Source organism: Juglans microcarpa x Juglans regia, chromosome 2S (assembly GCF_004785595.1).
Source record: "Juglans microcarpa x Juglans regia isolate MS1-56 chromosome 2S, Jm3101_v1.0, whole genome shotgun sequence".
NCBI classification, from domain to species: Eukaryota; Viridiplantae; Streptophyta; class Magnoliopsida; order Fagales; family Juglandaceae; genus Juglans; species Juglans microcarpa x Juglans regia.
This window is the reverse complement of record NC_054597.1, coordinates 2,391,729-2,510,741: the sequence shown is the minus strand read 5'-3', so window position 1 is coordinate 2,510,741 and position 119,013 is coordinate 2,391,729. Positions and strand designations below refer to the sequence as shown.

The 119,013-nt window shown below is 36.0% G+C and overlaps 15 protein-coding genes, 1 non-coding gene and 1 pseudogene across 21 annotated transcripts; 8 read left to right on the top strand and 9 right to left on the bottom strand.

Moving 5' to 3' along the window:
• Positions 1 to 7,331: 7,331 nt before the first annotated feature.
• On the bottom strand, positions 7,332 to 11,958 carry LOC121252010 (plant UBX domain-containing protein 1-like). Its single transcript, XM_041151457.1, has 8 exons — positions 11,770 to 11,958; positions 9,539 to 9,635; positions 9,354 to 9,422; positions 8,855 to 8,922; positions 8,535 to 8,664; positions 8,303 to 8,407; positions 7,693 to 7,912; positions 7,332 to 7,587 (listed from the first exon to the last, which is right to left on the bottom strand). The coding sequence occupies exons 1-7, from the start codon at positions 11,854 to 11,856 to the stop codon at positions 7,704 to 7,706; spliced, it is 765 nt and encodes a 254-aa protein (XP_041007391.1). The 5' UTR covers positions 11,857 to 11,958; the 3' UTR covers positions 7,332 to 7,587; positions 7,693 to 7,703.
• A 3,747-nt stretch (positions 11,959 to 15,705) lies between these two features.
• On the top strand, positions 15,706 to 22,885 carry LOC121252009 (AUGMIN subunit 6-like). The gene is made up of 13 exons (XM_041151456.1): positions 15,706 to 16,109; positions 16,230 to 16,286; positions 16,391 to 16,485; positions 17,224 to 17,374; positions 17,834 to 17,959; positions 18,084 to 18,240; positions 18,972 to 19,032; positions 19,123 to 19,444; positions 19,978 to 20,103; positions 20,818 to 20,979; positions 21,129 to 21,381; positions 21,537 to 22,013; positions 22,311 to 22,885. The coding sequence occupies exons 1-13, from the start codon at positions 15,894 to 15,896 to the stop codon at positions 22,349 to 22,351; spliced, it is 2,244 nt and encodes a 747-aa protein (XP_041007390.1). The 5' UTR covers positions 15,706 to 15,893; the 3' UTR covers positions 22,352 to 22,885.
• A 1,673-nt stretch (positions 22,886 to 24,558) lies between these two features.
• On the top strand, positions 24,559 to 38,642 carry LOC121253156 (serine/threonine protein phosphatase 2A 57 kDa regulatory subunit B' theta isoform-like). Of its 3 annotated transcripts, none has more exons than XM_041153096.1 (5): positions 24,559 to 24,786; positions 24,986 to 25,074; positions 25,418 to 26,923; positions 37,747 to 38,151; positions 38,253 to 38,642. In XM_041153096.1, the coding sequence occupies exons 3-4, from the start codon at positions 25,709 to 25,711 to the stop codon at positions 38,104 to 38,106; spliced, it is 1,575 nt and encodes a 524-aa protein (XP_041009030.1). In that variant the 5' UTR covers positions 24,559 to 24,786; positions 24,986 to 25,074; positions 25,418 to 25,708; the 3' UTR covers positions 38,107 to 38,151; positions 38,253 to 38,642. The 3 variants fall into 3 exon arrangements, with proteins under 3 accessions (XP_041009030.1, XP_041009031.1, XP_041009032.1); XM_041153097.1 differs by having other exon boundaries at positions 24,948 to 25,074; XM_041153098.1 differs by having other exon boundaries at positions 24,559 to 24,823; positions 24,948 to 25,074.
• Positions 38,643 to 39,417: 775 nt separating this feature from the next.
• Positions 39,418 to 43,551, top strand: LOC121253158 (probable carboxylesterase 11). The gene is given in 4 exon segments (XM_041153099.1): positions 39,418 to 39,586; positions 39,668 to 40,057; positions 40,060 to 40,610; positions 42,645 to 43,551. Coding segments are annotated over 3 exon segments (1,449 nt in total). The 5' UTR covers positions 39,418 to 39,586; positions 39,668 to 39,697; the 3' UTR covers positions 43,183 to 43,551.
• Positions 43,552 to 48,648: 5,097 nt separating this feature from the next.
• LOC121253159 (putative E3 ubiquitin-protein ligase RING1a) lies at positions 48,649 to 50,765 on the bottom strand. Its single transcript, XM_041153100.1, has 6 exons — positions 50,396 to 50,765; positions 50,144 to 50,226; positions 49,915 to 50,066; positions 49,754 to 49,803; positions 49,497 to 49,571; positions 48,649 to 49,407 (listed from the first exon to the last, which is right to left on the bottom strand). The coding sequence occupies exons 1-6, from the start codon at positions 50,629 to 50,631 to the stop codon at positions 48,843 to 48,845; spliced, it is 1,161 nt and encodes a 386-aa protein (XP_041009034.1). The 5' UTR covers positions 50,632 to 50,765; the 3' UTR covers positions 48,649 to 48,842.
• A 2,796-nt stretch (positions 50,766 to 53,561) lies between these two features.
• Positions 53,562 to 54,816, top strand: LOC121252900 (myb-related protein 315-like). Its single transcript, XM_041152734.1, has 3 exons — positions 53,562 to 53,744; positions 53,839 to 53,968; positions 54,084 to 54,816. Exons 1-3 carry the CDS (start codon positions 53,612 to 53,614, stop codon positions 54,589 to 54,591), a joined length of 771 nt encoding a protein of 256 aa, XP_041008668.1. The 5' UTR covers positions 53,562 to 53,611; the 3' UTR covers positions 54,592 to 54,816.
• A 1,490-nt stretch (positions 54,817 to 56,306) lies between these two features.
• Positions 56,307 to 59,746, bottom strand: LOC121251459. Its single transcript, XM_041150719.1, has 9 exons — positions 59,602 to 59,746; positions 58,779 to 58,804; positions 58,410 to 58,494; positions 58,121 to 58,330; positions 57,818 to 57,940; positions 57,684 to 57,741; positions 57,508 to 57,581; positions 56,678 to 56,766; positions 56,307 to 56,588 (listed from the first exon to the last, which is right to left on the bottom strand). The coding sequence occupies exons 1-9, from the start codon at positions 59,674 to 59,676 to the stop codon at positions 56,519 to 56,521; spliced, it is 810 nt and encodes a 269-aa protein (XP_041006653.1). The 5' UTR covers positions 59,677 to 59,746; the 3' UTR covers positions 56,307 to 56,518.
• A 4,133-nt stretch (positions 59,747 to 63,879) lies between these two features.
• On the top strand, positions 63,880 to 67,385 carry LOC121251949 (protein WVD2-like 7). Its single transcript, XM_041151370.1, has 9 exons — positions 63,880 to 64,046; positions 64,484 to 65,059; positions 65,139 to 65,504; positions 65,630 to 65,688; positions 65,810 to 65,884; positions 66,273 to 66,348; positions 66,471 to 66,533; positions 66,713 to 66,823; positions 67,007 to 67,385. The coding sequence occupies exons 1-9, from the start codon at positions 63,978 to 63,980 to the stop codon at positions 67,178 to 67,180; spliced, it is 1,569 nt and encodes a 522-aa protein (XP_041007304.1). The 5' UTR covers positions 63,880 to 63,977; the 3' UTR covers positions 67,181 to 67,385.
• An 834-nt stretch (positions 67,386 to 68,219) lies between these two features.
• LOC121251948 (protein FAR1-RELATED SEQUENCE 5-like) lies at positions 68,220 to 71,966 on the bottom strand. Its single transcript, XM_041151369.1, has 2 exons — positions 71,691 to 71,966; positions 68,220 to 71,020 (listed from the first exon to the last, which is right to left on the bottom strand). Exon 2 carries the CDS (start codon positions 71,011 to 71,013, stop codon positions 68,491 to 68,493), a length of 2,523 nt encoding a protein of 840 aa, XP_041007303.1. The 5' UTR covers positions 71,014 to 71,020; positions 71,691 to 71,966; the 3' UTR covers positions 68,220 to 68,490.
• Positions 71,967 to 72,835: 869 nt separating this feature from the next.
• On the top strand, positions 72,836 to 76,097 carry LOC121253643. The gene is made up of 4 exons (XM_041153634.1): positions 72,836 to 73,451; positions 73,915 to 74,089; positions 75,401 to 75,678; positions 75,859 to 76,097. The coding sequence occupies exons 1-4, from the start codon at positions 72,981 to 72,983 to the stop codon at positions 75,964 to 75,966; spliced, it is 1,032 nt and encodes a 343-aa protein (XP_041009568.1). The 5' UTR covers positions 72,836 to 72,980; the 3' UTR covers positions 75,967 to 76,097.
• A 1,798-nt stretch (positions 76,098 to 77,895) lies between these two features.
• LOC121252497 (succinate dehydrogenase [ubiquinone] iron-sulfur subunit 2, mitochondrial-like) lies at positions 77,896 to 80,397 on the bottom strand. Its single transcript, XM_041152185.1, has 2 exons — positions 79,386 to 80,397; positions 77,896 to 78,325 (listed from the first exon to the last, which is right to left on the bottom strand). Exons 1-2 carry the CDS (start codon positions 80,039 to 80,041, stop codon positions 78,148 to 78,150), a joined length of 834 nt encoding a protein of 277 aa, XP_041008119.1. The 5' UTR covers positions 80,042 to 80,397; the 3' UTR covers positions 77,896 to 78,147.
• A 573-nt stretch (positions 80,398 to 80,970) lies between these two features.
• On the top strand, positions 80,971 to 82,392 carry LOC121252001 (protein NOI4-like). 2 transcript variants are annotated; one of them, XM_041151448.1, is made up of 3 exons: positions 80,971 to 81,205; positions 81,582 to 81,773; positions 81,936 to 82,392. In XM_041151448.1, the coding sequence occupies exons 1-3, from the start codon at positions 81,197 to 81,199 to the stop codon at positions 81,957 to 81,959; spliced, it is 225 nt and encodes a 74-aa protein (XP_041007382.1). In that variant the 5' UTR covers positions 80,971 to 81,196; the 3' UTR covers positions 81,960 to 82,392. The 2 variants fall into 2 exon arrangements, with proteins under 2 accessions (XP_041007382.1, XP_041007381.1); XM_041151447.1 differs by having other exon boundaries at positions 80,984 to 81,205; positions 81,579 to 81,773.
• On the bottom strand, positions 82,326 to 87,702 carry LOC121252000 (uncharacterized membrane protein At3g27390). Of its 3 annotated transcripts, none has more exons than XM_041151446.1 (11): positions 87,284 to 87,702; positions 87,026 to 87,168; positions 86,318 to 86,426; positions 86,016 to 86,211; positions 85,785 to 85,921; positions 84,671 to 84,959; positions 83,938 to 84,044; positions 83,714 to 83,852; positions 83,341 to 83,536; positions 82,929 to 83,172; positions 82,326 to 82,842 (listed from the first exon to the last, which is right to left on the bottom strand). In XM_041151446.1, the coding sequence occupies exons 2-11, from the start codon at positions 87,117 to 87,119 to the stop codon at positions 82,587 to 82,589; spliced, it is 1,767 nt and encodes a 588-aa protein (XP_041007380.1). In that variant the 5' UTR covers positions 87,120 to 87,168; positions 87,284 to 87,702; the 3' UTR covers positions 82,326 to 82,586. The 3 variants fall into 3 exon arrangements, with proteins under 3 accessions (XP_041007380.1, XP_041007379.1, XP_041007378.1); XM_041151445.1 differs by having other exon boundaries at positions 87,026 to 87,151; XM_041151444.1 differs by having other exon boundaries at positions 87,026 to 87,246; positions 87,328 to 87,702.
• A 6,241-nt stretch (positions 87,703 to 93,943) lies between these two features.
• Positions 93,944 to 95,008, top strand: LOC121253623 (BAG family molecular chaperone regulator 2-like). The gene is made up of 2 exons (XM_041153613.1): positions 93,944 to 94,451; positions 94,622 to 95,008. The coding sequence occupies exons 1-2, from the start codon at positions 94,175 to 94,177 to the stop codon at positions 94,852 to 94,854; spliced, it is 510 nt and encodes a 169-aa protein (XP_041009547.1). The 5' UTR covers positions 93,944 to 94,174; the 3' UTR covers positions 94,855 to 95,008.
• Positions 95,009 to 98,852: 3,844 nt separating this feature from the next.
• LOC121253624 lies at positions 98,853 to 101,746 on the bottom strand (annotated as a pseudogene).
• Positions 101,747 to 102,825: 1,079 nt separating this feature from the next.
• Positions 102,826 to 102,897, bottom strand: TRNAP-AGG. The gene has a single exon. It is a non-coding gene; the product is annotated as a tRNA-Pro (tRNA).
• An 8,550-nt stretch (positions 102,898 to 111,447) lies between these two features.
• On the bottom strand, positions 111,448 to 112,192 carry LOC121252868 (classical arabinogalactan protein 11-like). The gene is given in 2 exon segments (XM_041152697.1): positions 111,448 to 111,984; positions 111,987 to 112,192. Coding segments are annotated over 2 exon segments (489 nt in total). The 5' UTR covers positions 112,083 to 112,192; the 3' UTR covers positions 111,448 to 111,591.
• Between the last annotated feature and the right edge of the window lie 6,821 nt (positions 112,193 to 119,013).

The window sequence follows — 119,013 nt, the reverse complement described above, 5'->3', positions numbered from 1 at the left end:
TTTAAAAAATATGTAATAATGAAATAAGATGATAATTTTGTATTTCATCCTACCACCGAAAATTTAAGCTTTCTTACTTTATCCGCCACGGATAATCTGATATTTTGATTATTATTTCAGCTTAAATGATTTCTGTTTGAGAAATTATGTCTTGAGTTCTATTATTTTCAACATTTAACGGTCAACTCATGGAGTCATTAATTTTCATGCCTAGTAATAAATTAATAAAATCTAAGATAAATAAAATAGTTATTATTCTTTTTATTTTAGATAAAAATTAGTGAGAGGGTGAATGGTATAATATGAAACTAATTATTGAAATTTTTTAATTAAATCCCACTTCTAGAGGGTGTTTCTCAACCTTTTCGCCAGAAGTTCAAAACAGTATAAATACGTTATATTGTTTTCAAGGTGAGACTCTTCCTTTGTTTTATTGAGAGTCGATTAAAGTTTGGATATTTCTTAAAAACGTTGATGTTTTATTTTAAAAAAATTATATTCATCATTTTTAGAAATCACATATCATTTTTTTTCTCCTACCAAATACGTAATATATGAATGATGAATAAAATAATTCAATTAATCTAAGAAGAATAAAATTTTAAAAAAATAAAAATAAAGTGTGGTGTGAGAGGATAATAATCATCTATTTTTTCGATTTACTTTTTTATAAATAAAATAATTATAATAAGATTCATTTTTTTATAAAAATTTATGCAAGATTTATACGAGTACAATTCATCCTTTAGAGAGAATTAGACATGAACATATTCTTATGAGCTAAGATAATCGTCGCTTTCAAGTTTGAAAGGTAAAACAAGTTGGTAAATGTTTGATGATATTGAAATGACGAGATAAGATTAGAGTGCATTGATTATAATATACGAATGTTTGCCCCAAAAATAATTAACAATAAAAAATTTCAATGTCCACAAGTGGATGAAAATCGTTTGGAAAAGAGATTGGACTTGGTTTTCAATCGATATTAGTAATCTTTTAAGAGAAAATATATTTACAACCGTAAATTATATAAGTGTCGCGTAATTATTTTAAAAAAAATAAATAAAATATAGAATTCATATGAAAAAAAATTAAATTTTTAATAATAGATTTCATTCTTTTTTAAAATAATTACGTGGTGTTTACGTATTTCACAGTTATATATAAAATTATTCTCTTTATAATATAAGTTTTAAGGTGACAAGTTGGTGCCACCCCTGGATGGAGTGGGTGAAGGATTTCCCAATCTATCTCAAAAATTTAATCCATCTCCTAGCATTTTGATTATAAATTAATTAAGTTTTAAAAAAATAAAAATGACACGACGTAAATGATAATTGGCTAATATAAATGATAAAGTGTTGCTGCCTAAAACAAAATAAATGTCGCTTTAATACCCATATAAGTCTCTAAATAAAGACCTTGTAAAAGTGGAAATATGTCAATAAGGATATACACACAATTATATCTACAATTCTTTATACAATTAAGCTATTAATTAAAGACATTTTTATGAAATAATATCTCTTATTTTAAAATATTATTCTATAAAAATTATAAAAAATGAATATGTGGATATGATTTTCTATAAATAATTTTACATTGTCAGAAAAATTGTAGTAGTAATGCTTAAGTTTGATGTTAGCGTGTCGGACAATAAAGCCAATTGCAATAAATAACTGACTTGACATTTTTACGAAGGGTTCGGTTCGAGTGGATGAGATGAAAATTTTATGAATAGTAATAATATAGTTTATAAATAGTAGTGAGATAATTTAAATTAAATATTTTTTAATTTTAAAAAATAGATAAAAAATTAAATAAATTATATTATAAAATTTGAAAATATAATTTTAATTTTAATTTAAGATTTGAAAATATTGAATTATTTTTTATTTAAAAATTTGAAAAAATTGTAATAATTAATTTGAAAGTGTTTATATTTTAGAGATGTTTGTAAATGAAATAAGATAAAATGAAATGAGATGAAAATAATTTTCAAACATGCCCTGAAATAATTTATTATATTATTTTAATTTATATGAAATGTTATGAACTAAAGTTCTTTTGAAAAATGAAATGCGGCTAATTTTCAAACAAAACAGCCTTTATTATACTTATCCTAATGGGACGAGCTATAACTACAAAAAAATGGAAAATTTGAAACTTGTTTTCACTTCTTCACGAACAATTTTTTTTTTTTTTTAAATAATAACTCAATAAGCAATATATACTGATAAATATATTTTATATATCTATATCTGCTTATGGAATTCTTAAATTAGAATTTGAACTTGTTTTCAGATGTAAATATCTTGAACACAAATAGAAATCTCCCAAGACTCAGTTAGAATTTTAAGATATAGATAAGAGAAAAATGATAGTTACAATTATAAAATGTAAGTATTGTGTACTTTTTTTATAAAAAAAAAAGTAAATATGAGATTTATATAAAAAAATTAAAAATTTAATAATATTTTTTTTTTTGAAAAAAAAGAGTATAAGAAACTTACATAAAATATTGTATTTAATATTATTCATTTATATATAATAGATTTGTACCAAATTACTTTATTATTATTCACAAAAAAATTATTACTATTTATAAAATATTTACTTATTTTCTATTACTAAGATTGCTTGTCATCCAAAATGCAGCGGTTTGAATGGTGACATGATAATTTTTAGTTTTAAATGAAAGTTTAAAATATTATTTTTAATATTATTATTGTTTTAAATTTTAAAAATTTATATTATTTATTATATTTTATATGAAAATTTGAAAAGATTATAATGATTGGTTGAAATCAAATGAGAAATCTTGATCTCTTTGATCCAAATCTCATTTGTTTTCACAGATGATATAAGAAGAGATAAGACGAGTTGAAATTAAAATTAAAAAATTAAATAAAAAATTATTAAAATATATTTTTTAATATTATTTTGGTTTTAAAATTTTTAAAAAAATAAATTATCTATTTTATTTTATATAAAAATTTAAAAAAATTATAATAATAAAATCAAGATGAGAGATTTTAAATTTTAATCTTAAAAAAAATCCAATCTTAGATCATGGAGAAGCAAAGTCAGAGTATCCAAATCCCTTTGACCTATACGCAGGATGGAACGAGCTCCTAGTCCTAGTCCTAGAGAGGACTCGACGTTGGTTGGCAGTCTGGCACCTGGCGTTATCCACGCCACAAGTCGGGCTTACTCATGGTCATGGGCGTCGTGTCGGGGTAAAAGAAGACACATTCTGGGGCGGATCATTAATTACCGGCAATGGTGGAACCAATCAGCGTAGCCCGTCGTTCAAGGAAAATATAAATTATTTAAAAAATTGTTCATTAAATGAGTTTTATCTGATTATATAAAAAAATATGTAAAATATAAATTATTACTATTCTTCCATCAAATAATTTTTAATTATTTATATTTTATTCACTCTCTACTTTTTTTTTTTTTTAAATTTCAATATAAATTCTTTTTATTGTTCATTGTTTGAAGCACTTATTTTATTTTTTTTTCTAAAAAGTGTATTAGAAATATTATTTATCCAATTTCTTTATATTTTGATTTTATTTTTAATTTTTATTTGACTTATATATTTTTATTTTGTATGTATAAGTTTGAATTATAATACATTGTGTATAATATAATTTTGCATTGTCAGAAAAATTGTAGTAGTAATGCTTAACAAATGTTTAATGTTAGCGTGTCGGACAGCAAAGCCAATTGCAATAAATAACTGACTTAACATTTTTATAAAGGGTTCGGTTTGGGGTAGATGGGATTAGAATTTTATAAATAGTAATAAGATGATTTGTAAATAGTAGTGAGACAGTTTGAATTAAATATTTTTTTAATTTTAAAAAATGAGATAAAAAATTAAATAAAATATATTATCAAGTTAAAATATTGTTAGAATATAATTTTTTAATATTATTATTATTTTGAGATTTGAAAAAGTTGAATTGTTTTTTAATTTTTGTTTGAAATTTTAAAAAAGTTGTAATAATTAATTTAAAAAAGTTGTAATAATCAATTTAAAAGTGTTTATATTTTAGTGATGTTTGAAAAGAAAATAAAATAAAATATGATGAAATGAGATCAGATAAAAATAATTTTCAAACATGCCCCGAAAGAATTTATTATATTATTTTAATTTATATTAAAAGTTATGAACTAAAGTTCTTTTGAAAAATGAAATGCGGCTAATTTTCAAACAAAACAGCCTTTATTATACTTATCCCAACGGGACGAGCTATAACTACAAAAAATGGAAAATTTGAAACTTGTTTTCACTTCTTCATGAACAATTTTTTTTTAAAAATCATAACTCAATAAGCAATATATACTGCTAAATATATTTTATATATCTATATCTGCTTATGGAATTCTTAAATTAGAATTTGAACGTGTTTTCAGATGTAAATATTTTGAACATAGACAAAAATCTCCTAAGATTCAGTCAGAATTTTAAGATACAGATAAGAGATAAATGATATTTACAATTATAAAATATAAGTGTTATGTATTTTTTTTAAATAAAAATAAATATAAGATTTACATAAAAATAATTAAATATTTAATAATAAATTTCATTGTTTTCTAAAAAGAATATACGAGACTTAAACAAAATATTATATTTAATATTATTCATTTATATACAAAGAGATTTGTACTAAATTACTTTTTTATTATTATTTATTACTATTTACAAAAAATTTATTACTATTTATAAACTATTTACTTATTTTTTATTATTAAGATCACTCATCATCTAAAATGCAGTGATTTGGTGGTGAGATAAGAATTTATAATTTTAGATGAAAGTTTAAAATATTATTTTTTAATATTAATATTATTTTATTATTTAAAAAAGTTGAATTATTTATTATATTTTATATAAAAAAAATTTATAATGTTTAGTTGAAATGAAATAAAAAATCCGCCGAAATTATCTTAGATCGTGGAGAAGCAAAGTCAGAGTATCCAAATCCCTTTGACCGAGACGCAGGATGGAACGAGCTCCTAGTCCTAGAGAGGACTTGACGTTGGTTGGCAGTCTGGCACCTGGCGTTATCCACCCCACACGTCGGGCTTACTTATAGTCATGGCCGTCGTGTCGGGGTAAAAAGAAAACGCATTCTGGGATCATTAATTACCGGCAATGGTGGAACCAATCAGTGTAGGCCATCAAGAAAATTGGGTACATCATTCAAGGAATTAGACCATTCTGCTTATGTATAATATAAAATATATAAATTATTAAAATAATTGTTCATAAAATGAATTTTATCTGATTATGTAAAAAAAATATAAAATACAAATTGTTACCGTTGTAAAATACAAATTGTTACCGTTCATCCATTAAATAATTTTTTTAATTATTTATATTTTATTTACTCCTTAATTTCTTTTTACTTTAATATTTCAATACAAATTCTTTTTATTGTTCATCGGTTAAAATACTTTTATTTTATTTTTTTCTTAAAAAATATATTGGAAATATTATTTATCCAATTTTTTATATTTTGATTTTATTTTTAATTTTTATTTGACTTATATATTTTTATTTTGTGTGTATAGAATTGAATTATATTACATTGTATATAATAATATATTACAAATAAAAAAAATATGGATATTACAAATTTATTGATAGAAAGGAAATGTTTAAAAAGAATAAAAAATAGATAAATTGATGTATAATATATTGTAAAAATCAGTATGTAAAATAGAAAAAATGAAATTTAGTGATGCATTTTAAAAAAAAAATAAATGAATGATTGTGAATGCTATTATCATGATATTTGCATTTATGTAATGCATAAATTTCAAGTAATTTTTTTTTAAATAAAAATTTATATAAAAAAAATTAAATTCTTAATAATAGATTCTATTATTTTCTTAAAAAAATACGCTACATTTACATAATTATAAATATGTCTAACATTACTTATCACATAATTTGGTTGCATCTGGCGATAAGTAAAATTCATATTGTTTCTCTAGATATTTCTTCAGATATTATTATTGTTCTAAAATACCATATATATATATATTAATCCGACTATTGAATATAAAATACTATAAAATTATTTCGCAAAACTTTTAGATTAGTCATGGGTTTAGTCTAATTAGCCTAATGTGAGGCGATGTATAAATAAATTATTTCTAATTCGGAGATGAAGAAAACGGTGAATTCTAGATCCTTCTTTGAGGTATTGTTTCAATGCTCGTTTTATATGTCCGTTATAATTTTGAAGAAAAATATTTTAATTATAAAAAGTTTATAAAAATAAATTTATAAATTATTGTAACTTTCTATGTATTAAACCTATTTTTTTTATAAAATATATTTTTTTTATATAACTGAACACTTCCTTTGATATAATTGTTTAGTCATTCCTTCAGGTACAAGAGATCGAGCGTCGAGAGGATACACAGACAAGGAAAATGATTCGGTTAACACGTGTTTCAACTACAATTATGGGTAGGTAAGGAATTTTATTTTTTTGAAACGTATGGGTAGGTAAGGGTTTTTTTTATCATTATTATGTTTTCAATAATCAAAATATGGGTAGGTAAGCTTTCTAGTTCCTTCCATCATAAAAATATCTATTTTGACCACTATTTTAAACTATTAAGACAGTGTCGGGATAGTAAAATAAAATGAAATGATTTTATATAAAAAATTAAAAATTAATAAAATATTATATTTTAATATTATTATTATTTTAAGATTTTAAAAAATTACAATGACGAGACCAAATCGTTTTTATATCTAAGGACTAAAAGGCTATGAGATATTTTCATCTAAAAAGATAAAATTATTCCTAGAAGTTATAAAAAAAACATTAGAAGATTATCCATTAAATTTAAAAATATTAAATTTTTATTAAATTTTTTTATATTTTATTAAATTTATTATTTGTCATATTTTTTGTTATTACAATTTGTGATGCTTGCACGATGCAAATTAGATAGTGGTTTGATGAAGTTTGTATATTGTTCTCTGTTGATTCTCCCTCCCAAGTTTACACGTATTTTGGAATCTTTCTGCTTCGCTTTCTTTCAAAGAGACCTCCCCTCAGGTTTAGTTACGCAATTATGAGATATTTTGTTAAAAATTAAATAAAATAATTTTTATTTTGAGATTTGAAAAAATTAAATTTTTTATTACATTTTATGTGAAAATTTAAAATTTTTTTAATAATGAGATGATTTAGTATATCTAAACCGGGCCTAAATCCTCTTGCAGCTACTCCGGTACGCTCAAGTGAAGAGTGAATAGAACAGTTGGAGTCCTTTCTACATGGTCATATTTTATACAATTCCTCGCATATATTGAAAAGAATAATGATATTTATACAACTATTCTGCCTCTAAATTGCCAAACAATATGCGAAGCCATTTCAAAGATGAGACAGAGATGAAAAGATCCAGAGTTGCTACCTTCTGATGGACTGAGATATTGTACATAGCACAACATTGTAGAGTATGAACAACCTTAGAAAAATTACAAGGGAGCAACTGCTATAGATATGTCATGAATACTGAGGTTACTTGCTTAACGCTTGCCTGCAGTAACAAACCAAAACCCAGATTCAGCATAATCGGAAGAAAGGAAATTGACTCGGTTGGAAAATGGAAGAAAAGGTCTCCCATAAGGAACAAGGATCTGACCTTTGGCGATATCACATTTTTAGCCACTTGGGCTTAACAGGTTTTTTCTGTAAAGGCTTGTGGTCTTGGACGACAGGGGCGGGCGCAGCTGGTTTGGATTCCGGTGAAGACTGAGCAGCTTCTGCCTGTTGCCTCTGCTCAGTATTGAATTCCAAATCTTTCAAAGACATTATTTCTTCCTGAAGGAAGGGACCTAAATTGGAAACTGTAGAATCAACACCTGATGATGATACAAGAGAAAAGTCAGTGCCACATGATTATTACATAGAGAAAAGTCAAAAACAGCTGAAGAAAAGGGAAGGGGGTGACAGTCTTTGTCAATGATACAAATTTAAGTTCTAAAATCTGGCCAAGTTGATTTCAACTCAAAAATACTTCTTCACTTTCTTTTGAGAAGGTCTCGGTCTCCAAGCACCCAAGTTGCAGAAATTCCCACGAAAGCATTAAGAAAGACCAAGAAAAGTTTTTATTTCTGTATTAATTTTTTTATGAGCTATGAAAATATTGTAAAATCGTATTTCATGGTCAAGCGCAGAAGTTACAGCTAGTCACGAATACTAAGCCAGAATATTATTTCAATTGATTTAAGGAGCTCAAAATCATTACCAACCTGCTGGTAGAACATATGAAAAATACACAATAGCTCCAGGAACAAAGCCAGCACTACAAAAATCCTGTGCCATGTCTTTTATCTGCTTCTTAGGGGGAGTAGTATCTGCAACATGGCAAAATTTACAATTTGTTACTTTACCTCGGAATCCTTGTTGAAATCTGCCTTTCAGATAATTATTCCAAGCAAAGAAATCCAATCTTATATAGGTTTTAATTTCAAATAGGCATACATATAAAGAATGGTAATTCTGGTCGAGCAATCACTTTCGTGATAAGATCAATCAAGCTCTGAATTGTTTCTGATGGATGAAATGTGACCTCTAATGTGTGAAGATCAGGAAAGCGAACCCTAATGATAGCCTGCATACAAGAGCAGACAAATTCATTGATAAGTTTATATTAAAACTACCCTGTATGATACCTAATAATGGATGAGAAAGATGGAAAAACGAAAATCTTAAAAGGAAAGGATCTGTTTAGAACCTTTTTAGGTGAGGCCGATGATATAAAAAAAATGAAAATTCTTAAAAAGAAAGGGTCCATTGAGAACCTTTGTTATTTTTGACCTGCGAGCTGCTGCTTCTGAATCTCGGATTTTTCGTGTCTTCAAGGATTTGTCTGCTCATTATTCCATTGAAGCCTTAGAAAAAGTATCCAACATATCACATACACACACTCACATATTTGTGTTTATGTATGTGTCAAAGGCCACTAGAGGTTCTATTGAACTTCTCCTATTCTTCAACTTTTGTATCCATTCTCAGCAAACATAAATTACATGAAAATATGTATGCGGACAAAACGCCGAAGAAATAAGAGAGCAGTGAGATTCTCCATTCCTTGCTAAAATTCATAGCATGCCATGGTATACATGTTCTATTTTACGGTACCAAAATTTATAACTTCAAGTCAAATATCAATCAAACCATTTATGATTTGCAATCGCATTTAGACTTTCCAATACTTAAGCAGGTGTTTAAAAATGGTTCAATAAATGAATTACCGCATCTTTCCATTAACTCGTAATACTGAGTCATCATCAATATTACCTTCCTTTTTAGTTGCTAAAATTTGAAAATAATCCTCAGCAGTAAACTCATAGAAGTCATCTGTCTCCTCTGCTGTAAAACATCCAAAATAAATAAAGATATGATTATAAGGGTATGCAAAAAAAAGTTGTTTGCAAGTGTTATAAGCCTAAAGTAAAAGACATAAAAGTTGAAATTCCACATACCACTGTTGGACATTTCATTTGAGGATGGAGAAAGTGCTGATGTTTGAAATACACGGATTTCTCGTCCAACTTTTTCTTTCATAGCTGCAAACTTGGCCTGACATCATTGAAAAAAATTGGTTTTTGATAGTTAATATGAAAATTTTATTACCATGAATAGGCAACGCCCAAGTACACGGGATGTATATAAAGGAAATACCTACATTACACTAGGAACAAAAAAGAGTTTAAAGCAAATCCTGAAAATTATCATCATTCAGTACAAGAGTCTTGGCCCACGAACCCAAAGTACAAAAGAAAAAATCCCTAAGGTAACTCAAAAGAGCGGTCTTTGCCTTCGAAGCATCTCTCATTCCTTTCCAACCAAAGACACCACATCAAGCACAAAGGAATCGTCTTCCATATGGCAGCCACACTAATTCTCCCCTCAGAACCATTCCAACATGCGAGAAGATCAACCACTTCCTTCGGCATCACCCAAACAATACCTGTCTGGCCAAAAATCTCATTCCACAAAGACTTTGCCACCTCACAATGAATTAAGAGATGATTTATAGATTCACCATCTTTCTTGCACATGAAGAACCAATCAACCATACACATGCCATGCTTTCTTAGATTATCCAGGGTCAGAATTTTCCCAAGAGATACCAACCAACTGAAGAATGCCACCTTCGTAGGTACCTTAACTCTCCAGATGCTTTTCCAAGGAAATTCCAAACCACAACGACAGTTTAGCACTTTCAATATGAACTAACCGAAAACCTGGAATTTCCTGCCTGCACCCACAATAAACTATCCTCCCTTCCCTGTACAACCTTTGAATTATAAAGTCTTTCCAAAAAATCAGAAACTATATTCACCTCCCAATTGTTAACATCTATAATAAAATCAACATTCCATTGAATCTTATTATATAAACAAGAAAAGAATATGCTACCACAACATCTTGATCCCTAGCAATCCTGAACAAAGAAGCAAAATCGATTTTGAGGGCCGAATCCCCACACCAAATTTCATGCCAAAACAGAATCCTTTTCCCATCCTCCGCCTTAAATTTAATATGTTTAGAAAAATCCCCCCAACCCTTCCGAATGGACTTCCACAAACTCACCCCATACGCTCCTCTGACTTCATTTGAACCTCAATCCCCGCACATACTCCCATATTTAGCTTCAACGACATTTTTCCATAAGGCATGTCTCTCCATGTGATATCACCAAAGCCATTTCCCAAGGAGTGCTTTGTTAAAGAGCCTTAAGTTTCGCACCCCAAACCTCCACAAGAGACCCGTTGACATCATTGAAAATATGTCATCGGCATAATGAAACCAAAAGACTATGCCAGAAACCATGTGAGATTGAAATGATACAGTTTGGTCTGAGAGTGGTAATTGAAAATTTCACGGAGGATGTAAAATGGAGACAAATAAAACTTTCCAAAGGTTAGTTCTACTGTCCATTTAAACTATTAGGAAGATAGAAGAGCATTGGCGGCACAAGACCTGAGATGCTGGCTAAATCAAGTTTATTTATTTTCCATTAAATGCATAAGATTACAGAGATTAATTGAAAAACATTGATTCAACATTATGAGGCTTGATTAAACGCTTAACAAGACAGTGAAGAAACCATTAATTGATTCTAAGCTCACATTGGTACCGAGATCGAAAAGTCTAAACCTGTTATGCTAAAAAGGTACCGTCTTTCTATACATATACTTTACAACGCTTATTGTTCATACATATATTCACAATATCTTCAGCCCATATTACCCCTTATTCTCTATTTCAATGATTTCCAAACTAAATTCCTATCTTCTGCCACTCAATTCAGTTTCCCAAATCAAGTTTATTATTAATTGTAAAAACCAGGGCATGAGGTAATATCCCCAAATAAAAAAAGAATAGAAACGAAACCAAATCAAAATGAAAGAGCAGTAATAATAGCAACAAACCCCGAGCTATGACCTTTCAAAATTCAACCATTAAAGCACAAAGAGAGTGTCTTTAGTCAACCCAGATAGAGCTCTATCAAAAACAAATACTTGAGCCCGTATGTAGACACAAAATTAAAAAAAAAAATTAACCCAGATAGAGCTCTATCAAAAACAAATATTTGAGCCAGTATGTAGACACAAAATTAAAAAAATAAAAAATAATAATCAATAAATAACATTGCATATTACAAATACAAATCTGACAGGAAGGAACAGTTTTGAAAGAAAAAGACCTTAGCCGCTTCAAACTCCATGGGATCAACGTTCGTGAGCCTTCTTCTTCTCTTCAAAGGTAGTGGAGCAGGAGCATCAACAACCATTACAGAATAACGACTGCAATCTACTCTTTTTGTATATCTCCGTTCTGGATTTTATCCTCTAGGCCTTTTGTTTCCCACTCAATAATCTCCTCTCTCTCTCTCTCTCTCTCTCTCTCTCTGAATAGGGGGATTCGGATTGCACGTGGTAACCGCACGTGTACAGATTCCCCAGCAATGGAACGGGCTTTGCTGTCCTGTGTCTAGCGTCATGGGAATTATGGGCCGCTCAGGATAATGTTGCTTTGACAATTTGGGCCTCTCTCCGAATTAAAACTTGGGCTCTTCTTATGAAGCTCCGTGTAAGGTTGGGTTCCCACTCATCTAGAACCAGCCCAACAGACAAAGCCCCACTCTATTTCTAAGCACTAGACGACAACAACATAGTAATTAATAATTAATAACAATAATATATTTCTTAAGGAACTAACACAAAGAAATTATACAAATTAAATTCATAAATCCATTCAATTTACTTTATAACAAAAGTAACTTTACGATATGATGTTTTGCATCAAACTACATCAATTTGTATATTTATTTTTATGTAATCATTTTATGACTAAAATTTTTTCTTTTTTTAAACAACAATAATAAATTGATCATAGTAGTTGTAAGGGATAAACAAGATTCATGGTGAGTTTATATCTATTTTAATAAAATATTATAAATTATAATCTTAAGCTCAACTATAAAATATAAAGAGAAAATAATATTTAGATTCAATATTATATGTCACGATATCATGATTAAATATTACTAGTTTTAACAGATCAAATGAGGAATAATGACATAGTTAAATCAGTTAATAACTTTTTAACAAGTTTGTCTCTATGGGAGCGCAAAACGATCATATATAATCTTAATAATTTAGGCTCCATTCATATGCTAATAATATCTCATATCATATGTAAATATTAGAAGAATAATAATAAATCATTTATGAATAATAATAAATTATTCGTAAATAGTATGTTCATGAATAGAAATAAAAAATAACAGCTTAGTTCCCAAATATACCCTTAGAGTGCGGAAGATAAAAATATGAAATGATTCATATAGAAACAATCTTAGAATATATAAGTTTCGTGCAATTTTTTTACAAAAATAAAGCTTATTATTAAAAAAATAATTTTTTTATGTGAATCTTATATTTATCAAATTTTTTTCTAAATGAGTGCATATAATTTATACATCTTAAGATTGTAAATATCATTTTTCTATTGAGAAAGACACTCAAAATTGGTTATAATATATATTTGTTATTATTTAAAAAGTACATGTATAACAGTAAATAAATAATTTGTATAAATCTCAAATAGACAAGTTTCATATAAACTTTTACAATAAAATAAAATTCACTTAAAAAAAATGAAAAAAATATATATTTTTTATTATTAGAACTCATTTTTTTTTATAAATAATTTGCATAGAATTTATCTATTTAAAACTTATATTCAGCATTAATGATTGTAGTAATAGTATGACTCATCAATTATCAAATCACAACCACGTAGCAGTTCAGTTTAATCATCCATCTGAACTTAGAAGCTAACTAGCTCAAATAAAGATAATTGGCATCCAAGCTAAGCAACAAATACAGTTTCCTGCATCTACTTTATCTAAGTCTGTCGATACCTTCAGGTGGTTCGCTTCGATTCTGCATTTTCAATAATTAAGCCTCGGAAATCTCTGGGTTTGTAAATCCAATCATTATCAACCCCCCGCGTTAAATCTAATCAGTCCAAGTTTCGAATTTGTACTCATATGAGATTAATTCAGTTTAATATAATTTTAAATTTAATTTAATATTTAAATATCTAATTCTTAAATTATTAAATTCATATTAACTCAAAATTTCTTTATATATAGAACTTACAATCTTTTTCAACTCAACACCTCTTTACATACGAGACCTACAACTTTTTTTAACTTCCCATAAATATATCTAAATTTATTTTAACATCTAAACATATTTAAACTAATTTTAAGCGGGCCATATAAAACTCACTCTACCATCTTAACTCATTATTATTCATAAAAAATTCAACTCAACATTTCATCTTATCTCATCTAATCTAATTATTATAATTTTTTTAAAATTTTACATAAAATATAATAAATAATTTAATTTTTTCAAATTTCAAAATAATAATAATATTAAAATAAATATTTTAATAATATTTTATTCAACTTTTAATTTTCAACTTAATTAACTTAATTCACTATTGAAACCTCACATTAATCAAAGTTGGCCGGCATCAAACAATATTTCTTCCGCCAGTGGTCCCCCTCTCGAGTCACCACCATCTTTTTAAATTTTCAGAGTTGGCAATTAAACGTGGTGACAGCCAGATGGTTTCTTTCTATTTATTTATTTTGAAAATTTGAAATCTTATCTTAAATATTTGTATGATTACGAGGGACATCACTGATCCAATAGTCTGACCGTTTTTTTTTTTTTTTTTTTTTTTTTTTTTATTTTTTAAGGCAAGGATCTAATAGTCTACTTATATTATATACGGCACATTTGAAAAGTAAATTAAACTCAATTCATCTTAACTAATTATTATAATTTTTTTAAATTTTAATACAAAATATAATAAACAATTCAATTTTTTTAAATTTTTAAATAATAATAATATTAAAAAATAATATTTTATTATCTCGACTCAACTAAATTCAACATCCAAACGCAGCCTTATTTTCCGCCAAATAGTCATCTCATTTTTAACTGTAAGTTTAGCTTACTTGCTGTTAAAATTTCACTGGATATATCCCCTAATGAATAATGAATGAACAAAATAAAAAAAAAAATTGAGGTCTCGTTTGGATAATCATATGATTTGAGAAATATATGAATAATAATAGATGATTTGTGAATAGTAATGAAATTATTTAAATTAAGATTTTATTGAGTTTTAAAAAATGAGCGAGAAAAAATTGAATACAAATATTATAAAGTTAAAATATTGTTAAGATGTAAATTTTATTTTGTGATTTGAAAAAATTGAATTGGTTTTTTATATTTTATATGGAAGTTTTAAAAAGTTGTAATGATTAGATGAAAAAGTATGAAAGATAATTTGAAAAGTATTCGTGTTTGAATAATATTTTAATGTTGAGATGAGATGAGATCAATTATTTATCCAAACCGGACCTAGTTTTTCACGTGAAACAACCTTGTTCATTCATATTCTTCAACATAATGTGCCTAGTGAAATTTTAATAGGATGTAAGCCAAACTCTCTAATTGCTTATGAGATAATCTATCAAAAGAGAAATATTATTTATAGTCCACATATATTTTTTTTTTAAATAAGTAAATCTAGACTCATATAAAAAAATTATTTATAAAGAGAGTACGTGAGGACTACATACTTTAAAGCTATATGTAATATTATTTATGTAAAAAAAAGTAACGTTACGTATAGTTTCTAAATGAGGATTGTAAGTACAAGTTTAGTCAATTTTATCTTTAAAATTTTTTAAAATCATAATAATATCCTTATTAAAATGATAAATTTTTCTATTTAATAAAATATTTGCGTATACAATATAAATAGAATTTTTTGTAAAAAAAGTAACAGTAGTATTCAATTTTAATTATGTTTTTTTTTAAGAAATAATAATATTATCAATCATTCGTATTGATGTGATATATTTTAAAGAAAAATGATGATGTGATATATTTTAAAGAAAAATGAAACTTTTCATCATAAATTTAAATTACATATATTAACGTGACAAGGTGACATATTTAAACGATAATTATTTAAAATACGTCGAATTTTTCATCGTAAGATGCAACAAAGCCAGCAAGCAAAACAAGGAATTCAAGATCGTCCCTATAATTTTCCAAACATTTAAAAACTCGCCCCTCTCTGTTCAAATGGTGGTTCGACTTTTGAAATTACCCAGTTCCCCAAGAACCTTCGTTTCACAAAAGCTCCAATCAAAACCCAACCAGAACGCAGAGAAGACACCGAGATAGAGAGAGAGTGAGAGAGAGAGTGAGGTTGGCGGTGAAGGTGAAGGTGATGACGATGGACAGAGAAAAAGAGAGAGAGATAGAGTTGGAGAGTGCAATGTACACTAACTGCTCGCTGTTAGGGCTGGATCCGGCTGTTATCGGAGTCGGAGGCTCCAACGGCACTCCTCGCGTCGGACTCTTCCGCCACTCCAACCCCAAACTGGGCGAGCAGCTCCTCTACTTCATCCTCTCCTCCCTCCGTGGCCCAATTCAATCCGCCAAAGTACCATCTGCCTCTCACACTGCTACCCACATCTGCTATTCTCATATATGTATTTATTGGCTACTTCGATCTGCTTTGTTTTTGTCTCGGCTTCTCTAATTTTTTCGGGGATCTTTCCAGGATTTCGATAAGGTATGGCCAATCTTCGACTCCGCGCAATCGAGGGATTTCCGAAAGGTAACGAAAGCTGGATGCTGTTATTCTTTTACTAGATTTTTTTTTTTTTTTTTGCATTATTTTGTTTGGAATCTGACATATTTCTCGGATATTGGTTGCCTTAGGTTGTGCAAGGGATAATTAGCGAACTCGAATCTCAAGGTGCGCTTCCGAGGAGCAATTCGAGGGTTTCCTCGCTCGCCACGTGTTGCGGACCGAGGTTAGTTGGTGATGCTTTTTGTTTTTTATGGTTTCTGTACGCATTCTGCTTTGAAGTCAAGTTCGGATTTAGTAGAATTGCTGTTGGCTGGTGAGAAAACTGAGGAAAGTAAAAGCATATGGAAGTAAAAGTCGAAGGTTTATATTCTTTACGCTGTTTTACCGATCGCGGCTTATCCAGATGGTTGTATTAGGTTCAATTAAGTGGAAGTTTTGGTTTTGGTCCCAGATAAAATTTTACGATTTGCAAGTTTCTCTAACTTAACTAGATCATCTTCTTAATTAAGAAGAGGCTGCTGTTTTGGCATTGAAGTGAGAAATAACAGCCGAGGCCACGTATGGGAATTATGCCAGATACTCATTTATGATTTGAAGCAGTCATAAGAGAGTTTCTTTGGTCCCTTGAATAACCCAATGGATGAGGTTGGATGATCACTTTTTAGTTTGTACTAAATTGTTGTTTAGTAACTTTTTGCGAGAAAGCCCCAATCTCATTATTCAAGATGCTTGCGAACAAGCACATAGACACTCATGCCTCTGTTTTGGTATAATATACTTTGAGAACTTTAAAGTGCTTAAATTTGTGTTTCAAGATGCTTGCGAACAAGCACATAGACACTCATGCCTCTGTTTTGGTATAATATACTTTGAGAACTTTAAAGTGCTTAAATTTGTGTTTCTATAATGGTAGCTTTGGATACAAGTGAAATAGATCATAAGCTTCACTCGTTAATTGCAGGTTTGTTGAGCTGTTGTGGCAGCTTTCTTTGCATGCCCTGCGAGAGGTTCATAGGCGAACTTTTGCAGCTGATTTAGCCTCTAATCCACTGCCTGCATCATTGACAGATGTAGCCTTTTCACATGCAGCCACACTACTTCCTGTAACAAAGGTACTACTGTTTTTTATTTTTTTATTTTTTGTTTTTCATCACAACATGAACTACTTGAAGGCAGTGATAGCGGGTATCCGGAGTGGTAGTCTCTGAATTGACGAAATTCGTATGGCTATATTCCTGTGGGGTTTGTGTCATAATGAGGTATTTGACATGGTTAAAAAAGAAATACATTCAGACCTCTCGTTTCTCCTCATTCTTCTTTTGGAGATCTTATTTTCTCTGTTCTAACATTATAGCCCTTTGTTGATTTATTTTCAATTGATATAAAAGGGCAGATAACGAATAATGTAGTTGCACGTGTGCTCAAGATATGCATTGTACTGTAGGCGTTGGATCTCTCCTTTTTTTTTTTTTAAAAAAAAAGAAAAGAAAAGAAAATATTTTTACTTTATTCTCTTGTTAGCTTCTACTCAACATTCAATAGCAGTAATCTGAGTCTCATGTTTTCAACAGGCAAGAATAGCACTTGAACGGAGGAGGTTTCTTAAGAATGCAGAAACCGCGGTACAACGACAGGCCATGTGGTCCAATTTGGCTCATGAAATGACTGCAGAGTTTCGTGGTCTTTGTGCTGAAGAGGTATATCCAACCTCATTCACATTCTTGGAGTGGGCTGTTGTTTAATAACTAGAAATATATCTTCTTTTTGCATGCTGCTTTAGATTTTATCCTTAACGTTTTTTCGTGGAAAACTTGGACTTAGGCTTATTTACAGCAAGAGCTGGAAAAACTGCATGACTTGAGGAATAAAGTGAAGTTGGAAGGGGAACTCTGGGATGACCTTGTATCTAGTTCAAGCCAGAATTCCCATTTAGTTTCAAAGGCTACTCGCTTGTGGGATTCTATATTAGCTCGAAAAAGTAAGTACCGTAGAATTGTAGCTCTTTCTGATATTAGTAAGAAAATTAGAATTATATCATTGGGTCGTTAATTTCTTGAAGAAGTTTATCCATATCGTTTAGCAATTTATACCACGTATAGAAGGATTAATCCTTACATCTTCAAAATTGTATTCCTTCCATTAATTGCGTTTCCTTCTTTCTAGATCTAGATCTAGAATAGCGGTCAGAGTTATATGCTGCTGGGGAGAGTTTGTTGCTAATAAAAATTTGGTTATTGTCCTTTTTTTTTAAAAGTTATTGTTTCATATCATCTTCTTCGTACACTTAGTGGAAACTACAATGATACATTCTTAAGTATTTTGTGCCTGTTGACGTGTGAGTTGAGCTGGAGATCCTAGTTTAAGAAGGCGGTCTTGGTCATAATATTTCAATCTCTTCTCGTAATTATTTTATTTGTAGTCTCTGTATGAGGTTATTATTGTTTGTTATCATATTTATCTGGAGGCTTTCTGAGGTTGGTTTTATCATCAATGTTTTGGCTGAAAGGACATGGGAATAACTGGAAGATGGGGTGAACTATCTTTACATGTAGGCTGACATTTGTGTTGGGAAACAATCTTTTTTTTTTCTTGGCTTCTGAATGAACAAGAAGAATTGAGAATTTTCTGTTTTTCCTTTTGGCTCTTACTCTACCTTCTTTCTCAGAATTATTCTCTGATCACCTTAAAGCTCATCACATTCATGTACAGGTCAACATGAAGTTCTTGCTTCGGGCCCTATTGAGGACTTGATAGCTCACCGTGAGCATAGGTAATTAAGCATCCCACATCTTTCTAGTCTATCTCATAGATCCCCCTTTTCTCCAACTTACCTACTCATCCATAAAGTTTCCCTTTTCAGGTACCGCATCGCAGGATCATCTTTGCTTGCAGCTATGGATCAGAGTTCTCAAGTTCCTTATTCAGATGCCTTATCTGTTGAACCTGGTGACCTACCTTCAACATGGATGGATGACAAAGAGCAGGGTGATGGATCATATGTCAACGTAAATAGGGGAAGACTGAAGAAGAATGCAGATTCATCCCATTCACAAGTAAATGATGAAATGCTTTCTCGAGTAGATGATAGAAGTGGAAGAGCCCAGCCCACCGTTGATGTGGCTGAAATCATCAGGCGGTGGACACATGCCTTACAGCGTATTCATAAGCAGTCACTTCATCTGGTATGCTGTTTTCTTTATTCAAGTAGTTTACCACAATGGAAAATTCTTTATTAGCCACTGCTTTGTTTTTATGGCGACACCCACTCAAGCCTGCCTCCGTTGTACACATTCTCTTTCTCATTTATGTTATGTAAAACTCTCTAGGAATACGCTTAGGTATACGCTTTATAGAAGTCTTTTTTTTTAGTATTAATCTGCACGTTTGGACTGCATCATCGAATTTGGCACCCCTTGGAGATTTAATGGTGAATGAGATTGGCTCACTCAATTTTGTTATTGATGGAGATATTTTCCAGAGTGGACCAAAAAGGCCTCTTGTCTGAACTTGGAAGATTCCATTCTTTGATGTACCATACATAATAGTTTGGTATGTAAATATGATAGGCCTCTGGTATCCAAAAAATCATTTTCTAAAAAAGATTAATTTGGTGAACACCATCCCAATGAGTTGGTTATATTCTGTTGCTAGTTGTGAAATAAGATGTTAATTTGCTTTTAACTGAAATATTGCCATTTTAATGTTTGTTCAATAGGCAAAAGCTAATAATGGAGAGGGTCCAGAAATCTTACGAAGCACACAGGATGGTGGTACAAGTGGCCATGCAGAGTCATTGGCTGCAACTCTTTCCGAGCATCAGCAACACTTAGCTAGCTTTCAGGTATGCGTGCACACCTGTTCTCCATGCTATTCTTTCTCGATGTGTATTTGATGTAATGATGCCTTAGTTCTTCCTTCGACTTGGATTTATAAGGTTTAGCGGAACTTCTTAGTTGAGGTGAAGATGGCTTGTAATACATATGCTTATGTTCTCAATGCTATTCTTTCTCGATGCATATTTGATGTCATGATGCCTTAGTTCTTCCTTGAACCCGAATTTATAATTGATTAGTGGAACTTCTTAGTCAAGGTGAAGATATGAAATGCATATTACCTGGCAAGTTATTTTGTCCTTTGCAATTTACATTTAGAACCTTAGATGGCTGGTAACGTTTTTCTTTTTTGGTTTATGAGCATAGAGAAGCTTGTGCCTTAAAAGAGTGCTTTCTTTGTAGGAGTCCACTTCTTGGGAAGAAGCAATCTGTGTTTTGCGCCTCACTGTTTTCCTTTTTTGTTTTTAATAATTTGGAATCGTTATTCTATCATTGATGTCCAATTCATTAAGCTTTTTTATTTTATTATGTATTTGTAGCAATGTTGGGAGTAGAACATAATGTAAGAAAGTGAATGTTTATAATACTTCTCTTTTTCGATGGTGAACTGTAATAGGACACAATTGATCAAAGAAATACAACTGTGGGATAGAGGGATATATGCATCTCTCCTGATTTTTTATTACCAATTTAGACTTTCTCTTCAAATACTCCACGTGCAGGTGCTCATTAACCAACTGAAGGAAGTCGCTCCAGCTATACAAAAGTCAATATCAGAGTGTACAGAGAAAGTTCAGAGTATATCCTCCACTTTGCCTCCTATGACCAGACATCATGGCCAATCAATCTCACCCATTCAGGCTCAAAGCAGTGGAAGGACATTGGTAATTTTTTTTAACATCGGTAATTCTTCAATGAGTGACGTATATTGTGAAAAGCTCTGCACCTACTTTAATTTATCCAACCTTGATAATTTACCTATATAACTAATAGTAATTTTTATTTTTTTATTTTAATCTTCTGGAATATTCAGGAAAATAGTTCTGATGATGTTGCTGAGGTGACTACGAAAATGTCCACCGTGCTGCTTGACAAGGTCTCAGCCAGTCCTCCTGCTTTAAAGCTCCCACAGTTGTTTAGCTTGACACTAAATTCTTCTGGAAAAGGTGGAAATATGCAAAAAAGAAACACTTCAGCTCATCAGACAAATCAAATCGAAAATTTTTCTGAAAGGAAATTTCTTGACCAGCCTCTTGCAAGGAATCTAATTGAAAATACACCTCAAGGTTACTCCATCTGCTCTGCTTCTCCATTCATGCCCCTATGAAATACATGCTTATTAGCTTTTTAGGCATTCTATTACCTATTAGGAACAGACCTTTGTTTGTAAACAACTTTAGACATATTGTGGTTTTGATTCTAAATGTGGATGTTTTTGCAGATAGTGATAATGCTTATGTTCAGAACTTGAAGAGATCTGTAAGAGAAGCTGCTCTATCAATGAGGTCATGCAATTCAGAATCGTTACGAGACAGTCATTCTGATGAAAGCTCTGAGCACTTCTTTGTACCTCTTTCAACAACTGGATTTTCTCATCTGGGCCTGGAAAACAAAGCGTCTTCTTTTAGGAGTAAAAGGTTGTTTGTATCTCAAGCAGACAAATGTCTGCTTGAGAATCGAGCTTCTGATGGTAGTGTCAAGAGCAAGTATGATGAATTTCCTGACATGTTAAATGATTTGGATTCACTCAATGAATATGACAGCGTAAGTGGGATTCTCTCTGTTAGCGATTCAAATTGTGCAGCTTCTGATGCACAAAGGTGGTTTTATGACTTTGAAGAGTCTCAGGAGCAGGTGTTCTCGCCTCCTTTGCTAATGGACACATCACTGTTAGCAGATTCTTATGAAGACTTACTTGGTATGTTGTTTTGGCCACAAACTGTTCCAGTAGCAGGCATTTACGTGTGGATTTATCATTAGTTCAGCTCATTCTAATACTGAATGCCTTACTTTTTGCATGTAATATGCATGTATTGTACTGTGATCCTGTTAGAACCACTGCCCCTTCAAAAACAAAAACAAAAACAATAAACGAACAAAACTAACATTTCTTTCCCATTCTTTACAGAGCCTAACTTTAGCGAGGAAAACTTGTCCGAATTATTTCCCATTTAGAGATTTCATTGTTCTGAAAGTCTGTTCCATTGTGTCACAGCTCCACTGTCAGAAACTGAAACAGCTTTAATGGAGCGTTGAAACAGATGTTTGGGCAACCTCCCACATGTTCTCCAGCCAGATGATTTAGTTGCCGTGTTGGCATATTCTTTCCTCATTATTTTTGTATGACATGGTGCTTGTAGGATGCCTCTCTTCCTTACTGTTCTGGAAATTCTGCCCACTTACTCAGCGCATTTCTTTATCCCATTGTTGGGAGCGAACTATAGGCCAATGGCGGCACTTTTATACTTGCTTGACAGATGTAGGAAGTGAGATGGTCCTAACATATTGGGATACTGACCTTGTTCTCAGAGGGCAAAATCCAAAGCCGACCGATACCAGTCCGGAAACTATCCCTTGCAGTATTGTTTGTAAATGCTACTTAATAAGAGAAATGCAGCGTCCCATGGCCAGAGGTAGAAGGTGAAGCTTGGTTTTTTTTACCCTAACACTCATTCTAATAGCATCTTATTTCGACAGTCAAGATTGATGGTCGATGAACTGATTGTTGTGTTTGAGAGATGTGTAGCGCATGAAAATATTGCTGAATATATTAACCAACCTTTTCAGGGCTGTTGACTGTCTCAAATTCTAGTTTTTTGGCTAATTTCATAGCATTTACGAGTTCACAGGAGCTGGTCAACTCCATAAACAGGGGAGTGAGTCTATAGAGGCTGCTGCCTGCTCTGAAAATGGTCATCACACTGATCAGTAATCAATCTCATTTACTTGCGAGTGTAAATGAGAGGAATTGTATGTAAAACTGGGTCCAAATAGGCTGCCTGCCAATTACTTTTCCTAGTTTGACTGACGCTTTGGCGTAGCATACGGGTGTTATGAATTTTTTTATTTTTATGCAAAGCAACATTTATTTAAATTAAAAAGAGAAATATAAAAATAGAGATTCTGACAACAAATATAATGCAACAAAAAGGAAATTATATATATATATATTTCCATATTTCTCGATCAAGAGTTCTGAATTGGGGGGGGATTGACTTTGAAACTCCTCCCTCTATGGCTGGCACGGTCTTGGATGTGCTCCTGACGTGGTCTTCTCAACAACTTGGTAATTATTATTATTATTATTATTATTTTTGGTCGGAACGATGATTCTTAGGTGCAGGCTGTCCCTCATATCCAGGATATATACATATATGGCTCCAAATTCTCGTAAATTCGATTTTGATCTGTGATTTCAGACAAGACTGTCAAACATCTGCTTTTGTCCTGTCCTCGGTTCCATACTTTGTCATTACAGTGCGTGGCTGTGTTTTATTTCTCTCGGATTATTAAGACTTTATATATATATATATATATATATATATATATATATATATACACACACACACAGAGATGATGTGTATATATATTGTCATATTGTCATCTCGATATCACTTGATTATATCAAAATTTTTTTCTTTACAATTTTATCAAAGGGTTTGTTTGGATAGAGAAATCATCTTATTTTATTATTATAACTTTTTAAAATTTACACATAAAATATAATAAATAATTTAACTTTTTCAAATTTTAAAATATTAATAATATTAGAAAATAATATTCTAATAATATTTTATTGAACTCAAACTCATCTAAAAATATCTTATCTCATCTTACTATTCAAACAAATTAATTGTTATAAATTTGTATCGCTATAATTAAATTATCTCAACCCATAGGAATTCTGACAATTTAAATGAAAAATGTTTGTAAAATCTCATTGTTAGTTTGCTAAAAATAATAAATTCTTTTTTAAAATGCCCAAATTTCAATAAAATTAAAATATTCGAATCATAATAGAATCATAATTCCTTATATTCAGATAGGATATAACACGAAGAATAATGATCGTTGATTAGAATTCAAGGCTCTAATCATACTTGCAAGTTAAAAATCTATTCAAAACCAACCCCCTTGTCCCCAAATTCGTAAAATTTATAATTTTGTGGTAATTACTTCTAAAGTCTCAGACTCTTGGCGCGTGCTTTGTAGGGTAGAGAGGTCTTTGAAGTCTGAAGTGGAATTTCGTACTCTGTAACCTAGCAGTGACAATGGATTGACAAAACCCACGCCCACTAGAGTGGCGCGTGGGTAGTTTCTATTTTTTTTTTTTTTTTGTTAAATTGTAAGTACGGTTTTAACCTTTTTTCCTTCGCTCCAGTGGCGCTCCTGTAGGAAGTTATTGGGGGTTGTTTTAGTCACATAAGGTATCTGATCCTAGAGAAAGTTAAAAAAGAGAACACGATTAAGGACGGTCTTGATGGGTAAGATATTGCCGAGAAAGTTGAGAGGAAAAAGTGAGAAAGACGATAGAAAAAGGAAATATCAACAGCAATAATTTTGGCTATAACAAAAATACAACGCCACCAACAACAACAGCCAGAGATTTCTGTTCTTTAAGACCACTTTTTCTATTTTTTCTGGATTCTATCTCTCTCTCACCCTCTGAAAGGAGTAGCTGTACTTTCTCTGTGAGTATGGAGGAACAATCCTCTTTAGATTATTGTGGTTTTCTTCCCCCTTTTTTTCTTTTTCTTTTTTTGATCCGATTTCTTTCTCTTTTCTGGTTCTCATTTTTGCGTTTACAACTCCGAATTTAATGTTTTTCGTAATTTGTCTTCTCTTTTTTAAGGTTACTTTTTAATGAAGAATGCTATCTGGGTTTTCTAGATCATACCCAGATCTCAATTCTAATCGATCGATTTGAATAGCATGCACATCTTGGGAAAGCTGAAGAAAAGAGAGGGAGAGGAAAAGAGGTGAATATTCATTATCGCTTTCCCTTTTAAGTTGGTTGATCAGAGAAGTCAGAGTTTCTGAGGATTAATCGCATGACTTGTTCATTTTTATTGTTTGCTTGGTTTAAATTGGTTTTCTTCATCTGGGTTTTTCATTATAATTCCAAAGGTCACATTTCTCTCGGTGTAACCAGGGAAAATATCCCATTTCACTTTATTGAAATGAGGAAATCTAGCTAGTGTTTTTGTTGTAATTAGTTTATTAGAATTGGGAATTTGTGTACGCCGTGTGATTCTAAGCTTGGGATGTCTCTGTAGCATTAATTTATTATCGCGTAAAGTGGGTTTGATGTTTGTATTCCAGATTTCCCTCGTTTCGGTTGGACCATTTTCAAAATCAAGAAAAAGATTGACAAACTTATGAGGCTGATCATCTCTTCAATGGACATGCGGAGTGCTAGCTCCGGCTTGAATTTGGTTTAATATATTGCTCGATCGAGATTGGTCTGTTCTCTCTATAATTGATGCTGTGTTTTGCTTTGGATAGTTTTCGACAAGTATTAGGTTCTCCAACTGCAGAAGGGAGCTTCTATTTTTCCATATTGGGTTCTTAAACTGCAAGAGGGAGGCTTTTTTAAATTTTCCAACATAAGTTATGATCAAACAGTTACTTAATAAGCTTCCACGCAAGTCCTCTAAGTCAGCCGAACATCGTGAAGGAGGGGGAATCTCTACCTCATCTTCAAATGCTTCTACCAGTTCCAGAAGCAGTGATTCAGCAAGTAATCTTTATGCGAACCCAGGCGTTACATCTTTCTCAGGATTTGATTCGTCAAATATAGGATTTAATCATGGCGGTAAGCTTATGCAAGCTGTGAATTTAAAGCCGAATGGGAATTTGGCAGGTTCCCCGTATGAGGCTTTGCCTGGTTTTAAAGATGTTCCGAATACTGAGAAGCAGAACTTGTTTATTAGAAAGCTCAACTTATGCTGTGTTCTGTTTGACTTTTCTGATCCAACGAAGGACCTTAAAGAAAAGGACATCAAGCGACAGACATTGGTTGAACTTGTGGACTATGTTGCTGCTGCGAATGGGAAGTTCTCTGAAACAGTTATGCAAGAGATGGTAAAGATGGTATCCATAAATTTGTTTAGAACTCTCACTTCTCCACCCCGTGAGAATAAAGTCTTGGAAGCATTTGATTTGGAAGAGGAGGAACCGTCAATGGACCCTGCATGGCCTCACTTGCAAGGTGTTTATGAATTCCTTTTGAGGTTTGTGTCTTCACCTGAGACGGATGCGAAGTTGGCCAAGCGGTATGTTGATCACTCATTTGTTCTCAGGCTGTTAGATCTTTTTGATTCGGAGGACCCCAGAGAGAGAGATTACTTGAAAACAGTTCTGCACCGTATTTATGGGAAATTTATGGTTCACCGACCATTCATCAGGAAATCAATCAACCACATCTTCTTTCGTTTTATTTTTGAGACTGAGAAGCATAATGGGATTGCAGAGCTGCTGGAGATTCTGGGTAGTATAATCAATGGGTTTGCTCTGCCACTGAAAGAAGAGCACAAGCTCTTTCTTGTTCGAGCTCTTATTCCTCTTCATAAACCAAAATGCATACCAATGTACCACCAGCAGTTATCGTACTGCATAACTCAATTTGTGGAGAAAGACTGCAAGCTTGCTGATACTATTATACGGGGTCTACTAAAGTATTGGCCAATTACAAATAGTTCTAAGGAGGTCATGTTCTTAGGTGAGCTGGAGGAAGTTTTAGAAGCAACTCAGCCTGCTGAGTTCCAGCGCTGTATGGTACCCCTGTTCCGCCAAGTTGGTCGTTGCTTGAGCAGTTCCCATTTTCAGGTAGGTTTTTTACCAATTCCTTCAGTTTCTATTTGTTAGTAACTCTTTCCTGTTCTAAATTTCTGAACTGACCACATGCTTCTATAGTGGACGTTATGTAACAAGTCTTTAAGCTGGCATTGTCATTTTAAGTGCCTGTTGGGATTGTAGTGCTTTTAATTGTAGAGCTTTACTAAAAAGTTCTACTATTAAAAAGTAATTTATTGTTTGGTAAACATGCACCTAAAGCACTTTTCAAGTTAGTTGCGATGTTTTTTTTTTTTTCAAATGTGGCATTAGTAGGAGCTTTTCAACAAAAGCTTCAATATGGTGTTTTTTTTTTATAAGTAAAAATATTATATAAATAAATAGTAACCAACTACACTGAATGTATACAAGAAAACACTTGCCCATATTAGAAAGCTCCTAATGACCCAAAAAGTCCGTAAAAAACAACCCAAAATACACCAAGCCCAATCCCAACCCCTTGTTTCCCATAGAACTAATGCCTCGTTTGGATTTGAAGATGAGTTGAGATGAGTTATTAATAGTAGTGAGATTTGTGAGTTAAAGTTGATGAATAATAGTGAATAGTAGTGAGATGAATTGAGATGGGTTGTGAATCCAAACCAGGCCTAAAACTCTACCCGAAAACCCAACCCCAACCCCAACCCCTTGTTTTCCGTCTTCACAATGCCCTCCCTTTAGTTGAACTACAACCCTTAACGTTGTAGTTGATTGCCCAAGAAATATGCTCTAACTCTCTGCTTTTCTTGAAACTTTATTTGGTTTCATGCCTCAATCGCAGTGATTAGTTTTTTAAATTGGTATTCACATCCTCCATGTGAAATTCTCACAAACTGCTGAATCTCGTTAACTTTAGGTAAAATCCAATCCACTATTGGAGGAAGAGAGACCATGGGAGCAACATTATCCCCTGACACAGTATCTATGTAACGCCCAATGGAAGGCCTAAACCACATGACCTATAGTCCAAAAGGACTAGTCAATGATACAATTGGAGCTCCATTGGAACCTTATAAATAATAATAACCCAGATTTCCTTTTGACCCACCATACTCTCCTGGATCTGGTTTTAGGGATAGGGCCGAATCCGATTTTCCGTTTTCCTTTATCTGAGTTAAAAAGGATTCGGGCCTATCTTAGTTTTGTTTCCTACAACCTTGTTGCCTCTTGCTGAAAGCAGGTCTATTTTCGTAGACAAGAAGCTATCGCTGCATTCAACTCGACAAGTTGGGTTTCCATCTCCTTTAAAGAATTGTGTATCGCGACAAGCTGGTTCTGAGGCGTGATTTGCATACCCCTCTCACTTTGAACCCTTGAAGCATGACCCGTATTTAGAGTTGCCGCATATGATCGCCCCGCTACCGTGGATGTACTTGGGTCTTTTATGATTCATCTACAAGTTGATGTTCTCATTCTTCTTATGGTTTTCCTTCTTGACCCATTAGCAAAACATATCTGCAGCTCTGCGTAATTCCGCAGCAAACTTCTCTCAACCCAGACCTTCATACCCTTTAGAAATGACTACAACACACCGCCGGCCTCTACCATATTCGGTGACAGTTAGATACCTTCCATGCTCGTTGGAGTATCGTTGAACCATGAATGCTCTGTTTCCTTTGCGCAAGTGTTTTGTGAGAGATCTAATGATTAAGGTGGATAAGGGGCTGGACCTAGTCATAGGTACAAGTGTGCCAGAAAGTGTGCAGGCAAAGGGTGTGTCAATGATAGAGTTGTTGGACGCTGGCATCTTTGTTCATGCCAGTGTCACTATGCCTTCTGAGGGAGCTGTAGGGTCTCATGCACCAGTTACAGATGTAGTTGGTCCTTCTGTCCAGGGTTCATTTGTAGTTAAAGATTGGGGTCCCTCCAAGGTGTCGAGTATTTTGGAAGAAATAGTTGAGCCTCTTTTAGAAGATGCAAACGGGGTAACAAATGGTAGTGCTTCCCCTCTTGAGGAAGCAGTAGGGTTAGACAAAGTGGCACGACAAGGATCGTTGATGGGTGGAGCATATACACAAAATGTTGATGGAGGGGAGGAACCTGTAATGGTAACAGATGGAGGGAAAAACAACCATATACCTGTCAAGCAACCATTTGGTGAGAAGGAAATTATCGATTTGTTATTGGTGCCTTGTGTGGGGGAAGGTTTATAGTAAGGGAGTGTAGTTGGGTACTGTGGCTAGGGATAATGTCGTTCCCCTGGTTTCTCTTCCTCTGATTAACGATATAACGGGTTCAACAGCGGATTGGATTCTGAATAAAGATAATGGGTTTCTACAAATCCTGGGACTTTCATATGGAGAACATGGAGAATATGAAGACCAATTTAAAGCACTACTCACTGCAATCGAGGTGAGCCACACGCTTGAAACCAAATCTAAGACTGCGTTTGGATGTTGAAGTGAGTTGAGATGATAAAATATTGTTAGAATATTATTTTTTAATATTATTATTATTTTAGGATTTGAAAAATTTGAATTGTTTATTATATTTTGTGTTGGAATTTGAAAAAGTTGTAATGATGAGTTGATGATCCAAACGAAGCCTAAGTTTAAGAAAAACAGGGAGTTAAAGAATCTTTCTTTGGCAATCAACTACGATACTAAGGGAGCTAGCTCAAGTCGAGGGAAGGCTAAAGGGAGGGCTTTGTGAAGACGTTCTTGTAGTGGGATGTTCGGGTAGGTGATTATTTTCACAGAATCTAGGGGATGGGGTTGGGGAGGTGTATTGATAGTTTTCCAATTTGGGCTTTGTGTATTTTGGGTAGGTTTTCATGGGCTTTTCGGTCATTAGGGGCTTTCTTGTACGGGCTAGGTGTTTTTCTTGTATACGTCCAGTGTACTTGATTACTCCTATTGATATATATATATATATAAATAATATTATTACTTATCAAAAAAAAAAAAATGTTTTGTGAAATCCAAATTTCTCTCCGCCTGTAATACTGCTTCCACCATAGCCATCAGCCATTCTATACCACTACGACCCATCACTACAAATCTCCAAACCCTTCTGCTCCTCTCCACAATTTTTAATGAAGACCTCTATGTTTCTGGCAAAAACTCAAAAGCCTTTGATTTCACCCAAAAGCGCACCAGCTGACCCATAATGGTATCAAACCTTCGACTTCAGATGCAGGGGCTTCCCAAGCTGAAGGGCTTCCTTCTGTCGAGTATTTATGCAAAAAGCTTTGGGAGGCAGATTTGAGGCAGATAAAAATCTGCGAAATGAACTGCTAATAGGGCTCACGGGATAGGCTAATCTGGACACTGGGTCAAAATAAGGTGAAACACTGTATGAATGGCCGAAAATCCTGGCCTTGAGGATTCTGTATATTATATAATCTGTACAAAGCAATTCTATAAATGGAAATAAATCATTATGCGCCTAATTCTAGCCCTATACATGGAAGTTACAATCTGTCCAATATTAACTAGAGAAATAAGGAAAGAGTTGAATAAGGAAAGAATAATGGGCAGCGTTGCTGTCCATTGACAGCCCCCTCAAATTGATGCAGGTTGATCAACAAGCATCAATTTGCTACTTAAGAAGCAATGTCGATGGCGAGTAAGAGCTTTGGTGAATATATCAGCAATTTGTAGTTCAGTGGAAACGTGTGGAAGAGTGATAACACGAGCTTCAAATGCTTCACGGATGGAGTGACAGTCGACTTCAATATGCTTCGTGCGCTCATGATAGATAGGATTGGCCGTGATCTAAATAGCACTCGTATTATCAGCATGTAGAGGTGTAGGATCGGTCTCAAAAAAATCTAGCTTAGCAAGCAAACCTCGAAGCCAAATAATTTCAAAACAAGCAAGAGACATCGCCCATACTTAGATTCGGTAGATGACTTAGAGACTCTGTCTTGCTTCTTACTCTTCCAGGAGATCAATGCATCACCTAATAACACACACCAACCATTGATGGAACGACGTGTATCCGCGCAACCGGACCAATCAGCGTCACTATAAACAATAAGACGAGGAGAAGTGCCTGAAGGAAAGAATAAGCCATGGGTAGAAGTGCCCTGAACATAGCGTATGATCCTACAGACAGCAGCCAAAATGAAGATGACTAGAAGTCTGAAGAAACTGACTGACTTGCTGTACTGCAAAGGAAATGTCAGGTCTAGTAATGGTGAGATAGACAAGTCTACCCACCAACTTCCGTTATAAACTGGGATCATCAAGTAAGTCACCCTCTTCTTTGCGAAGCTTGACATTCAATTCCATGGGAGTGTCAACAGAGGTGGCCTCCTGCAGGCTGGCTGTAGCCACCAGATCACTAGCATACTTATCTTGGTTGAGAGAAATACCAGATGAACTACGATGCACCTCAAGCCCGAGAAAGTATGTGAGAGACCCAAGGTCTTTCATATGAAAGGACTCAGAGAGATGAGTCTTGAGCTGGCCAAGTAAAATAGAATCGGAACCAGTAATCACAATATCATCAACATAAACCAAAAGAACAACAATACCCATGTTTGATTTCCGAAGAAACAAGGAAGTGTCATACTTGCTCTGCTTGAATGAGAATTGTAATAAAGTGGTTCAAAATTTATCAAACCAGGCCCTCGGAACTTGTTTGAGACCATAAAGGGAGCGACGAAGCTTACACACATGTGAAGTTGAAGAAGAAAACAATCCGGGGGTGGCTTCGTATAAATACACTCTTTAAGATCCCCGTGAAGAAAAACATTCTTGACATCCATCTGATGTAGTGGCCAATCATTGGAAGTAGCAAGAGCTAGAATTGAATGAACAGTAGTCATCTTAGCCACAGGAGCAAAGGTTTCTTCATAATTAACACCATATTCTTGATTATTTCCAAGTGCAACAAGCCGAGCTTTGTAACGATCCAAACTGCCATCCGATCGAACCTTGACTGAATAAACCCATTTGCAACCCAGAGGAACAATTGTTGGAGGACATAGCTCAATGTCCCATGTGTGATTGGCCTCTAGAGTGGTAATTTCTTCCTGCATAGTTTGTCGCCAACAGTCAAGCTTGGCAGCTTGTAAGTAGGATGTGAGAATATCAAAATTGGACAATGCAACAGTAAGAGCTGAAATAGAATTGCCAGAACTGGAAGAAGTAAACCCATACCTATCCGGGGGTACCGACACTCGAGGAGAGCGACGTACCAAAGGCACTGGAGGTACTGTAATTGGCTGATTCAGGAGCATGGTAGGACCAGATATCGGGTGAGCCACCGGAAGAGACTGTGGGCGGGAGCATCTTGTATACACAATACCTGGTTTAAAGCGAGAGCTGACTTGATGAAGATCTGAGAACTGCTGCTCAAAAGAGGGAAGTACCACAGTAGAAGATGAGGTAAATGAACAAAACATACACAACCAAAGACGTGTTGATTTTCAAAGAAAATAACATTTCTAAAAATGCGTGTACGATGTAATGTAGGATCATAGCAAACAAATCCCTTTTGACACATTATAACCCAAGAATGCACATCTAACAGATTGAGCAGATAATTTATGTCGCTCATGAGGAGGTAAATGAACAAAACATACACAACCAAAGGTACGGAGATTATCATAACTAGGTTGCTTAGCAAACAAGCGGAAGTAGGGAGACTCCATATGTAAGACTTGAGAAGGTAAACGATTAATCAAGTGAGTAGCAGTTTTCAGAGCCTCGACCCAGAACATGGATGGAACATATGATTCTAACAAGAGAGTATGTACCACATCTAGGAGATGACGATTTTTGCGTTCGGCTACTCCATTCTGTTGTGGAGTAGCAGGACATGAACATTGATGAATAATACCTTTGGAAGCCAAGAATGCCTGAAACTCAGTAGACAAATATTCACCACTAGAATCTGTGCATAATGTCTTAATAGAAGTAGAAAATTGATTGTCAACATACGCTAAAAACTCAGTGAAAGTACGAAAAACCTCAGATTTAGAGCGAAGAAAATAGGCCCAAGTAAATCTGCTATGATCATCAATGAAAGTCGCATAATATTTAAATTTTTCATGTGAACTAACCGGGGAGGGTCCCCAGACATTACTATGAATAAGATCAAAGCAGTGAGAAGCTCTACTAGCATGCAAAGGAAAGGGAAGAGTTTTGCTTTTACCAAGTTTGAAAGAATCACACTCAAAAGATAAAGAAGGACGTTCTTTATTACCAAGAAAACCAGAGTTCAATACATGAGATAAGATCTGAGTATTGGGATGGCCTAAACGACGATGCCATACCATACTAAGAGTTGGAACATTATTACAAGCAAAAGACTGAATAGAAGAAACTGAAGAAAGTGCTGGAACAGGCAAAAATAGTGGAAACAAGCGCCCCACTTTAGGTCCCTTCGCGATTGGCTTTCCCGTTACCTGGTCTTGCACAACACAACCATCACCAAAAAAATTAACAGCACAATTGTTATCAACTAATTGACCAATAGAAATAAGATTTGTGGAAAGCTAAGGAGCAAGAAACACATCAGTGAACGTAGAAGAGGCATCTCTGACAGCAGTTATTGGCAAAGAACTGCCATTGGCAGTCTGAATGGCAGATTGACCAGCATAGGGCCGAACATGACACAGAGCGGTGGGGTTGTTCGTCATGTGATTAGAGGCCCCCGAGTCCACATACCAGAGTTTAGTAGAATTTTTACCTTGGAACCCCATTGTCGATAATGCCGAAATGAGCATCTGTTGCACTATTTCTGGTGTGCAGTAATTTGCTGCAGGAGGTGCAGAAACAGAGGAAGCACCTAAAGAAGAGCCATGTGCTGCAGAAGTTGCTGCTGGAGGAGCAATAACAGAAGTCTGAAATGCTTGGGCCTGACGATTCTGGGGGCGGATACGACATTCTTTGATAATGTGACCCTTCTTCTTGCAATAAGAACATTATTTCTTAGGACAATTGGCAGCAATATGCCCATATTCCTTGCAGCAGAAACACTGCAAGTTTTTAGAATTCATAGGTGGTCCTCATCCCTGGGTAGCATAAGCCACAATTGTGGTCCCAGAACTGCCATGAGATTGCTCTAGAATAGCTTGAGTGTTAAGACGTTGTTCTTCGCGAAGTAACTCACCAAAACAAATATCAAGAGAGGGAACATGTGATCTGTTCAATAGAGAAGAGCGAACAGATTCATATTCCGGGCGTAGTTTCATAAGAAACTGATCACGCCGGCTAGTCTCGTGAAGAATCTGAATAGTCGAAAGAGCGGCAACATGAACATCCGCTGTAACCAAATCAGTATATTCATGCCAAAGAGTCAGGAATGCCGAGTAGTAGTCTTGGATGGAAAGACTACCATGTTGAAACATGGCAATTGCATGTTCCAACTAAAAGCGACGAGCATCATTAGTTTGATGATAAACCTTCTTTAAGTAATTCCACATGAATTGAGCGGAGCGATGAGCCCGCAAGTTGGTAACAATATGTGGCTCCATCGAGCCAAGAAGCCAAGACATAATCCGAGCGTCAAGAAAAGCCCACGAAGGAGAAGCCTTGGACTTGTTAGGAGTGGATGTTTGGGCGACATCTGTACCATCAATATGACCCCAAAGATCTTTTCCCTTGAGAAAATTTTCAAACTGAAATGCCCAAGTAGAATAATTTGTGCCCGTAAACTTGACACACACATGTGCTGAGTCCATCTCAAATAAAGAAATTCCGACACAAAGCAAAGCAACAAAAAAAATAAAATTTGTCGAGAAACACAGAGAATTGCCGAGAGGATGCCGAAGACAAATAAAATTGCCAAAAAATTACCACATAAAAGTGCCGAAATTACCAGACCAATAAAAAGATTCGCAGAAGCAAGTTGCGTCTATATGAGAATCTGAGATGCCGAGAATGAACAAGTGCCGAGATGCCCAGCCCAGAAATTCCGAGATGCTGAAACGTGAACATAAGCTGCCGAAATTATCACACCAGGAACAGAAAGTGCTGACAGCACCAACCCAGAAAACAAAGACCGAAAAACAAGGAGCCCGGACGTTGGGTTCACCGAGAACAACCCAGAGGATGCCGACAGACGAAACCGAGGAGAGGAAGAAAACACACGAGCGAAAAAAAATAGCTCAGAACACACCGAGAAAGTGAAACTGACAAGATGAAACGAAAAAAAAATTCATGCGGCTTTGGATACCATGTCAAAATAAGATGAAACACTGTATGAATGGCCGAAAATCCTGGCCTTGAGGATTTTGTATATTATATAATCTGTACAAAGCAATTCTATACATGGAAATAAATCATTATGCACCTAATTCTAGCCCTATACATGGAAGTTACAATCTGTTAAATATTAACTAGAGAAATAAGGAAAGAGTTGAATAAGGAAAGAATAATGGGCAGCGTTGCTGTCCATTGACACATTGAAGTGCTTGAAGTAGATTCGCCGGAATCCGGCGACTCTTTATGTGTCAACAGAGATTGCGGGAAACTCCCTTGCAAAAATATAGTTCACCGGAGGAAGGACCAACTCCGAACGGCCCTCAGCGAAGTTGTCAGGGCCCGTCGGCCTTGTCTATGACTGAGGTGTCACTCGCCGGCTATAGGGAATGGAGGGATGCGGCGGTTGGGGTTGCTGTAGCCCTCTAGGATATACGAAAACACTAGTAGATCGACGCTGGAGTACTCCTATTAGCCTCGCTTGAAGTCGGCGAGACTTTTTGTGTCAGGAGCACGGCCACCGGAGCACTCTGAAAGACAGCAGAAATAGACCCTTGCAAAAGTCCAGGTCGCCGGAGGGAGGACAGGCTCTGGATGGCCCTCAGTGAAGTTGCCTGGGCCTGTCGGCCTTGTCTGTGCTGGTGGTGAGGTGGCACTCACTGGCAAGTGTGGGTGGAAGGTGGCGGTAGGTTTGGTAGTCTCTAGGGTTTGGATTTGTACCGGGTAGGTTAATGTCTTCTTGTTTTGGTGCTGAAGTTGTTGCTTTCTGTGACTGGCCTCTCCAGTAGATCGAAGCTTCCAAGATATCGAACTATAGCTTGCTGTTTCTCGAAGCATCAGAAAAAATATGAGTCATTGGTGCTTTTTTTAAAAAGTGGATTTTCATTTTTTTTTTTAGGTGCTTAAAGCACTTTTTATAAATTTACCGCCCCCCCCCCCCCCCCCAAAGTGCTTGTAGGCCTTTAAAAGCACTTTTTAAGCTCCAAACCCAAACTGCACTAAGTGCAAGGATTTGGTCCATATGCTACTTTTGTTAGTCTTAGCATTGGTAGACTGGTATAAAAATCATTTAATAGTCATTATACGAATCTGAAATTTGTAGACAATCATAGATTAAGCAAATCATAGAAGTCATACAAATGTTTAAGACTGATAATTGACTAATAAGAATTAAAAAAAGAATGGGTTGTAATATATTTTCATTAGCCGCCCCCCCCCCCCCCCCCCCCCCCAAAAAAAAAAAAAATATCAATACCCTCTTCAAGCTTAAGATGGCTCCAGGCAGTTGCCAAATAAAATTTACATTTGAAATTGATAGAGAAGTTTGATGAGGTGGAAATGCTTGTGCTATTTGGCTCTCTCTCTCTCTCTCTCTCTCATTCATTGCCCTGATAGATTTTTTTTTTTGTGTGTAGAGAGTTTCTGGGGGTTTTACTGGCCTTAGCTGAGGTGGTAAAGCAGTGGGATGCTTCTAGGCTAAAATGCTATTAAAAAAAATCTGTGGGAGATTTAGGGACCATTTGGATACTTAAATATCTCAGTATATCTGTGAATAATAGTGAAATAGTTTGAATTAAGATGTTTTATTGGGTTTTGGGAAATGAGAGAGAAAAAGTTGAATAAAAATATTATAAAGTTAAAAAATTGTTTGAATATTATTTTTGTTTTGAAATTTGAAAAAGTAGAATTGTTTTTTGTGTTTTGTTTAGGAATCTGGGAAACTTGTAATGATTAGATGAAAAAGTTGAATATTTGAATTTGAAATTGTTGTGTTTGAGTGATGTTTGGGAATGAAATATCTCAGAATACTTTGGAACAGTTGTGTTGCTATAGCCTAGCTTTCAAATTTCATTATTGTTCAAGGAGTTTGACTGATCAAGGAAAACACATTTAGTGGCGACTCTTGAACATGTGGCACATATCTGAATATGAAGCTTTGAGACTCAGGTTTGCTAGATAGATAGATATTCATTGAGGGAGGATTTCTACAATATCCCATTGCATGTGTACGCAGAGTGATGAAGCACAGATATTGGGTGATTGAATTGAGCAATATGCTTAAGGTGGATATCCACAGTAATTATTTCAATTCTTTATTGCCGTAAAAGTGGTTTGTCCATGTATGGACGTAGTATAAATAACCATATTAGTCCAGTCTAAGGCATTGCTGGATTCTGGGGGTGGTTAACAACAAGTGGCAGTGATGATGTTGGTTGGTGGAAATGGTCCCGGTAACTAGACTGTGATTACGGGGCTAGTCTTAGGGTTGTGAGATGCTAGTATTGTTGCAGTTGCAACAAGGAACCACCGGCGGTATGGTGTTGGTTGGCGGTATGGTGCTGTAACTGGATTGCGGCAATGGTACTGGTATCTTGGCTGGCTTTAAAAGTCGGCATCCTTTTATTTCCTGACATTTTTAAACAAAATAAATTATTTTGGCTGTTTAATTTAGATGCTCTGTATAAAAACTACCAGTTTTATGTAGCAATACCAAACTATTATGTGGTTTTCCAATATCCAATTGCACCAAATTAATAAGGTCCATACAACTATGTTGAGATATTCTTATGTTCTGGGTTTATTGGAATTATTAACTAAATCTACTCATGTTCAAGTTTGTGTGCTATCCTCTTTCTCATTTAATTGATCCTCTTTTTGCAGGTGGCAGAGAGGGCTTTGTTCTTATGGAACAACGATCACATTGAGAACCTGATCAGACAGAACTGCAATATTATACTGCCAATTATCTTCCCTGCGTTGGAGAAAAATTCAAGAAACCACTGGAACCTGGCCGTACAGAACTTGACACTAAATGTTCGTAAAATTTTCTCAGATACTGACCCTGAGCTTTTTGAGGAGTGCTTGCTCAAGTTTCAGGAAGATGAGGCACAAGATAAGGAAGTTAAGTCGAAACGTGAAGCCACTTGGAAACGCTTAGAAGAGATGGCTTCAATGAAAACTTCCATCAAAGAACCAGTGCTCGTCTCTTCCAAAAAAGTCACTCGTGCACCTTCTGGCTAGAGGGTTATTTCTGCAGTCGATTATAGTGGTTTGAAACTTAAATTGGTATGCTGACTATGTACAGACATTGCGATTTAAGTCATATGGGAAAAAAAAATGTTACTAGTTCCTTGGTTGCTCTGATTCTGAATTGTTTGATTTATCAGGTGATTGACCCCTCAAAGTCAAGGATGTCATTGCATGGGGGTACAGAGTTGCTGCATTTTGGTTTAACACGCCTGGATTGTATATATTCAATTGGGATGGACAAAGCAAGCAAATGGGTGCTGCAAATCGCGTTGGCATTGAAGCTTTAGCCTGCAAAGTAGGTGGGAAAGGATAAGGATTAGTTCGAATTTGACTTGTATAAGCTACATTTTTGTTTTTGTGAATTTGATTCAATGGAAGTAGGGCTCCATCTTCTGATTTATTATTATGTATCATCAAAACCTTCTTGTGTTTTTTACGAGTGTTCTATTGCTTGACATAATATTTGTTTAAAGATGAAGAGTTTTGTAGCCATTAATATGAATTACAGCATCCATCGGTTTCCCCCATTTTCAATCTTTTTTCCTTCCCTCTCTTCGCATAATCCATTATTTTTCTTCTTTGTATCAACAACGTTAATTGATGAGGTAGCTAAGACCGCTAATGAACTTCTAGATTGCATCGCTGACTAATTTGATCCAATCCACTCACGTTATTGAAAAATCTACGGATGGTTGGTATTATTCAATAAACTCAATTTCATTTTCCTTATTCTATATATTTAGCAGAATATGGTCAGAACTGACGTTCTTTCTAACTATATATAATAATTTTTACGTATTCTTTTCACACTCTACTGATTTAATTGGTTAAAATAATTATTTTATATTAAAAAAAGTGAAGCAACCAATTACATTAATGAAGTATGTAAAAATGACTGCACATAAAATTTTTGATACATAATACACTACTACATGGCTAATTAAAAACAATTAAAAATTGCAATAAAAATGTTATCATTTTAATAATAAATATAAAGGATCTGCATAAATATTTTTTATATTTTTCAAAATAAGACATGTCATCATTTTAATAATAAATAAGTAGTTAAGATCTGAATCAAGGGATCACATTTTTGAAATGGGGTTTAGTGTCATTGTCCCAATGCAGACTTGTCACCCAAACATAAAAATCTGTTGGGTGGGCTTACGCTTCTATTCAACAGAGAATTGTATGGTTGCACGTAAATTCACCATATAAGATTCAGGCCAATTAAAAGAAGCCCCCGACACATCACGGAAAACCAAAAAAATATATAAATTAAAAAGCCAAATACTACAGCGTAAAGTTGCATGTATGGCCAAACCCATCACGCACCTATAAAGAAGAAAGCCTCTCTCTCTCTCTGTTTCTCTGTCTCTCTCTCTCTCTCCCCGCCATTGAAGTGCTTGCTAGGTTCAAGCAATCTTTAATTACAACTCGTCTCATGTGATGTGATCCCCCTTGGAGAACGGTAGGATGAACCGATATTTCATAATTCTGTATTGGCTATGAATTTATTCATGATTTGAATTTTGTATCTGAACAATCGCAGAGATAGAGAAAGAGCGTGTTTTTGTTAGAAATGCCAAGCGTAGCTGTGAAGCTCTATAGCGTCTTCTTCAAGTTCCTCTTGAAGCACCGGTTGCAGAATCGGATCCAGTCACCGCCCGACGAATCCAGCCCCTTCGGTGTAACCTCCCGTCCTGATGAGACCGTCGCCGCCGCCAAACCTTTCTTCACCGACGGTGTCGCCACTAAGGACATCCACATAGACCCCTTCACTTCCCTCTCAATACGAATATTCCTCCCTGATTCCGCTTTATACCCACCCGAAACAGACTCCAAACCCCACCACCACCCTCCCAGACCCAAACCCCGTCTCCCAAGAACGAAACCACCCGGATCCGATTCCGATCCAGATTCCGGATCCAGTTCCCCCCACTTGAGTCCTCCAATTCTCCCTATCATTCTCGCCGGAACAGCTACGGCCCTCCCAACATCCCCAACAACCCTAAGGAAGACTCTAGAAGGAATAGCTGCAACGGTCCCGCGGATGGCACGGACGGTTTGAATTTGATGTCGAGTTCTGTGGGAGGAGTCTACAGAGGGTACTCTCCGTCGCCGGAGAGTCGCCGAAAACTGCCGGTGATGTTGCAATTTCACGGTGGCGGATGGGTCAGTGGGAGCAATGACTCTGTGGCCAACGATTTTTTTTGCCGACGAATCGCAAAACTCTGCGACGTGATCGTTGTGGCGGTGGGCTACCGGCTTGCGCCTGAGAATCGCTACCCGGCGGCGTTTGAAGATGGACTGAAGGTATTGAATTGGCTGGGGAAGCAGGCAAATTTGGCTGAGTGTAGTAAGTCGATGGGGAATGCGCGTGGCAGTGGTGCCGGCGGCGGCAGAGGCGGTGAGTTTAAGAAGTCTCAGATTGTGGACACTTTCGGGGCGTCAATGGTCGAGCCATGGTTGGCAGCGCACGCAGATCCATCGAGGTATCAATTTCAATCTCATTGTGCTTTTCTTGAATGCTTGCATTTCTGTGTGACATTGTTCAGAAATTAATATGATTGGTGAATTTGTGATGTGGTTTGCTTATGACAATTGAAATTAATTCGGTACAAGATGCGATCTTTACTGCGTGGTAGAATATACAAGTTAAGAAGTTTACAAGTGTTGCTCGTGTAAATTGCAGGTTTGGAGTGGTGTGTAAACTTTAAATGAATGTGAGTGAAATTGATAAAGAAGTCGTAACTGTCATATAGGTTTGTTGAATGAACCACATCATTGAAATTTCGTTACCCATGCTTAAAATAGGATATTTAATCATTCAAGAAAAAGGTGATACAAATTGAATATGAGTTTTATGATAGTGTTTATGATATTGTTCTCGAGGATGTGCCTGGCGGTGATGTCTCATTTGGGTCTGTTTTGCTAGCTGTTTTGTTTTAGTCTATCACTGACACAGGCTACCATGCACCAATGGGAGTTAGTCTAAACATTAGTTGAAGGAATCATACAAAGGTTATTTTTTTGTAATGCCTTCTCGTTCTGTTTGACATATTCTATGACTGTAAAGATTAAAGGAGAACACTTGGTTGCTTGTTCAGATGCAATAAGTTGTGCTTATGAAAAATTTATTGTTGCCTCTCTTATATCTTGGGACTTTCTTGGGTTAGTCAATGGAACACCACCCTTGCTCTTAACAATGTCATTGAGTTGAAAGCCGAGCTCCGTGAAAACAATTGCTTTCTTGCTTTTATTTGGGGCAGTTGGGAGGAGAGGGATGTGGGAATCTTTAGGGATGATTCGTCTTTGGCTTTTGAATCAGAAGAACCTATTGGCTTGCTTCTGTCCGAAGTTATAACAATTTTCTGTTTTTGTTTTTCCAATATCCTCATATACTAGATTGTGAGGCTCCTCATTATATTTTTTGGAGCTTGTTGGATTCACTTGCCAATTACTCATGTTTCAAGATGGTCATCTTGAACTTTGATATTTGTAATTGTTCTGTTGGCAATTGAGCCTGCTGGCATAGGCACTACTTGTGGATATCATATGCTGATATTGTTTCTGCAAAGACTAGATTGGTTGTTCTGAAGGACTAGTTTGGTATCTAATTGTAATGCGATATATCTGAGCTCCTTGATTTCTGGTGTGGATTGGTTGATGCAAGACTATTTGGTTTGTTGCTAATGTGACAACTTGGGCCAATGGTGGCAGTTGGGGCATTATAAGTTATGCATATCTGTAGTGGGATTACTTATTTAGCTTTCCATCTTGTGGGCTGACTAGATGGTTGGATGGCCAATTGTTTGAAATGTTCTTGAGAGAAATATTAATAATGTAAGAGATCTTTTTCCCTTGAACATTTTAAGATATATGATTTTTTTTTTTTGCTGTCTTGAAATTATTGCTTTGTTGTGTCAATCATAAAAGGTAAAAGCGTAGAATACTACTCCGAAAACATACTTGGATTCTATATCAAGGCCTTTGCACAAAATATCTGGCAACTACTAAAGAAAGGCCATTTTAAAGGATTGGGTATTATTTAGATTCTTGTACTCATGTCTTGTAACTTCAAATGATTAAGCTGGTGAATTTCTGGATTGCTTCTATTTTGTTGAAGATATAACGTGCCATATGCTCAATCTTTCTTCCTCATGGCTTGTTGGTAGTTTTGGACCCCTCTGACGATTAATGAGATGTATAATTAATACAAATGACAAGGTGGATTCAGTAGTTGTGCCCCTGGAAAAGGAGGATTTGTTTGATATTCTTTTTTTATCGGTAAACAAAATTTTATTGATCATAAGAATAGGCAAAAGCCCAGGTATACGGGTTGTTTGATATTCTGCAGACCTGATATATTGCCAGCTTTAGGTATAGCCACATAAGGTAGCATCCATAAAATTAACTTCTAATGCTGATTATGTAAATAAAAGGTAATCATATAGAAACCCACCCTCTCAGAAGATCTTGAATGCCGTTCATCAAATCTCTAAGCCATTTTCATTTATTGAAAGCAGATGTGTTCTCCTTGGTGTAAGCTGTGGTGCAAACATCGCTGATTATGTTGCTCGGAAAGCTGTTGAGGCAGGCAGGCTTGTTGATCCTGTCAAAGTAGTGGCTCGGGTTTTAATGTACCCATTCTTCATTGGAAGTGTCCCCACGCATTCTGAGATAAAGTTAGCAAATTCCTATTTCTATGACAAGGCAATGTGCATACTTGCGTGGAAACTATTCTTACCAGAGGAGGAGTTTAATCTTGACCACCCAGCTGCTAACCCTCTTATCCCAGGACGTGGGCCTCCTTTAAAGCTCATGCCTCCAACGTTGACAGTGGTGGCAGAACTTGATTGGATGAGAGATCGGGCCATTGCTTACTCAGAGGAGCTTCGGAAGGTAAATGTAGATGCTCCCGTTCTCGAGTACAAGGATGCAGTTCATGAATTTGCGACCCTTGACATGCTTCTTAAGACTCCACAGGCTCAGGCATGTGCCGAGGATATTGCCATCTGGGTCAAGAAATACATTTCACTTCGAGGTCACGAGTTCTCTTATTAAGTTGTATACAAGAAAATCAAGATATACATTGCAGCAAGATGATCATTTTCTTGTGACTGTGCTCTGTTGATAGATGAGATCAAGATACTGAGCTGCCATTACCTGGGGATTAGGATATCTTGCTTTAGCCTATATCTGGCTCCTTGAGCTGTTGGGTTGTTATTTATATTCAGATTTACTCATTTTCCTCTTCTTTTTGTAAGATAGAGAAACTGTCGGAGTAGGATTTAGTTGGGCCTGTGAGGTGCATTTACCTTTGCTCGAGTAACGAACGCCACATTTGGACGTTCTTGTCAAAATTTTCCTGTGTATTACTGTCACTCATCAATCGAGTTCAATGCAATGAAATGCTCTCTCTCTTGCTGCTTACTTGTATTTTGGAAATATCAATGTATTGAGTTCATATGGCGTACTTAGGCCATGGCTCTTGGCCTACAAGCCCTACGGTTTGAAATAGCTAAATTCATCTTTGGCACATAGTTCGAAATAGCTGGTGTTGCATTCTATTCCGGCTTGCGTATGGCCATAACATGATGCATTTAAGTTGAGAATGTTCACAACATACGTGGAAAGCCCCTCTTTGTATACCTTCCACTTCAAGCATATTCAGAAATAATTCTGCATAAGGGGGAAAGAAGACGCACCATCAGCAATACTCCTTGTTCTCGAAGGCATCCTTTGGTCACATCGCATGCATGCATGCATGGTAAGAAGTAAGAACCAGGAGCATGAGGTGGAATCGTTCGGGGACTTGCCTTCCTTTCCTATAAAGGCAGGCAACAAAACTGAATTACTGCAAATTTAAGCAACCCGAGGACATTTTCCTAGAAGCAGGATTGTTCAGCAATACATTTCTTGGTTATGATTGCCTTGTCATCTTTTCCTGAGTTCCAACTGTATCTAAGAGTATCTGTGCACGTGCGTGTGCACATGCTTTGAAAACTTTTATTTAGATCATAAATAGATCAATCATTTTACTTGGTTGGAATAAACAATGCACCCTCCACACAAATTTTAAGCTCCTCTCACAATTTAGCTCCTACTATATTAAAAAATTTAATATAATTTGAATTGGTAATTTAAAAAGAAAATTTATATTTTATCGTTTTCTTATACGTGTGTCAGACTCATCTAAATAAATGGACCAAATATAGAAAATTCCTAATTAAAATAAGATGAAATGTAGAGTCAAAATTTGAATGAAGGATCATTGTATCAACTTCAATTTTGAAAAGAAAATTAGCTTTCGGAATTTTAGTCGAAATATGTAACATTGTGTTTGATCGGAAGTAAAAATAACAAAATGATCACGTATGATTTATGATTTATCAAGGAGAAGTGCTATACACCATCCTTTTTTTCATAATTTTTACACTATCTAACGTGGTATTAAATAATTAGAAAATCACTTATTATTCATTTCTTATCATTCAATGTATATAATATTTTTTGAAATCGTTTTCGAAAATTCGATCCGACCCAAGACCGTTCGACTCGGTAGTGGATCCTTCTCCAGAATTTGAAGTTCGCAGCTTTAATCAAATCATAAAGGGCTGGTTTGAATTTAGAGATGAGATGAAATGATTTTAGATAAAAAATGAAAATTGAAAAAAATATTATTAGAATATATTTTTTAATATTATTATTATTTTGAGATTTGAAAAAGTTGAATCGTTTATTATATTTTAAGTGAGAATTTAAAAAAATTGTAATGATGATATGAGATGAGATAAAATACTTTTTGAATCAGGGCCTTAATCGAAGGGACACTTTCTAAAACGTTAAAACCGTGAGTACTGGACCCTAGTGTTTTCAGAAAGGAATAAGGATGTTTCAGACAACATTTACAACGATCAACTTATAATTCTAAAGAAGAAACCAAATTACATTGATGGCGAATACCATAATATTGTGATCAAAATTATTCCCATGTTACAATAGTTCAACTTAACGCATTCAAATCATGAAGCAACCAAGATGATTCCCGTAGACAAAACCCACACGAGGCACAAACACAACTGCATGATCATGATCCTAATACTTGCAGCTTTCAATCAACTAACACAAGAAAGCTGAGAGGCAGGGAGGCAAAAGGAAGGCCAAGGCCGCAAGCAATAACGTTGTGGTGAGAAGACGAGGAGAGAGAGCAGCAGCAGCAGAGTCATCATCTTCAGTGCCTGATTTAGGGGACGGAGTCGATGTGGGTGAGTGCACATATGTCCAAGAGGGGTCCGACATACCCACGGCTACAAGCATTGCAATCATCATGCAAACTGAGGCAAAGGGAAGCCATTGAAATCTGGTAATTGCCATTTCCGGCCACCGAGTTCAGGCAATGAAAGTGAGCCTATATTGTCTCAAAGTACATGGTAGCTAGCTCTATATATAGAAAGTAAAGGGTGATAGATGTGTCGTAAATCTTCCTTAATTTACTCACCACTGCCTTCTAACACCGGCCATTTGTGTATTTGCATCAACAAATTCTTATCTAATTAAATTTGACGGCATATTAAGATATTCAAGATGTCTAAAAAATTCGTATGAAAAATAATAAATATTAAAAAATCTACTTTATTTATTTATAATTTATCTCTATTTGAATTTAGACTCTCGAGCCTTTTTCCATTGCATTTATTCATTTAAGGTGTGTTTAGATGTTGAAGTGAGTTGAGTTGAGTTGAGTTGTGATGATAAAATATTATTAGAATATTATTTTTTAATATTATTATTATTTTAAAATTTGAAAAAGTTGAATTATTTATTATATTTTGTATTAAAATTTAAAAAAGTTATAATGATCAGTTGATGTGAGTTTGGTAAACAAACGCATCCTTAATCAGACTACCGTACCACACAATATTATCGTTAGTCAGTCAGACATAATATTATTATTCAATAATTTGTTACTCATTATTGTTATTAAATTGGTATTAGCGGAAAATTAATAGCCAGTCCAGCCAAGATTTCAATATCTTGCATAATATCTGCTGGAGGAAGAAGTCCTGACGGCTTTAAAAGTCAATATTTAGCCATAAATGTTCTCATCACAGCAACAAATAATGAAAACTCCTGCCGCCCCTTGGAGATTAATTACAATAAATGAAAAATGGAAGTCATCGGACAAACCAGTTACCAGCCTGCAACAAAATTGAGTACTACAGATCAGCTTGTACGTACTACATGCAGCTCAATTAATGCAGAATAATGGAAATATAAAGTTTTTGATAAAAATAAATTGAGATGAATGTTAAAAATTAAATAAAATATTATTAGAATATATTTTTTTAATATTATTTTTATTTTGATTTTTTTTTAATAGAAATTTGAGAAAGTTGTAATAATTTGATAATATGAGATAGTTGAGAAATTTTTTTTTTTGAGTCGGGGAGGGGGATTTCGAACTCCAGATATCTCTTTTAAAAGTTGGAGATTATACCAATCAGACTACAAGCTTTTAACAAGAGTTGAAAAGTTTTATAAAAACAAATGAGACCTTAGCTCGATGCTGTGCATTATGAAGCCAAATAGGATTAATAAATTCTTCGAGCTTTGAATATGTTGTGGTCTTAATGAATGGTTAGGTGAAGCTGATAACAATATCGATCTATATTAAACTAAACTCCTCGACCCTTTGTTCTTCGCGAGCTTATACTTTATGTTAAAATATATTGAAATTCCTAAGATTTGGATTAAGCGGTGATTTTACATGACAACAAAATCAAGTTTTGAGTTCAAACCTTTATTCTACACTCTATGATATTTAATTAAAATATTCACGTGTTAAACCTATTTATTTGTTGAGGAGGAATTAGGCACACACGTGAGAGTGAGTGTTAAATCTAATGTCAATATTATTATTATCACCTTAAACTTTTGGGATGAGAGAATTGGTAACTATACAGAAACTGGAGGAGGGATTTGTTGTATAAGTTGCATGCTCTGTACATGCCATTCATGTAACTCCAAAACACCTTTGTTCTTCTTTCTTGATTCCTTCCGGAAACTTCATTCATAGGGGGAAAATTAGGAAGTAAAAATGGGTATGTTTTCTGTTGAAGTGGTGGGGGTGACCCATTTTCTAAGGTTGTGTGCAAGGAAATTTCAAATCAGTAAATATGAACCATAAAACCTTCTTACGATTTTGCACTGTGAAAGGACCTAACAGTAACAAACTTAACTTACAACGGCTGGCCTGATGTTTCCCAGGATTTGTTCATCACATCAGGCAGATATTCAAGTAACACCATCAAATCATTAACTAGTTATAACTGTCTTCGATGAGTTTCATATTTCTTAATTGTTTTTTCCCATTTTTCTCTTTTTCCCACTTGATATAGGGCCGGAAACTTCTTTTATTAAGAAAAAAAAATCGGACGTGTTATTTTCCTTTTTTTGTTGGGTGGGTCGGGCTTTGAAAATTACCAAGATAATCAATTTATCCAAACAGGCTATTTGCACAACAATGTAATCAGTTTATCTAAGAAACTCAACGAAACATTAGTTAAAGCCATATCCAAATTCATTTCGAGTACAGATAAGTTCTTGCCATGAAGAAACCAGGAAGAATTCACTCTCACCCATGCATCCATTGAGACAAAAGAGCAAACAACCATAAACATAATCAGGTTTTGAGATTCGGTAGTACTGCTCCAAAACCATTAGTAAAAGAAAAAGAGATATAATGGTATTAAGAAAGCCAAGGACTCCAACACTGTTGTTGTGATCAGATGAGCATTGAGATTAGCAGCGGCTGAGCCACCATCTCCAGCACTGGTTTCTGGAGAAGGAGCTGGTAAGGATGAGTGCGTGTATGGCCAGGTGGAATCACACATACCCACCGCTGAAAGCATTGCAAACATCAAGCAAGTTGAAGTCAAAGCAACCCAAAGCATTCTAGTCGCCATAATTTCTTGCGAGTTCAGGCAATGAGTGAGCCTACTCTATCAAAAGTGGTGGCTTTATAGAAATGCAGAGGTCATAGGGCAAGTAGTATACGGCATGCCTACTGCTCAAATCTTCCTTGACTAGGAGCTTGCTTGATGTACAAGGCATTATTAGAGTAGTCGATCTAGTCAACCATACAACATTACATTATCATGCTGAGTGTCCCACCGCAGAAAAACTCTGCCTTTGGGAAATAGTCTAAAAATATCTCTTGTATTTCTGTAAGCTTGATACATTTTACAAGTTGGGTGGCACGAATCCTTTGTTATATTATAGGTAGCTTTGTATTAAAAGTACAGTTCAATGCGTTAAAATCGTTTCTGAATTTCTCATACTGCTCATTTCAATTGTAGATTCTTCAAACATTGAAAGAATGTGAAGCTTCTCATCGTCAAGCAGCATAAGAATTGGCGTTTTTCTAAAATAAATTTTGTCAAATGCTAACTCGTAAATCATTCTGGGTTCGTTGAATGTTTCATAGTTGATTGTGTATGAATCATTCGTGTCACATGAGACATCATAGACCATAGAACCACCATTTCCTTGGATTTCATTGATTAAAAAAAAAAAAAAATCTTAATCAAATTGGTACAACATAATAATCTTAGCCAAAGATCATGGCCAATAGGACTGAGTAACACAATTGTGGCATACTATGATTTATGTCAAAACACACTGAAATGTGTGGTAACAATCTCCAAGCTTAAAAGACTAAACTACAGATGCCGGCCTATAATTCGAAGGTTAACCGCTCTAGATGCCATTGCTCTAAGGTTTGCTCTGGCCGAGTAAAGAGGTCTGCTAGGCTGAGCATCAGCTCCGCTAAACACCTCCAGGAACTCTTCTCTCTGCAACCTTAGTGCTAATGCCGCATCCTCATCTTGGCTCGGCATCCCTCTTCTTCGTGTCACCCTTGTATCTCTACTTGAAACCCTGGATGGTCGAGTACTAAGGTTCCTCACATCTCTATGAACCCCTCTTTCGGAGATTTGATTTTGACCCTCGACTCCTCTCTGTGATCTTAGAGCAGATGATGCAGCATCATCCTCATCTTGGCTCAATATAATCCCTCTTCTTCTTCTGGCATTCGTATCTCTGATTGATATACCTGATGCTCTTGTGCTTTGATTCAGGTTATCATAAAAGGCTTTTTCTGGGCTTTGACACACGGTTTTTCGACCATTCAAGGCACCTGCTGCCTTCCTTGCTTCTACCTCTTGTGGAAAGAGAAGTTGTATTGTGTTCCAAAGAACCGTGTTCACGGTGCAAGATCTTCCATTGCTGCAAATTCAAGTCAAAGATGTATAAAAACATAGTAAACCCCAATGATAATATATAGATTAGTTTGAGATTATGTCCGAGAGTTTTACCTTATCAATTGCCTGCATTTTGGGCACCTTTTACCGCATTTGTCTGCAGCGGATCTCAAACATTTCTTACAAAAGCTACAATTAAAGAGAACTAAACAGGATTAATTCGTGAACACTGGATTTAAGAATGTGATATTAAAGAAACTGAATCCCAAGAAAAAAATCGGAGGAACAAATGCATATGAGAAAAGGGCATCCCTCTAGTCTGTGGTATATTCAAATTTTCTGCTTTGTTAACTTAAAAAGATCAAGTCTACCTGTGTCCACAAGGAGTGGTACTTGGTTCGAAGCAAATCTCTAAACAGATCTGCAAGAAAAATCAGACCCATTAAAGTTAAATGAACATCATTTGCTTTTAATTGGCCAAAAAACAGAACCAGTAACAGTTTAAAGTTTGAACCATGGAAAGCATTCTTACTGCGCAAGATAACTCTTCTTTAAGCTTATCCATGCAGGGAAGAACTGAACTTAAGCGTGAAACACGAGTGTTCTGTTCAGGTGATTCCTTTGCTCCGATTTTCTTTTCATCATTTACAGAAGCTTTTATTTCGGACTTACTTTTTTCACTTTCTGTGCATGAATAGTACATATCAGAGTATTGAGAAAATCTGGCTTGCATACATATTGAAAAAACCCATATTTAATACCTTTTCTTGCAGTTTCTTCTTCATCTAGATCAAGAACGGACGCTGGGATTGAAATTGGACTTCTTCTCTGATACCTGCGTTTTCTGAAAGAAAGAGCATATAGTGTCCCTTTAATTGCCCAGAAAATGGATGAAAGAAAAGAAAAGAAAAACAAGAAAATCTAAAATCTTAATAGCCTTAGGTAGGGTGATTAATAAATTTTCCCAACTAAAAATAGGTTCTAATTAATGGTTGGGTTTGACAACATTATACCTTCTTGAATTTGTGGGTGGGGTCTTGAACTGGGAATCCGAGCGTTTCTTGTACTTAGACTCTCGATCGGGGGTGTCTTCGACAACAAGGCTTGCAATCAGAAGTGTCTCTTCATCCCAACCGGCCATGGCAGCCACAGATTTGAATCTGGGGCTGAATATACCGTCCACGTTTTGCCCATTTTCATCTGGGTTTTCTGGGTCTTTTGGATTTGGTTTGGGATCTTCGCTCGCCATTTTTTCCACTACTTCTGTAGGGCTTCTGAATGTGAGAAGGAAAGAGCAGAAATCGGAAGCCAGAGGAAAAAATAGAAGGAAAAAACCTTACAATGAAGGAGGAAGCAAAGAAGGATGTAGTGACGTAATAGTTCCTAACGGTTGTTTTTTTTAAAAATTGGATGTCGTTTTGGCTTCTCCAACGGCTATATCATTAAATTATGGAATCATCCTCATCAGCTGCTTAGGATCATACGGTGATCTAGAAATGGAAATAAGCATTCTCTTCCGTTTGAAACAGCAAAGGATGATGATCAGGTTATAATCATTCAATTTTCTTCTCTCACATTTCCTGTATATAAAAAAAAAATGTAGGACTTTTATACTTTAAAACTATATTTAGCATTATTCATTCAAATATTTATCATCCCAATTATATATGATGACGTGACATATTTTAAGTGAATTCCATTTAAGTAATTGACAAAAGAAACTACTTAAAACGTATCACATCACTAGTGTGATAGAGATTAGGATGAAAAGTAGTATTACTTATTTATTAACATCAGTAAGTATTTTTTTGACATAATAAGTAAAAGAAAAAGGATCCACATACAATTCCTTTATAATTATATTACAATTCTATATAAAATGGAAGATAATTTTGTAAAATCGCATTGATTAATTGTAAAATGGTTATTAAAAGAATACTAAATGTATCATTAGTCTTCTCAAAAAAAAAAAAAAAGGAAAGAAAGAAAGAAGCCAAATCCTTACTTGGGCATGTGGTGTGTGGTGTGTGGAGATGATGAGTAGCAAAACTCATTTTTGACGAAAAATTCTACTTATCATCCTCACATCACACACCACACATAAATTTTTTATTTTTTATTTATTTATTTCTTACCAAATGTATGATCTATGGATGATGAGTAGATGAAATTAATTAGTTTATAAAGAATACAACTAAAAATAATTTAAATAAAATAAAATAAAAATAAAAATAAGTGTGATGTGTGAGGATAATGAGTAGCAAAACTCATTCTCGATGGCCAAATTATGTTTGATGGTACAAATTGTCAAAAAGTGTTATTTTGAGGTGTATATATGCACAATTTTGAAAGTTTTAGGTATAAATTGAAAAAAAAAAGAGGATAATTTGAGGAGGTTATTCTATTATGTTTGGATATAGTTTATGCTTTCTATGATGCCTACACCTGTAGATACAATATTTTGCATTCCAATGAAAACATTTTCTGCCGAAAAACGATGGAACCTCATAATTCATTCTTTTTTACAATGAAAGCTACTGATTGTGAACTCCAAACTACTGTGAAACCTGCTCGAGCGCTCTATCTTCTGTCATCCCTATAATTTTATGAGCATCTTTGCTAAATGATTTGCTAATTCACTAATAATATCTTTATTATTGTCTTTTGTATTAGCTAGGCATCTTTGGCAACTTATGCAAACTCTTTTGCATTGGCTTTGCAGTTGCTATCTGGGTAAGATCATTCTGGCATTGGCAGAATAATAGACGATGGTTCAAGTTTTGGGAGGCTTTTGTCATCATCTAGTACGTCTTTGTTCTTGACTTCCTGCACCAAGGAAGATGTCATGGATTGCGATGGGTCTTATTTCTGCAATAGGGTTCTTTGGATTTTGGGTAAAAGCTACCAAACTTGCTTGTGCAACTTGGTCTTCTATCCCTTACTCACCTTAAAAAGCTACCAAACTTGCTTGTGCAACTTGGTCTTCTATCCCCTTGCTCACCTTATTATATATTGTAATAAATAGATAATAGTGATTAAGGTCAGATGGCCCACATGTTTGTATATCGGATGGCAGTGGAAACCAAAAAGCTTGCAGGAATATTCTATTGCATGAACCAAATTAAAGGCAGTGAATGCCTTTGTGTCTTTCTGAAATATAAAGTATTCCAAATTCTAAGGTATGAAAATGCAACTCTCTGTTACATATTGATACAGGATCATCTTTCAACATTTACAAAATTGGTGTTTGATCGATCAATTTCTTTCAGAATCTTACTTTCTACTCTTTGCACACTCAATCTTGTATCGATTAAACGAAGCATCTCACCCTTCAGAGGACTGACAATTCTGCTAGTAAGACAGGAACGAATAGGATCTTTGGATGACTATGTCAAGACTAAAGAAAATCTGTTTGTTTCCTTGTTGCTTTTGTACTTTCTAAATTCAATCAATTAACGCTAACTCCCAAGTTAACAACGTCATCTTGTCAATGTACATAGATTCAATCGAGTTTATGGCTTCCAAATGAATCCATGGTCGGAATTTTATGGTACTTTCATGTTGTGGTGAAAGCCATCCAACCTGCCAAATGCCTGTGGCCTGATTTGCATAACCTCCAGCCTAGCCTCCAAAATGGAGGTATCCAATTCGAAACCCCCCTCCCCAAAATGTATAAAAAAAAATAATAATAAATAAATAAATAAAGGAGGCATCTAACGCCTTCAAACTAAAATATGAGAAGAGTTGCCTCCAAACGACAAAACTGGCCAGTCTTCAAGCAAAGAAAGAGTAAAACTAGCCAGCCTTTAAAGAATCAAGAATCCTATCAATTTGTTATTATTATTATTATTGTTGTTGGCTGTTCTTATTATTATTATTATTATTATTATTATTATCACTATTATTTTGACTTTGTGGAGAATAAAACCAATAGGAGAATACTTTTGGTAGCAAAGGGTCTTCTTTTCTGTGTTGTTTCTAAAAAACTGGCCAATTTATAATCACAACCTTCCATGATTTATTAGCAATAAACTCAAAGTGCTTTTTTCCATCCAATCATTTATCACCCCCCATGAACAACATCCTGCTCTTTTTTTAAATGTATGAATGACCTGGCAGCATCTTTGCTTGGTCTAGATGCCTCTTTATAAGCAACCCTTTATATTGCTGATCAGCAAAAGGCAGGCTTGGGGGGGCTCCTCACTTTTTGCTTGGTAGAGCTTGTAAAAATGGGAAGGCAACCTTGTTGTGATAAGGTTGGATTGAAGCGAGGCCCTTGGACAATTGAGGAAGATCACAAGCTCATTAACTTCATCCTCAACAATGGCATCCATTGCTGGAGAATGGTTCCTAGGCTTGCAGGTATCTTTTCATGACCATTCCTTCCCTATCCTCATGATAGCTCTCAAACCTTTGTTTAATTTGTGTTCATGCTTGAATATGTGTCATCGTGAAGGATTGCTACGATGTGGGAAAAGTTGCAGATTAAGATGGATTAATTATCTAAGGCCAGATCTTAAGAGAGGCGGATTCACAGAAGCAGAAGAGAATGAAATCATTCAACTTCATTCGCGTCTTGGTAACAGGTATAATATGCTTTCATTCAAAACAAGATTGCTAGATAGTGTTTGCAAGGAATGCCATAGGACACTACTGTTTTTGAGCTGGTACTTTCTCCTAACATAATTGAACTTCTTGCAGGTGGTCTAAGATTGCTGCACATTTTCCCGGCCGCACAGACAATGAAATCAAGAACCACTGGAATACGCGAATCAAGAAGAGGTTAAACCTGCTTGGCTTAGACCCTGTGACTCACAAGCCAATTGAGAAAAAAGGAAATAGTGGTGACAAAAATGAGGCAGCATTAGAATCAACTTTACCAAAAGGACGAGAGGATAGCATGGAGGTTAATTCCATGGATAATTATAATTATACTAACAAGGATTCTCTGGGAACAGAGGAGAAAAGGGATAAAGTGGAATTAAACTTGGATGAAACTGATGATCTGCTAAACAATTATGATATTTGCTGGGGTAGCTTGGATTTTGGATCATGGATGAACCAAGAAACGAACACTAATACTCCCTATAGTCCTTCATTTTCTTTGGAAAACTCCAGCAACCCCTCTGTGGGTGAATCCCCTCTCTACAAGAATGGAATGGAAGTACTGTGGATTCCATACTCTCATGGGATGGCTTCAGTTATCTAGAACAGGAAATTTTCTTCTTGTAAATCAGCAAATGAATATACTCCCATCTGTCCCCTAAGCATCTTTGGTTTCTTTTTGGATGAAAAAGTGTCATTAGCTTTGTGAACACTAAGCAAGAACATTGCTAGTGTGAAGATGATAATTGTGAGTTTCTATCCAGTAAGGAACTGTTCATTCCTTTCTTTCACTTTGATCCACCTCCGACCAGCGGGGCTTAAAGCTTTGAACCTACTGCCTGCCCTCATGTTTATGGATTTGCTGCACTTTTTTTCTTCTTAATATTCTTCGTGAATCCCAATTTCTCCCTAGTGTCATACATCATAATGAAAGTGTTCTTCTTTTAAATGTGACGTTTCAAAACGTGAGCATGCGGCCAAAGGAAACAAAAAATATTGCTAGAGTACGGCCATGAGTGTCTGCAGAGATTATGCTTCTTTCCATGATCACTCTGTCCAGGATATAATAGCTGTGTTGGGAGTACTGCTACTTGTCCAATATTCAATATAATATGATCAGCTGCTTAACTTTGTGATTATTGTTTTTTATTGGTAAATAATAGGGTCGTGCTAAGCACTGAAAATCATGATATGGAACCTCAGCATTCTTTCTTTATTTTACATGCATGCACATGTAGCTAAATAGAAACAGCCAAAGAATCCACATGCATGCACCTGTAAATGCCTCTTGATCTGGGCATTCCGTAGTCGATCAGGCTCATTCATGCATGCATATATGCATGAATTCCTGGCTTCATAGCATGCTTCGATTCACAAGATCAAGCTCATACAATCTATATGGAATTTTATTAGCAATACTCTGGTCAATATGTTCCAGTTTAAACCAAAACAATTAACAATCACACCATCTCGTGCCAATTAGCTCAAGCAGTTTCATACTCCCAGCATTAACTTATATATATATATATATATATATATATATACTTTGCTTATTAGGCTTGTCGTTGTTTGTCCTTCGGCCCACTTGATAGTGTAAGAACTCATCACTATATAGTTCGATTTCTTCTGCAATTTATGGTGTAAAATTAATTAAAAATCTGGTATTGTTGGATCAAGGCTGTTTTCTGCAATGATTTATTCCAAATACTTTGTATAATTTGGAGAGAGATATAAACATAATAACTGAATAATATTAAGTATTTTGGGGGCCACGTGGCGGACGACAAAACCACGTCACTTGCTGCTACATAGTTAGAAAGCGAATACATTGCGTCATCTCACTTCTTACAAACATCACCACCATCATCATTGCTCAGCAATAGTTAATAAGTTAGAAAAGATAATAATAACATAGTTTGGAGGTCATTTTCTATAAAGCAAACTGCCATTACTTTATGCTTATCATTGTTTTCTTCCAATTACTCATATAATAACTACCCACCCGTCTCGAGTACTATTAGTTTGATAAAACGTACGTTATAAAAGCTAAAGGATTAGTACGAAAATATGAGTTTGGACCACAAGAGTAAGCAAGTTTATCTTATACATTAGGTGGAGAAAAAGGAAAAAACTAGACTATATCATGGTGTCAACTTTCCACGCTATTAATTCTTTACTGAAATATATGAGACTCGACGACCTATATTATTTGATGCACCAAGTGGGAAAGAATAGCTTTAGGCCTCTTTGGATAGTGAGACGAGATAAAATAATTTTAGATGAAAGTTGAATAAAATATTATTAGTGTTTTGAGATTTGAAAAAGTTGAATTGTTTATTATATTTTGCATGAAGATTTGAAAAAGTTGAAATGATAAGATAAGATGAGACCGGACCGTTTCTGTATCTAAACAATGCCTAATATTAGAGACCTTGGACTAAGCAATCTCTCTCTCTCTCTCTATAGTCTAAACCATCAATAGAAAAAGAATCGATTGCCATTCATGGTCCTCGTACAGAAAACTTCACCAACTAAGAGGGCTTTTTCTTTCTCACACTTTTTGAGATGCGCTTCAGCTCTACTGTCCCCCCTTTTATTCCCCTGCAAAGTTAAAATAACCAACAATATGAAGGGAAGCCAGAAAAAAGCTGACATGAATGGGGCAACAAAGAAATTAGAGAGACATATACCTCTGGTGCATATAAATGAAGATATAGAAAAGCGGCAACAGCACCAGAGTCAAAATGGAAATAGAGAGGTAGAATATACTCCTAGTCTTCTGCACAAATGAAATATCATGGCTTCAAAGAAGAGAATAATCAACAAGACTTGCTAGAAACTATTAAATGTAAGGATAGCTTTTATACATTTTCATAGATTTTTTTTTTTTTTTATCAGTAATGAAGATATTTTATTCATAAGAATAGGCAAAACCCAAGTACACAGGGATCGTATACATAAGAAATACCTAACTAGAGTTTACAACTGATAGTAAAAAGTCATGGACATTTAAGTCCATTACAAACAATGGCCCCCACCCATGAGAACAATGTTTTAAAGAAAAAAAAACTTTCAGCTCCTCCAGTGTCTTCTCACGGTTTAATACATTTACATAGATAAAATGCTAAAGATAAGAAAGATTCCAAATGTATCATCTATAAGCATGCAAGCTCAGATTGAATGTAAGGAGTGTGTCCCACAGGGAGCTCCCATGAGGGAGATAAATTAATTTGATTGACTTCAATTATCTGATTCAAATGAGTTAATTGCAGAGATTCCAAATATCTAAAGCTCAACTTACCATGGAAAGAAAGCCAATAGACGAAACGCATGTTTTCCATTTTCCTCAACATTATGTCAAACTTTTATTTTATTTTTATTTTTATTTCTAGTTAAAAAAAGGACTTGTAGGAGATTAAAGACAATACTTAAAGCACTATCTATTCCTTACTTGTTGTATGCTTGTAGAGTCTATCTGAACATACAGAAAACAAACAAGTGAAACGGTGGTGAACTTTACCCTGTGCCCTCTAGAGAAGGGTTTCTGATCTCCAGTGCAAGAGTGAGCATCACAGAATTGTCGCAAGAAAAATTCTGTTACAATTCAATAACATAAAAAAAAACATATCATTATCTGATAAAAAAAGTCGTAACATCACAAAGGTACAATTATTACAAAGTATAATAAAATACTACCATGAAGATGGCTTGCTGAGGGACCCTGATTGACTGGAAAACAACTATCAGCAAGACTCTGCACAGCGTTTGTTAAAATATGAATAGAAAGAATGGTAGAGTCAAAAATGCCGAAGACATCACTTATAGGCCACCTCACACAGATGATGATTCCTTGCAGCAGCAGCAGGATTGCACTTAGTTTTGCGAGGCATGGAATCCATCACAAGGTCACAATGCAATGCACCACATACATCTGCCAAACACTTGCTGTGACTCTGGATTCAACCCAAGTATCCCATGATTCAATTACCAATACACCAATCAAGTTAAGGCAATGGAAAGACCACTCTTGCCAAGTTTCAGAGGAATTTGATTATGGAGAAAAATTATAAAAGATGCAGTCCAAATATGAAACAGCAATAACCATCCATGCTATGGAAAATAGAATCACATACCGTATCCAGCAAGTCATAGTGCCTATTGTCAAAATGAAGATCAAGGTATTTCTCCGTATAAAACCTTTTCCTACAGTATCCACATTGCCATTCATTTAAATCAACGTGGATCTTGTGCTGTTCCTGATCTCTGTAAAGGTCGTTGTCTGGGTGAAGCCTACACCTTCTTGAAATCTGATATCGTTCTTTCTCCATAAAGGGCATTAGATACTGCGCCAAACATCAAGGAATATTGTCTTTGTTACTATGCTAGGCTTTAGACATTTTACACATCAGAGTCTTCTTATACCTCCTCAATTATCTTCCATGCTGCCTGGCTCCTTTCTCTTGAACAATGCACCTCATGAGAATCTCCCTGCTCCAGCTTAAGAGTTCTGAACATCAAAATAATATCAGGTACAAACATAGACACAATGACTATGACAATAAACTAATGTATCCCACATGACGCCAAAGACAATCACTTACTAATTGTACTTGGGTCCAGTTATAAAATTTTGAGTCTTTTTAACACCATATTTTTTCAGGTTGCATTCACGATTTATGTCCCCCTTAATTAAACTCCTTGCCACAAGAATATAGGTGACAGCAACACAGAGACACCAAAAGTAGCTAGCCTAGACCAAAATTTGAAAGTATAATATTCTAAATTGCTTACCGCATGGTTTCAGATTCTTTATAACCCTGTGGCAGTAGATAAAGAAAAAGGGTTAGCAATAACTAAGCATAAGAGTCACATCATTATTACCAAGAAAATGAAAAACTGGGTCTCAAAAAATATTGCAGAATTTACAAACAAATATGAACTGGTCTAACATAAGCTAAATCAATAAAATTAAGGAAAAAATACAATTAGGATAATCCCACCTAAGGAAACATTACAAAAAGGGTCCTTTTAGAATACCAGTTCACTCCAAAGTAAAAAATCGAATCAATTAATTAATAAATAAAAACTCATAAGAGCCAGTACTTCAGTAATCAGTTCAAGTGTAGATAAATACAAACAGTCCAACACCCGCCCCCCTCCAAAAAAAAAAAAAAAACCATTGTTAAAATACAAAAGGTCATTGAGGAATTATATGTATCAATTACTATTCACTTTCTCACTCTACGCCTATAGCTTCCCACTCGACGCCTATAACTTTTTTATAGGATGTGAGATTATTTTATAGGATATGGTGCAGTGAATAGTAGCTGAAGAATTTTTCCTTTTTCTTTTTGATACTTGGAAGTAAACAAAATCAGGACACAACGTTACAGACAACCCGCGCTCTGCACACGCTCAAGTAAATTGGCACATATCTTAACGAGTTTTATGTATTTGTGAGTAGCAGTCAAAACCCACAAAGTAAATTTATTTCATCTCTCTAAAACCCAAAGAAAGTTTTGCACGTAAACCCATACTTCTTGAGCTGTGCAAGGACAACACGCAGCATACATAAAAATACACACGCACACACAAAATATCAAATTAAAGATACCTGAACTATCCGTAAACAAAGCGAGATGCAAAGAACGCAAAACGCGATCCCTTTCGACCGCCTACCCATTTTCATTTTCGACACTAGTGGCCATTTACGAATGTCGTTGATCTTATACAATGTACTGCCACGTCTAGGCGCCCACCTTTGCCGATGAAACTTACCACATAGGATCTCTGTTTCTTTGACTTCTGGGCCTTGGCCCTTGACTTATATCTTGTTCAGATTTGCCAATAGCCCAATATGGCCCAATTAAGTAGGGCCTATATTACTTTGGGCTATGCTTACTCAAGCCCAAGTTAATCAAGGGCCTGTTTTGAGCACGACGCCGTTTGGTCCAAACTGTAATAAGTATTCCGATTGAGGACGAGCCATTGCCTGCGATTCCCAACATCCTCGACTCCATTGTCGTCCCTATCAAATGTTGCCTTAGAACGAGTCTCTGTCAATAAGCGATGACGCATGGAGAAGTCCCAGAGTACTGTCTTACAGTCTGTACTGTTTCATTTCTTCAACTTTTTTTGTTTTTGAAATTATTTCTTCAACTTAATGAACGAACTATGTTTGGTTAGAGCTAGAATGTTATCTTTTGGCTATAATATGGACTTCTAGCTAGATTAGTCTACATTAGATTAGCTATCTCAAAGTCCAAATAACAAATAATAAAATATTATATATTTTAATATTAATAATTTTTTTTAAATATTTTGCAAACACACATTTAATCTCCACAAAATGCTTATCACAGATCAAATTCAACAACATTTCTACCAACATTTAATCCAAAAGTTGAGAAATCCACCAACTTGAGCAACTCAAACCAACAAAACAAAACCTGTTGCTACCCAGCCATAAAAACAGTTCATAAATCAATTGCTACCCAACATTAAATTCCATCAATAAAACAAAACATCTATACAGATTTTCACCAACTTCAACAGTAGTAGCTAGTCAAATTACTAATTAAAGTTTTACAAAACTCCTCGAAATCGTGAGGAACCGCCAAGAGATGCTCCACACATAATTTCCTGCCACAAAATCAATGAAATGCCACTTGTTAGCCTCTCCAACAAAAGGGTTGCATTACAAACTCCATGTTTAAGTGCAAAAGCTTCCACACATCATGGTTTTAAGAATGAGGGACCTAATAGGTGTAACACAGTTACACTGTAAATTACTAGAACATGCATTTGAGTAGTTATAGTTCATGACTTCATTATGGACCTAGATTGAATTTTGGTAAAGGAATCTAGTTTTTCTTTAAGACTCACAAAGCACATCACTTTCAAATGAGGTTTGATGCATACTGAGAATCATAGGAACAACTTCTCAAAATTAAAAGCAATATAACCTCTGTGTGTGTGTGTGTGTTTGTCTTTATATTTAAAAATATGTACATATATACATGTTTGTGGAGAGAGAGACAGAGGGAGAGAGATCAAAGGCAAAAAAGAAAAAAAAAATGAAACTACTCCCTTCACAATTCCCACAAAGTCCAAGATTATTTGCATAACTAATCATATATACTGCCCATGTACACAACCAAAGAAATAAAATAATCTTGTAAGAATCATATGTAAACAGAAAAGCTTAAGAAGTATTGATGCTTAAGAAAAGCTATAGACATAATTCACGATGGCCTATACGTGTGAATGTACAAATAATTAGAGGAGTCATTACACGGCCAGATGACTCACTACCATTCTCAATCTACTTTAAGTAGTTATTACTGAAAGCACTAGGCTCAATATAACCTCTTTGAATAGAAATCTCAATCCAAATCCAATTCCCATAGAATAAATTGATAGATAAATACAATGCCATTGCATAGTATGGGGATGGAAACATGACAATATGTTAGCATGCAAGGAATTACAAAGTTATAGATTTGGTCATTGTATGCCTCTCTCTGTCAATCTAAAAGTTATTTTTAACACAATGACGAGATACAATCTCAATTATAGCACGTAAATGAACCAGATGTGTATCAAATAGATCTATAATCTATATCATACAGACCAGTATTCTTGGAAAAACTTCAATGAGATTTTACAATGCTTACTAAGTTCAGTTTTGAAAACCAATGTCAACCTCTTGCCTAATTTCCTAAACCTTGCATATAAAGAACATATAATTGTGCCTAGTTTCACAAAATGCCATTGTAATTTCTTACAATGAACCAAATGCATAGTATGGGGATAATCGCAAATCAAGAAACAAATGCATAGCAAAAAACAGAGATCCAAGCAATAAACAAATGCATAGCAAACAAATCCATAGCAAAATGCATAGTATGAGGATAATCGCAAATCAATTTGTCAAGAAACTAAGAAAATCTAAACCCAAAAAACTAAGATAATTTAAGCAAATTATAGAGAAAAAATGGGAATGTTTCCTGATAACACACTACGCATGACCACAGAGAAATACCCAAATCATAAACCAAAATACCGAAATCACAAATCAATTACACAGAAATACCCAAATCGCGATTTTCAAGTTCAGTTTGTGGAGGAAATGTGCAACCTTTTGGACGACGATTCACCGGCAAGGCAACCTTGCGACAGAGTGGTCCTTGCAAACTAGAACACAGAAAAATCACTTGATGAAATGGGAGAAAATAGAAAGAGAAAAGGGAGATGAAATCTAAGCAGATAAGAGGGAGAAAGGAGTGAGGAAGAGAAATTACCTTTTGGACTGGAAGAAGACGGCTACGTGGACTCACGACAAAGAGAAGGCATCTTACAGTTGAAGAAGACGCAGGAACAGTGGGTGCTTGCGGTTGAAGAAGACGAAGGACTCAAGACGGGGTGTTCGCATGTTTCGGGATGAAGAAAGGAAAATGTCGAAGAAGAAAAGAAGAGAATGAAGTTTCAGGAGAGAGAAAAGGGCGAAGTTTCGGGAGAGAGAAAGAGAATGGCGGAGAAGAAAAGAATAGAAGGAGTTTCGGGAGAAAGAAAGAAAAGAAAGAAGAAATATAGGGTTTTGGAATGAAGACAGAGAAAAATCGAGGAAAAGACTGAGCGGGAGGCAACAAAATAATAAAATAAGAATTTGGTCTGTATACAGTAGCTCGCCAGACTTGGCGAGTAGCTAAGAATTACTGTAGCATAAATGTCAAACTTTGGATGTTTAGCTAGGCCAATGTAGATATTTTTTTTCATATTTACTTTCAATTTGGACTTGCATTGGCAAATGACTAGTCCATTGCCAATGCTCTTAATCGAGTCATCTTAATTTATTTTAAATCAATCATCGATGAGATCTATTATTTTTTCAACTTCTTATAAAAAAAATTTAAACTCATACTTCATATATTTACACACATATATCAACTTATTTACATTTAAACACATCTCAATTAAATTTATAAAATACTATTACTTACGTATCAATTCAAATAATTTCATATTATTTCAGTATCTAAACGCAGTTAAAAAAAAATAAAAAATGAACGACTAAAAATTATTTTGATTATTGACAATTTTCAAGAGCAGCTACTTCTAATAGACTAATACAGTGATTAAGGGGTTTTTAGTTTAGTTTTTACGTGGATATGCAAGTTGCCCAGCCTCCATCAATTATGCTAAGAATTAAAGCGGCTTTTATACCGATACGTACATAATTTTTCTGGAGTTCTGACTTCTGGGCCTCTGGCTATGTCCCCTAAAGAACAAAGTTGTGTGAGCATCATGAGACCCATGTGCGCATTTCACAACATCTGTCTCCAATGTCAGCTGTTATGGTAACGTTGCGACTGCTGGGAATTCAACATCTTCTTCCCTTCCATCTCTGTCCTCTGCGCGAGCTAACCAAAACAGCATCCTCTCTCCTCTGTCTCTCATAAGACTTGCCATGCTCTCTCTCTCCATTTGCTTCAGCCATCAACAATTTTATAAATGCATTCCAAATCTAAATCAGTTATATTAGCCTCAAATTTAACCACAAAGTGAACGTTGCAGAGATTTTGGTTTGTCAAGTAATGCTAATACAAGTCTCAAGTTTATAAATTTCGTACAAATTTTTTTGTTAAAAAGTAGTTTTCACTAATAAAAAATAATTTTTTATATAAAAATTTGTTAAAAAAGTAGTTTTCACTAATAAAAAATAAAATTTTTATATATTTTTTTACAAGTACTAGTACGGAACTTGTCTATTTGGAAGAAGACCCCACTTTAGAAATAAAAAAGATTCCACACTACATTGCTCTTTCTCAATTTGCTTGTGGTCTAGTTTTCAACAACGTGGGCTCGCTTCTTTCCATTTGAATTTCAAATTTAAACGGTCTACAAAAGAGGAAAAGACCGCATAGAACAATAGACATTAGAGTTCCAAAAGTTCGGTTTTTTTGACGTTTCAACAGCTGTTGAAGAAGCATGGGAGACTCAGCTTGTCTCATGCAACCGTTCTCCTACACTTCTGGAATTCCTAATGGAGCCAATGAGGTCAGTTCATGAAACTACACCATAAGTTTAGTACTTCTGTTTTTCTTAGTTGTAGACGTTTGGATGCTTACGATTCATTGAAACGATTTGCATAAATTTAAGATTGAATCTGCTAAAGGCTTTCGCTTCGGTTTTCTTTCCCATTTCTCTCAAAAAAAAAAAAAAATTTGGTTGCTACAACACCGAGGAAAACAAAAGCAAATTGTACAAGGCTCAATTGGCAATCCTTTAAATTTTCTCAGTGAGTAAAATCTGGGAAGAGTGCCTAAATTCATATCCTTTCAGCAATTTTCCACACCAACCAAGCCCATTCCTTTACCTTTCCATCGATAATTTCCCGACTGTAATTCAATTTCTTGTAAAAGGCTTGATTTGATTTTTATCCTATACTGTAGTTTCAGTTTCGAGATGGCGTTAAAAATCTTTGTCTGCTTCAGGGAAACCCTATTCATGCTCTGGGGAATTCAATCTCATTTGGGAGGTTCATGTCAGAGCCCTTAGCTTGGGACAAATGGTCTACCTTCTCTCACAACCGCTATGTTGAAGAGGCGGAAAGGTACTCCCGGCCTGGCTCGGTAGCTCAGAAGAAAGCTTTCTTTGAAGCTCATTACAAGAAAATCGCTGCTCAAAAGGCTGCAGCCTTGCTTGAACAAGAAATTGCTGCATCAAAGAATGAACCAGCTGAAGAAGGTGGAGTTAATAATGTTAGTACCCATGATTCGGAGATGGCGAGTCCAATTTCCAACGAGGTTGCTGACCAACAACATGAGGTCAAGGCTCCATATGCTGGGGTGTATTCCAATGTCAATGACAATGTGTATAGTTCAAACGTTGACGAGGATAAATTTGAAAGTAGAATTGTGGATAAAGCTGATCTTGTACCTGAAAACAAAGTTATTTTGACCAATCACTTAGAAGTTGAACAATCAAGCCACCTTTGGGATGTTGATAATCAAAGGACAACTGGAACAGATCTTGAAGGAACACACCAAATGGAGAAACCTCTATTGAAGGTACCACTTTTTATTTATGACCATCATTTTTGGTTTTGATTTTTAGGTCTTGGTATTTACATAATTGTTATTGCAACAGAGTTCAAGCTCAAATCAACATTCTTTGTCATCGATGAGCAAGGAAAAACCATCACTTTCTTCCTTAGAGTCAGTGATTCATGATAGAGCAATCAAGGTTCCACCTTCACCTGCCAAACACACGGCTCCTATATTTTCCAAAAAGGATCATAATGCTACTCCCATGAGTATGAAGTCCTCAGTATACTCCGCAGATAAGAAGAGATCAACTCCAAAATCACATCATAAGTCAGCCACTTTCACTCCACTTAGAGAAATTAATAGGTTATCTTCAAAAGTTATCCGGAAGATTGAAAGTTCAAAAGTTGGTGCTAGTTCTTCCAAGGCATCTAAAGACTGCTCGACTCCTTTGAGGACCCCGACTTCGGTGCTCTTTCTTATTTTCCCTCACTTGACCTCTCAATTACATGGACCATTTTCTTGAGCTGAATGAATGACCAACTTTGCAGTTATCATCAAGCATGCTAAGATGAGTTCATATTCAAACTGCAGGTATCTAAGAATGAGGTACAAAGGCATCCTTCAGCTACCCCTAGGTCAGAGGCCAGAAGGTACCTGAATTTTCAAAATGTAATTCAAAATTTTTTGAAAGTTATACATTTTCTAACTGATGGTGCATTTTTTAAAAACGTTTCTCCTGTATCTAAATATGGCGATGCCTATGAATCACAGGGCCACAACACCGCTTGATCCCTCAGCCTCTAGAAGTATCAAAGTAAGCCAAAAATGGCCCTTGCTCCCTACTGAGTACGCATCTTTCTCTAACATCGTCGGAAACTGTTCAAATTTGTTTTAACACCGATAATTCAGGATATTATTCAATGGAGAATGGAACTGGGGATAGAATGCAACAGAAGAAAATAACATGCATCAGCATATCAAATTCCCAGTCGTCTACTAATGGAACTACTCATGGGAATAAGGACCTATCTGAAGATTTAACAAAGGAGAAACTAAAATAAAGAAACTATGTTCTGTCTTTTTTTCAAGAAGGCCATGTCCATAAAATCAAACCTTCAGTGTAGTGATATTTGGACCATATTACATTTCAAGGAGTTAAATGCCCTTGAGTTCTGATAATATTTTTTTCTTTATATTTTAACACGAGTTGTTTCAACTATTTGAGTGAATGCAGAACCAAAATGCAGTCCCCAACCTTATCCGCCTCTTTCAGCTTCAGGACGGAGGAAAGAGCTGCAAGAAGAAAGAAGGCAAGGCGTGGTTTTTTTTTTTTTTTTTTCATAATTTTATATAACAATGAATTCATGTTGTGGACTATAATTGTGTAGCTTACGGAATTTTGTCTTTGCCATTTCTTCCCCATTGCTTCCAGAAGCTAGAAGACAAATTCAATGCTAATGATGCACAAAAATTGCAGCTGCAGACAAAACTCAAGGTTACTATCTCATTACCAAGCTTCATTTGATTTCAAAAATATTTTGAGTTACAGGCAGAACTTTCATATAAATTATAACACTCTGCAGCTTCATGTGCATGGAGGGAAAATTATAGATGCGCTTGCATTATATAACTTAGATCAGTCAATGACATGACTTCTATGGCCATTTTGTGCAGGAGAAAGCAGAAACAGAAATTAGAAAACTGCGCCAAAGCCTTTGCTTCAAAGCCAGGCCACTGCCTAATTTTTATAAGGAAAGAAAAGAGCAACAGGATGAGATAAAGAAGGTATCTTTCCTCATCATGTTACCTTAGTATGACATCTTGTGCCATTAAGCAGAGTTGCTGCAGCACCAATTATAGTGGCACGGTCATTTTTGGAGACTAGAAAATACCTGAAATAAAGTCCATGCTAAGTGGAGTTGTTTTAATCTGCAAAAATTACGATTATCAATCTCTTCGTTCATGCAGGTTTCATTGACACATCTGCAGTCACCCAAGCTAGAAAGAAAGCCCACCCGCATCATGGTAGACAGCACATCCCCTCTACCCCCTCAGAGGCCAATCAAAAGAAATGGCTCCAAGCATGTTCATGGAAGAAAGGATTGTCGAACTCCAACTCATTCATTCACTCCACAACTGTAGTGGATACTAACGAGAATATAATGTTCAGATTGATGGCTGGAAACACAAATGTTACATAGATCTAGAGAGCAGAATGTCATCGAACAATGTTGAATGTAATTCAATAGTACCATCGCCACTTGAAGCTTGGAGAGAGTTTCACATTTGTGCGATAATCCAGCATATCAAAAAGTAAATGCCTGGGATATGGGACCTTCGATTTAGAGAAATTTCACATGCATGCAGATGTCCCAGAGTTTCACAGGTGTTTTGTTTGCAATTGCTTTCGTAATCTGAAGTATTCCCAGAGTTCAATCAGGGAAATTGTCCGTTTAAACATTCACTCAGTTGAAAGAACAGAAATGACCCAAGTATCTCTCATATGTGATATGTTAAGACAGGAATGTTACCTACGCCAAGAAATGAGCAGTGGCTTATTTGTTAAGTCTCCATTTTGAGACAAAAAGATATTGTTGCCAAACTCCAAGAATGGAGCAGCCATTATTAATAAACTTAAGATAAAAATCATGCGTGTCATAGTTGGGAAAAGAAACAACATATTTTCGTGGCGTCCAACCAGGGTTGAATTAATAAGAACACACTTTTAGATAGTCGTGGATTGATTCTACTGTGGCCCCTGTAATAATTTGAATGGCAAAGGAAGGGACATCTTAAAAGAAATCTAATCACACAGCTTGGGTTGATGATGATGCAAGTGTGTAGAAATTATGGATATCCGTAATTGGATGATGAGAAAAAGGGCGAATAATTCTTTGGAAATATACTTATATATAGCCAATCCACCTTTCATTGGAAATGGAAAATGGCCAAAACAGTGAAATTGTCATACGCACTTCAATGATCCCTGCATTTCTTTCACTTGATGGAAACAATCATTTTTTTAATGAGTGCCAGTGTGAAGAGCCGCCCTCGCTGATTTCAAATGCTCATCTGCAGCATCGGGCAAAGTCGAACATTACGATCCCATTGAATGTTGAAAATGGTTATGCTATGGATGTACTAAAGAAAGGTGGGTAAGAATGAGAGAGAGAGAGGGATTAGCAGAAGATGAGAGCTTCACATTCATTCAAGCTTTCATGATACAACCAGAAGAAGGTATACGGGATGATATTGTACAGTATTGACATAAATTCAGTCAACAGACTGCTTCCACTTTACATTGAATTTTCTCCAAGGAAATTGAAATGCTCAAGTCAAAGCTAGCAGCCATTGCAAATAATTCAACTGTCACAAGTCACAGATATTTCTATCAGCAATGTTTCAGCCAACTTGTAATCTTCTAATGCGGTGCTCCAAATTGCCGTTTTAATTCAGACTCTTGCATCTTTTGTCCATCTCTTCAATATGTATTTGGTCGGGAGCAGCTTTATATTTCTATAATCGAGCACTTTTAATGCATGGCTGCACAAAACTCCCATAAACTCGAATTTCATACAATTGCAGGAAACATTCTCATCAGCAGAATTAAAAGTAACTGTGTACTCTCGCAGTTGTCCATATATGCTGAGTTTGTACTCAAACAATGACCCATTCTCAGTGCATTGGTTGACGAGAATATTGAGGCATGTTTCATATTCTAGCTGGAACAATTCAAAAATTTCTGGCGTGTAAGTATCCCTTGCCTGCTTCAACAGAATCACATCCCCCATTAGTCTTGGCATTCGTTGGCTCATATCATAATTAGCTTCTAATTCTTTGTAGTGCCAATCATTCACCACCTTTCCAAGATGTTTGAGAAATGGAAGCACATCTAAGTCAGACTTCAGATACTTCTTTAAGTTGGCAGTAAAATTTTCACGAAGTAGTGCACTTTTGATGTCAGCACAAAAGTTATGCCTTCCATATGCTACAGCCCATTTCTCTCTACATTCAAATATCTCACGCAACCACTCGTTTTCCCAAAGACCATATGCGTCTAGCATGGCCTTCCATGCATTAATGAAATCCTCCTCTTCCTCTTGGTCAAAAAAGCAACAGTTTAAATCATTGACGAAAGATCCCGAGCCCACAGACAAGTCGCTCAGTTGTTTAAGCCCATTTTGGTACACATGCCATACACACATTCGATGATGTGTTTCAGGCAATACTGAACCAACTGCTTCAGTCATTGTTGCCTCATCATCTGTGAGGAAAGTCTTTGGCTTCTTTCCAGACATTGCTTGAATGAAAGTTTGAAACAGCCACTTGAAAGATTCAACAGTTACATCATACAAAAGCGCAGCACCAAAGATCACCATTTGCTTATGATGATTAACCCCAATGAAAGATGCAAAAGGTCGGCAATCTCTGTATAATCTGCAAGTTGTATCAAAGCAAACCACATCACCAAAGTCACTGTAATCCACCAACATCTTTGCATCAGCCCAAAATACATTAGCTATTTGACCATCAGCATCCAGTTGGATGGCATAAAAGAAAGAAGGGTTTTTTAAATGTTTGCTTTGAAAATAGAGTCGTATCCTTTCTGCTTCTCCCTCTTTCATCTCCCTCATACGTCGGAAAGGCAGTTTACTTTTATAATCAACGGGATCATAACCAAGATCCTTGCAATCTACAACTGTCCTACATAGCAATTCGATGGCTGATTTTGGCCGAATCTTAGAACCATAAACTAAATTGTCATCCATGACTTGAGCTACGGCCAGTCTCTTTTGTGATCGCAACATGCGAACTCTACATGCAGCCACAAGCTCATGATTGTGCTTTTCTTCAAAGTGAGTGACACGATATTTACCATCAGGCTGACGAGAGATAACCAGTTGAGCCAAACAGCCGATTCTTGTTTCCTTTCGAGGTCTCTTCACATTTGAATCCCGTTTGTCTTTCTGTCGAAAACCTTCTCTAAAACAAGTAAACCGTCTAGATGCCACAGCACCATCTATCTTACTCCTATTTACATAATCTTTCCGGACGCTGAACCCTATCTGTCCAGCATATGTGTTGTAAAACTTGTATGCATGATCTTCTGAATCAAATCCCATCCCAAGTTTTGGTATGCCATCCATTCCAGGATGATTGGCTAAGTCAGCTTCAACCGCTTGAACAAAATCTAATCTCTTTTGTGATGGTAAAATATGAGCTGTAGATGGCGTTACAAACTCATGATTGTGTTTTGTTTCAAAATGAGTGACACGAAACTTGCCATTGGGTTGACGGGCAATGGTCATATGGGCCAAGCAACCAGTTCTTGTTTCCTGCCGGGAGGATTTCCTTATGTTTCCAGTATGTTTGGCGGGCCGATAACCTTGTCTATAACAAGTGTACCTTCTGGATACCACTGCACCACTTATCCTACTTTTGTTTACAAAATCTTTTCGAATGCTGAAACCTTCTATAACAGCATATATACTGTAACACTTGTATGCATCATCTTCTGATTCAAACTCCATGCCAACTTTTGGTGCCACATATCCATCATTCTCACCTTTTACATTAATACCAACTCCTGATACATCAACAGATACAGCATCTGGGCTCTGACACTCAAACTCACCAACAACTTCCATATCAAACTTGTTAACAGAGGAGTCATCTGGGGTCAGACTGGCCTCACCATCAATTTCCCCTTGACTCTTGTCAAAAGAAGAAACACTTGGGGTCTCAAAATCATGCTCACTATCAATAACCACCTGACTCTTGTCGACAGAAGAGCCATTTGGACTTTGATACTCACGCTCATCACCATTTACCACCTGAATCTGTTCAACAAAGGAAGATTTGGGGCTCTGAGATGCCTGCCCCGTATCACTCGCCAATACAGTTGATCTTTGACATTCATTTTCAATATCCTCTTCCGGTGCATTAGTTGTTATATCAGGCTCGCTACTGTTCATATGAACTTCAGTACAAGTATGCAGGCGAAAAAAAATTAAAAAAAAAAAAAATGAGAAAAGCATACAACAGCAACTTAAAAAGTTCATCTTAACAAATTTATCAGAAGTTATGCAATGTAAAATATAGTCTAGCATTGAACATAACCAGCAGATTCAATAACAGAGTGCAACAGGAATCAATCATCTACCCTCTACTTCATGAAGTATAGAGTAAAAGGAAACCACATAACATTGTTGCCAAATTCCAGAGAACAGATACCATACTCCCACCACGTCCCCTCGGCGGAGTTGAGAACCAAACTGAGCTAAAAAAAAAAAAAAAATGGAGCGAAATTGATTCCTAGTTTTTTCCTCCTTTTTGGCCTGAAGACCAACATGGACACGAACGTCTGAGACTCTGTACGCATGCATATATAGCAAACTCTTATACCCAAAACTAAACCAGAAATTTACGGCATCAAACACGAAAGGGGTAAAAAAACCCATATAGAACCCAATATAAATTACAAACTAAGCAACAAGAAAGGCCATGCTGATTGGGGTTATATTATGCTCAGTTCAGTTCACTCGGTAAATAGTGAAATTAGGCAACTAGCACCATGTTGTATATATTTCAGTTCTCATCCCAGAATTGAGAGAGAGAGAGAGAGAGAGAGATAGCAGGGGGGTTAACCTGAGAGATGAAAGCGAAGGGAAAGTGGGGAAAATTCCGCTGCGACGGTGGCGCGAACTTTGTGATGTTCCGGTGAGTGCTGATGTTTTTCAACGGACCAGATTTGTTGTGGTCTTGGTGAATGGTCGGATGCGTTAGCTAGGCACCGCAATCGGAAGAATTGTAGAGATTTTTGGGCTTCTCACAGCAGTCAGCAGTTTGTTCAGAGAGAATGGGGAAAGGAGGAAGGGAAATACGTACGGATAGAACCGCACGTGGGTCCTGCGAAGGTTCTTTAGTATTGACGTGGCAATTTTCTAGTGGATATACGTAAGTGCTACCTTAAGGTGCTGTTTGGACGGTACTGTAACATGCCATTAAGTGATGGAGTAATACACGGTTGATCCCTAGCACATCTTACGTGGGTAATTTTTTTTTTTTTTTTAATGCAAAACACATCACTCAATTATCTACCCCTCTCACTCATCAGCTCTCAATTCGATGGAAACCTTATTCGATTCTCTTCAGCTCAGCCCGGCATTGCCGTGCGCCGTCCAGTCTCACCACCACTATCGGCAATTTCCTCTCACGCTGGCGACCAAGCCGGCCTCTACCGATTTCCTCTACGCGCAGCCCTCTCTCTCCTCTGCGGTAACCCAACTGAAATGGGTTTCTCTCCCCTTGCACCGTCGTACGTTGCCATCCAGACCACCGCACCTCTACCACCTCTCGCAGACTCAGCTATCACGAACTTCCATCTCCCTCTCCGTCGCACACATGCAAGCCACCCATAAATGGTGGGTTTCGCATGAGCTCGTGGTCATCGACGGCCCTATCGCGGCCATGCGTCGGTTCTAGCCCCATCGAACAGCTCTCCTGACCACCGCGACTTCTCTCCAAGCTCCTCCGAGCTAGCCAAACCCTCCACCTCTCTCTCGCTCTCTCTGTCTTGAATTCGGGCAATGGGTGTGGGGGGAGGGCGGGCGACGAGAGAGGAGAGAGAGGAATTTCAAAAATAAAATGTATGAAATGAGAGGGAAGTGGGTTTTGTTGTAAGGGTATTTTTATCATTTTAGTATAGTGTGTTTTGGATGATTCCAAATAGGAGCTGATGTCAATATTATTATCTAGATGCAAGTAAAAATGTTTTTTTTATTTTTTTATGGACTTTGATTTCTCACCTTGGGCCAAGGAGAGCCCAGTTCATCTCCAAGAGTCGAAGTAGCCGAAACCCTAGCAAGCTCAAGAACACAGTTCTAGCAACTAGCAAGTACGCTCCGAGGCAAAAATCCATAACATACAAAATTCTGAATCAATGGCCAATTCGCTGATGAATCGAACCCTCAACTCACTCAGAAAAAACCCCAAGTTTCTCACAGCAGTTTCGTCACAACCCTACACGCGTCTTTTCAGCTCGTCCATCGCCACCGCCCATGACTCCCCATCCGACGACGCTTCTTCATCCTTCTCATTTTCATTTGACGTCCCAGAAGACGGTGATAATAAATGCAACAACATCAAAAGAGACAGAGATGACAGCATTTACGTCAAGGCGTCGAGCTCGAAGGCTGAAATGGCGTCGACTGTGACAATGCCGATGTCGTTCATGACGGGGTCCATAGTGGGTAGGAAGTTCTACAACGACGTGAAGATAAGAGAGGCCGATGATGGGATTGGGTGGACGGTGATGCTTGATTATCGGACTCTTAAGGCGCCCTCCAAGAGGCCCCTCAAGCTCCCTACTCTGCCTCTTGCTAAGGCCATTGCTGCTGAGTGGCAATATCAGGTTAGTGCGTGAGCTAAATTTAGGTTAGTGCGTGAGCTAAATTTATGTAACTTTCTTGTGATTGTTGTTTACTTTTCTGAATTCTCATTTGGTCTCTTTGTTTTGTGGACTGAAGATCTTTCGGGTCTTTTTGGATTTGCTTAAAATCAAATGGGTTTTCGTCCAAAACTGTTTTTTCTTTTGGAGTTGGGTTGGCGTACTACTATCTCATCTGAATTGGGTCTTTTGTGGGTGTTGTGGGTTTACGGCGACTCAAATGCTCTTGAGATTTGATTTTGTGGGTGTTGTAAGACGTGGGCTTTCTTTCGTAATTTTGCTTGTTTTGGGAGTTTTCTTTCGTATAGAATGTGTCTTGGTGTTTCTGAAGCTATTATAATCTCTCATTCCAAAAAAAAAAATCATGAAGTTATACTTGTGTTAATTAAGAATTTTTTTTTGTGAACTTGTATGTTAATTGCTGTAGCAAACAGATGGGATCAGACCCTTCACAATGCCTCTAATGAAACTTGCTTGTACTGCACTGGATAGAGTTCCTCTTACGCGAGCAAAGATTATTGAGAATTTGATGAAGAAATTTAATCAAGATTTGGTCTTTTGTCGAGCTCCAGAAGATAACGATCTGACACGTGGCGTCTATGGTATGTATTTGACTTCGTTCGATACTTCTTCAATGAATACTGGTTGAAGGCCATAAGTTGGTGCCAGTGGAATTTATTTTTTACCCCTCCAATGATAAGGATAAAGTTCAATCTATAATAACCGATATTCAAACTACGTAACTTACCGAAGAAACCGTAGTTTGGTGGTTGAAGTGGTTCTCTGTTTTTCCTCTTCACCACTTTAAGTTTAAATTCCTGTAAATCTTATCCTTTGTAACAACTTTACTTATATATATGAATACGAATGCATACGTATCTGGTAAGGAATTCCGGATTTATTTTAGTTCTTTCATCCAAGATAACTCTCGAATTTTGATCCGTTAATTCTAAAGAAAAATTCAGAATTATGCAGAATAGAAAGCTTTTTAATATAGGATCTCTAAAATTCTCAAAGTCTTGTATATTAATGTCCATGCTTATATGTTCACTTGAAATAAACGTTATACAACCTACAAAAAATCCGAACGTTATGTCCATTTTTACTTGTAAAAAAAATCTAAACACTATACAAAACCCTCTATACCCCACTAACTTTATCTTCTCGATCTCATTTTAATTATGGTTTGTCGATGTTAGATTTGGTTGCTGAGTTTCGATGACTGCAATACTACAAGAAACAAGCTTTACGACTTACTGTGGCAAACTTTGAAACTTCAATACTTAATAGGAAAATTCACTTATGAGATAGATGTTATAGATATGTGGCTTTTAGTTATGACTTACGACTTACTACGGAATTATTTTTTAGGATTTATTTGTTTTTGTTTTACATAACTGGGTGGGCACACACATGGGGGAGAGGGAGAGAGGGAGAGATAGATGTTATAGATATGTGGCTTTTAGTTATGACTTACGACTTACTACGGAATTATATTTTAGGATTTATTTGTTTTTGTTTTATATAACTGGGTGGGCACACGCATGGGGGAGAGGGAGAGAGGGAGAGAGGGAGAGGGAGAGTACTTGTACCTATGTGCTAATTTAATTAGTTAGATTACTTCCCCATACAAAATAATCTTACTTCTGCCCGTCTCAGAAAAGGAACTGTATGGTTAAATGGTTGAAAGCCTGAAAAGTTTCTTTTGCAAAGTTCTCTAGCTTGTCATCAATGCCGACTCCCTCGAAGAAAACTGCATACCTTTCAAGGCTTTTGGGTCTCTTTTAAGAAAATTGACAAGAGTTAGGTCTAATATGGTGTTTTGCATATAGCTTCTTACACATACGGTCTTTTCTTGGAAATGGATCTTTTCATTTTAAACCTCTAACCTATCATGCCTTATATTTTTGTAGAATGTCAAGTGCAGAAAATTGATCCTTTACTTGATTGGGTAGAGTCCGAATTTGGCTTTAAGCCTGTCGTCTACTCCAGCTTTTTTGGCGGAAAGCAGGAAGATGGTCTCATAAAGGCCATAGATAACCTTTTAAAGAAAACAGATGACTGTGAATTGGCAGCAATTGATGCTATCGCATCTGCAGCACATTCTTTGATTATTGCAGTGGGGATCTCTAATGGGAAGTTGCAGATAGAGGAGGCAATTGAATTGATTAGACTTGAAGAAGATTTGCAGGTTTTCATTACTATAATGGCATTCCTGCCGCCCCCACTACCTCCCTTTTCTCTTTCTTACACAACAGACCTTAGCAATTGCTGACGTTAGGATGTAGCCCGTGACTTATAAAGAAAAAAGGATGTAGCCCGTGGCTCTCTTCCAAATTAATTATGATAGCTTTTTCTTATTTCTATGTAGGTGGACAGGTGGGGTCTTGTTGAAGGCGGACATGATGTGGATATTGCTGATCTTCGGGTACAAATCTCATCGGCTGCTGTATTCCTTGGTCTTTCTCGCAGGACATAACCCTTGTACAGTTTTTTCTATATTCTTCAATTGCTGTTTTAAGCTAGCTTTTAAGATATGGCTGGTTTGGATTATAAGATGAAATGAAATAGTCTTGGAAGAAATATAAAAGTTGAAGAAAATATTGTTAAAATATTATTTTTTAATATTATTATTATTTTGAAATTTGAAAATGTTGAATTGGAATTTGAAAAATTTGAATTGTTCATTATATATTGTGTAGGAATTTATAAAAGTTGTAATGATAAGATGATATGAGATGAAATACTTTTTGAATCCAAACAAGGTCTAGTCTTGTTTCTTTGGCGGTTATAAATCTTGACTTTGTGCATGGAATGCTCAGAATTTTGTTATAATATGTTGTGGTGGATGGAAATTGACATTGAAACATGGATACTCTGTAATTCATCTTTCTCGTAGATAATAGAGAGCATTCGTTGTACAATTGTATACTTCTACCATTAAAGCACTGGCATTGCATCTTCAAAATTTGAAAGAATATAGATAAAATGAGTTGTATTAGAGTACTCAAATAGAGGGAACTTCAAATATGAGCTACAGTATTTCTAAAGCTTTCTTCATATTTGGTGATGTACTATTCATCTTCAAAAGTAATATTTTATTCCAAAATATCATATCCAAGTACTCCATAACATTTCCCAAGTTTTTCATCTTCAAAAGTGATATATTCAAAAGTGATATTTATTTCAAAATATTAGACCCACGTTTCCAATAATAATTTAAGTAAAAATTAAATTATTAATTAACATATAGTTAGTATAGTTGCAAAATACGAAAAAAAATTATTATTAAAAATATATATACTTTTAGCTAAATTTTGAAGATAGATTTGATGAAACTAATGTTAATGCTCTTTAGGAAATTTATATCTCTCTCGCTTGAAGAAAAATTATTTCCTTGATAAAGCAAATTATAATGTGCAGCTTCTCGGACAATTACACAAGATCCATTTGTTGGTTGCATGAAGTGCAGAAACATGAGATACCTGCACAAAAGTCTCAGTGCCTTAAAAACGTACCTGCGTGTTAAGGCTGTTCTTGGCCGTTTCCTGATGTCATCACATTTACAACATGCTGGATCGCAGTCATTGTTGCATCCTATTGAAGCCAGTCCATTGTTACAGTCTCCACTGTTTTGCCATACCAAGTGAATGCAGCGGCCCTTCCTATGTTTATGCCATTGGCGTGCATGCATTCCTATATCATTTTTCATCAAATTGACTGGTCTCAAATGGAAGTTAAAAGTGCACAGGACGCGAGGGAACTGACAGCTTAAACTTAATAAGATAAGCAAGTTCAGTTACAACAATGTTACATCACCTGTTACAGTGATGTAAAACGGTTCAAGGTTTTGAGAGTCCGTAACAAATGAAAGGCGAGTACTCGCTTGAAAAAAATTGGTCTGAAACACAACGGAGACCATGAAAATCAAGAGCCCTGATTCTGCAGATAACTTCACCTTCTTGTTGATACAGTCGATGTGGTTTGGTGTAAGATTAGCCTCACCAATAATTGGTAGGCTTGTTCTATTTCTTTGATTTCGAAGGGATTAAAAAAAGGATTTCAGGACAATTGAAATTAGTTTATGTTCATCATTAGTCTCCGCTTATTTATCATCAGTATTTTGTATTTTGCTTGAACCGGTGTTGCGGAACAAAACAAGACTAATCTGTGCCTAATCTAATTTGCTCTTGCTCTGCATGCATCTGCATACCACGCCTTCATTTATCTTCTATGACAAAATGGACATTGTGAGGACAGATTCCTGCTAGTGATGATAATAAAAAGGATCCAAACACATTAAATTTGAGGACAGATTCCTGCTATGGAAAGAATTGCTTGGTCCACACAATCGCCTTACAGAAGTAAACATCTATATGAAAACAAAGTTTTGAGACTCGTGGAGAAATTCAATAAACCATCTATCTGATCACAGCTCCAGGTGGACCCACGGAGTTCCATTAACCTTTATTCCAAAGCAAAAGATAACACAATTTGATTCGCAAATTCTGTAGGTACAACTGGGATAAGGTAATACATTCGATGCTTCACGTTATTAACTCAATACACAATTCATGGCTCATCAAAATTATCCCAGAATAACGGGAAATGCGCATCAGCATCAGCAGAATGCAAGCTAGTGCTAGAGGAAGCTAAAAACTCATTTGCCACCAGTGAGTTGGAGCTGCTTGATATGGGTGATCTGTTTTCCAGGGTTCAACCCCTTCGGACAGGCACGGGCACAGTTGAGTATGGTATGGCAGCGGTAGAGCTTGAACTCATCATTTATAGCCTCCAGCCTTTCCTTGGTATATTCATCACGACTATCACTTATCCACCTGCAGCAGCATGTACAATCCACACATGAAAATCTTAAAAACTTGCTAATCACTAACAACCATGCCATATATTTTTGACAAAACAAAGAGATTCAAGGACATGCACAGAGAAACACACACATAACAAGATTTGAACTCCATCCCTTTATCACATAGGTATTTCAGTTATCAATTGCATTTCCAATTGTATGGGTAGAACTCAGATATTGCTTCAAGTAACATTTTGATCACAATCCTAACAGGCTAACAGCCAAAGAAAATGGATATAACGAGTACGCTTATCGATAAGATCACGAGTGTATAAGACCCTGGTTTGAATTCAAAGGATTTTCGAGACCAGGAGACTTTATTAAGAATTCCTGAATGGGTTATTTTTTGGTGAAACACAGTGCATTCAGGCAAAACTAAGATCATTTAGACATTATAAACGCCGGGATGACAATCTACCATTACTTTATGGTAGGGTTACCTAGATTTTCTAGAGGGTCCTCATCCGAGGCTGCATTTGGATGTTGAGATGAGTTAAACTGAGTTGTGAATAATAGTATTTTGTGGGTCCTATTGAGATAGGTTTAACTTTTTAAAATTGAGATGAATTTAACTTTTTAGATTGAAATGTATGAAGTAGATTGAGATGAGTTTTAACTTTTTTTATGAAAAATTGAACAAGTAGTGAGTTGAAATGAGTTTAATTGGTTTAAGATAAGTTGAAATGAGTTTAATTGGCTCCAACAACCAAACACAGCCTGTCGAGGAAACAAAACATCGAACATATAACATTCTCCACAGCATAGGCTAAAGACTAAATTACTAAAATACGAAAAAAATAAGCTTTTTACTAGGGAAAGCAAAAAATAATAATCATAGACAAACAGAAGAAAAATTAAAGCAATGCCATTTGCAGCAAAATAAGAAGAAAGAACCCTAGTTTTCTAAGCAAGTGTAAGCCAACCATGTTTTGAACAGTACAAATCAGAATCACACTCCATCACCTAAAACCAACAAATAACACCCAAAATAAATGACACTAGATTATTAAAAAAAATATAGAGAAGTTTACCGATTGGCGTGGAGCAAAGCTGCGGGTCCCAGATAAGACTCGGGGTTCCACCAGTAACTGGGGCAGGATGTGCTACAGCAGGCGCAGAGAATGCACTCGTACATCCCATCCAGCTTGGCCCTATCCTTCTTGCTCTGCAGTATCTCCTTCCCCGGAACGGACGCCGGGGTCTTCCTCTTAAGCCAGGGCTCGATGCTCTTATATTGGTTGTAGAAGTTGGTCATGTCCACCACCAGGTCCTTAATCACGAACATGTGTGGCAGTGGCGTGATCGTGGTGTTCGATCCGGCTGACGGGATCTTAGTGAGGCAGGCGAGTCCGTTGCAGCCGTCGATGTTCATTGCGCAGGAACCGCAGATGCCTTCTCGGCACGATCGGCGGAAGGTGAGGGTGGGGTCGAACTCGTTCTTGATCTTGATGAGGGCGTCGAGAACCATGGGACCGCACTCTTTCAGATCGATCTTGTACTCCTGGAGCTCCGGCTTCGATGGGCTGTCTGGGTTCCACCGGTAGATTGAGAAGGTCTTGAGGGTCGCGGAGGAGCGTGCCTTCGGCTCCACCTGCTGCGCCTGAGCCTCGCTCGCATGGGCCCGAGCCAGCACGAATCTCGCCGTCGAAACCCTAGATACTGCCCTCCTGAACAGACCTGTCGCCATTACTGCCTTTCTTTCAGTCCCAGATAGAGAGAGCTAGAGGAGCGAGAGAGAGAGAAAGACGGAAGAAATAGGCTCCAATAGGTTGGTCTTTTTCTTTTGGGCTTGGTGGAATAACGTCACAAAGGGACCAAAATGGGTTTTATTTATAGAAAAGAACGGTTTTAAGAATGCAGGGTCAATTTGGAGACACAGCGAGAGTTAATAATGCGCGTTACGTGGAGGGTTTTAAGCCGTTGGTTGTTATTGATATCGTGGTTTGCTCGTGGAGCAGTCATTTTGATCCTTAATTGTCACCGTCGCTTTCTCGGACCGGTAATACAACTATAGACCTAAGGAAAAGATGCACACGGCACCCACATTAATTGAAATAGTGATGCTAGGTTGCCATTGATCGTTGAACGTGTCGTGTAGGTAAAATTTAGTTTTTTTATTTTTATTTTTTTAATATTTTTAAAAAAGAAAAAAATATCAATATATTACTTTCTTAATCAGTAATTAAAAAAAATTAAATATATGAGCGATTAAAATAACAAGATAAAATGATATTGTATACTAATATTATTCTTAATTGAATCCATTCCCTGGCCAGATAAAATGTTTCACAATTTATATATAAATAACTATAAGAAAATTCCAGATAAATTTTACCCATGAGCAAATGACTTATGTGATCTGAATTGGGCCTCTTAAGGCCCAAAGTCTCCCTAGATATTGATACACTACAATTTGCTCGAACAATTAGATATTTTATAAGTCCTATTTTTAGATAAACTGATATGATTAGATTAGATGTGATATATTATATGGATGCATCGATTAGTTTTGCTAAAAGATATGATGGTTAAATGAAATAAAAGAGGTAAAAAATAAAACTACTAGAAGGGAAGGGAGAGAGGGTGGTGAGAAAAACAGCTGGGGGTTAGGCATTACCAACGTCGTGTGTGCCTCGTTCAACAATGACCAATAATTCCTACCCGCTGCTTTCTCTGTTCCCTACCTTTTCTCCCTCTCTTCATCTTTCCATTTTCCTCTTTTTTTGGACCTCTTCTCTATCTCTATCTCTATCTCTCTGCTTCTTCACCTCATTCATTGCCTATTTCTCTTTTTTGTTCTCTCTTCCTATTCTCGTCGAGGAAGTCCCTGCGATATATTTTAATGGCGTCGGTATGCTTACTTGTTCTCTGCTTTTAAATTACTCTCTCTCTCAATGAGTTGCGTGCATTAATGATCTGCAACAAAAGATCAAAGATTCGATATCCAAGAACATGTTGGGAATCAAGTTGTGAAAGTCTGTTGGAATAATGGATTAATCCGTATATCGTAATAATGCATATATTTAGATTCAAATTTGTTCCAGGAAGAATGTATAATATATTAAATTTATCAGATATATATATATATATATATATATATATATATCTATGCCTGAATTCATGGACTCGATCAATTTACGTACGTAGAGATTTTATACAAAGCTATCTATGTATAATCTTGATATGCTAACATCAAAAGCTTGTCATAATGTACGTGCATGCAGCAGGATAAAGGTCGGCCTCTACCTAAATTTGGTGAGTGGGATGTGAACAATCCGGCCTCGGCGGAAGGGTTTACCGTCATATTCAGCAAAGCTAGAGATGAGAAGAAATCTGATGGGGCTGCTGGGAGCGGAGCCACGCAACGAAGAAATGAGAATCAATCTAAATCGCAAGAACATTTTCAGTCCTCTGAAACGGTAACTGTGCGATAACCGTTTAAATGATTTGTATAAAAAACAAGATTTACGTAAAAAAATCTTCTTCTTTTTTCAACCTCTTCGAGCTGCATTTTTTGAAAAAATATAAAATAGATTACAAGAAATTTATAATAATGTTAATTGTTATGTATTTGGATGCAGAAAAAATGGTTTTGCTGTTTCTGAACTCCGAATAGCTGGTGGTGGCGGTTTTGACAGTGAGGAATAAATGGCAGTCGATTTCTCATTTACATGAAACTTCTACTTCGTTAAAACTCGTTCATGTTGCCAAAATCTGTGTATGTAATGAAGGAGGAAAAGACAGACAGACAGACAGAATAGATATAAGACGTGGATAATGGATTCACCGTTACATACTTGATGATTTTTTTTTTTTTTTTTTTTTTTAATCTTTTTCAAGAAGTGACAATTCATCGGAGTTGCCAGATTCTGATTAATATCTATTGAGTCAATGAAACACATATCTCTAATTCTTTATGCATGCATGGAATGTGTATCTTGCTTTTATGATTAGTGTGGTTCACAATCAACTGTCAATAAAAAAATAATTATCTTATACACCATTAAGTCCTGACTAATCTAGAAAATGTACAGACTCTCGAAAAGGAATTTCCCGCACGGGATAATTCAAAGAAAAAGTCCTCCATATCCTCTAGAAATTGTTTGCACCAATTCGAACCTTAGATCTGAAGGAAGCATACCACCAACACTAAAGGTCTTTTCCACATGAGCCAGCCGAACTAAGAATCGGCCCTTACATTCCAGGACTAAAATTCAATTAAACTTGTTTTGTCACAAAATTTCCACATCTCTTACAACTTGTCGTGACTCTTGATCAGAACCGTGATTGCTTGTCTTGTTATTAAAAGATCTCTGGCTAAACATTCGTGCAAAGGTGCTCTTCGATCTTGCAATTGGTTTAGGCCCATTGTTTGATCTGCTTTCACCATTCTTCTTGGCAAGATCGTCGGATATGGTTTTGATAAAAAATTCAAAGCGACGCCTAAAAGTTGGATACCTTGAGATAGATTTGGTGATCCCTTGCAGCCTGCATCATAAGAATAAGAGGATGTATGAAACAGGACAACTGCAAGGAAAAAATGATGGAAAAATGTACAACTTTCATTTTATTACCTTCGAGCTAGTGCATCAAGTTCAGCTCGTTTACGCTCGGGTTCAGGTGGCGAGCCAATATTCGAGTTCGTCAGCCTCCCAGGATCACCAATCAGCAAGACTAATTTGGAGAAATAGTCCTCTTCTGCCTTAGAAAGGTTCTCAGCTTTAATCTGGTCTTTAAGGATCAGAAGTGGATGAAGAAACCAATCAAAGAAGGTATCTTTTGGTCTGTTTGTGCTAGTGATCTCAGTAACATTGTCGGCTACACCAATCAAGTACATAAAAAAATTTATGTATTTGCCATCAAGACTGTTATCAAATTACTATAAGAAGAAGAATATATATATATATATATATATATATATATATATAAAGAGGAAAGAAGGCTCCTTTTCTACGCTCACAGTTAAAGAAAAAGCACTTCAATTACCTAACAGTAAACCCATGGAATTGGCTTCTGCAGAGCGCAGAAGCACCTGAAGAAGGCAATAAGCTGGTAATCCAATGCTAATAACTTTGCTACTGTTATTATACTTGGCATCTTCAATGTCTTGAAGTGTTATTAGTCCTTCAGAAACCATTCTCTCCCCATGGCGTTGACACTCCTTGAATAAGCCATCAAGTAGCTACAAGAGTTGAGAGCAAAATTTTTATTCAGCATATAAACCATAAGCTAAAAACTTACGTGTCTTAAAAAATCAGAACTGTTGAAGTTAAATCAAGCATTATCAAACACATGCAAATAGAGAGCAGACAATTTATTCCAAAAAGAAGCATTCCTTTAAATTCAAATGCAAAGGTACCTCAAGTGGCTTCAAGTCAACCATAGGATGCTTGAGTGAACCTGTGCGGGAGGGAGGATTACGGAAAGAGCTGGGCTTTGATAAAGAAGACATGCGAGAGGTGTTCCGTGACAGGTCATGCTTCCTTCGGTAATGTGGCCTGCTAATATGAGAGTCGTATGAAAACATGTTGAAAGTGCATGAATCTATATCAAGACTATGAAGCATGGAAGGTTGAACAAAACCTAGGAAAGATGGATCCTTCTGGCATGTCAAGAACATCGTTGCTGTATTCATCATATATGGACAACGATGCAACAATGTAGCAAAGCCCAAACCATAAGGAGGACTCCTGTAATTCGACAACAATCAATGTATATATTGTCTAACATGCACATTAGTGGTGTCAACACACAGACTAAATGCTAAAAGATGAGACAGCTTGCAATTTATTCTAATTTTAATCTGAAACGGCTATTAACAATAATAATTAACCATAGCAACAATCACTTTGAAGGCATTTATTCCATTCTCGCTAAAATGGAATTTCAAAATGAAAAATTATCACAAAACGGCACTAAAAAAGATCATCTAGGCTCAATTTGGATTGAGAAGCACTCTCAACTCATTTCATCTCATCTCATCATTACAACTTTCACAAATTCTCACATAAAATATAATAAACAATTCAACTTTTTCAAATCTCAAAACAATAATAATATTTTATTCAACTTTTAACTTTCATCTCAACTCATCAAATCTCAACTCGCTATCCAAACCTAACCTTAAGTGTAATTTCTGTAGGTGTGTGTGATCCATTCAAAACAAACATGTGGCCAACAAATTAACTCTTTTCAAATGATGCTCCCAAGTGCCCTCATCAACAGAAAAACACTATAAATCAGCACATACAAACAGGATAAATTAACTAAATGACTAATAATTAACATCAACGCCGCATCAATCCCACAGTTTTACCTTATAAACAACCACCCCAGCATAAGAACCAAGAAAGATACTGGCTACCATGGAGGCTAAAACTGCCCCAACAACAGCCAATGGCCAGAGTAGGATGGCAAGACCGGCAAAAGGCACACATATTGTCTCCAAGAAAGGACCTTCGCGACCTATAAGGTCATGAAACAAACGGTGCCATCCCTTAACGAGCATGAAAGGGCCTTTGCATAGAGCAATGAATGAGATTAAGGGAAAATCAATGATGAAACCAAGAACTCCAGCTATAATTGCAGCAGGAAGATAAAGCAATCTGCAACAAATTTAATAAAATACCTCAATAAAACAAAATTAGTTCAGCATCAAAAGCATTCCATAAGGCATAAAGCTTAACGACTGTCGTCATTCGAAAAGTTGTATAAACTAAAGAATTTATGCGCTTATCAAGCCAGTGTTATACTAAGTTGTGCAACAGAAAGAAAGAGAACAGAGAGGAAAGAAACCCACAAAGGGCATAAATGGAAACAGGAACAGATGTACATAGCTGGAATAACTAACTATATTTAACTGGTATAACTACCAATACTAGCTTATAAAAAAAAACAATTATCAGAGTCATCTGGTTAACGACAATAGATTTATAATATGTATATAGTCAAACTACTTGAAGATTGAATTGCTTTATATATCAGAATTGAATCAAAACCAAACCGAACTAGTGTTTTGGCTTACAACAACTTCCTAATATGGAAAACTTAATTTGAAATAATGTATTTTTTACCCCTCCCCCTGAAGTTAGATCCTAACTCCACCACTAATGACTCCACTCCATCCATCACAAAAAATATGGAGAATGAAAGAAAAACAAGTAAAGAAAAGTGTAACTATTCTTACAGCCGATTACTCCATCCATCACAAAAATAAAGTTATTGCATGGATTACAAATATGTTCCCAAATTTGAAACATAAGAACTCTGTAAGAGTCGATGAAACAAGTTAGAGAATATTGGTCCATTAGGCCTATTGGCCATCAAGGACTTATTTCTAGTGATATAGTCTCTACTTGAGGGTAAGGTTTTCTGGCAGCAACATGGAACAAACAAGAAGCAGATGTAAGGAGCAGAAATAGACAGAAAACCTAATCTCATAATAGGTCACATCTGGGGGCCCTTTTTGTCGCAGGTCATCCATATATGAGAAGTAGGAATGGAAACAAACATCTTTAAAATCCCTGACAATGGTGAAACTCCTTTCAATAGTTCCCCAAGTCCCATCCTACAAAATTTAGAAAAAGAAATATATCTCTTAAAGGCAACACGAGTTAAAATTAAAAATAACGAATCACCAAAATTGAATATTGAAGACATACATAAAAACAGCGGAATAATTTATTAGTCTTTCCTTCTCCAACAGCATCAAAAGTAGCAAATATTGGTGAAAGAAAGCCAAATGCTGCTCCGCCTATGATACTTCCAATAATACCAACCACTAGCCACAAAATCAAAAGCGTAGGCAGAACGAATATGCAGAGAACTAGCTTCAAAACTGGTCCTAATCGTTTAGTTCTGCTCATTAGAGAAATCAACAATATGAGAAAGAGATTAACAAAAAAAGAAAAAGGCAAATTGATAAGGCAATTACAATAGGAAGGTGGATTGTCAAGGAAAGCACCTCGCGATGCAGTAATATGTCCAAGCACTATGTGCCGGCCAAAGACCCAATACGATGGCAGAATTTCCAATTGTCATGATAAGGCATACCAACGGGCAGAAAATGATACCTGATATAAGAATTAGTTTAATGTGTTTACGATAAGTAGCTCGTAGTCCAGACGATATATCTTCATCCACCACTCAACGCTTCAAATGCTACTTTGTAATTTATAAAATCCTATAATATATTTCAACGTAAAAATAGCAAAAATGGCCATTCTAACTTCTGAAAATATTCGGACATCACCCTCAAGGATATATGCTTGGTTTGGATATATCCTGAATAAGTACTAGCATCTCCCTCCGCCTTATAAAATTAAATCAAATCCCGGTAAAGAAATGCTACGGAAAAGGAACCAAACCAAGGAACGCAAGACGTGGCTTAATGGCCAGATGAACAGGAATACGGAAGCAGAATCCTGAAGCTATCATTTTGATTTATTAATTTCATATACTCCAGAACATCATAAGAGAAACAAAAGCATTTTTTAACAAAAAGAAGAAGAAGAAGAAGATAATTATACACGGGCAGTCTATGAACGATCGTTTTTAATTGTGTTTTTAATTGTCTTCTTTCCTGAAGAAAAAAGCAAAATAATCCAGAACAAGAAAGAAGCAGGGAAAAATCAACAAAACCCCCCAAAACGAGGAACAGATTGGCACTGACCTTTAACGGTGCCCAGGAGCAGAAGCCCGCTGAAGAAAGGAAGAAAGCAAATAAAGTTCCACACAGTAGCCAAAACCCCCTTCGGAGGTTCCATATCTCTCCCCCTTATTCCTCGCTCAGATCTCCCTACAATCACCACAAACCTATCACAGAGTCAACTCTAATTCCGACTTGCAGTCACAACAGACACCATTATCAGCCACTGGGGTCCCATAAATAGCCTGTAAACATAAACAATGAAATATAAAAAATACTCACCATACTGAAAAGCAATTTGCTGCAAACCCACAACAGGAACTTACAAAAAAATTACTGCTTTACTGTTCTTCTGAACCAAATGACCATGAAAAAACCAGGAACGTCGAGGTTTAAATCAAATAAAAAACTTGAAAGAATCAAAAGAAGTTCGTGCTCCCGTGGGTTAAAACGCAAGGGCCAAGTCCGTTGAACAGACGCTGTGTGGCCTCAAACTGGGAGGGATCGTGGATAGAGCGGTTACAATCAAATAATCAAGAGCAAAGAGGGCTTAGGCCTGGGCAATCCTTTCTTGTCCTCTCTCTCTCTCTCTCTCTCTCTCTCTCTCTCCCTTTGCTTAAGGTGATATTTTCATTATTTTGGACTTTAAGCAAAAGCTAAACAAGTTGGTCTCAGTCGCAATCCGCCACCGGCGAGAGAAATATGTAATTGCAGAGAAACGAGGAAAAGCATTTGCAAAAGTATTATTTAACAATATATAGTATTATTTAACGATCACACCAATATGGTCGACCATTGTTGTTCCACAGCGACAAAAATCACTTTGCCTGTTTGCCAATCTTGATGGATGCCGCGTAAAATTCGTGTAATCGTGTTTGAATTTAATTGGCATAGCGTGCCTGCAGCCAACTTCGTGGTAAATCCGAGTAAGTTCGAAACTGGTAAAAAGAAAAAAAAAAAAAAATCATATATAGTGAATGAGGTAAAGATAATGACTAGAATATTTCAAATACACAGTGCTCAGAGCTTTCAACCTTTATTAGAGAATAACAATTCGAAGTATATTTTCATTTCAAGCAGACGTTTGTCCTGAATTACTTGTTAATAGCCAGTTAGCGGTAGGTCTGATCCTTAAATAGATTGATGGGTGTGGGTTTGACACTCATGATTATTATTATTATTTTGGTTTATTGATTAATATTATAACGTTATCTCCACGCTTTCATGTGACATTATCTTATTGCAAGTAGAAATTTAAGTGCTCGTGCTTGCGTAGGCCTCCCTCCAATGTCACCAACCTTTTAACCCTACCATTAAATACCCCCCACCATATTAGACTACCAAGCGAAAACCTCTACGTCACTTATTATACTGCATAATGACATGACTGGCCTTCGAAATTGGTCCACGCCTTCCATTTAACAGAGAGAGAGAGAGAGAGATCTTCTTCCATCATTTTAGAGAAGTTAAGTATAAGAAGTCATTGCTTAGGAAAAAAAAAAGTATAAGAAGTCATTATAAAAAAAAAAAAAAGTACAAGAAGAAGTCTCGACCAATGATCATGAAGACTTCGCCTTCAATTTCAGGTTAGAAACATGAGGAGGGAAGGTATCATTTTGGATCATGAGGAAGCAACCTGCAGGCAGAGTAATATTCAGAGGCATCTGATCAGGCATTGTACGTCTCGATGCATGTTATTGTCATTAAGACCATTGATATTGGTCTAATTAAATTTCAGTCAAGTTCAAATTTTAACTAAACTTTTTTAAAATTAATATGTTTAGACTAATCAAATCAATTCAAATCAATTTATGAATTACAATAAATAAAAAATTAAAATTATATTTAACGAGTTACTGTTTACCAACCAAAAAAATATTTTATTAAAAAATATTTCTACTTTTCTCACTCCCTCTCACGTTTTCTCTCTTCTTTTCGTTTCTCTTCATTTCTTCTTTATTTTAAATAATTTGTTTGAATAGTGAAAATTAAATTATTAATTAATATATAAAGTATAATTGTAAAATATAAAAAAAATTTATTAAAATATATAATATTATATCATTATTTTAACTTTAGAATGATTAATCCAATATAAATTAACCTCTTTAAAAATTTTAGTTTTAACCAAAACTTAAATTTTAATCAAAATTTGAACTTTACAAAGGTAATGCTCTAATTCATAAGGTCATTGTGTCTATTTTTTTTTTTTTTTTATACATTTGAAAAAAAGGGTTTCCGAACTCGATCACAATTGTGTCTGATTCTTGAGTCAGTTTCCATATTGTCTTGAAACCTGCGACATAAAAATTGATAAACCAGTCAGACCAACTTGTACTCGTGGCGATCATAAGACATTAACTTGGTGGCAAGTAAAACTTTTACATTATATGTTCTATGATTTTAGCTTCCAAAAGTTTCTATCAATCCACATTCTTTTTGTTGTCGGCACTTTGCTGAATAAATTATTTCAACAATCATTCCCTGATATTCCATTCAACCATTAGTTAATTATATCTTTAGAAAAAGCCAGAAGGTTGTAGAAAAGTTTCATCGTTACAACCACCAGGAAATATCCAAGAAAAAGGAACCGGGGATGTAGAAACAGAGAAGGAAAGGGAAACAGGAGCTTCAAGAACATGTAATTTCTTTCTTGCTTTCGGTACAGTTACACTAGACTACAAAACTAATATATATAGCTGGACTATTTACACGTGCTATGTTACAGTTGGCTGTTAGTTATAACTAAACTTTATCATCTCTAACACTCCCTCAAGATGCGGAATGGATGTTCATGACTCTCATTTTGAAAAGGAGATAAAGAAAATTGTGAGGTGGTAATGCTTTGGTAACTAAACTAACTAGATAATAGTCAATTTCGATGTGCTTGATTCTCTCATAGAAGATCGAATTTGCTGCTATATACAAGGTTGTTTTACTATCACAATATAGCACAACTGAAGAGGAATGCATTACACCAAAATTCCTAACCAAAGAGATTAACCATGTGATTCACAATTAAGCACTAAATGCATTAGCTCGATATTTAGCCTCAACCTATATAGATGATCATGATACAGTAGTTTGTTTCTTGGATTTTCAAGAAATGAGTGAGTCCCCAAGAAAAATACAAAATCTAGTGATTGATCTTCTAGTGTCTGGACATGTGGCCCAATCTAAATTTGAGAATCCTTTCAAATACAAGGTGGAGTTTGTAGGGGGAAAAAAAACAAAGAAGCATACCTTTCCCAACTGTGTTGTTCACATAATGTAGCACTTTGTTCACAACATCTAGATTTGTAGTAGCAGATTTGTTCATGAACTAACTCAAATTATTCACAGCATTTGCTAAATTAGGTTGTTAAATGGTCAAACATAACATTCTAACCATTAGTCTCCTATAATTTGAAAGATCAGGCAAGCAATTATCATTTGTTTTCACTAATCTGAGATTGGGATCCATGGGAACTTGTGCTAATTTACAAGCAAGTAAACATGTATCATCAAGAAGTTCTAAGGCATAATGCATTTGGCATAGAAATATGCCCTTATTTGTGTGTGCTACATCCAAGCCCAAGAAACATTTGAGATTGCCCAAATCCTTTATTTTGAATTGACTGTGAAGATAAACTTTGAAATATTGTGCTGCTTGTGAATCATTACTAGCAACAATGATATCATTAACATAAACTAGCAGTATAATGAAAGAAGAACCTGTTAGCCTTGTAAACAATGAGTAATCACATTTGGATTGAGTGAATCCATGATAAAGTAAGCATGCAAAGAGTTTATGAAACCATTGTCGAGTAGCATCAATGCTAATTGTTTGTGGTAGCAACAACTAATAAGCAACGTATAATGGTTAACTTGGCCACTAGAGAGAGAGGGAGAGACTGAGATTGAGAAAGTGTCCAAGTAATCTAGACCTTCTTGTTGTTTGTAGCCATTGGCAACAAGCCAAGATTTATATCTCTCGATTGAGTACAACAAGAAATTTTCTATAAAAGAAGCCACAATATTTTGTACGGATAAATATTTGATTATTCAATCCATTGCATACTAATAATCTCTTCTTGGTTTTGGTAGTAAATTTACCAAGTACTCCTACTGCATAAGTAATGTCAGGTCTAGTATAATTGGTTGCATAATGCAAACTACCATTCATGCTGGTATATCTATTTTGATTAATCACATAATCATTATTCTCACCATTCGTATAATGATAGACAAAAAAGATAGCTTCAACTTTTTCTATCCTACGTACCCCTCAATACTCTACCTCTTAAATTCTTTTTTTTTTCCCCCCTTCAAAATACTATACCTTAGTATGTTTTTTCAGATTCTAGGAAACCACCGAAATAATCCAAACCAGAAATAATATTTGTAGTCGTGGAGTGCATTTTAAATTGAGTAAATACGAGATATAAATAAAAAAAATTAATTATTTATTGAATAATTCTATATACATGCGTAAACATCACGTAATTATTTTGAAAAAGAACAGGATCTACTATTAAAAAATTAAATTTTTTTCATATGGATTCACTATTAAACAAATTGTTGTGACTTTGAACGATTTTGTTTAAAACTTCCTCAACAAAAAAATCTAAGGAAAGCAATGGTTACATTAAAAAAAGAAATCTTCCTACTAAATACAATCTATTAAAAAATACCAACATATTGAATATGGATTTGAGATCTTCTAAGAATTTTTGAGCAATCTAGTAGCAAACCAATCTCCAAATTCCTCGTTTCCTAGCCTGCAATACTACGTATTACAATTGGTTTTGGGCCTTGTAGTGGATCTCCAAAGCTGCCCACCACTTCTTAGCCTTTCCCATCATCAACCAAATTGCATGGTTACAGAATCCAGACCAGGTGGAAGTACCCTTCCATTTGATCTGTGAGAAGTCTCAAACACATGATTGGTACTCAAGTTCTCTCCATTCACAAGCCATCAGTACTTGGTAGCCATTTAGTAGCAAACACCAATGTTACCTTCTTGATATTTCCCCCCCAACTCGATAAACAGTTTTAAAGCTCCCTGCCCATCTTCCATTAATCTTCGATCAAAGATAAAAGGCGACATAAAAAGAATTTAAAACAAATTTTGATACCTCTATATATATATATATGTATATGTATATATATATATATATATATATGTAATGTAACGACTACGTCATAGTAAAACAAATTTGGGCCTAAACTATAGATTAGCGTTTTCTGAGTTTTCTCATGAGGAGGAGAACTTGATGTAAATTTGGTTAAGTATATAAATATATATATATATATATATATATATTTAATATTATGTAGCTTTAGATACTCAAAAGATGTCTTGTATTTAGGAATCGTTTTTTTTTTTAAAAAAAGAAGATCGATCAAGAAGAAATATGAATATCTCACCTTTCGATGTAATGATCATAATGATAATGATAATTATGATAATAATAGACGAGGAACAAGAAGGCCCCCATGCATGCAATTACCCTATAGTTGAGATCAACGTTACGTTGGCTCGATGCGCATAAAATCTCTAGCCATATCTTCAGCTTTAGCATGCCAACAAGAAGCAAATCTCATGGGATCGCGTGAAAGAATCAGTCAGCTTGTTCCATCTGCATTAATAATCAATCCAATCCCTTATACAAGTGGGAAATGTTATTATTCTCTTACTGTCCATTTATTATTTTTATATTTTATTTTTAAAATTTTTTTATTTATTTAATGGTTAAAGAAATGATTATTAGTAAAATTATATATATTCTTTTAATTTTTTTAATGATTAAGGATGTTAAAAAAATACTTAAAAGAAAATAATAAAAAAATAAAAAATTTCAAATACATTACAAGTAATAAATAGATAGTAAAATGATAGTAACCCTATAACTATCCTATAGATATATATATATATATCTATCAGACTATTACTAATAATTGGTCGCATCAATAATTCATACACGATACATGAATTGATTTCGGCCCAAATATAAATACTGCCTCTAAACAAGTTTCCTGGGCAGTTAAAAAGAAAAGAAAAAGAAAAGAATTGTTTTCGATCGGGTCATATAATTAATATTCCAACGCACGATTCAATCAATCGTAGAAATTAAAAAAAAAAAAAAAAAAACCATTGAGGTTGAGGCCAGCAATTAGATCATATATTCGAATGCATGATGATAATTGTTGGATATAAAAATGGGTTTGCACTACAAAATATGAGCAAAGGAGGGCCCGTCCCACCTACGTAGCCTAACTGGTTTTCAGAAGGGAGAACAATCCTTGAGCTTAATTAATTAATTATCTCGATCCATCGGCCATTACGCGAACATGTGGGCGGGGGGTGTCTACAGCTGAAAAGCTTATAGAAAATGCTTGCCTTTTTCATGATTTCCTGGCATATATTTTTTTTTTTTAAGTACTCGATCTCTCCCACATGGTTTGATACCCTATAGATCAGCAAAGAAATGGCGAACCTAATAAAGAAATATTGTATTAGCTCCACTCCACCTACCTAAACCTAACATATATATTAAACCCAATTAAAATGAGTTTACAAGTCAGGACCAAATTAAAATGCTTTACTTCTTTGTTTAATATTGTGACATATATTCCATGCATGGGACATTAATCATGACCCATTTGCATATATATCATGGGACGCTGTTTTCTTTAACTTATTCTATAAGGAGAAGGAAGTGATAATTAATTAAGAGATAGCTTTTATAGCGATTAATGCATGGGTTACAAGTTAACTAATTAATTAAAAGACCAACCGACCAGTGTATTCGAGTGGGTTTGGCCCGCTAATCAAGCAAGCGTGTTCTGAAGCATGCACCCACCCCACCCATGTGCCTTAGCCCCGCCCCACACACAGTCACACACAAAATTAGCAGCACAACAAACCGCATGCATGCGCCCATATTCTTCACCACTACTATGTGTCACAAACCCATTGCCTCATTACTCTTTCTTTTTTTATGCCAAAACTAGAGGCGGCTTGTATTTTATTCATAGCTTTCTGTTGTCCAAATGCTCGCTCTGATCTGTGACTATATATATAACACTTTAATTTATCGATCTTCCCCAACGGACTTTTGAGTTTTGAGAGAGAGAGTGAGACAGAGAGACAGATATTGGGGAGAATTAAGCTAAAAGAGAGGTTGAAAAATGATGAAGTTGAGGTCAAAGAAGTTTTGCAGAAGCAGCTCAAAGCTCAGTGGAGGTGGTAGTAGTAATGGCAACAGCAACAGCAACATGAAATTAGGACGTGAAAGGCCTGGGTCTGAAGGCTTAGGGGAAATCAAATGGGAACTCCGACCTGGTGGCATGCTTGTCCAAATGAGAGACATGACTGGCGAGAGTGTGGGAGAAGGGATGATCACAGTTAGGGTCTCAACTGTCTCAAAATGGCATGACATTTCCATTGAAGCCACTTCGAATTTTGGTAAGCCTTGAAGATGATCATCATCATCATGTTTCTGTTTAATTAGATTAATATCAGAAAGATCATCATGTTTCTGTTTTTGGCCACGGGTCAAGAATTTCATAAGCATTAATCGAAGATCTTCCTTCTGGAGTGATAAATTAAACTTCCTGTTTTATCAATATTTTCAGGAGAGTTGAAGATGATATTGTCATTGGTGACTGGTTTGGAGACGAGGGAGCAGAGGCTACTATTCAAAGGGAAAGAGAGAGAGGATGGTGAATATTTACACATGGTTGGTGTTAGAGACAAGGACAAGGTGCTATTGCTGGAAGATCCAGCTACCAAGGAGAGGAAACTACTCTATGGCTTGGCAGGGGGCCCAGCCATTGGAACACCCTGCAGTTGTACCATTAGTGTATGAAAATTGAAATGATTTTTCATTAGTACTAACCCTAAAACCAAAAAAATTGCAAAAATTATGCACATCGATCTTCTCATGTGCAAGTTGCAAATGGCTTACTATGTTAATAGAAATGTTGATTTCTGGAGTTATATCAATCATGTTGGTCTCCTCTTTCCCTCAATTATTTCTGATCAGCTTTTTCCTTCATTATATATATAGATATATTGTAACCATGCGTGCACACCGAGACATAGACTAATTAATTTGTGGAATTAATAAAGCGAAAGTGGTACTCAAGTTACTTTATTTCTATTACTAAAGTCTGGCCTTTTTTTATCATGGGTTGTAGAGTAGTATAGATTGCTTGAACGGCCAAAAGCTAGATGGCTCCATCAATTGCATACAATCATATCCCTAGATTTTAGGCTCTCAAACTGTACGTAGGCCGGCAACGGGGTCCAATGTTGACAGCTAGGTATTCCAAATTATCACACGTACACCTAGTCCTCCCTCATGCACGCCCTCAATTACTTGGTATTGCTAATCTAATTAAATTTAACCAATTATCCTAAGTTTTGATCATAACCATGATCAGCCATCTTCCGGCCTTTCGCCAATTAGCGCGCTCACTTCTCCAAAACATCAAAGCTGATCACCTCCCACCAACGACTTCCCAGTTTCACCTAATTCCTTCTCTTTGCTGAGCCCTGCAGGAAGATCGGCTTTGATGGAACACATGGGTCTATTCTGGGTTCTCCTTCCCAAAAACCATGTCTCGATGGATTGCATCCATACTAGCTAGCTAAAGCTTAAATGAAGTCAAAGCTAGCTAACCATGTTCGTAAGTAAGTAATTTTATATCATTTTCTGCTGCGAGCTCCAGATGATATAAAAAGTTATTGATGGTAATTAATTTCCTCATTATCTTTTGAAAGATCCAGATCAAGTCTTCAGATCAGGTCATATTTTCCCAATTATCTTTGATCATTTGGGCTATAGCTTGTTAAGCCCAAGAGTATCAGATAGATCTTTCTAGTATTTAGAATTTATTGTCTTTAGTTTTTTCTCTCTCTTTTCCTTTTTTCAATGAGAAAATAAACAGGATGAAAATAAAAGATGCTCCTCCGTACTGATATATACTATAGGGAGTCGGGACCATGCAGGAACGCATATTAGTCACAATTCAAAAGGCGTTTTTAATTTTCAAGAAAAGTGGTGCATGTGATATATTTAGAGAAGAAGCATACTTGTAATCTTGGGTGTATAAATGTTATATAATTATTTAAATAAAAAATAAATATAAAATTTATTATTAAAAAAATAAATATTGTATAATTATTTAAAAATAAATAAATACGAAATTTATATAAAAAAAATTAATTTTTTAATAATAAATTATATTATTTTTTAAAATAATTACATAATATTTATATATTTTACAGTTGTATATAGTATTCCTCGTATTCAAAATAGCACGTGCTCTGTCTAGAAAGTACGACCTTTCGGCCTTTCTTATCAACAAGTTGCTGCTACTGCTGGCTAGCGAGTAAAGACTCGTACCCACCTCTCTCACTTCCATGTTCCTAAAAAGTTAGAATCTCCCGTTCTCCGACTTTGAAAAACCTACTGGAGGATCAGTACTGTTCAAAGTTCCGACCAAAGGAGTCTATTAATCTTCTCAATGCATGGTATGAAAAACCTCATACATCATCATGCAGTAGGAGTCTGGATTCCTAGCTAGTTTCTGATATCTTGATGCATGAGATGGATGTTGCAGATCATCATCAGTACTGGCCTCGTCGGCGTGCCATTTTTGTTGACAGAAGACAGAGAGCACAACAGAACATGCCCAAGGAGGATTGTGTATGAGCTGTTTGTGCTCTCTTTCTTCTGCCAGCAGAGTTTTGATCTGGCCAGATCAATCCTAGACTGGTTAAGGTAACAACATAATATAGATTTTAAAAAAAATTAATTTTCTTTTTACATAAATCTTATATTTATTTATTTTTTTAAAGTGATTATGCGGCGTTTACATGTGTAACTATCATTTCTAGATTTTATAATGCCGTAACAACATAATATATGGATCCCTGGCTAGCTGTCCTGGTGTTTCTGTTATATGGATTTTAGGTCTTGCATGCTAAGGTAAGATATACATACATATATTATTATATATATTATATATACGAATATATAATATATATCATGTGATCTATGCATTTAATTACGTTGGAAATTATAAAACTTTGCTTTCTTAATTATGTCTCAGATCAATTAATTCGATTCTATTTCTTTCTAATTTGCTTCATAACATGATTTGAATTTTATACTTTCGGTCACAAGTATTATTATTATTTTTTTAATTTTTAAATATAAATTTCTTTTCTCTCTCCCTTTCCCTCTCTATATATATTATAGAGAGAGACATGCACATGACAAGCATGTGTATTTCCTATTAGTTATCATGGAATTCCAACAACTACCTCTTTAATTTATCTCATAAATTGATACTGATGCTTGAAAATATATAGTTTATAAGTTTATTTTGTGTAATCTTTTTGTATCTATTGTAACTTTTATTAAATATTATCATATACATATACATCAAATGGGTAAAGAGCACGAGGGAAAAAATAGTATTTGCATTCTATAATTTATTCTTGTGGAATATCCCATCATATTGAGTTTTATTGAATTATATATAATGGTCATTAGATTCCTGTCATATAATTAATACGTAGCTATAGGTAGCTTAATTTGTAACTATCTACTCATTAACCATATATGTAGTTATAGTCTGAATTATGAACATTTATTTTTAATCATGTAGTGTGCCAATTTATGAATTAATGTGACTATATATTAACCAATTAAATATATTCTCGTCATAAATCATAATAAATGAAAGGACGTTACGGATGTAGGACAATGAATGGTTTGATACACTTTTAGATCCTGATCGATCAGACATCAATTTCGAAAAGCAAAGATTAATTATAATTATTAAGATGATCAGCAGCTCGGTTTTGAACTATATATATAAAATTAAATTTTCAAGACTTTGTCGATTTTTAACAAAAGAGAAAAAACCTTTTATACCCTTCAACTAGAAATTATGTACGTAGCTTGCAAATCTTTTTATAAAAAATAATAGGCAGCAATATTGATATTCAAGACGTGGAATGAAGCGATGAAGAAATAATTGCTATAAAAAAATTATTTATTTTTTATCAATTATTTTTTGTTAAAATGATTATTTTTTGTCAAAATGAATTTATTCTCGTCATATATATTTCTTTTTATTGCAAATAAATCGTCACAAATATTATTTTTCTTGTAATGAATATTGACCTCCTAAAATATTAGCAATGATAATGTAAATATCCTAATCAACTAACATATAAAATTCATTATTAATCTACGCACGTACCCTAGCAATACTTGCATGGATAGAAATTTAATCCCCTGATCTACTACTTGTAAATTAAGGAACGCGATGGCCTGATGATCGATTGGACAAAATATGAAGATTTTAGTGCATAGTTCTTAAGAACCTTTGTCCCTAATTGTCACATGGCCGACCAACATTGCAGATCATGGTCGGGTCATTTCGGAAAAAGAAAAACAGAGAGCTAGACAACATCCTTCATTTATTGGTTCCTTAATTTCTGATTAAATATTGAAAAATGATATTTGTAATCATTTAATATATAAATACTGTACAATCTCTTTAAAAAAAGTGAATAAATACAATACTCACATAAAAAAAATTAATTTTTTAATAATAAATTACGTTCTTTTTCAAAACGATTGTACAGTACTTATATATTTTACGACCATATGTAATAAATAACTCCTGTCAAGATTAATGAACTGCTTGCATCCAAGTGTTCTGCAGATAAACGTTAATTAATTAAATTGGTGATCTGTTGAAGGCAAAAATTAATTAAGCAGCAAACAGGATTGGATCTGATCCGTTATTCCAAAGCAGGGACTCCATATATAGAACTCAATGGTTTTCTCTAAAACTTTCTTTCTTTTTTGTATTTTTTTGTCCTCTCTTTGTGTTTGTTTTGGAAGTACCGCCACCATTATATATAGCAGTGCATATGCTATACTATTACAAAGGTCAAAAGAAAAGAGTTTTTTTCTCCCCTGGGATAAAAAAAGAGATGAAATATTGAACACAAAAGATAGTTAATGACCTCCGCAGAGGATGATGACTTGTCAACTTCTGATGATCTTCACGAATCGACCCTGCAAAGTTGGAAATATAAAATATAGTTATTACTACTGCATGAATTAAAAAATTATGAAAATAACTTGCTCGATCGATCGGCCATTAATATTGTTCAACAATATCATATGCCATTAATTCTAGAGTTATACAGATGATCTATCTGCTTTAGATCCATCTATGGTTCTACTATATATTGTCACAAGAACTCTTCATATACAAAGAGATTACAGAAAAGTAAATTCATAAATTGACGTAGTTTTATGAAATTCGTTAGATTTATTTTATAATAAAAATAATTTTATAATCTGATATATTATATCAAGACACATCAGTTTATGATTTATTTTTATATAATACTTTTGCAGTTAAAATATTTCTCTAATATTGCCACTAATTTATACGATGATTCTTTCAAAAACCGAGGAGGGGGCTGGGGTAATTATAACCTTAATACGGGGTCGCTTCTCAGCATTAAGCCTACGAACTTCGTATCTGATACGTTTTGAGAAGAGTCTACTCTGCCTCTTCTCCTTGTATCTCAACACGCTTGCTTCTCTCATCATCTGCCTCCTCTTCTTCCAATCATGAATATTATCTTTGTCTTCCTCATCATCTTGATCTTCCTCCTTCACTTTGATCACTTTCAAGCTTCCAACCATTTCAGGAACCGCCCATTCATTCCCAAAGCTGCCCCAGCTCTCAACTAAAACCTGCCATAAAATCATCGATCAACATTAATTTGTTACTTTGATATGTTCATGCATTGTCATAACCTCTAGCTACTTCCATGCCCGTCACAAGCCAACATCGATGCAATTTCAAGCTTGGCGCATTAAAACATAAGTGCTAGCTAGATGATCTACAAATAAAAGTATATATAAAATCATACATTAGATTTGGTTTAAATGAAAAGATGAAAGTTTACAATCTAAATTTATAAATTTATTTTTGTAAAATTATTTTGTAAACCAAGCAACCATTTGATCTCATTATAAAAATTTCTTATTGATATATCTTTTAATTTTTTTTTTCATTATTGGAAGGGGAAAAGAAGATTGTCACCTTTGAATGAGGAGCTTCCATAAAATGGGAATATATATTTGTTGGGTTTCCACTCTTTTAAATTACGTTTTTTTTGGCTTAGGAAAAAATAAGTTGCATTCATATACTAGAATACTTCAATACAAACGGGCCAAAATAAGAGATCAAAGTATCAAACTGCAACGATGGATATACAATCATTTTTATAATCATTTCTATATATATATATATATTAAAATGAAAGTATTTATATAAATTATTTTTCAAGAGTAGGTCTCGTTTTCAAGAATATGTCTCGTTATTATAAATGAGATGAAATAAATTGAGATTAAAATTAAAAGTTGAATAAAATATTATTATAATATATTTTTTTAATAATATATTTTTTGAAATTTAAAAAAAATAAATTATTTATTTTATTTTATATAACAATTAAAAAAAAATTATAATAATAAAATAATGAACTGAATTGAAATTACAGACAGGTTGAGTACCTGTCCCAAAAGATTTCAAGAATCCAACCACCAAACGGGTCAGTGAACTGGGCCATAGCACAGCTGGCTAAGGTGCAGTTCTGTCCCTAAAAGACTGAAAAAGGTTGATGCCTAAATATCTCGATGCAACATATCATATAATTACTATGTCATGATACATAAAATGAAAGGAGAATTGCGTTTTCTTTATTTAGAAAACTAATTAAATTCCTGTAATGAAATAATTTGTGCAAATTAGTACAAAATAAGACTATTGGCTGCCAAAAACTTAGTCTTGGCGATTTTATATATATATAGATATTATTAAATTTATTATAATTTATAAATTAAATTATTAAGTTGTGCGATGGTAATTAAGACTTTGGAATATAACTTTTCTTTGTTAAAATCTTACATTGGCAGAGTCATGCAGAAGTAGTTGCTGCTGATAATGGTCATGATGCAAGTCTGGCACAGTCTGTGGAGGGGACTCTTCTGCAATTAAAAGCGGGCCCTTATCCGACCAAGCGTTTAAGATACCCTCGTAATCAAGCTTCAACGACAACCCCTTGTCCATCTTCCTCGGCCTCCGCTTTGGACACCATACTTCCGCCGCGCAGCTACTCACCTCGGCCTCCACCTCCTTCTTCTCCACCAGTAACTCTGAGTAACACACCCACTTTTCCTCGCTTGGCTCCCTCTCTTTGTTCCTCATGGCCGCTCGTACCAGCTTCGAGCTCGCACTAGTACTACTGTTGCCGGATTTGCCACCGACAACATCACCTAATTGCTCGTTATCCTGTCCGCTGTTGGCGTACGTTAGCGACGGTGGGCAGAGAGGCAGTCCTCCTCCGAGCACGAAGTTCCCGCTAGGAGGCTGTTAAGGTTAGCGCCTGGCTCGGAGTCGAAGAGGAAGGCCACGTTCTCGTCATGTATGTCTTTGTCTTCAACGAGGCTTTCTGGGTGTAAAGGGAACAGGTTCAGTTGGTGTTGGTGTCGGTGATCATCGCGGTGGTTGCGGGCCATTTGGGTGGAGTTTTGTGAGTTTTCTCGGGGAGCGTTAGGTGGCGACTGAGGAACTTGGCTTTCTGGTCTAGGTTCTTATTTTCCGAGCGTTAGGTGGTGGTTGTCTGGCTCTCTCTATTGCCTATTGGTCCGAGACCTAGCTTTCATATCCGGGGGCCTGTTCTTGTTGCACATGTCTCAGATCACACTCACACTCACACACACAAACACACGTTCAAAAGCTCTCTTAATTTCTGGCTCAACTTACCACGGGTTCCTCGCTCCAAAGTGGGCGGTTGAAGAAAAAGCGAGAAAAAAGTGAGACTTTTTGTGCGGGCCAAGGCTTGGAGCTTGTACGATGATGTGATAGAAAGCTTTATCAACATGTGGGCTGACAAGATTGGGTAAGGACTGGATTGTGTTGTTGTCCAGATATCGTTTTGCGGGGATGGATCTTGGATTCACTCATTGGGTATTTGAAAGGTCAAAGCTTTCCCTATTAACTGTGCAAAGCTTTCCCTAAGCTGCACTCGGTTTCACTATGCATGCAATCTCACCCCCCAAACCTGCCCTAATCTCCGATTAACGTTTTTCACGTGATGGTGGCCTTTGTTCGTTCATTGTCAAAGCTGAAACTATCTATCTTTCTAGGGGCTTCCAGTTTCTCCTTTCAAAATGAAATAGTTTTGGTTTTTGATTACTAGCGAACGTACGTATCCAAAAAAGTGGAAAACCAATTAGCCAGAGGACTCTGGCACCGGCACCTGCTACTTTGATCTTTGATGTGTGATTTCCACTGACTTAATTATGAAAGGCTCTGCCTTCTTTTGTGACTTCGTGGATGTTGCTAGCAACCTTGTTTTAACCTCGTATATTTGTTCGGTTGTTGTTGAACTTGTTCCATATATATATATATATATATATAACAACTATATATAATACGTATCAAGAAAAAGATCTTTGGTAACATAGTCAATTAGACATTAATGCCTGTGCATATCAATTATTTCCCGTAAAGAAAAAACATTACATTAATTATTTTGTCGAGAGATTCGCTGGGGCATTTTTTCTTGAACCTTTTTTTTTTTTTTTTTTTTTTTGTACAATAACTCCAACTACCTACTAGTATTTTGACCTTTATCCCCCCCCCCCCCCCCCCCCCCCGCAAACTGCAAAGGGCTTGCACCTAACCCCCTGGTTGGATAAAAGTTAAAAAACAAAAACGAGATGGGGGCATTCCGAGAATTGAACTCGGGACCTCTCGCACCCTAAGCGAGAATCATACCACTAGACCAAATGCCCTTTTACTTTTCAGCTGTAGATATAAAATTATTACTCAAATGACAACTTGCTCATAGCTTTACCACTCGTATGTATGGTGAGAGACAGGTGTCAGGTGACATCGGAACTGGGAATACGCATTTCGGTACCGAGTAAAGCGTTGAAAAAAGTTCATCACATGGTTCTTTACAACGGTGTAATTAAAGAGAGAGAAATATATTACGTGAATTTTATAATATTTTATATATATAGTTTGTAATTTTATTAAAGTATTTAATTGATCGATTAAGCATGAAAGTATAGACATTTGTGATTTCGTGGTACGTGAATGACCAATATTACCTCTATATAATAATAAATCAACCCGTATAAAATGGCCCAATTGACCAGAGACATGCACGATCAGGATGAATATCATGGAATACAGGGCTGGCTGATCAACAAATTACTGTGCTGATAAACTTTGGTCTCCAAATTAAAATCTTATATAATATATGGGTAATGCTAGGATGCCGCCCAATAGAGACCGATGGGCGTGCCCCTAGGCAATATAAGAGAATCAGCATGATACGCACCACTCTCGTCAATCCCATGATTCATGGTCATCCCAGATTTCTCTCTAATGTATTTTGGATTGTAATTACTTTGTTCATAATTTCTGTTTATAGCTGTACATTCCTTATTTAGCTACAACCTTGTAATTTATATTGTCTTGCGATAATGAGAATTCAATTGAGCTTTCCTGCAAATTACTTGTGTAAACCTTTTATGGTATCAGAAGGTCTTCTTCTCTCACGAGAATAACGATCCTCCTCTGCACTATGTCGTCTAGCGTTCATTCCACTCCCCACTCTGTCTCGGGAGGTTTTGATCCTTCCACAGCCCTACCTTTGTTTACCATCAACACCTCTAGCCAACTACCTTATAAGCTTATTGCCTCAAATTATCCCTCCTGGCGTGCATCCTTCATAACCATTTTATTTGGCTATGATCTCATGGGTTATTTAGATGGTACACTTCCGTGTCCTCCTACACCTACCGAGAAGTCCTCTTCCTCTGCTTTGGCTCGCTATGCACATTGGTATCGATAGGACCAGTTGCTGCTCAATGCGACTTCTCCTCGGTTTCTGAAACCGTAATGCCTCTCATTGCAATGACCACCACGAGTCGTGCTGCTTGGCAGCATCTCGCCCATCTGTTTGCCAGTAAATCTCGAGCTCGCATCATGCAGTTGAAGGAAGATTTAACCCTTATCCAACGGGGTTCTCGCACGGTATCTGAATTTCTTCATGCGGTCAAGGTGATCGCTGATGAACTTTCTCTTATTGATGCCCCAGTTTCGGATGATGATTTGACGCTCTATGTTCTTAATGGCCTTGGCTCGGAATTTCGAGATATGGTGGCTCCCATTCGCACACGAGAGACTGCTCTTTCGTTTGCCGAATTACATGATTTGCTCATTGGTCATGAGCACTACATCAAACGCATGGATGGTAATGCTTTCGCTCTTGTTGTCACAGCAAACTCTTCTCAACGGAAACAGTCCAATGGTCGATTCAAAAATAACAAATCTCAATCCAAACCGAATTTCAACAATAAATCTGGATCAAAGAAGTCTCCTGTTGTTTGCCAAATCTGTGATCAGTCTGGACACATTGCTAAAACATGCTTCAAGCTTCCGTCATGTCCTGCTGCAAACTGTGCCACTTCGACAGCTCCAACCCAAGGCAAATGGCTCCTTGACTTTGCGGCATCTCACAATATCACATTCGATTTAGCCAATCTCTCCATTCACTCCTAGTATGAGGGACAGGATGAGGTGGTTCTCGGTGATGGTATAGGTTTGCCAATTTTTCACATTGGTTCTGCTACCATTTCTTCTCCTTCTCGATCCCTCACATTAAAGGAAACCTTACATGTGCCTCTCATTCATAAAAACTTGATATCTGTTCACAAATCTACTCATGACAATAATGTTATCATTGAGTTTCATCCTCTTTTTTACCTTGTGAAGGATCGGACGACGGGGGCAGTTCTCATGCGCGGTAGGTGTGAAGATGGGGTCTATCCGGTGGCATTTAGTTCCTCTTTCCCTCAAGCAAATCACATTCGACTAGCTGGAACTCGTGTCTCCTTCACTCTCTGACATCATCCGTTGGGGCATCCCATTCCAAAGATCTTGTCATCTCTTATTCGAAATCATGCTTATCTGTCTCCCCCTCTAACTATCCAATGTCCTGTATTTCCTGTCAATGCAATAAATCGCATAAGCTGCCTTTTAGTTCTACTTCTCTCAAGAGTACTACTCCTCTTGAATTTTTGTATGCCGATGTGTGGGACCCTCCCCAGTCCCTTCCATTGATGGTTATCAATATTATTTCTTACTTGTTGATCATTTCACTAAGTACTGTTGGTTTTACCCCTTGCGACACAAGTATGATGTTCACGCTACGTTTGTGCAATTTACCTCCATGGTTGAAAATCAATTTTCAAGCAAACTTAAAAATTTATACTCAGACAATGGTGGTGAATTCATCAAACTCCGATCATTTCTTAGTGGTCATGGCATTAGTCATTACACTACTGCCCCACACACTCCTCAACAAAATGGCACGGCTGAACGTCGCCATTGCCATATTGTTGAAACTAGTATGACTTTACTTCATCATGCTTCAGCCCCTTCAACTTACTGGACTATACTCTAGCCACTGAGGTTTACCTCATTAACCGTCTTCCTACACTTACTCGTGCACAAAAGTCCATTTGAAGCACTCTTTGGTCGACCTCCTGACTATCACAAATTACGGACGTTTGGTTGCCAATGTTATCCTTGGCTTGTCCCTTACCGAACCAAGCTCCAACCAAAGTCCCAACCTTGTGTTTTCCTGGGGTACTCCTTCACTCAGCATGCCTTCAAGTGTTTGGATCTCCACACGGGTAAGTTGTATCTTTCTAGACATGTCACTTTTGATGAACATGTGTTTCCCTTCAAAGATGCGCCTCCTCGTGTCCCAGAGCCAGTTCCTGTCTCTTCCCCTGCGATTACCGTAGCTCCTTCACCAGTGCCTCCTGTCACTCTTCCTGCTTCGGATCGCTTGCCTTTCACACCTCCTGCAGCTGAGACGCCTGTCCCTGTCACTCTGACTTCTACTCCAGGTATGTCCTTAACCTCTCCCATTCAGTCTTCCTCTAGCACTGAATCTCCTTTGCCTGCAGAAACCCCACTACCTCATCGAACCCATCATGTGGTTACAAGAACTCAGAACCATATCTTCTGTCCCAGGCAGCTATCGGTAACCACCAAGCATCCTCTTGCCTCAACCTTGGAACCAACGTGCGTTTCTCAAGCTTTCAAGGACCCTCAATGGCGCAAAGCCATGGCCGATGAATTCACTGCGCTGGTTTCCCATGGCACCTGGAAGCTTGTTCCCAAACCCCCTGCATCTAACTTAGTTGGATGTAAATGGGTATATTGCGTTAAGCGCCACCCCAACGGTACTGTGGACAGATTCAAAGCACGTCTCGTCGCCAAAGGATTTAATCAACGTCCGGGTGTGGACTACACTGAGACTTTCAGCCCCATCATTAAATCGACCACCATTCGGCTGATTCTCTCATTGGCTCTTTCTAATGGCTGGTCCCTACATCAACTTGATGTTAATAATGCGTTCCTGCATGACCAACTCACTGAGCAAGTCTTCATGCAACAACCAGTTGGTTTCATTGATTAGTCTCATCCTCAACATGTCTGTGCACTTCAAAAATCCCTCTACGGTCTCAAACAGGCCCCTAGAGCCTGGTATAATGCTCTGCGGTCTGGTTTGTTGGAGTTGGGATTTTTTAACTCCAAGTCCGACCACTCCCTGTTCATTTACAATCGGAACAACATTCTCTTCTATATTCTGGTTTATGTCAATGACTTAATTCTAACCGGCAACAACACTCAATTTCGACAGCACGTTGTCAAGTCCTTGGGCGACAAATTCTCCTTGAAAGAATTAAGTGACTTGCATTACTTCCTAGAGGTGGAAGTCATACGAGTGAAGCAAGGTCTATTTCTCTCTCAGAATCGATATGTCCATGATCTACTCACTCGATTGAAGATGACTGGTGCCAAAGAAGTACAAACACCTATGGCCGTGTCTGCATAGCTTCTTCTCCATGATGGTACCGCACTATGTGATCCCACTAAATACCGTCGCACTATTGGCTCTCTTCAATATCTCTCTCTTACCCATCCATACATTGGATTTGCAGTCAATCGTCTTGCTCAGTACATGCATCAACCCACTGTCTCTCATTGGCAACATGTCAAGCAACTCTTGCGATATGTCAAACATACCATTCATTTTGGTCTTCTTCTACGTTAGCAAACCAATCCTATTCTTCGTGGTTTCTCTAATGCCGATTGGGGGGGTAATCTTGACGATCGCAAGTCCACAACTACCTACATTATTTTTCTAGGCAACAACCCCATCAGCTGGCGTACTCGAAAACAAAAGGTCGTTGCTCGTTCATCCACATAAGCAGAGTGTCGCACTCTCGCTACTGCTGATTCGGATATGGCCTGGATTCATTCTCTTCTCAATGAACTTGGTCTCAAGCTTCGTGACACTCCATTGCTTCTATGTGATAATGTCGGTGCAACTCAACTTAGTCTTAATCAAGTTATGCACTCCAGAATGAAGCACATAGCTATTGACCTCCACTTTGTTCGGGATTATGTTCGCCGAGGCCAGCTGCGCGTCGCTCATGTTCATACGGATGATCAGCTTGCTGATTTACTTACCAAGCCCCTTGCACGATCTCGGTTTCAAAGTTTACATAGCAAAATCAATGTCGTCGATGGCACCTTAATTTTGAGGGGTCGTATAAGAGAATCAACATGATACTCATCACTCTCATCAATCCCATGATTCAAAGTCATCCCAGATTTTTCTCTAACGTATTTTGGATTGTAATTACTTTGTTCATAATTTCCGTTTATAGTTGTACATTCCGTTTATAGCTGCACATTTCTTATTTAGCTACAGCTTTGTAATTTATATTGCCTTGCGATAATGAGAATTCAATTGAGCTTTCCTGCAAATTACTTGTGTAAACCTTTTAGGCAAAACCTATCTTCTTCTTTTTCATTGTTTTTAGCATCTTTAAACATTTTTTAAAAATAAAAAAATATATTAATATACTAATAATCACTTTCTTAATCAATAAGTAAGTAAGTAAAAAAAATTAAATATATGAGCGCTCAAAATATTAAGAGGACAAAATGAGAGGACAAAGTAATATTATTGTTAAACAATTAATGTGAAGATCCCCTAATCGTACGTGTAGCTAAAACATTCAATTATTCTATCCCATGCATGGACCCCAATTAATTAATTAAAGAAAACGTATTATAATAATGAAATTTAATCAATATAATATAATGAAACGTTATAAGCGACAAGCTAGATTTTACATTAATGCATTGTATGTGAATTATATAGTATTTGTTTTGTTAAGAATTGAGTTTTTCCCTGCCCTACCTGCCTTCAATTAATTTTCCTATCAATCTGCAGAATCGCCTGCTGGAGCTGGGCCTAAATTTACAAGGGCATCGAGGGCTCACATGCATCTATATATATATATATATATATATATATATATATATATATATATATAATTGTTTGCTTCTAGCTAGTCCTGTTTGCCTATATATATATATATATATGATTAAGGGTTCTTCTTCTTCTTTTTTTTTTTTGGGGGGGGGGGGGGGGAATAATGTTTCATGAATGTTTGGAAATAAGGCTTCTCCAAGTCAAACAGTCTGCGATTGAGTAGATACGTACCCTCGAGTTGTTGCCAGCTTATTGCTTATTTAGTCAATCATGAGAGCTGAAACCTTATTTAATTTCCAAAATCCATTCTGTTGTAATGAAACAACCTAGCAAGTTATTAATTGAAATAGATATGTGGGGCGCCGCAAATAACTCGTGTGCGCGCGTGTGAGAGGGATAATCTTCAGCTATCTGCTTGTTGAATCATTTTGAAAGCATTTGGATCGGTTATTTTATTCTTCAAATTTTGAAGAATATATAATTTTTTCACTTTTAACTAATCATTTAAAATGTAAAGTCTATATTAGATTAGTCATTACACTCTATAATAAAAAATTATTATTATTTTTTATTTTTTTATTTTTATAATTAATTTTTATTTTTTAATTAAGTATATTTTCATAACTTCCTATAATCTCCAACAATTATATTCATTTTCATTTTCACAATCCAATAAACAAAATTTCATTACACGATATCAATATTTTCAAAACAATTTCATCGATCTTCAATGCAACCAAACCAATTCTCATAAACATCATCACCAACTAATGCAAAATGAGAGTAATGAATAGGGTGGTAACCAACCTATAAAACTATGAACATCCTAGAGGCTGCTATCTTAGTTGCTGCCCACATTCTCAAACACCCATATTTGTGATCCAAAATAACAAAAAGCCACAAAATAATCATGCTAGAATGTTGGAAAATTAAGCCCAGAACATTCAATCAGTAGGATACAAGAATGAGAAGAATGATTGCCTGCAGCAGACAGTAGGCTAAAGCCAACGTAATTCCAGCCTTCCAGGTTAAAAAAGTTGGCTTTAAAACTTAAAAACTTAAAAAAGTTAATGAAGCTGTATAAATAAAGACAATAACACAGATCTGGTATCTCCTTTCTTGAACTATAATTGGAATCTTTGGAAGTATGTCATGTATATACAATGAATAAAAGGCAAGAGTACAAATTCCCACAAACTATATGTTAGTTCAGCTTCCTACGTTGGGACAGGAACATCAAAGATAGCGTCCCAATGGATCAGCATCACACTAAAATCATCAGACTTTCTCGGTCTCTATATTGGATCTTCCCAATTAATTTTTTCTTTTGTTCATCTTCTTAGATTTTCATAGTTTCAGTGCTATATTTTTTCTGATCTTGCTCAAAGCTGACACAAACACAATCGAGACAAGCAAAGAAACTACCAAGCGAACATGAAGACAAGCAAACATGAAGACAAGCGAGACCGAAGAAACTACGTACCCGAGACCAACAAAACTAAACCCAAACATCAACAAAATCAAACCCAAACAATAAAATTAAGAGTAGAATCAAGGCTAGGGTTTCGAATCAAACCCAAACAACATCAACAAAATCAAACCCAAACAATAAAAATCAAGAGTAAAATCAAGGCTAGAGTTTCGAATCTTATCGTGTGCTTGTCGTGCTGGAGAAAAGCTGCCACGGTGCCGTGTTGGAGAGTGCCGTCGCGGGAGAGAATGGTTGACGGGAGAAGAGAAATGGGGAAGAAGAGAAAGTGGGAAGAAGAGAAAAAAAAAACTAGAAGAAGAGAAAAAAAAAAGATGAAGAGGAGAACGGAGGAAGAGACGCGACAGAGAAATAGGGAAGAAGAGAAGAAGAAACGCGGGAGATGAAAAAAGAAGAAGAAAGAGAAAGGAAACGCGAGAGAAAGATAGCCGAAATTAATAAACAATGTATTTGGAGGTGAAACAATGATTTTAATCTTTAAAGAAAAAGATGAATTTACTGTAGATAATATTTAGGATTAAAAGTGTTTGGCTAATTTAATATGGGCCAACTATTGATAAAATTAGTTAAATTTCGAGATGAAATATTATTTGAAAAAGCCAATGTAGATGCTCTGAATCCTGATTATGCAAGATATGGCGATGCATGCATTGGAACTTAAAATTTTTAAGTCCATGTTAATTGAGGGAAGTAACCACATCATGATATAAGTGACACAGTTGGGTAAAGGGTTTGGGAATAGCTATTTGGAAGAAATAATTAGTTCTCAAACTGTGTGATTGAGAAGATTTCGACATCGGTCTCCTTGTTCGGAGGTTGACGAAATCTATTAACTCAGGGGACAGGAAGCTGCAAGCAATCCACCCTCGTGGGGCCTCTTCCCCATTTGCTTATTAGATTTGAGGAGTGGTTCGAGCATGAGCAGGACTACCATGCATCCTGGCCACCCTGATCTTTGCGTAGGAGTTGGAGCTCCTGGCTTTCCTGCCTGTCATCCAATTAGAAGGGGTGGATCGAGCTGTATTTTAGATTCCAAACACCCATGATTTGGTCAATGGCAGTCAATTTTTATGCTAATAATTTAGTTGGCCATGCATCAACTGGTACGAAAACTTTATTGGAAGACTCGGACTTCAGACAAAAATGAAAAATAAAATAAAAGAAACAAGCAAAAACAAGCTAGAGATTATTTGCAAGAACTCTATTAGCTTACAAATCTAAATTATATTAGTAATTAGCTAGAAGCTAGCTAGCTAGCATATCTGCATATGTCATGTATAATAATAAATAATCTGATTATTTGGCCAGATGCTTGTGATCTATAGAGCATGCAAATAGAAAATTATTATGCTCCGATCTCAAATAGTCTGTTACCCTGAGAATTAAACGCACATACATAAAAAGGAAATAGAAGAATTGTTTGAAGAACAAACGGACCATCTCCTACAGGTCCCAATTAATTAAATGGATTCCTCTCGATTAAAAACAAAAAAATTAACACAAATTAATCGCAAACAGATGCACTTATATATATATATATATATATATATGTAACAAGCTCGTGCGTGCACAAATAATTACTCTGTACGAACAACATCTACAGCTAGTCAATCGATCGCTAATTTAGAAGACGAAGAAGCCGGCAACAAGGGCTACACCAGCGGCAGCAGAGATCTTGATGGCGGCGGTGGCGCTATTTTCCGAGGGTGCGGGGGCAGAAACATCATCAGCAGCAGGTCCAGAGGCGGGTTCTTCTGCAGGGGTGAACTTGCCTCCGGGGGCGGGAGGAGACGAGACCTCACTGTCGGGGGAGGAGGCAGAGTCATTGGATGGAGAGGCGGCAGGTGTGGAAGAAGAGGAGGTGGGAGGGCTAGCAGAAGCCTTGGGTGAGGAGACTGGGGGGCTCGAGGCCGATGAGTTGGGAGGGGACACGGAGGCTTTAGGGGCTGAGGACAATGACGATGAGTTGGGGGCCGAAGCAGGTGACGACGACGAAGACGGAGTGGCGGGTGAGGCCTTGGGGAGCTCGTAGGAGATTCCTCAGCTTGGACTGCCGCCAACCCAGCAATCGCAACGCAAACAAGAGCCAAAACAACAACTTGATGACGTGCCATTATCTTTTGGGTTTTCTGTGTTTTCGCTTTACAAATTCAGACAGAGTACGGGAAACCAGTTAGATGAATGATTGCAGTACTTCCCTAAGTTGTACAGAGAAACAGTACTGCTCCAGAGAACGAGGTAATTAAGCTGGCGGAGACGGGAAAGGAATATATAGGGTTAGGTATGGAGGAAAGTTAGGGAAATGTACGGCACCGGAGGCGTACGTAAGACACAAGGTGGCTTTTGCATTTTGATTTTCGGTTAAATCAGTTGGTTTGTTCGTTGTAGGTCAAAGGAAAAGAGAGAGAGGAGGACGTTTGGGTGACCGGCCGGGTTTGGTGGCTTTGGTACGAGTGGCGCGAATCCTTTGTTACAAACGTCGTTGCCAAACTTGGGTGGGTTCTTAAGGGCCAAATTAGATGCACCAGTACTTGTAAATTTGCACGCATCATCAAATGTAACATTAGAAAAATACTTTAATCACATGGATGTTTTGTAAAATTTATAAATTAATAAACTTACGTAATATGACATAATACACTAGATTATAAAATTATTTTTATATATTATAAAGTAAATTTAATGTATCGTATGAATTTGTGTCAATTTATAAATTTATTTTTTTCAAATTTTTTTTATGGCCGCAGCACTTTTCAATATAAAAATATATACTTAAAAGAAAAACCAAGATTGCTGTAGCGTTTGCACGAAAATAATAAAATAAACATAGTTTTGCTCCTAAAAAAATAACGAAAATGGCAAGAAGAGTAAGGTATATTTATGCTCCATTTGACCTTATGAAAAAACTTTATGGTATTATATTATTCTCAATTTGACCTTATTAATGCTAAGTACCCTTGCTGCTCAGAATTAAGCAGCTGCAAAAGATGCCATGCACCATGGAATTGGAAGCTGTCTGGGATGTTTGTTACAATGATATTACACAGCCCTAGCTTTCACCGAGCTCCGACAATAAAATGACAACCATATTATTACAACTATATAATAAAATAATATTTAAAAATAAATAAATTCTCTATCTAGGAATAATATTGTCGTTGTGACAGACATGTACTGGTCTCGAAGATTAGACTATATATATGCCCATGTAAATTATACATGTAATACATGAGTTTAACAACTTTTCTACTTTTTTTTCTATATATATTTTTTTAGAAATGCTTTAATCACAAAAATATTCCACAAAATTAAACCTACAAACTGGTGTGGTATGATCAATTGTAAAGCTAGCTACTAATTTAATTATTGTAAAATAAATATAACGTATATATCATATGAAATCATGTCAATTTGTGACTTTATTTTTGTGAAATCTTTTCTATTTTTCTACATGGTGAATCCTTTGCTAGTACTCTTATCTCTCAGATAAAGAGCAGTGATCAGTACGTACGGACGTAGCAGCTAGCATATGTAAGAAGTTAGTTTTGAATATATACCATATAGAGAGTTGGAAGGAGGGAATGGTACTATGGAGCTAGCTTGAAGGATTAGTTATTAATATGAAGGTGAGGTTAGTACTGCTTAACGTAAGATCATGATGATTTGCATCTTCTTTAGCTTGGTGCCACACAAATGCTGCTAAAACAGTACATGACCTTCCAGATCATAGAAACACATTGATCATCTGCATCTTATTGCATTGGTTTCCGGATTGCATGTATATAATATTATTATAATATACCTAGCATAGCACGGCATTTGTTGATTTTCAGGTGCATGTGAAGGGTCATCGTCCACAAACGGGGAGAAGGAAACGTGCAAATTATGTGCAAAAGCCGCCGGCTTTAAGCCGGAGCTTGATCAATGGTGGTCTCATGAGGATTATTCTCTACCTCACAAGCGGAGGCCGTGCGCAATAATTAGCTGGACCCCCGAGGGAGTCTCTACTCTACTCTCTTTCAAGGTTCACGATCAGGAGGATGATCGATCATTCTTGTTTTCAATATGGTGGAAGTTGTTCATGAAATTAATCTTTGGTTTCCTAGTCATGTAATCTGAGGTGTGCATGCATGGGTACTGTTTGATTCCTAATTAACGTCTAGATGATCAATATATATACGACCGATCAGGAAGATTGCAGCGGCCAAATCTCTCACAGTGCTGATGAGTACGTAGCAAGAGTACTGGATTATTAGGTAATAGATGCTAACGACAAAATCCAGCGCTGGACTTGTTAGAATAATATCCTTTTGATCTTTATCTTTAATCTAAAAAGAAAAAATCTATTCATCATCTATTTTCTTATTATATTTTCATCATCCATGATGTGACATTAAATGATAGGTTCACAAATGAAATATAATAAATAATTTTTCAATCATATAATGTCACATTATGTAATGATGAGAATTAGGATAACAAACAACATTAATCATTTTTGTCGATTTTCCAAACAAAAGCCAATATATATATATATATATATATATATATATATAATAGATAATAGAGCCACTTTGGACTAGCCGTGTTGTAGTTGGAGGAAAAACAGCCCACCAGTAAAGATACGACACATTAGCTTCTGAAGGTTGTTTACAATAGAAAAAGAACAGATGATTATTTCTCATCCCCTTCCCCTTCCCCTCCCCGTTTAGAACTACTGAAACTTATTTTTGTCAGGTGCCTTGCTTCAGTTTTTCAATTGAAGACATTACCCTCCATGGGTTACTCTTAAACTAGTAGTCATGAACCATTAAACTACTAGACCTAGAATCTACTTCACTCTCGGTTTCATTCTAAAACATACCCAATACCATGATATTGCAAAACCATAACCATAAAGTAATAGCAAAAAATTGATAAAAATCTGGATTATAGTAGTTTCAATCATACGAATGATAGGTAATGAGCAGTGGTTGAGATGCACGTCTGATAGGTAATGTGTTTTGGCCGAAGGGCCTTTGAGATGTTTTTAAAAACAATTGGTATTCATGGAGTAGATGAGTTATCAATCCATATGCCAAGATAATTTCCATAGCCCAAATTACAATCACTTCGAAATGAGATCTAACTCCAATACAAAAACTCCAATACAAGTCCAAATGAAGTTTTAATGTTAAGACCGAAAATTAAGTTCTATCAAAATACCAGTTTTTTGAAAATCTTTGAATGCGATGTTAGGGTTGTCGTCGAGAGCCAGTTGTGCTAGTTCTCTGCAGTCGGAGATGAGTGGGGTGCTATCGAATTTGGGTTGGGATGGAGTGAGTGATGTCGAGTGATGGGTTTGAATAGGAAGAAAAGAAGGAAGAGGAAGAAAGGGAAATGGAGAATTGGATGGGCTGTTCAGGTGTAATGGGATGCATGGTAATGGTGGTAAGAACTGACGTGTTGCATTCTGATTGGTGGGCTGATTTTATGAGATACTCAAATCGGCTGTTGCCCAGGTTTTCTCAATAGATAAACCAGCTAAATAATTTTTCTATTCAAATTGAGTAAACTAGCTAGAGATATATAATTAGATATTGGGTATGGCATCTCTGATCTCACTGGTCTACTTTATTATTTCAAAATTTAATAACAAAAATTTAAATTTTCTAGTGATGTAAAAAGTGTAGGGTAAAAGTAATCATTTAAATTTTGCAGTGATATTATTGGTCATGGGAATGAGATCATCTGATCTCTTCCTTTCTTTCTTTTTTTTGAAATTTTCGTGGCCTGTATTAAAAGATCTTAAACAAGATTCTGGATACAAAAAGGTACTGAATCAAAAGAAATGATATAACCACTGATGCATAGAGCATCCTTGCTTAAGGCATGAGCAACATAATTATTTGCTCTAAGAGTATGCCTTGTTGACCAATGAGTAAAGGAATCAAGTGTTTTCCTAGTATTTGCTATTAGCTTGCATGCATAAGTGATTGAATCAGTCTGAGAAGTGAGGCCTGTGACAACCTGCAACGAATCACCTTCCATTATAATGTCTTTGTAGCCCGAGGACTTGCAGAAAATGGAGGCCTGTAGAGCAGCAAAGGCCTCTGCCAGTCTCTGATAACTGCTCCCACACCTACCTGGCAGGATATTTTGTCTATTGAGGCATCCCAATTCAGTTTTAGGCTGCCTTTAGGTGGGGCTTCCCATTTTGAGAGTTGATGGCCAGTGGTTGTAGGAGTCCTCTTCTGTTGTGACATCTGTTGTAGCTCCTCCACCAGTTATCTTGATTGCTGAGTTATATTTGTGGGATGAGAAAATAGGCCCTTGAAGATCAGGTCATTCCTCCTTTTCTAGATAAGCCACGATGTGATTGCAAAAACCATCAGGTCCTCTTGCTCCAGGCCTTCCACAAAACCATCTACTAGCTCTGCAAACTTGTGGAATAAAGGGCTTGTTTTCTGTAATTTCCTTGTACTCTAAGCCCACGTGTCTCTTGCCGAAGGGCAATCCCATAGAGTATGTTCAATAGTCTCATGTTGCTGCTTGCAAATTGGGCAAGTAGGGTCTTCAATAACTTTCCCTCCCATTAAATTGGCTCGGGTAGGTAAGGAGTTTAGGCAGGCTCTCCAGAGGAAAGATTTGGCTGCATTAGGAATGTTGAGATTCCAAAGTTTTGTCCAAAGGGCCCGTGTTGTTTGCAGAGTTGAAGGTTGACCTTGCTTTTGATTATCCAACTCTGTCAGTAGGTGATAGGCACTTTTAACACTGAACTGGCCTGTGGTAGTGCATCTCCATTGTAATTTGTCAGGGCTGGGATAAGGGCTTAGGGGTATGGCTTTTATCAATTATGCTTCCTCTTTCGTGAAAAGATTGGAGATGAGCTCCTCTTTCCATCAGTTTGTTAACTTATCTATAAGAAAGGAGACTTTGGTATCTGCATGTATGAATCTGATAGAGCTTTGGATCTTGAAAGTGTTTTGCTTGGGAAGCCATTTATCCTTCCATATGCTAGTTGTTTCCCCATCCCTTATTCTCCATAACAAGCCCTCATTAAGCAAAGGTCTAGCTGTTAGAAAACTTTGCCAAAGGAAGGATGAATTTTGACTTGGTGTGGCAGTGAAGAAATATTTTTTGTGATAATATTTTTCTTTTAACACCTAAGCTGCCAAGGAGTTAGGATTAGAGAGTATCCGCCAACCTTGTTTTGCTAGGAGGGCTTGATTGAAATTTTCAAAATCTCTTAGCCCAAGACCCCTTGACACTTAGCTCTCTTTAACTGGTTCCAGTGGACCCAATGTATTTTCTTCTCTTGAGTTTGCTGTCCCCACCAGAAGTTCCTCACCATTTTATTCAGTTCATGTACCAATTTCCTTGGAAGCTTGAAGATCCCCATGTTGTACGCTGAAATGGCCTGGATGATGGCTTTAATGAGTACCTCTTTACCTGCTTGGGAGAGGAATTTGTCCTTCCAATTTGTTATCATTGCCTGCACCTTGTCCAGAATGTTCTTAAAAGAGTGGGCTCGAGATTTTCCAATTAAAACTGGTAGGCCTAGGTATTTTTCATAAGAATTGGTTCCTCTTATCCCAGCTATATCTGTGAGAATCTCTTTGGTTTCTTCTGTGGTGTTCTTGCTGAAAAAAATTGATGTTTTCTCCTTGTTGAGTCTTTGGCCCGAGGCAAGCTCATATGAATCCAATAAGTAGTAGAGTCTACTCCATTCAATTGAATTAGCTTTGCAAAATAGGAGGCTTTCATCTGCAAAGAATAAATGATTGATGGATAGTTTCTTCCTTCTGATAGGTAACCCAGTCAAAATCCCAGATTTCTCAGCCTTGTTTAGCATGCAACTGAGGACCTCCGTGCACATGATGAAAAGGTAAGGGGATAGTGGATCACCTTGCCTAAGCCCTCTGGTTGGATGGAACCTATCTTGAGGAGCACCATTGAGGAGAAGGAAGTAAGAAATAATCCCAACACAATTCATAATTAGGTTCACCCAACGATTTTCAAAACCAAATTTCTACAAGACTGATTTTAGAAAGGGCCACTCTATTCTGTCGTATGCTTTACTCATGTCGAGTTTGAGGGCCATGAAACCTTCCTTACCCTTCAATCTTGTCTTCATGGTGTGGAGAGATTCAAAAGCCACTACTATGTTGTCTGTTATTAACCTGCCAGGCACAAAGGCTGTTTGTGTGGGAGAGATGAGCACTTTCAATACACTTTTCAATCTGTTGGCCAAACTGTTTGCAATGATTTTATAAAAAACATTGCAGAGACTTATTGGTCTGAAATCCGTGACATGTGATGGTGAAGATTTCTTAGGAATCAAAGAGATGTAGATTTCATTCATATCCTTAGTCCACTTTCCTCCATTTAGTACATCAAGAGCTGCCTGGGTGACCCTATTGCCCACTATTGGCCAGTGATCTTGGTAAAAAATAGCAGGAAAACCATCCGGGCCAGGGGACCCTAATGGGTTCATGCTAAAGATGGCCTCTTTAACATCAATTTCTTTGAATGGGCAGGAGAGGTTATGGTTCATTTCTTCTGTCAACTTCCTTGGCAAAACTGAAACACAGTCATCAATACTAGTTGGGCCCGAGGTGGTGAACAGGCTTTCGAAGGATTCCTGAAAAATTTTGCTAATCTCTTGTTGGCTGGTGTACTCTTGTCCTGACTCAGTTCTAATCTTTGTTATGGAATTTTGCTTTCTCCTTTGGGTTGCACATTGGTGAAAAAAACGGGTGTTTTTGTCCCCTTCCTTTAGCCAGGTTTGCTTGGCTCTTTGTTGCCATTTTAAATTTTCATCCTTCAGTAAGGAGTCAACTTCCTTCTGTAGAAACTTGTATCTCAGCATATAGTTGGCCCTCATTTACTTCTTTGAGGGAATTTCCTTCAAAAGACCCTCTTGACTTCTGTGCACATCTCTACACCATTTTGTCAGTCCATCTCTGCATGTTTTTAAACCAAGAAGTGTGTCTATAAGCTGATCTTGCTAGCCTGTTGATTGGTCCCAAATTTGTTTAATAAGAGTCTCACAACCTTCCTTCC

What these genes read in the sequence shown, in the direction of transcription:
- LOC121253643 (XM_041153634.1), top strand. Translation starts at nt 72,981, where the DNA reads ATGGCCAATTCGCTGATGAATCGAACCCTCAACTCACTCAGAAAAAAC. An exon ending in CTGCTGAGTGGCAATATCAG is followed by an intron (nt 73,452 to 73,914) that starts GTTAGTGCGTGA and finishes TAATTGCTGTAG; the next exon opens with CAAACAGATGGGATCAGACC. An exon ending in GACTTGAAGAAGATTTGCAG is followed by an intron (nt 75,679 to 75,858) that starts GTTTTCATTACT and finishes ATTTCTATGTAG; the next exon opens with GTGGACAGGTGGGGTCTTGT.
- LOC121251949 (XM_041151370.1), top strand. Translation starts at nt 63,978, where the DNA reads ATGGGAGACTCAGCTTGTCTCATGCAACCGTTCTCCTACACTTCTGGA. An exon ending in TTCCTAATGGAGCCAATGAG is followed by an intron (nt 64,047 to 64,483) that starts GTCAGTTCATGA and finishes TGTCTGCTTCAG; the next exon opens with GGAAACCCTATTCATGCTCT. An exon ending in TGGAGAAACCTCTATTGAAG is followed by an intron (nt 65,060 to 65,138) that starts GTACCACTTTTT and finishes TTATTGCAACAG; the next exon opens with AGTTCAAGCTCAAATCAACA.
- LOC121252497 (XM_041152185.1), bottom strand. Translation starts at nt 80,041, where the DNA reads ATGGCGACAGGTCTGTTCAGGAGGGCAGTATCTAGGGTTTCGACGGCG. An exon ending in GCTTTGCTCCACGCCAATCG is followed by an intron (nt 78,326 to 79,385) that starts GTAAACTTCTCT and finishes ATGCTGCTGCAG; the next exon opens with GTGGATAAGTGATAGTCGTG.
- LOC121252900 (XM_041152734.1), top strand. Translation starts at nt 53,612, where the DNA reads ATGGGAAGGCAACCTTGTTGTGATAAGGTTGGATTGAAGCGAGGCCCT. An exon ending in AATGGTTCCTAGGCTTGCAG is followed by an intron (nt 53,745 to 53,838) that starts GTATCTTTTCAT and finishes GTCATCGTGAAG; the next exon opens with GATTGCTACGATGTGGGAAA. An exon ending in CATTCGCGTCTTGGTAACAG is followed by an intron (nt 53,969 to 54,083) that starts GTATAATATGCT and finishes AACTTCTTGCAG; the next exon opens with GTGGTCTAAGATTGCTGCAC.
- LOC121253159 (XM_041153100.1), bottom strand. Translation starts at nt 50,631, where the DNA reads ATGGCGAGCGAAGATCCCAAACCAAATCCAAAAGACCCAGAAAACCCA. An exon ending in AGAAGAAACTGCAAGAAAAG is followed by an intron (nt 50,067 to 50,143) that starts GTATTAAATATG and finishes ATTCATGCACAG; the next exon opens with AAAGTGAAAAAAGTAAGTCC. An exon ending in ACCACTCCTTGTGGACACAG is followed by an intron (nt 49,572 to 49,753) that starts GTAGACTTGATC and finishes CTTTAATTGTAG; the next exon opens with CTTTTGTAAGAAATGTTTGA.
- LOC121252001 (XM_041151447.1), top strand. An exon ending in ATTTTCAGTCCTCTGAAACG is followed by an intron (nt 81,774 to 81,935) that starts GTAACTGTGCGA and finishes ATTTGGATGCAG; the next exon opens with AAAAAATGGTTTTGCTGTTT.
- LOC121253623 (XM_041153613.1), top strand. Translation starts at nt 94,175, where the DNA reads ATGATGAAGTTGAGGTCAAAGAAGTTTTGCAGAAGCAGCTCAAAGCTC. An exon ending in TGAAGCCACTTCGAATTTTG is followed by an intron (nt 94,452 to 94,621) that starts GTAAGCCTTGAA and finishes CAATATTTTCAG; the next exon opens with GAGAGTTGAAGATGATATTG.
- LOC121253156 (XM_041153096.1), top strand. Translation starts at nt 25,709, where the DNA reads ATGATCAAACAGTTACTTAATAAGCTTCCACGCAAGTCCTCTAAGTCA. An exon ending in TGAGCAGTTCCCATTTTCAG is followed by an intron (nt 26,924 to 37,746) that starts GTAGGTTTTTTA and finishes CTCTTTTTGCAG; the next exon opens with GTGGCAGAGAGGGCTTTGTT.
- LOC121252009 (XM_041151456.1), top strand. Translation starts at nt 15,894, where the DNA reads ATGACGATGGACAGAGAAAAAGAGAGAGAGATAGAGTTGGAGAGTGCA. An exon ending in CACTACTTCCTGTAACAAAG is followed by an intron (nt 17,375 to 17,833) that starts GTACTACTGTTT and finishes TGTTTTCAACAG; the next exon opens with GCAAGAATAGCACTTGAACG. An exon ending in AAAGCAGTGGAAGGACATTG is followed by an intron (nt 20,980 to 21,128) that starts GTAATTTTTTTT and finishes TGGAATATTCAG; the next exon opens with GAAAATAGTTCTGATGATGT.
- LOC121252000 (XM_041151446.1), bottom strand. Translation starts at nt 87,119, where the DNA reads ATGGAACCTCCGAAGGGGGTTTTGGCTACTGTGTGGAACTTTATTTGC. An exon ending in GCTCCTGGGCACCGTTAAAG is followed by an intron (nt 86,427 to 87,025) that starts GTCAGTGCCAAT and finishes TTCTTATATCAG; the next exon opens with GTATCATTTTCTGCCCGTTG. An exon ending in AATTATTCCGCTGTTTTTAT is followed by an intron (nt 85,922 to 86,015) that starts GTATGTCTTCAA and finishes TAAATTTTGTAG; the next exon opens with GATGGGACTTGGGGAACTAT.
- LOC121251948 (XM_041151369.1), bottom strand. Translation starts at nt 71,013, where the DNA reads ATGAACAGTAGCGAGCCTGATATAACAACTAATGCACCGGAAGAGGAT.
- LOC121251459 (XM_041150719.1), bottom strand. Translation starts at nt 59,676, where the DNA reads ATGAAAATGGGTAGGCGGTCGAAAGGGATCGCGTTTTGCGTTCTTTGC. An exon ending in GGAATCATCATCTGTGTGAG is followed by an intron (nt 57,742 to 57,817) that starts GTGGCCTATAAG and finishes AACGCTGTGCAG; the next exon opens with AGTCTTGCTGATAGTTGTTT. An exon ending in TTCATTTATATGCACCAGAG is followed by an intron (nt 56,589 to 56,677) that starts GTATATGTCTCT and finishes TTAACTTTGCAG; the next exon opens with GGGAATAAAAGGGGGGACAG.
- LOC121252010 (XM_041151457.1), bottom strand. Translation starts at nt 11,856, where the DNA reads ATGGTTGTTGATGCTCCTGCTCCACTACCTTTGAAGAGAAGAAGAAGG. An exon ending in AAATGAAATGTCCAACAGTG is followed by an intron (nt 9,423 to 9,538) that starts GTATGTGGAATT and finishes GTTTTACAGCAG; the next exon opens with AGGAGACAGATGACTTCTAT. An exon ending in GCAGGTCAAAAATAACAAAG is followed by an intron (nt 8,665 to 8,854) that starts GTTCTCAATGGA and finishes TCTTGTATGCAG; the next exon opens with GCTATCATTAGGGTTCGCTT.